The sequence below is a fragment of the Diadema setosum genome, chromosome 11, assembly GCF_964275005.1.
Source record: "Diadema setosum chromosome 11, eeDiaSeto1, whole genome shotgun sequence".
Taxonomy (NCBI): Eukaryota; Metazoa; Echinodermata; class Echinoidea; order Diadematoida; family Diadematidae; genus Diadema; species Diadema setosum.
In genome coordinates, this window is record NC_092695.1 from 3,043,798 (window position 1) to 3,187,976 (window position 144,179).

The 144,179-nt window shown below is 37.8% G+C and overlaps 7 protein-coding genes across 7 annotated transcripts in view; 3 read left to right on the forward strand and 4 right to left on the reverse strand.

The window, feature by feature from the left end:
• The first annotated feature begins 5,428 nt into the window (after positions 1–5,428).
• LOC140234779 (uncharacterized) lies at positions 5,429–15,227 on the forward strand. Its single transcript, XM_072314816.1, has 2 exons — positions 5,429–5,575; positions 12,508–15,227. Exons 1-2 carry the CDS (start codon positions 5,571–5,573, stop codon positions 13,364–13,366), a joined length of 864 nt encoding a protein of 287 aa, XP_072170917.1. The 5' UTR covers positions 5,429–5,570; the 3' UTR covers positions 13,367–15,227.
• Positions 15,228–22,011: 6,784 nt separating this feature from the next.
• On the reverse strand, positions 22,012–47,546 carry LOC140235531 (pleiotropic regulator 1-like). The gene is made up of 13 exons (XM_072315554.1): positions 47,409–47,546; positions 40,128–40,234; positions 36,665–36,801; positions 35,843–35,899; positions 34,299–34,395; positions 33,549–33,636; positions 32,722–32,937; positions 31,654–31,791; positions 30,903–31,097; positions 29,595–29,713; positions 27,107–27,246; positions 25,635–25,828; positions 22,012–23,800 (listed from the first exon to the last, which is right to left on the reverse strand). Exons 1-13 carry the CDS (start codon positions 47,412–47,414, stop codon positions 23,741–23,743), a joined length of 1,554 nt encoding a protein of 517 aa, XP_072171655.1. The 5' UTR covers positions 47,415–47,546; the 3' UTR covers positions 22,012–23,740.
• A 381-nt stretch (positions 47,547–47,927) lies between these two features.
• Positions 47,928–67,681, forward strand: LOC140235092 (kinesin-like protein KIF13A). Its single transcript, XM_072315129.1, has 20 exons — positions 47,928–48,037; positions 51,039–51,194; positions 51,933–51,980; positions 52,724–52,870; positions 53,438–53,509; positions 53,929–54,008; positions 54,599–54,718; positions 55,134–55,225; positions 56,133–56,163; positions 56,986–57,085; positions 57,663–57,800; positions 58,396–58,512; positions 59,327–59,431; positions 59,933–60,025; positions 60,869–60,965; positions 61,632–61,774; positions 62,308–62,469; positions 63,591–63,797; positions 66,787–66,937; positions 67,452–67,681. The coding sequence occupies exons 1-20, from the start codon at positions 48,035–48,037 to the stop codon at positions 67,532–67,534; spliced, it is 2,145 nt and encodes a 714-aa protein (XP_072171230.1). The 5' UTR covers positions 47,928–48,034; the 3' UTR covers positions 67,535–67,681.
• A 6,077-nt stretch (positions 67,682–73,758) lies between these two features.
• On the reverse strand, positions 73,759–79,477 carry LOC140235212 (small ribosomal subunit protein eS1-like). The gene is made up of 6 exons (XM_072315244.1): positions 79,390–79,477; positions 77,712–77,815; positions 76,536–76,723; positions 75,869–76,077; positions 75,072–75,181; positions 73,759–74,154 (listed from the first exon to the last, which is right to left on the reverse strand). Exons 1-6 carry the CDS (start codon positions 79,449–79,451, stop codon positions 74,030–74,032), a joined length of 798 nt encoding a protein of 265 aa, XP_072171345.1. The 5' UTR covers positions 79,452–79,477; the 3' UTR covers positions 73,759–74,029.
• A 2,584-nt stretch (positions 79,478–82,061) lies between these two features.
• Positions 82,062–96,449, forward strand: LOC140234729 (protein YIPF6-like). Its single transcript, XM_072314766.1, has 7 exons — positions 82,062–82,106; positions 86,036–86,158; positions 86,784–86,862; positions 88,310–88,352; positions 88,984–89,112; positions 90,242–90,402; positions 91,797–96,449. The coding sequence occupies exons 1-7, from the start codon at positions 82,074–82,076 to the stop codon at positions 91,934–91,936; spliced, it is 708 nt and encodes a 235-aa protein (XP_072170867.1). The 5' UTR covers positions 82,062–82,073; the 3' UTR covers positions 91,937–96,449.
• Positions 96,450–101,865: 5,416 nt separating this feature from the next.
• Positions 101,866–102,915, reverse strand: LOC140234946 (octopamine receptor beta-1R-like). Its single transcript, XM_072314985.1, has one exon. It carries the CDS (start codon positions 102,913–102,915, stop codon positions 101,866–101,868), a length of 1,050 nt encoding a protein of 349 aa, XP_072171086.1.
• A 10,486-nt stretch (positions 102,916–113,401) lies between these two features.
• Positions 113,402–144,179, reverse strand: part of LOC140235219 (sushi, von Willebrand factor type A, EGF and pentraxin domain-containing protein 1-like) — a 56,162-nt gene continuing 25,384 nt past the window's right edge. The window contains 15 exon segments of the mRNA XM_072315252.1: positions 113,402–113,586; positions 114,472–114,776; positions 116,907–117,426; positions 118,212–118,263; positions 119,190–119,288; positions 120,357–120,394; positions 121,049–121,171; positions 122,008–122,136; positions 139,769–139,816; positions 139,819–139,920; positions 140,665–140,815; positions 141,542–141,752; positions 142,359–142,629; positions 143,176–143,455; positions 144,023–144,177. Coding sequence (XP_072171353.1) covers positions 113,402–113,586; positions 114,472–114,776; positions 116,907–117,426; positions 118,212–118,263; positions 119,190–119,288; positions 120,357–120,394; positions 121,049–121,171; positions 122,008–122,136; positions 139,769–139,816; positions 139,819–139,920; positions 140,665–140,815; positions 141,542–141,752; positions 142,359–142,629; positions 143,176–143,455; positions 144,023–144,177 — 2,669 coding nt within the window.

The following is a 144,179-nucleotide window of genomic DNA, read 5'->3' on the forward strand; positions in this document are numbered from 1 at the left end:
TTACTGGAATTTTACCAAACTTGGTCCAAGTATGAAGTATGATGGGGCAATTATTTGATTAGATTTTGGGTGAAATCGGCTGAAGGTCAAAGGTCAAAGGTCAAGGTCAAATCATGAAATTGTATCCGTTTACGCGATAACTCAAGACTGGATGGAGCAAATTTCACCAAACTTTGTTGGAGGATGATGTATGATGGGACAATTACTTGATTAGTTTTTCAGTGAAATCGGACAGAGGTCAAAGGTCAAAGATCAAGGTCAAATCCTAAAATTTATCTGTTTACGTGATAACTCAAAACTGGATGAAGCAGCTTTCACCGAACTTGGTCCAAGGATGATGTATGATGGGACAATTAGTTGAGTAGATTTTAGTGACATTGGCAAGAGGTCAAAGGTCAAAAGGTCAAGGTCAAATGCTACAAATGTTGCAATTTCCCCCATATCTATGCAATGCCCGAAGGTATTTTCTTGAAACTTGGTGTGGACATGTACTACTGCGTAAAGATTCTCCAGAGAGAGTTTCATGTCATAAGGTCAAAGGTCAAAAGGTCAAAGGTTAGGTGGAAATGTTGCAATATTACTTTTCTCTCAAATGCTTCAATGTATCTTCGTGGAACTTGGTACATATGCATGTACTGTCTGGCAGGGATTATCTAGGGAATTTAGGGGTCATGGGTCAATAGTCAGGGGTCAAAGGTCAAGGTCAACTCCTCAAAATTTTACTATTTCCCTCATATACTAGTATATGCAATGCTTGCATTATTAGTTTCAAAACTTAATACATGCATTACCTAATGGAGATTCTCCGGGAAATTTCCAGCCAGAAGGTCAAAGGTTAAGGGTCAAAGGCCAGGTTTCAATGCCCCCCCCCCCAAAAAAAAAAAAAAGAAAAAAAAATCTATTTTGTACCGTCATCACACTCTTTCTTCGTACCTTGGAAATTACTCATTGCATAAACTTTCCCAAAATTCCCCAAATATGTGTACCTGCACTCTTAGAAAATTATAGCAAACCCAGTTCAAGACATTTCTGACAAACCTGTCATTTCAATATTTTGCCAGTTATGTGAAACTGTCATGGATCGCACATTGTGAAGACATTGTACTATACGCCTATTGGGAGAATCATGCATTATGGCGGAGGCATCAGTCGCCATAGCGACATTTCTAGTTATATTTTATTCATTCATGAGTTCAATTACCATTGTTTCTTCTATGAGATTTTAACACACCCAGATGCAAATGATTTGCCCTTCACCTGTGAATGTGATGTAGTGGTGTTGAAACCCAAGTACAGGCTTTCAGATAATGTGAAGAGTGTGTATTCATTGCATTTTTTTTTTCCTGTTGCATCTTGACATCGCCTGATTAAATTGCATGAAATGTAAATATTTTTGTATTTGTTGACTTATTCAAAAGTGTCTCGAGTGCTGTAGTTGATTGCTGTTTTATCGAGAGCTAAGGTTGATGGTTTTGTTGGCACACTGTGAATTTTTTGTATCTATGTAAATACATATGCAATGTTGTCATATGATAATAATATTAACAATGATTATAAATAATAATAAAAGTGGCTACTGGTATAGCGCACAGGTCCACCTTTCAGTGCTCATGGCGCTTCAAAGATGAAAAGATAGATACATACATGTCCATGCATGTATGCTCAAATATGTCAACAAAGAAGAAAATGGCGAACAAAAAACAAACAATACCAAATAAAGAATGCAATACTGTTCCGAACATTAAATGACAACAATTGCAGTCCTCAATGTGAGAGGAACAAATACGTTTTATAAATGTGTGTGTGTGTGTGTGTATATATATATATATATATATATATATATACTAGTATTATATATATATATATATATATATATATATATATATATATAATTATATATATATACAGTGTATATACTACTGCATCATGTTCGCTAAATGCCCATATTGCAAGGTGGCGTATTGGAGAAACCAGCACAAAATTCTGTACGAGGTTCAACATATATATTGATAATTTCATGCTTTGAGAGGTTTTTATATTATTATAATGGGCAACATGTTTTGTCTTGTCGTGTTACTACTATCCTACATATGGCACTTTGCTCACCCTCTTCTTCTTTATTTTCTTTTTTCCTTTCTTTCCTTCTTTCTTCCTTCCCTTCATGAGTACCTTTTTTTTGCTCTTCTCTCTTAAATCGTCTGTGTACTATACGAGCACATGACAAATTGTATCACTTCATTGCCATTATGACGCTTCTGTGTGAGGTCATCGCTATTATGACGTAACAATCATAAGCGCGCATCTCAGCGAGTGTAATGGATCTTTTCCAACTTGGGTCAGATCTGAATCAATCCCAACTTTGGGTTCAATTCCCAGCTTCGTATCGTTCCCAAATTGCTTAGTGAAACAGTTCCTAACTTTTTGGGAATGATCAATCCCAAAACTGCCCCTGGGATCAATTGAATTGATTTTAGGATTGATCCCAGTATACAAATGACGCACAGGTCTGAGTGCGTCAGTCGGAATTCTCGCTATCGCCAATGACGTAAAAAGTACCCGGATGTTGATTTAAGCGTCATTTACGGTGCATTATGGGATAGTCCGGTAGCAAAATCACTTCCGTTCGTACGCGCGTGATACGTGACTAATGCTATTTACACACACAACCGACTGTATTCTACGTGTACTTCCGGTTTTCTCGACTTGAATTACAGCTTTAATATGATTTGAAATTTCTCCATTCTTAAGAAATTGCTGTTAATACGACTAGTGGTTGTTGCTGCGAAGCTGCCATGTGTTGTTCGCACGACAATAAATGAAAAAAATCTGCAGAAATAGGACCCTTACTGGCATGCGAGACGTGACGTGGCCGCGTGGGTGAAGTTTGCGGGTGACTCCACAGCGCAGTACGTGCACGCGCGACTAGACTTACTAGTAGTGGTAGTAGCATATCAGCAGTAGGTACAGTAGTAGGCCTAGTGCCTACATTGTACGTCATGTACTTACTTGGGAGAAGTTGCTTCGGAGACAGGATAAGTACGAGGTCACTGTTCGTTCCCGATTGTGTTCGCGACATTTCGAGAGAGAACAAATAAAAAAAGATGGGCATTCTATGACGATATCCAGGTGGATGATTATTTTCCAGCATATTTTCAGCGTATGCAGAGATGACTGATCTGTGATGTGCACATCGATCGCATGATCAAGCAGTACGCTGTACCGGTATGTGTTAGCGTATGCGCTGCATGCGTGCAGTGGTGCATGCTAATGCAAGGCCGGCCGCCGGCGGGGACTCGACTACAGTGTACGAGTATGACAGGCCTGGCCATCACTCGCTGGCTCGGGCGGTACAGCCGCCTACTGTACTACCGTGGTCGGCGCGGCGCTATAGGTAAGGTACACGTACGCGCACGCCTAGCGTTGTGCAAATTATGCTCCGCGCCGGAAGTGCCCTTGCTACCAAGTGCACTAAATCTTGACGAAAAAGCCACATCCGGGTACTTTTTACGTCATTGGCGATAGCGAGAATTGTGTGCATAAGGTAACTATGGAATGCTTAACCCACGAGGCGAAGCCGAGTGGGTTTAGGCTAAATTCCATAGTTACCGCATGCACACTATATTCCGACTGACGCACGAAAAGACATGTGCGTCATTTGATTTATAGAATGGGTAATTTTCTTGTCAAAACCCAGTTTTCTATCGTGTGTTACCCGATGACAAAATTACTGGATGCATTTCCTTTTGGCTTGCCGTAAAGGGCATGCATACCCGTACTTACCGTTTTTACTGGATGCATGGCCAGCCATGCATCAGTTTTTACTGGATGCATGGCCAAGCTGAGTGCGCCAACGCTTGCTTTAGTGCGCGAACCTTTGTTACAAGTACGCGTACTATTGCTAAGTGCGCGATAACATGTTTACCACTATCCCTGCGTTCAGACGATCCCCCGCTGCCAGGGGAATCTCCCGTTTGCCAGGACATCCCCCGGCAATCCCATCGTGTGGACGCTCGGTGGGACATTCCCCTGTCCCCCGGAAAGCTTGTCGAGCCCGGCAACAAATTCTGGTGGGGGACAGAGCGCGCAGCTCATGCAGCTGTTTTCCTCCTAAGTGCGCATGCTCAAAATGCCATTTTGTACGCGCATACGGTGCCTAGCCGTGATTTGTCCCCCGTTCACCGGGGGATATCAAGACACGTGTGGACGGTCGATCGTAAAAAAGATACAATCTCCCTACGCGCTCCCCGCGAAGAGGGGGATCGTCTGAACGCCGGGTGTGACTCAGCGTGCGGCCAGTAAAAATGAACACATAGCTCTCGACCAATCAGATCGCAGGATTCTCGCTACCCATTCTATAAAGCTTAGTGAAACAGGCCCCCGGGAGTCTCCTGCTTATTATACAAATGACGCACAGGTCTGAGTGCGTCCGTCGGAATTGTGTGCATAAGGTAACTATGGAATGCTTAACCCACGAGGCGAAGCCGAGTGGGTTTAGGCTAAATTCCATAGTTACCGCATGCACACTATATTCCGACTGACGCACGAAAAGACATGTGCGTCATTTGATTTATAGAATGGGTAATTTTCTTGTCAAAAACCCAGTTTTCTATCGTGTTACCCGATGACAAAATTACTGGATGCATTTCCTTTTGGCTTTCCGTAAAGGGCATGCATACCCGTACTTACCGTTTTTACTGGATGCATGGCCAGCCGGCTAGCCATGCATAAGTTTTTACTGGATGCATGGCCAAGCTGAGTGCGCGAACGCTTGCTTTAGTGCGCGAACCTTTGTTACAAGTACGCATACTCTTGCTAAGTGCGCGATAACATGTTTACCACTGTGACTCAGCGTGCAGCCAGTAAAAATGAGCACATAGCTCTCGACCAATCAGATTGCAGGATTCTCGCTACCCATTCTATAAACCCCACTTAATGCGGACGTCGCGGGAAACACTACGCGGAGGTAGCTACGGTATGCGCTAAGCGCTGAACTTGTACACTCCGTAGATTTTTGTGCTAGTTTGACGTCGCAAATATCTTAATATCTCGACAACTATCACTTTCCATAATAAAGAATCTGCATCTTTATAAATTGTGCGTTATTTACTAAATGACCAGATACATATAATAAACCAAATCTCTCCAGTATTAACCAGAATCGACAAAATAACAGTAATTTTCACACACGAGGGATCCAAATCACAAGCTGACGTGGCTACGTCATAAACAGCGATGCGAAGCGGAAGCTCGCATGCAAACTCATATCATTTTGTAAGTTAGCTTCCGAGGAATAATGAAATTCATTTCTATCACCAAAAACTAAATCCTGTATCAATATCTGCAACTCATTTTTCTCAGAAATTATAAATTTAGGGAATTTTTGGATATGATTTAAAATGAATGGCCAAAGTATCGATGATAACGAACGAGGGAAGGTCTACAACCCTGAATGATGAACACTACGCGTTACGCGGTCACACGCGCATCTACCGGCAATGTTTTGGATCCTTCGTACAGGACTTAACATCGTCTTCAAACTCCTTTAAATATTCCTTCATATTTCTGTCAACATGGGGTAAGTTACCACTCAAATATTCGCTACACATACTAAATCCTTCAATTACCAATATATTCCTGGCCGTAAGTTCATAACAAACGGGTATTCCCTACATTCTTCAATGCCTTAAAGAATGTATGATGAAGTTGCTGAATGCAATGTGCATAAACCGTTAGGGCGTTACTATACTTATATAACACGTATTCAAATTTCAAGCAAAACAAAATCAGCTAAGGATAGGTCGTACTGTAATAATAGGTCATGAATGCCGTAAACTTCGAATAAGGATTGGAATACCGACCAATGACTAACGTTAAATTTCAGATTTCTATTCTCGGATCAGTTATGCTATGAGTTATATGCTTGTCGTGACTAAAGCAACTTGTAATGACTTCTATGACAATTCGCAGCCAAAGCATAAACTTCTAGCGACTTTACAATTCATCTTTTTTGAAGCAGTGAGAGAAGAGAAGAGGTGGAGAGTGAAGAAAAGAAAGTAGACATAACAACAGGGGGAAGGATATAGATTATAGAGTTAGAGAATAGGTGAAGAAATAGAATAAGGCGCTGCTTCGTTACTGATGAAAGAAATGCAAGAAAAGAAGACATTTTTATACGGGAAGCTAGGGCCTACTACTACTAGGCCTATATAGGTCCTAGTAAAGGACCGTAACGAGGTTGGCTCGTTACACTATTGTACGTAGGTAGGCCTACCTATTGTAGGCCTACTTGTAGTAAAGTTGTACTAAGTTGTAGTGCAACATAGGCCCAGGCCCTATGCCTGTAAACAAAGGAAAGTCACTTGACCGAACTTTCTGCATTAATGATAAGCATGATTGTAATATTGTATAGGGCCTAGGCCTACCCTGCATTAAAACGCAGGTAAAGTGGGAGCATATAGACTCTAGCTAGTAGGCCCTAATAATAGTATTTACCTATGCAGGCGCTCATAATCAATTTTCCTTTTTTACTTGTATACAGTTGGTGTCCTCTGTGTATTCATCGGCTCCAGACGAATTAAATGTTTTAATGTTTGGAGGAGATTTGGAAGTGATCATATATTTATGCTTCGTGCTGTCATAAAGGCTGACTAGATAACAAATAAAAAAAAAAATAATCATTTTGAATAGAACTGAAACAATGGGGTGGACATTGTTTCCAGTTATGTCTGGCACTTTAAAGTCATTGGTTATAACTAACCTCAATAATGCAATCGCATGCATGTGGTAGGTATATAAGAGACGATAGTGCAATGACTCTCTTCATCCGGTTGGCGCTGCCAAGAATTGGTATAACCAGAATAGAACGGTACAAATATAGGTAGGTCTCTGGATCGAGGAACCTGCAAATCTGGCAACGGAAAATAGCTGAGTCATGATTTAGAAAGGAAGAATAATTCTGTGAAATGAATGACTATGTCCACATGATAGGAAGATAATGTACGTCAGTTCCATGACACGCCCGTGAACAAAGGGAAGTCACGTGACAAAAGTTTATGCACTAATGATTATGCATGATTGTATACCCTGTGTAGTAACTCAGATTTATGGAAGAAGAGAGCTAGGCCCTACACCTATTTACCTATGCAGGCGCTCATAATTTAAGTTCTTATAGAACGTTTCTAGGCCTCTATAGTAACAGCTGCTGTCCACTATCGTTTTGACGTGTGGAAGAGATTTGGAAGTGGTCATTGAAACAAATATTGCCACAAGAGGGAAATCTTACAGGCAGCTAGATGGCGTAGGTCCTAAGTACTAAGTATTCTAAAGTCTCTTTTGTCTACCTAATGGGTTTATGTACTTCTTCTTGTCCCCATGTAGTCCTCAAGCTGGTACAGTTGTACTCTAGTTATTTTTTTTTTCAGCTTCCGGCTATATATTTATTTGTTTTTCTTTCTTTCTCCCTTTCTTTTTCTTTGATAAGGGAGATGGAAAAATTTATGGCTGTGTCCATTTATATGCAAAATGCTTCTATTATTAAGCCACAAAAGGACAACTACTACATAGAATTGTACGTATGGGATGTGTGTTGTCTCATTGTTTTGACGATTCTGTTATCAAAACTAAAAATCATTTTCCTTTTCCACATTTTCGTGGAAGCCCTGTCATAAAGCAAACGTAAAATTTTGTACGTCCCTGTCTTTTTAACGCTCGCAGGGCTGCTTCCTTCTCAAGTGTTTATTGGCTGAGAACTTTTGTTCTCTCTAACCTCTCTTTTTGATGCACAAATGACATAGCACTAATACGGATACTGAACAAAAGCCACATCTTGATCGGGTGGGCATTTCATGGAAGTGTTTTGTCAGATATCTGTTGTAAGTGTTATAAGCTATTGAAATCCTTGTATCTGCTTGGCGGAGAGCAAATTTGTCAGATAAGTTTGTCGGACAAAACGCTTCATGAACTCCCCCCCCCCCCAGGAAGTTTGCTAAATTATTTCATAATTATTGCTTAACCGTGTAGGCCTATGTTTAAAAGGGCATTGTACCGGTTTTTTATTTTTATGCCTCCGCCACGAAGTGGTGCCGGAGGCATTATGTTTTCGGGTTGTCCGTCCGTCCGTCCTTCCGTCCGTCCGTCCGTCCTTCCGTCCGTCCGTCCGTCCGTCCGTCCGTCCGTCCGTCCGTCCGTCCTTCCGTCCGTCCGTAATGAATTTTGTGGACAAGGTAACTATCGAAACCTGTAGAGGTATCCTAATGAAACTTGGCATGTATGTGTATTAGGGGGTGAAGTTGTGCCTATCAACTTTTGGGTGCACATGGTCAAGGTCAAAGGTCAAAAGGTCAAGGTCAAATACATAAAATTTCACTATTTCCACCATATCTATTGAATGCCTGAAGATATTTTCTTGAAACTTAGTGTATGCATGTATTACCCAATTAAGATTCTCTGGTGAAAGTTTGGGTCATGAGGTCAAAGGTCAAAGGTCAAAAGGTCAGGGTAAAATACATAAAATTTCACTATTTCCACCATATCTATTGAATGCCTGAAGAGATTTTCTTGAAACTTAGTGTATACATGTATTAGCCAATTAAGATTCTCTGGTGAAAGTTTGGGTCATGAGGTCAAAGGTCAAAGGTCAAAAGGTCAAGTAAAAATATTAAAACTTCTTTTTTTTCTCCGTATCTTCGAAAATTGTTCAAGGTATCTTCATGGAACATAGTATACATGTACTGACTGGAAGTGATTATCTAGAGAATGTAGGGTTCATGGGGTCAAAGGTCAGGGGTCAAAGGTCAAGTGCAAGACTTCAAAATTTTACTATTACCCTCATATTTATGCAATGCCAGCAGGGTTATTTTTTTACACTTGGTGTATGCGTGTGTAACCTAATAGAAATTCTCTGAAAAGTTTTTTTTTTCTTTTTCTTTTTGCCTCAAAGGTCAAAAGGTCAAAGATCAAGTGAAAGCGCTGAACTAACTTTTTCCTCCATATCTCGGAAGTGGCTCAAGTTACTTTGAAACTTAGTACATATTATGCATGTTCTACCTGAAAGTAATTATCTTATGAATTTTAGGGTCAAGGGCCAGATGAAAATGGTAACAATTTACTATTCAATTCAGAAATTGCACTTTTTCTCCACACCTGTACCTTGAAAATTACTCAATGCCTAAATGTATGAATGGGTCAAAGTCGAGTTAAAGTCCTTAAATCCCTAGATACATGCTCTCCTATTCATTCAATTAAACCTACGTCAAGGAAGGTGAACATTCAACACATTTGTGACAAACTTGTCATTCCATTATTTTGCCAATTTTGTGAAAATGTAATCACACAGTGTCCACATGTACTATCTAGACCTATTGGGAAAATCATGCATTATGGCGGAGGCATACCAGCCGCCAAAGCGACATTTCTAGTTTTTTATATGTTGTTCTTTTAATTCTAAAAGACCCAGCGGTGTAAACAGAATCAAAATTTCATAACGATTTAGTCCGTAATTTCATGTTGAAAATGGAAATTTTTGGGCGAGAATTATGCTAATGAGCTGACGAGCCCGGATGTCGTGATGTCACAGGTGCCAAACATATCACTGATTACAAGCCCTCGCGCTCGCATACGCGTGCGTTAAATCGTGCCGAGTAGCAGACGACGCTTAGGCCCAATTTAGCTAGAAGGCGGCACTTGTGTACTGTCCTATCCATGCAGCTGTCTCAAATTTCGCTGAACCAAATCGCACCAAAATTACAGGATATACTTCTAAGCATATTTCAAAATACTGTATTATATTTGAACGAAATCGGTAATCGAGAAGTATCGATATTGACGCCGACTTTCAAGTTGTCACTAAAAAAAAAAAAAAAAAAAAAAAAAACTCACTCTTCGCGAGAGATCTTGGTAAACGCAACATGCACAATCTAGAAGTAGAACTAAGTTAGCCGACTAGTACTGTGCGAACGGGGAATTTACGCGGGAACTAAACTAAAAATATCATGATTTTGTAGATTTGTGTGATTTACGACCTTTATTTTTCATTCACCTTAGCTGAAATAATTTATATATTGATTTTTTTGCTCCCGATTACTTGAAAGATTTGTCTCATGATATTAGATGGCTAACTTCAGTCTGTGCGTGCGCAGCAAGTAGGGCTACTACGCCGCGATCACTCTTGTTTAGTCGTTCAGAGCAGATTGTTTTTAGCGACGACAGGAAAGTCGACAACTTCACTTACGCTTCCCGACTTGCGATTTGGTTCCAATTAGCGTGAGCAAGTGGACATGAGTCATAAAATATTTCTTGTGATTTTGGTGCAATTTGGTTAAGTGAATTTTGAGATATCTACTTGGATACGGAAGTCTACTCTAGCACTATACCTACACCAGCGCTCGGATCGCGAAGCGGCGGCATTGTTTGTATCTACGTGGTCAGGCCACTCTTCCGAGGTATGGGTCCTACTAAAACTAGATCTAAATTCTAAGTTAGTCCTTGGTGTTAATACGACCACCATGAGATTTATCTCGACTACAAAAACAATGAAAATCCATAAAGCAGATACCTTACCTGCAAAATTCAGCACAGAAACAACAGGGCCTGCAGCACAAGGGCCTAGATCTAGCGGCAACGCTAGAACTTGGAGTCTAGACTTTCGTCTGGACTTTCTTCAAGTTCTGGCAGCAGGGTATTGCTTTAGATTTTAGACGCGCGGACGTTCAAAGGAAAAAGACATGTTCTGAGCGTGCGCAGTAGCGCGCGTAAAGTCAATCTATTTTTAGCTTACGTCGCCTGAGTTTTTTTACTACGCGTACTGGGCTATTTTCACGTCCGCACAGTTTATTTATGCGACGTAGAGAGCTTCTTCATGCACTGATCATAAGAATGGGGGCGCGATTTTATTTTTTATACGTTGCGTCCACAGATATAAATAGGTAGATTGATCAAGCCCATTCACAACCCATGCGTATCTTTATAGCCAGTTGCGCGCACATTACATGCCGCCATTTTGTTAGTCTTCTGTTACGTCACGGCTTGCGCGATGAACATGGGGAGGTAAAAAAGAAGAAAAAAAAGTCAGCGTAGGCCTCCGCTATGCTGTAACTCTGCAAACCCTGTTCTGCGCACGCAAGCCGTGACGTAACAAAAGACTAACCAAAATGGCGGAGATCGCGTGCGCTGGCTATGCTTTCAGACCCCACTTGATCATTCTACCTATATAGTTCTGTGGTTGCGTCCCAGCGTAATCTAAAGCTACTTTAACCACACGACGCAGGGAGGGGAGAACGTCCAGCGCAAGCGTCGGCTCCGTCGGCTCAAACGTCCGCGCGTCAAAATCTAAAGCTCCCTATTAGCGCTGTGCACGTACAGCTGTCGACGGGGCGGCGAGTAGAATCTTCTCGGTCCTTGACTGCTCACTAGTCCTAGTCCTAGTCCTAGTCCTAGTCCGTTTTCTTCTAACTAGGCGTAAACCGTGATTGCCGTTGACTATTTTTTGGATTTAGATTTTAAGAATCACTCAGTCCTCATCTTCGTTAGATAGTTTGAACTGTGATGTCGAACCATTGTCGCTCATCATCAATGCATAGTTAGTGCAACCTTACTTACACACAGTTTTCTATGGGCAGCACGTGCGGACAAGAAGCCAATTTCATTTTGCTTACTGTATCTGTGGCCCGTTGCATAAAACTTACCGTTGAATTTCAATGGTAACTACCGTCAAAATTAGGCGTCACAGCCAATCAGCATCAAGGATTATAAGCTTTACCGCTAATTTGAAGACTTACCGCTAGAAAGGAGCGGTAAGTCCAGCGGTAAGGGTTTTATGCAACAGGGCACTGGAATATTCCCCACAAATCTTATCTAAATAAAAAGCTTTTGAAGAGATTCCTTTTAAAAAATAATAAATATTGTTTAACATGTTTATTTCAGCTCCATATTGCAATTTTACTAAATAACAGTTTTTGCTGTACTTCGTGTGAGATTTCATCAGTAAATTGACATGTGTAGTTCGTTTTGCTAATGTCGGAGGTTGGCACCTGTGACGTATGGAAAATTGTGTGGATCGTTCCTTGGCTTGCTCGTTTTCATTTTTTTCAAAAAATCATCACAGGCTTATCCTGGGTTTTAGAATCCTCTCTTTCCAGTTGTAGGCATCAAAAAAAAATGTAGATTAGAATTATCAGACAAGTAGAAAATGTCAGTACAGGTTTCTTTTAAGAGCGAAGTGGAACAGATCCGTTGCACACTTACCATAACATAAATGAAGGACAGTTTGTTGACTTCATATGATATCTTTCGCACTGATTAAATTCTACACCACTGACTCACGATTCGTCCCAAATTACCTTCACTTTTTCCATATATCCAAATCATGGGTCGATTTCCAGTAAATTGAAGGGATCGTGTGCGTGTGTGTTGCTTATTTTATCGTTTGCTTCTTTGTTTACTTGCGTCTTTTTAGGAGTGTGTTTTTCAGGCAGAGATTTCTCATCTCTGCTGCATTTGTTCTATCATCAGGTCAACTTCATCTCCATCAAGGGAAATAGAGTTTGATATGAAGGAGAGCGAACTCAGAGGCCGAAGCAGCCTGGAAATATTTGAGAGGTTCTTGACATGCAAGCTGCACGATAAGAACAGGGTGTTACTGACCCATCCCTACATGAATACGGAACCTATCTGCGTCGCGAGAATCTCATTCAAACGCCATGATGTAGTTCTCATGCTATCACATAAAAAAGGGGAATCTAAACATGTCGAGAGGCGTATCGTTGACTATATAGACAAGAGAGTGTCTAAGGGAGCTATACTCAAGCCTGGTGCGAAGATAATCATTTACAGTACGTTTTCCCCGTGCAGTGACTGCATCAAGAAAAGTATGGAGTCTGGTTACGGGATAACTTATATTTTCTCGGCCATTTATTTTCAAGTCCCCAGACCGTCTTGTGAGAAAAGAGGATGCGAATGTTTCAAAATAGACGAAGATTTTACGGAACCTTGCAGGAGGGCACTCAAAAGACTAGGCAAATCGAAGAGAGTGGAAGCAAAGCGTTTTACCCCGGAAGACTGGGAGGAACTCGAGGAGATTCTCGCGCGATGGGATAAGGAGAAGAGTTTAGCCCAGCTCCGGAAGGTCAAGAAGAAGTATGAACCTTTACGTCGATTGGAAGATGATGAATTGCAAAAGGATTATGACACGTTAGCAGGGATTGTTCCTAGTGGCCTGAGCTCCCCGATGTCTGCAGACCGTGATGCCGGGTCGTCGCAAGGAGCCGGTAAGCGCCCAACTTCATCTGAAAACGAGGAGAGAAAATTCAAAACACTGAAATCGGGTGATGATATCAGTATAAAGCGCCACGTGACAAAATCCGCTATCTAGGAAAGAAGAATTAATCGACTTAATATCGAGAATACCGCTTGGCTCGTCACACTTCTTCTGATGACCTATACGATGATCGGCAGATTAATCATCAAAGAGGCTACTCTCAGATAGTTCAGATTATCAGTGAACCACTTTGGATTGCATTAGATATAAAAATAGCACAAATAATATGTTCTACAAGTTGTGTATACGGTATACGGATATGCAAACCATGTGTGTAAAGACTGTCTTACTATGCCGGACGAACACGCAAAGATACCATGTGAAAGAATGAAACGTTATTCAAATCGATAGTCATGTGAATTAACGTCATATCCTGTCTCATATCCGTGTCCATTTTAACAGCATCGTAAATAATTATAGTCTGCAAATTTAATATGAGGGAGGCTTATGTTTAGAACTGTAAACATTAATGATATTTTATATAGAGGTAGTCACTATGTGATAAAGAAAAAACAGTAGTTTTATTTTGTTAATTTCATATAAGAACAGTAGTTTCATTTTGTAAATTTCATATAAGATTATGAAATTTGTATATGATATACAATAATGAAGGGTCAATATTCATTTTTGTAAGGTGCGACAGGTAACAAAAGTAACTTCGTTTCAAAATCAATATTGAATAATTATTGATAGTTATTCGGTTTCCCCACTATCAAGGTCTTATGAATTTCATCGATACAAAACACACTGCGTACTTAGTACGTGTAAAATTTAGTCCCTTGTCAATGCTTGTAGACAATTGTAGAGAAGCGATATAATCATAAGTTTGTAGTCCTCAAGGAAAATGCTTTCTTTTTGCATCAGATGAAATCAATAAATATATTAAGAATAATACAAACCTGTAGTTGTCTACGTGAGGATAAGTGTTGCCACCTAGGTCTTTCGAACGCAAAACAATAAAAGAAGCCTAATAAGACAATCAAGCTTTAGAATTGTTGATGACGTGGTAATTAACCACAGAAAAATAGCTAGGCCTATAGGTCTACTTTGGGCTTAATCATTATTTGCTATCTCGTAGGATCACCTGTACTGTCAGGGAGAATTACATATGCTATGTGAGTGAAGTATGATATTGTTGTCAACTGGTCGTCAAAGTAATATGCTATATTCAATATGTATCCCATTTTATAGATACAATCTTTCTAGGCATACTATACGATATGCCGGTCTTCTTTTATGGAATGACTTACCAGATAACATCAGATTTGTCGTTATTCTTTCGTCCTTTATTAAAAAAAAAAAAGAACAAACAGTTTCTTTTGATTGTGTAACTTCGCTTGTCTCGCGCATGAATGAGTAGGATACTAGTATACTGACGTATCGTTTTGCCTAACTTCTTGTTCATCGTGACGTTTTGTCATCTGTATAGTCCAACATATAATTCAAAGTTCAAATTTTCAAATTTATTTCCATTTCCATCAAGTAAACAGAGAAAATTGAATACAACGTATAAGCAGTGTAATGATTACAAAAACGTAGATTAACAAAATACATACGATAATGGGTAATAAAATGAAGAAAACATTATTGTATATATTGTAAGTACAATATATGGGTGTATATATACACCCATATATTGTACAAATACATACAAATTAGATAAATGATGGGAAAGGAAATGGAGGGCTCCACTAAAAAGCAAAGCTTGTACGATATGGAGCCCTCAATGTTTTATTGTGTAACAATAATTGTTATTGTACCACTTACTATTTGACAGAGATCAGCCTTTGAATGGCCTTTGGGACTATCCTTGAACTTATTTATTGTAGGCCGTATCTTGCATAACGCAAGTTGTAAATAATTAAGTGGTGTTTCCTTTTTACTTGCAATGTGGAAATAAATGAACTTAATTGAACTTAATTGGTCTTAATTGTTTTTAATGGTTTGTCTAATTCACATACCGTCTGACACCAATACATTTAAACCAGTTTGGTGTGTATAACTATAATTACTGTTGTCAGTGTCTGCTTTATGAATAATTAAAAAGGAAGCAAACAGAGATTGTTATTTGTCAGTTTATGACATATAACAGGGATATTATCACTGCTCTGGTTTGATTTCAGATACAATGTATAGTAGTAGTGAAACTGAATGTTTAAAGGGACATAAACAGCCAATATCTTGCATGCTGAAGAGACGAAAGGTCTTATTTTAGCTACCCTTACGCCATCATTTAAAAAGAAAGACACGTCGAGCAAATCATTAGAACACACGCGCGCCTTTGTATTCAGTTTACAAACTGGACAAGGTACTATAGTGGTGTGAAAAAAAAAAAGAAAATTTCAGACACTGCAGTCAAGCTTTCGCACCGAATGACACGTGACTGAGTAAACATGAACAGAATGTTTCGAATGTATCTTACTCTCTGAAGCATCCAGTCGAAGGAAGGAAGAGCATGGTTGTGTTTTGTTAATTTTCTGCAACCCTTTTATCATTCTTAAAAAAAAAAAAAATCGAATAAAAAAGGAAACAAAGTCGAATAAAAAATGGAAAACGAAAGGCTTGCCGATTTGGTTGAGGTAAAGTTGGAGTTCACGACATTCGTAGTCCAACCTCAAAGAGGGGTCATGCGAATTACCATTCGAAGTCCTGCAAATTTGGACGGCATCCTACAACACTGTAGGCTGGCAGTTTTGTTATCGGAGATGAGCATATCTAACCCCGAAAATAGGCGTCTAATTTGGCACATCGATGAATGAAAATGGCTTCTAGCTGGGAATCTAGAGAGAGGCTCAATGGGCAATCTCTGTGATGCCGTGCTCGTTAGATTGCACAAGTACACCATGTCATACATGACGATGATAGTAGTCGTTTTTGGAGAAAAGAATGGCCTAATTTTGCAGCGAGCGCAGGAGCCTCGAATCAAAATGTGCTCATTACAGTGGGTCCTACTGGATGATACTCCGCATGAATGAGAGCACGACGCATTCCTTTTATGATCAACTATCAGGGTATGTGAAATTTACGAGAGATTGCAAATTTTCCTTTCATGACAGCGAGAAGGCACCACTTAAAGGGATCGTACTAACTTCTGGGCAATTCCGTAAATACGGACGTATGTTTCACAGCCTTTAATGACACTTGACAAAAACAAACAAACAAACAAACAAACAAACAAATATTATTAAGACAAGTTTTTTCCTACCAAAAGATGTACCTCTATGAAAAGAAAACATTCACATAAAATTTTGGGGCGACACCCTTCCTGTGACCTTCAAAAAGTGGGAAAACACCCTCTGGTTGGACGTACAAAAACGGACGCTGTTTTCCAATCTCTTGATTTCAAATAAGAATTTCTGTGATTTATTCAGATTTTTTTCTTCAAACTCAGGTATGACTGTAAAAAGATGTCAAATGATAGTAAGGTACCAAAATCAAGCTTTGTTTATTCATTTATATGGAGATATTCTACGTTTTATTATCGTGACGGACGTACACGGTTGGACGTACAATTTGTCCGTGATGGACGTACATGTATTATACATATGGAAATTGAGCATTTTTATCATATTTGTAACCACAATTAACTATCACTCTCTTTGATATGAGCTGGCATTTATCAAAAAGAAATATTCAAGCCAAGGTTATTTTTTCTTTGTATTTCCTTGTTTTTCCATCTTATACATTTTTTTTTATGCATTGCTATAAATTTTGGGAGCCATCGCTCAATATGTCCTTAACATACCAAAGTAAACTAAGCCAGAGTAAAAATTTTAACAATACTCCTCAAAATATAGCAACTCATTTAAGGCAATATCTATATTAAAATGGGGGGGGGGGGATATGGATATATCTTCGACCACATCATGTACGTACTACATTAGAGTTGACATGACATCAAACATGTCAAACACTGAACAAGTGGTTGCAAAAGAAAATGAAAAAGAATAGGTAAAAGTACATGTATACCTAAAAAGGACTGACAGTGTGACTTAAGATTAATACTTTCATATACAATAGTTTTAATTTTAAACAAAGAGAAAACTAAGTCATGATGTACATGTATGTAACCATACACATAAAAACTATAGTAGGATTGATGTATACAGTAAGTAAGCACAATACTAAGAGGTAACACGAGTATAATATCAGGCTTAAACCTGGAAACTACACAAAGTTGAAATACAATGTACTACTAAAAAGTCTTAAACTACAATTAGAACTAGTATGTATCCAGTGGCGGGTTATTATACAAAAGTAAAGTTCATGTACAATGTCACATATATAACAAACAAAAAGAGCATTTCATGATAAAAATTAAAACAATGTGTCAGAAAAAAAAAACAGTTTAAGCAAAACATACCTAGTTTCTTAAATTTTGGAAATACAGCCATGCATGATTGTAGTACTCTCCTTAAGAGCAGTTTTCTTTTACATGAATGGAACTGTATATTGACTTTGTATGATTACTAATACTATGGATAATCACGATTGAATGAATGCATAAACCAGTCTGTTAATTTACCAACAATTGATATGTCTGTGAAGAACTTTGCAAAGTCTTGGGAGGAAACACCAAACCATAAGAAGTTGAATGGATTCATACATAGTCCAATGTTGGACAATTTGAGGAGTTGAGATAATTTGCCTCTTACTTACATGTAAATGCTATTTTCCCCTTGCAAAATTAAGATGAATAAAGTGGTTGAATTAACCATCATCCAGCAAAGTGTTACAGTATATATTTGACTTCCTCCTGTAATTGGAAACAATATGCCTAGAATGTGAAACTGAATTTACCCCTATTTCCAGCAACCACAGGTGCTGCTTTTCTTTTTTTTTTTTCTTTTTTTTTTGGGACATCTTTTTTGAGGTAGAATATCTGATCTGGTGGCTCTGGCCATCTCCAGAATCCCCCTGTTGGGTGCATGACATTGACCTTTACATCAGCATTGTTTGCCCCATTCCATGACTTCTCCAGGGAAGGATTCGCCTAGGTAATCTACCAACACCCAGTCTCCAATGTTTATTTCTAGGTCTTCGCTGTCCTCGTCTGATGTTTGAGACAGATCCATATCATCTATACTGTCAAGCGAATCATCTTGCTCGGTCTCTGCTCTTATTCGCACATGTATGTAGTCTTGCGCGCCTGAAACTTCGCTGACGAGCAAATAAAATGTCAAATAACTTCTTTTAGACAGTCCATCATCCTCTAGTGGCCCATTCATTTGGCCATACATGTTTTTAGTTTTTACTAGACTTTTTCTGTCCAGTCAAATTCCTTAGTGTATTTTGTGAAACCCTACAAATGTCTCCTCTGTCCCTTCATTGATATACGATCATCCCTTCAAATACAATCATCATCATTCAAACACAATTCAACCAACAACAACAACAACACACATACACACCTTTTATAACAATTTATTTCCCACAATCCCAAACAATGTCACATACATTACCTGAAAAAAAAAAACTTTTCCTTTTTTTCACCAAAGCCCAAACTTTTATGAATGAAGAAAGTTTAGACAGCTAAATTCCAGTTCCATTCTAATTAGTGACTAATGAACTAATTAATCTGCCCTTTAACAATTTTGACCATCTCTCCAGTCATTGTCAACAAAGGAGAACAATTATACAAGATGCTTAGGCAAATTGAAATGGGGAAATGAGAGCTATATGACACCGTGATGGACGTACAAATTAGATGCGGTAGGACATACAAAAAAAAAAAGTGTACGTCCAACCGCTCATTAGTAACTTAATTAGCAGGAGTGAAAACAAAATTTTGTGACAAGTATGTAGATACCCTAAAGCTTATTTAGGATTGACATTATACAGAGACTCCAACTCTCCCGTTTTCGACGGGAGATCTCCCGCCGAAAAACAATTTTTGCAAAATCTCCCGTTCTCCCGCTGGAGATTTGATTTCTCCCGCCCTGGCTCTGTGTCTCCCGGTGGAAAGGATTTCTTACTTATTGCTATCGTATGTTGAAAAAATAAGCCTTAGATAGCACCGGAGAACATCTAGAAACCTAGGAACTTCGCGCTTTGCACACATCAACTTGGAGTCTCCCGTTTGCTATAAGTTTCGGGCGGGAGAATCTCCAGATCAGAAGGTGCTTGGGGTTGGAGTCTCTGCATTATATCATCAGTTGAATACTTTGCTTTTCTGAAATCTTTAAAAAAAATAGGTTTTTTTTTTTTTTTTTTTTTTTTTGCTTTTTTTTTTTGTGACGGACGTACACGACCGTAACTCGTGTAATGCAATTTAGTAGCAATTAGTCATTAAAAGAAAAATCAAATCAAAAATAAAATATTGCATTTATAAGAGCTGGATATAAACTACTTTTACCATAAAGAAAGCAACAATTCCATGAAGTCAGTTCTGGAAATACGGAAAAAATGTCAGGTATACCTTGTGTTTAAAAAGATACAATTATCTGAAATATCTCAAGAAACTGAGGCATGATGACCTTGACCTTGGTCATACCTAATTGAAAGTCACAAATTTGGACAATTCATTGTCTCAGCTTTCAAATGAGGTGCAATTTAGGTTTAGCCTATGAGTTCTGAAATTTCATCCTGACGTTGTCACATTTACGGAATTGCCCTTCAGGTTTCTTACATTTTATGATGAGATAATGAATGAGAAACCTATTGTAGAATATGAAAGAGCATGTAATTGCAAGAGGAATTCAACGTTTAACTTGATGAAGATTGGTTTAGAAATGGCCGAGATAGCAATCCTTATAAAAGGTAGGATCCATCTATCATTTGGATCGCTTTGATTTACTTTGTTTTTAGACATCTCAGCCATTCAAAGCGGATTTTCTAAAAACTTTGCATTTCTCTTGTAGACTGTACATGTAATTGCATTTGTATTACCTACATGTACTTCATGAAAGGTTTCTTGGTAACTGGCAAAATGTTAATGCCCTATCCTCATCTCCATGACTTTAGGTGTACCATCCCTTTAACGAAAAGGGAAACTGGAAAATGGAGACGTTAAAATATATGAGGCCTTCGTTATGGAAACTAAGGACGGCATTTGAACACTCTATCTCGCTTATATTTTAAAGTAATAACCTCTCCCCCCCCCCCTTTCTTTTTGACGCTGGGTTCTGAAAAAAGCGCGAGACCTGCTAATGGCAGTTGCAATGTTTCATTCACGATTTAATTAACGTGTGATTTGTAGTAATGCATTCACACCATACATCTTGCACGGCTGCGTGGCGTCATAGTCTCGTCACAATGGATTTTTTTCGCCCCGTATCCTGGCAACGAGTCACTGCCCTTAGCTCAATGCCGGATGTTTCTCCTTGTTCATCTTCCTAAAGCGGCTTCGAGTTCATTAAAGCTCGATAAACATAGCGGTCATGTGCATCAACTGGAATGTGTCGTTTGCCTCCGGTTTTAATGTTGTAATGGGCCACGAAAATTAGTCTGTGCTTCCAGACCCCGAGTCATCACATACGCTGTATTCAGAAATCATGCAACCTCTTAATTCTTCACCTAGCCTAAGGACATACATGAACCAGAACGCTTCCATCTTTTTTTTTTCTTTTTTTTTTTGATTTGGTTTTTTGTATGTTTTTTTTTTTAATTTCCACTCTCTTTCTAGATTACTATGGAAACATTTTTGTGCCTCATCTGCCACCCCAAACAGCCTCCTCCTCTTGTCAGTCATATTACAAGACTGGTTTATCTTTACCACCGAGATGTGTGCATAGCCTCAGAGCTTGCACAGTTAAAATCACTTTCGAAACGCTAAAGGATTTAAAACTATAAAAAGCCTTGAAGAGGAGGAACAACAGCATGTACAGGTACATGGTATTGTCATCTTTTCTCTGATGATCAAGCATGACACCAATTCACCGATCACATTACAACAATTTCTCACTCAATCATTTTTTTTTTCTCGATGTAGGCCAACAGTCTTTCTCAATCAAATAACTCATATAATATATCATCTTCACCGTCAAGCACACATACTCACCAATACATTCCTTGTACATTGTACAATATTGATAGAAGAGTCGAATAATGAAGAAATACATGTACCATGTTTCAAACTGTATTTACATTTTTATTACATGTACAAAGGAAGGGGAAAATTCAGCTGATAGAACTAAATCAAATGCTCAGGGAATCTGCATGAAGCACTTGTTGTTTACATTCACAAAGAACAGAGCAAGAACATCAAAAATGAAGTTGTATCAAGTATTATGTGGGTAATTCCATGAAGTTGGGGCACAAAGTGTTACATTTTAGCATAACTCAATACTAATTATGCTATACATATATTCTTTATAGGCTTTATATTTGTATTGAGACCATACATTTTCCTGGAAATTTTGTGCCACTCAGACTTAATTTTGATGAAGTTATTTTAAAAAAATGTAACGGTGTCCTGTAGCATCGTGACGTGTCCATGTAGCATCATGATAGTTAAAATCTGGTCCTAAAAGACAAATTAATGCAATTAGCTTGACCAAAATTTGATGTAATATGCATAATTACTAGATTAGTCAGATAGTTAAATATCTTAACTCTATTTTTCACAGTTTTACTTTTACAAGAAAATTACACAATGTGTCACTATGCTACACGGTGTCCACCAAATGTAACAAAAAAGGACACCTTGTAGCATCGTGATACATTTTGTAATTTTCTTTTAAAATTAAAACTGTGTACAGGAAATTTGAGATATTTAGCTATCTGACTAATCTAGTAAATATGCATATTGCATCAAATTTTGGTCAAGCTAATTGACATAATTTGTCTCTTAGGACCAAATGTTAAAATTTCACGATGCTACATGGACACGTCACGATGCTACAGGACACCGTTACATATTGTTTAATAACTTCATCAAAATTGAGTCTGAATGGCACAAAATTTCCAGGAAAATGTGTGGCCTCAATGCAAATGTAAAGCCTACAAACAATAAATGTATAGCATAATTAATATTGAGTTATGCTGAAATGTATTTTTCAAATATCACGATGCTACATGGACACTGCCCCAACTTCATGGAATTACCCATGTACATCAGTATCAACATCCACTGGCTAACAGAATATTGAGGACATGTATTGTACACTGTAGGAACAAAACTTGGAATATGTTCTGCAGAGTCAATACACAAAATATATATCTAGAGAAACTGGTAAACTAGATATTATAGACCTACTGTATTTCATAAACAAAAATCACATTTTGTTGTTGTTGTTGTTGTTGTTTGTTTGTTTGTTGTTTTTTTTTTTTTTGGGGGGGGGGGGGGGGGAGTGGGGAGGGGTGGGGGGCATACTTTGCAGCCAGCTGCACACTTGCTTGCAACAAAAACCTCCCAGAGCCTGATCAATTCCTGTGACAGACAAAGTTGATCTGGTTTTTCAATCATCTCTTAAGACATGGTGAATCGATTCCAAGGATTATAGTGTATTTACATTCAACTTTCTCTTGAGGAGTATATGAGCACACACACCACTGATCGTTGTGTAGTTACCTACCCACTTTAATACTTCCTGAAAGATGATAGACATTTGGATTGATAATGCACATCCACGGACACTCAATATTGCTCCTTCTTCCAATTATTCAGGTTTTTTTTTTTTTATAATCTGCTAATTAAGGAGCAAGGGGGTATTCTGGAAATGATTTTCCTGTTTGCGGCTGCTATTCTGAGTGCCAAATTACGTCATTTCTCGTTTTGACATCAAATATGCACTCCATCCCAAGTACACTTCCGACTATCATCCTAATATTGACTGCATGGGAAAAAATATATTAATATACAACTGTACTTCCTCTTTACCCTCACATAATCCATTAGTTCACTTCATTGGTCAGTATTTATGAAAGTTTTGATTATTTTCACAATGTAGGTTTGCCTTACTGGAAGCTGAAAGGTAACATCATAATCACAATTAATGTCCCCAGGGACAAGAACTTATTGTAGCTAATTGTGATTCCCAAATGGTGTGATCATGTGATTTTAGGTTACTGTATAAAGTAAAATCTCTAACTTTTTGCATAAAAATATGCATTATCATGAATCGCTTTCTTCCAAAGTACTCAATCATTGACATCCAGACATATTTCATGGCAGAACCACAATACAAAACATGAGAAAAGTTGCAGTTCATCTATCCCAGTGACCCCAACAAGTAAGATGTTGAACGAACTCCAATCAGGTCAGATGACTGTTCTCAACAATGTCAGATGACTCCAATGGCTCCCATGGATAAAAATTGGCACAAACTGTGGTCAAGTTTGCAGACCATTTTCAGCTTTCCTTTTGGTTACTAGACATCCTTTCATAGCATTCAGTCTGAAACAATATGCTCAAACTTAATTCAGGCTGTCCTCTGTAGCATGATTCGGAATGAAAAGTGCCGCTTCTTCCAAGAATAGTGACCAGAGTTAGTACTTCTTCTTCTTTGCTATTTCTGGTTTCCAGTTCAGTGGATGAGTTTCTTCAGTCTGATGAATAGACATGATAAAAGAAAATGAATAAGATTGTTGCTTTGGTACCTCAATTAAGACAACACAGAAAAAATTAAAAATGATACGATGTATGCTTCTTTTAACCCTAAAAGGGCCGGGGGGGCGGAATCCGCCCCCCCCTCGACGTTTCGCGCTATAATTCTGTAACGCGAGAAGGCCTCATCGCGAGGCTTCTTGACTTTCTTCGTTCAAGTCTCGCGCAACTTTTGAGACCAAATTTGCAACGTCCGCGCATACTTTTGCGAAGCCACGCCCATTTTTGTAACGGAATGTCGCTCCAAAACGGGCACAATTTTGTGATTTTGTGTACATTTCCTATGGAAAACAGTGCTCTGTCATGAAAGGCATAAAAACCTGATTATTTTTACAATTAATCACTTTCATTGATTAATTTTGTGCTAATTATGGTAGAAAAGTGGTCAGTGACAATTTCCAATGAAAAAACAAAGAAAAAACAAAAGTTGAAAAACAAAGAAATACATAAGAAATTCTGAAAACAATAAAATACATAAGAATTGAAATGAGTTTTGGAAGTTTTTGTGATGTACAATTGTTGAATATGCTAAAACAGATTTACAGATCAAAAATTAGACTCTCAATGCTTTTGATTAAGCTAAAATATCACCTTGAGCTTAATTTGCATAATTAATTAATTAAAATTAGAAATTGATTGTTTCAAAAAATCTTATGACACAATCTTGTAGATTATGACGCGGGTCTCACGCATGCAAAATTTCATCGCAATCGCACCACCGATGGCCGAGATCTCGGGGGGGGGCGGAATCCGCCCCCCCCCCCCCCCCCCCCCCCCCCCCCCCCCCCCCCCCCGGTCTGAGCATAGCCAAAAAAGCCCGGCCCCTTTAGGGTTAAGAGCTTTGAGAAAGACAGTTTCAGTAAAATGAGATACATGTTATAATGAAGAAATTGCAGAGTAAGTCAATGTACAGGACATAAACAATAGAGAAAGAATACATGGAAAGAGAACAAAACAAACTAGAAATGTCATCATGGCAACTGGTATGCCTCTGCTATATCAGATTATTTTTTCCAACAGGTCTACAGTACATGTTGCCTATGTGAGATGACAGTTTTATATGATTGGCAAAAAGTCATTATCTGATAACACCACACTAATTTTCAAGACAAAATTTTGAGTCATTTTCAAAATATGGAAAAAAAAAACAGTGAAAATTGAGGATGGACAGATGGACAGATGGTTGGACTGACTGACAACCCCCAAAATATAATGACATTTTATGGCAGAGGCATACAAATGAGGAAAGAAGGAACAAATGTAATGAATGGATAACCACAGATCTGACCATTTAATATTACATCTAATGTGAAAAATCACTGCTGAGGTAAGAGTCTCTATCAAGGTTCTGTAAATGTGTTGTTTCTGCTCAGTGCATCAAAGTATTGACACAATCTTACATTCATGACAGGAATATCTAAATCGATACAGAACTGCAGCTATAAATGATTCTACAATTCTTGCTACCAGGAACACAGGCATCTAAGGTAGGCATGAACAAACACTAATAAAAGAAAACTAAACGATAACAAATATTTACTATTTTGCAATACTGATTAAGATAATAACAAAAAAGGTTCAACATACACAGACATGTAGATAAAATACAACCTGAATATATAGAGAATGGATAAATGGTAGAAAATTTAAGTAGTTGTTGGTTTGAGTATTGTACTATTTCTCAGTTTAAACAATTAATGCGGACGACCTAAAGAGCATCTTTCCAATCCCGAGATTCGGACTCGGGGATGCTTTCTCAACAAACACCCTACTCACCGCTTCATCGTCCTCCTTGTATATTTTGATGGTTTTGTCTGCCTCAGCAGTCAACAGACGACTGCCACTGTGGTCAAAGGTCATGGCAAAGATGCCGGCATCACTGTCAAGCGAGCCGGGCTGGGTGGGGGCCTGGGTCCGCTGGAAGTTGAAGCCTGTTCGCCAGTCCCAGAAGTGAAGAGAACCATTGTCGCCTTTTCAGTGAAAAGAGAGGAGTTCTTTAAAAATCACAGCTATTCGCTTCTTTCCATTGAATTCGTGAATATTAGAATGGTCCATGTCAAATCTAGCCATCATCTTCAGCATTCCTTTGCAAAGTTATGCAAATATAGATAATCATTCAAATGACTGTTTACATTTCATTTTGAATACATCATATTCCCATAATTAAAAGATTGAAAATATTTGGATGCTATTAGTTTTGGGATTTTCTTGTTTTGTTTATTCAAAATCTTCCCTAATGGACTTGGGTCTTTCTTACATTCAGGTATCTAACTGCTTGAGGCACCATTTGAAGAGATGCTGCCAGCTATCATGTAGTTGTTGCTTCATATCCACACACCTTTTTATTGAGGTATGTAGACTCCCCAGCAAACAATTTCGAGCTCAGATAAGTTAGAGCTACTTCTCACCCATTTCTGTACGCTGATTTGTTTGCCTAAGCACAAGGAAATAATTTGCCCAGTTGGTTTGATGGTTTGGTATTATCTTGATCCTCCATTCTCACACACACATGCACACACACACACACAAAATAAAGTTCTGAACTGCAAGTCAAAGAACCCATTTTGTTTACAATGTACATGTACGTAGCAATGGTACAATCAACATGAAGGCCAATAAAATCCAGTGACAAATGACACTGTGAATTAATATACTTTTTGTTGCAGAGGGATAGCACAGTTAAACGTGTACATGTACCTTTCAGTATAATTGTATGTATGTATATGAAGTATGATTATCACAGTGTTCTTATTTCTGCAATGTTTGTGAGTCATCAAATATACAATGTACATTTTATTTGCATACAGTACCTAGCATCTTGTGAAAATATTGCTTCCAGTAACACCAAGGCTTTGAATATTGTCTCAGAAAAAGTGGATGATTGCTAACTTTTCTCCGGAAGAGGGATGACGCTTCTTCCTTATTCTGTCACTGTGTTTCTCTATCATGAATTCAACCACGTGCCAAGTTGCTTTACAAGCCTAATTTGCAACACATTTACCAGTGAAATATGGTGAGTACATTACTCTCATACAATCTCATTCTGTATTTCTTTTATCATTACTCCTACAGAGAGTGGCAGCAAAAAGAGCTTAGTGCCTGTACATTGACAGTTTCACGATATTTCCATTGATCAACTCAGAAAAACACCAGTGGATGTGCTCAAAATTAAGCAACATATCGTAGTGGTTCGTCCTGTATATACATGGCACCGTTTCAGTGCTGACAATATTCAAGTCGGGACGTACCTCCCGACACCAGAACGTTGTCTGAGTTGATGGCAAGACAGTTGACGATGGCATTGTGTCCCCCAAGGTTCTGCATGAAGTTTCCATCAGGGAACTTCCACTGTTTGATGTTGTCTGGTGAAGCCGAGGCCATCATGTACCTAATGATTCATGGGATAAATCAGACACACATAAAATATGTTAAAGCTAAACCTTAAAGGTAGGGGATACCTTTTACAGACCTCCCAAAATGCAGCAAAACATTAAATATGAACCTCAGGGGACTTTTTTAGGCCACTGCTGAGATATTTGGAAGTCAACAGTTATCTACAATTTGAATAATGCACAAACTCAACTACTCAGTAGTTCTGTGTGTCAGCCACACTTAACCCTAAAAAGACTGGGCTATTTTGGTAGCTCGAAAGACTGGGGGGGGGGGGGGGGGCCTAAAGGGCCCCCCTTAAGATCTCGGCCGTGGATCGCGCGATCGCCGCGAAAATTTGCACAATGGTATTGTGCGATGTAATCTACAAGATCGTATATCAAATTTTACAAAATAGTCTTCTTTTATTTTATTTTGATTAATTATGCTCATTTATGCAAGAAATCAGACTCTTTGATCTAAATCAGTAAAGAAAGCTCCAAAAGTGCTCATTTTTGGTCTAATTATTTTTAGTGGCATTCTTAGCAAATGTACTTGAAAAAAAAATTCGGTATCAAAATTAATTTCTTATCTTTTTTATTGTTTATGAATTTCTTATGTATTTCTTTGTTTTTCGACCTTTTGTTTTGTTGTTTTTTTAACAAAATTTGTGGCAGACACTTTTTCAAGCATAATACTCCTAAAACAAATTAATTTTAGCCATTGAGAGTAATAAGTAAGCATATTTATATGAGCCATGTGAAAAAACTCAATTTGCATTGACTTTGTACACAAAATCACATTTTTGAGCCATTTTCGGCTTCACGTGCATGTACAAAAAGTTATGTAACTTCAGAACCGTACCCCCGGGCGTCACAAATTGGTGTCAAAATGTGCGGGAAACTCGAAAGAAAAATGTCATAGAGCATTGCGGCGAGAGCATCGCGTGTTGCAGAGTAATCGCGCGAAATGTCGAGGGGGGGGCCTTTTAGGCCCCCCCCCCAGTCTTTTTAGGGTTAAGCCTTTTTGTTGCAGTCTTCTGTATTTTTTTATCTACAAACACAAATCTAAAAGTATAAGAGCTGATGTAATAACATATAGAGTGTGTGGCAAGAATGTATTTAGAAATGTTTGTAAGTTTTGATGAACTTTCTTCACAAAATATACATGATGGACACACATGCAGTGCATGGGTCTGCAAAGGTAGCCTAGTAATGTACTGGAATTTACGGTGAGCCCCCCAAAAAAATTCAATTCAAAATCTAACGGTCAATAAAAATGTACTAAATGTTACCTTCCACTTTCAATACTTTATGGGAGTTTCTAAAATGATACTCTCTTCAACATTCCACTGTATTTATACAACTCTTCATTTAAGGCATGCAAATGGGATTCCCTACCTTTAACATGTACCTATGTGTATCAGTGCAAACCTTTTTTTTGTCATGACTTGATCAATACAGTGAACTCCTGATATAACACAGTCGTAACAAAATTACAATGAAAGTAAATTAAAATTACAATGAAGTAAAATTTCACACCCAAACATTATCTGCTCTGTATATTTCATTGTTTATTTGCTCGGTTATAATAAAATTTCAATATAAAAAAGGAAAACTGCAGGTCTCAAGAACTTTGTTATAACCGGAGTCTAGTGTATCTTGTCTTTGATCTCAGCGAAGCAAGAGATGACTTGATGTTATTCTAGCCAACAGTGATAGGACATGGGATAACATAACTGAACAATTCTCTTTTTCATAGAAAAATGGATACGTTCACATTCATGTGAAATAACACTTCCTGTTGAAGCATTCAAGTGTTCATCGTTGTCTTTGGGATCTGACCATCCACGCTTCGTATGTCACAGGAGCAAACACAGTTGAAAGACATAATACTGTATATGGCGAATATTTTGCAAGGTTTTTATTTTCGCGAATTTCGCGAGTCAGGGGCTATTCTTCATCAAATTAAGGACATGCGAAAATATTGACTCTGAACCCGATGTGGATGTGACGTACGCATGTTCATTTCTCCATTCAGTACAGGACTCCATGATCGCGAATTTAACCACTCTCGAAATCGTCGAGGAATTCCCGATTCGCGAAAACTTAGACTAGCAAAATATATGGCGTATACAGTCGATCTTCATACAGCAGTGAATATCAAAGATGTATTGGAGAAGACTTTACATGGGAATTGATTTAGTATGAACTTGTACATACTGTTTAAGTCAGTGTAAAGAGAGAAATCATTTGTATCTGTCAATCCATCACTACAAACAACTAAATATATGAACCCAGATACATACATATAGACAAACGGACAGACAGAGAAAGAGGTATGAAAGATAACTGTTTGCTGGCTCACAGTTTTGGGTGGAGGACAACCGATCGGACACTCTTCTTGTGGTTAGTGAGTGTGGCCCTGGACTTGCCCGCTGCCAGATCCCACAGCCTGATGGTAGAATCATGGCTCCCACTCACAATCTGAAAGAAAAGACGAGGTTTAAAGGTGAATGCACTTTCCATTTCCATAGGAGAGATAAATACGTTTTGCACAATATTCCTTGTAAGTTCTGACATTTTCACAGTGCAACATGTTACACAGATAATGGATTTCTATGGGCAATGACTGCATAGAAGGAATTTCATATCTTCTGTTGTACATTGAGAACCAAAGTAGTATTTTCACAATATAAGTCAGCAGCCTTTAACCAAATAATCAATGTATCTTTGATTAACAATTATAACATTCATTAATTAATTCTCAATTAATCATGAGTTATTTCCAATAATTACAGGCATTCATATTCAAAGAATTTATTAACGTTACTGCGTTCTGAAATGGAATGTTTCTGATGCTCATGAGTTTGATATTGCAATTTCATGTCACCCCTCCACAGTAAAAGTACATGTAGGTTTGGAAAAGAGAATCATGTTATTCTCATACACATATAACTAAAGTAATTTGAGCTCTTGAAAACAAGGATTTTATTGTGTAATTTGCTGGAATGCTTCGCTACAGCTTTGGCAGGATTTATGGAGAATATCTGCTTCCCGGACAGCCGGTATTTTGGTCAACCTCTGAAGCAAAACAAAAAGGAAATGACTCCTTGCCACTATGTGTAATCAAAGTGCATCTTTGACTTCTCACCAAGTCTTAATAGAGTAAATTGAAGACATTACAACATGTTCACAGTGTATTTGTATCCATGACAAATTCAGAATGCAATGATCATTCATCATTTTGTCTGTCACCGGTCAGTCTTTTCAGCATATTTCTACACTAATTCTACCAACGTCCAGTTACAATGACCATTGATGAGGTTTGAGTATTCATCAGTTTGTCTCCCTCTACAAATGAAATTTGTAAAATCACAACTGCTGAGCTATATTTTTAAACAAACTTATCAGTATAAAGGAACCAGCAGGAATCGAACCTGTCATCTACTGCTTTCCAGGCAGCGACACTACCACCAGGCTGTCCCTGGTTGCCAGCAGTGACACAATGAAATTGGAACAAATACCCAAGCTCCAAAATTCTGGCATTATTATGTTACATGTAAGTAGTCCAAGGCAGGCAAGGCATTTGACCAATACCACTGAATGTTTCCTAACACTGCTCTGTGACCACACCATAGGTCCCAGCAAACTGACCATGTGTCCTCTTTCTTACCTGGGGCTCAGCACTCTGGCATTTGACCGATGCCACTGTGTTCGTGTGACCAGTCAACGTGTGGATGCAGGCCTTGCTCCGCATGTCCCAGATTCGTATTGTGGCATCACGGCCGCATGTAGCCAGGATATCGATGGTCGGGTGGAGATCAAGAGCGTAGCAGGCACTCAAGTGGCCATGGTAATGTCTAATGACCTAGAGGAATGCAAGAGGTCAGAGTTCAGAGGTCAGGCCAGAGACACAAGAGAGAAAATAGAACTCAGGCTGGCAACAAACATGCCTATTACAAAAAATAATTTGATTTCCTTGTGAGGAAAATAATAATAAGCAGGTAAGCTGACAAACGGTGGGGGTCACAAATCGTCATTATCAGACTTTTGGGGGGTCATTTGTCAAAAGTTCAAACTTTTGAGAAAATTAAATTGTACAGATATCAGAACAAGCAAAGAAAACCAAAATAGATATTACATTTTTAACATTTGTCTTTTATCCACTAAGCTGGACTAGGTGAAGAAAAAAACAGAGTAAAATGAATGATTGCAGTCTGTGGACTTTAATTGCAAATTGGAGCCAGCTCAGGATAATGGCAATTCCAAAGAAAGTTTATCAAACACCAATAGTAAACACCAAACCGAAAAAAAAAAAGTTTCCTGCAAAAATGAAAAATAAGATCATTTTCTCTCTGCAGATATTCACATGATCATAATCAGTTTCACAAAATACTTTATGTAGAAAGGAGAGTCACTTTTACCTTGTTTTGTTCCAAGTCCCAGCACTTGACCATCTTGTCTTCTCCACAGGAAAATAGGTAGGGTTGCCTCGGACTGACCGCCAGACCTCGAACAGCACTCACATGACCAGTCAGCGACAACTTGAGCTGACCACTAGCCTATATTCAGATGAATGCAGATTTGATTTTCACACAGAGGAAAGGAATGGCACTTGTTTTCACACAACCATTGTCATAATGATTTATCCAAAACTCAAAGCTCAATACGTATGTACCTCCACATATAAACGATATCTCTTTTTTATGATTTTCTTCCGTCGAGATGTTTTCATTGCAACTGATTGACAAATTGCCCTACGTCGATGTAGGGCAATTTGTCAATCAGTTGCAACGATATCTCTTTTGTACTTTAAAACATTTCTATGTATGACATTTTGTCATTACAGAAAGATAAAACACTGGTTTTTGTAAACTTACAGCCTTTCATTTCATAATAATGAATGATAATTCAAAATATGAAGTATTACCTATCTGCAATGCCATGTCTAATTCTGAGCAGAAAGTACATAATCAATAAACTGTTTACAAAATTGCAGACTTTGGTAATGAATTTGATTTGAATGTACCAAAGAACTCTTTTGCAATCCCATATCAAAATGATAAATAAGACTGAATTGTTTTAATGTGCCTTGACCTGAAATCAAATGATTACACTCAATTTCGATGATTATAAAATTAAATAACAATATTTGATGATTCCTTCTTCGGACATAAGCAAGCCAGAAGTGGGTAGGGCAGTCTAAAATTACAATACTACATACAGATATACTGTATACCTCAAAGGGAACGGCAACTGCATGCTATACTATTGAAGACCTACACTGTACAATAGTTCATCAAAATGGTGTCCCTACTTGCATTTTTTCTTTTTTTACTCTGCTTCAGTTTGTTTTCAAGCCACATAAAGTAGTAATTCTCAAAAAATAAAGGAGAGTATCAAATGACTGCCAAAATAATACACAAAAAGCTATCACATTTTATTGCAAATATCCGCATTCCAATGCAAAGGGAAAGCACATGTATGCATACCAGGTCCCAGATCTTAATGACCCTGTCGCCCGCGCCTGTGACAAACCACTGGTTCCCGGGCTCCACGGCGATGCTCCGCACCCAGCCAAGATGGCCGCTGATGACCCTGTATAGCTTCCACGGAGGATGCCATTTTGGCTTCGGCATTGTGGGTGCTTTCCTCGGCACAAGTGCCTGCGAGTTCTTGGTGCCACCCCCGGCGATAGAGACCAGTGCCTGGTGGGGATGAAGTGAAAATAAAAGAAAAGAGAAGAATTAGAGAAAAAGAGGTATGTACAAAAAAGAGAAAACAAGAATGAAGAAACAGGGAGAGATAGAAGTAAAGAAATGAAGAGAAGAACAAAAGACAGTAACAGGAAAACTGCGAGATGAGAAGCAAATGAGCAAGCATCAATATCAGATGGTAATCAGGCCAGTATTATCGTCACAGCGGGGCATATCCCTTATAATAGACAAAATATGCAATCACACCTTTTTTTCATGTCGAAAGTTTCAAATATCTTATTTCAAAACAGGGCATGAACCAAATTTAAATGCCATATCATAATCATTGCCATTACTGGCAAAGTTTGTGCACATACTCAAGTACATTATCACTTATAATTAGGATTACCACTACAGCTTAGTTTTGGATGAACTTAGGGTTATTACAGTATAGTTCTACGGCATACTACAGTTGTTGTTTTGTTTTGTGTTGTTGTTGTTGTTGTTTGATCCCCCTGACATTATTCAAAAGGACACAAGTTGAATAATCTTCTATTTAACAACTTTAACAGAAAATCAGTTATGTATCTTTGTACACTGGGTCTCGTTTCGGCCAGACTCACCCTTGATCCAGGCGGCTGCACTCTCTCAGGTATGCCAGCTTTTCGGTGAATATCTTCCACTCCGTGTGATACTCTGGATGCCTGGATTCTGGTAAAGGAAGGCAAATCAATAGATACGGTGTAGACACACTGAATTAGAACATGCAATGACATATATATAAGAACAATCAAACATATTAGATATACATATCAGAGAAAATGAAGAAAAATGCATAGTTTACTAATCACGCTTAGAAATTACTGAGATTTTTCAACTTGTGAATCAATATATGTGGTTTGGGATCTCAAATACTAATATGCAAAAGAAAGGAACACTAGAAAACATACTATATTCATATTATAGTACTAACTTAAGATTAGAAATTATAATTACCTTTAGTCAAACAAAATATTACATTTTTTTTAATCCATGAAAATTACCATATAATTGAAATATGACATTTAGATTAAATATCTGATATGCAAGTTTCTGTATTATGGAAAGAGATATTCCTTCAGTGATATATGAAATTTAAATATGGATCCATTGCAGTGACTAACAAACAATGTAATAGCAATATTTTCATAAAAAGTGGACAATATTCATTAAAAGACATTGTTCTCTCAATAACAACAACAAAAATCCAATGCATTCCTGCTTTGCTTATGTATGTCAGACTACATAACTGCTACCATTTGCTTGTTTCTTTACTTCACACAAAGAGCACTGTTCTACATTGAATTATTTTGCTCTGTAAGTCTTTTGCTTACTGTGCTTCTGAAGGAGGGAGACCTCTCAGCACTTCCTGGATACCACTATCGCTGAGAGGCGGTTGCCTGGCAATAGACTCCTGTGATAAAGGGATGCCTGCAAGTCACGAAAGATGATTGAAAAACATAAGACACCCACTTTTCACCACATGTTCAATAATCTTCACAGCAAATCAACACAGAATTGTCTTATGTAATTAGATTTCAACCACTGGTAAATTCTCTCTTTTTCACAGAATGATAGTAAAAAGTAATTAATCCAATGCATTACCAATGTCATGCTTTTTCCTTTATTTTAATTTTTATCTACATTCCTGGTACATTCATGTAGACCTACAGAACTCCTGCTCAGCAGACTGGTGATAGAGTTACTGTTGCTACTTTTAATGAAAGGGCATCAGTTCTTCCTCCTAAAGAATAGCTGGTATAAAATGCTGAAAACATACAGTGCATCATATCTTGAGCTCTTTCCACCAGCTCCTACTAGAGCAGTAACACAACATGTGCATCAATGATAACTGTTCTCTCAGACACATGGAATAAGCAGGACGAAAAGATACATCATTGTATTTAGTAAACAAACAAACAAACAAACACACACACACATTGATACACTGTACTTAGAGGTGAGTGCCATAATTGTAAAATTCTCCAGATTTTTCTCATATATTAATATATAAAATGTCCTTTTTTATAGTCTTTTAACAGACATATCACAGGATATTCCTGAATGAACCACATAAATTCTGTCTTAAATACTCTAATAATACCTATCACATGAGCTCTCAATGTATGCCAAATTGACCCTTGGGATTTTTGGTTACTACATGTATGTGCATGAGCGTTTTTGTGACACGTGTTTGTGTGATTGAATGTGTGTGTGTGTGTGTGCGTGTGTGTGTGTGTGTGCTTGTGATGCATCTGTCCTATGTAAATATGTTACTATTATACTTCTTGGTAATATGTTTAAAACTTTAGTTTGTTTTGTTTGTTTTATATGTTTATCCGGGACCCCTTTTTTACACGCTCTGCTTCTTTTGGGGTCCCACACCATTCATTATTCTTAATGCTGTATCCTTTTGTAAAATGTCAAATGTTTAATGATTTGGTTAAATAAAACTTGAAACTTGAAACTTGAAACTCACCATGATGTTTTGCTAGAGAAAAATTGTACCTTCTCATGAACATCGGAACAGTCTACCATAACAAATAATCATACAGAAATTGCATTTCTGCATCATGGCATACAGCGTAAAACAAGGTATTGATAACATTCAAACCTACGAAACAAAGTCTTATGTTTCATTACAATATCTGTCTACATGCAGATTAGTGCCACTTTTAATGTCACAGTCAAACAAGAGACGCCTGGGGGGCATTTCATGAAGGAACTTGTCAGATAAAATATCTGACAAGTCAATTATATCCGACAAGTTCAGAGAAATCAGCCAATCAGACTAAAGAATTTCTAAAAAATTGTCGGATATTTTATCCGACAAGTTCCTTCATGAAATGCCCCCCGGTCTCAACAATCTTGATCTTACCTGGAGCACTAGGGTAGGGGTGACCTGGCAAAACATGTGCTGCAATGTCCTCATATCCTGAAAATATGCACAGTAAAATAATGAAGATATTATTTGGGCTTCAACAAATATCAAATTCTACAGTGCCAACATCATAAAGATACACATAAACTACTCAGTCATCATTAAAGTTTTCTGTACACACCACACACACTTGTTTGGGATTCACCAAGATTTGTGTACAGAAAACTAAAACTGGATAAAGATGCTGATTAATATTACCGATGTGTTCATTTAAATGACAGGAGTTTCTTCACAAAACTGACCTTACTTATTTCTTTTTGTCCATTCATTATTGCTGTTACCACAATTATTCGAATTACAAGTCATTTTTGTTCTACAATTATCTTATACCCATGACTCTATAAGTATTTATTGTGCATAAATTTATTGTTGTTTTATGTGGATTTTCATATGCATGTCAAGTGGAAACCTTTGAAAATCAGCTTTGCTGACAGGGCTATCCACCCTATTGCTGGAAAATTAAAAATACAAATACATTGTGCATTCAATTCATATTCATATCACAGGTGTGGCATACCCCATTCTGTTTTTGTTTTTGTTTTTTTGCCAAAAATCCATCACATGAGAGCATCATTAAATTATCAATGCAGATTTCTACCCATAGATACTTCATGAGCAAGGAAGTCTGACTCTATTTTCTTGTTTATACCACAAATAAACCAACCACTAATCACTAAAACTTAAAAACTCTTTGTCTTATTCAAGTTTACTATAACTGTACATGGAGGTACATTGTATCTCTATGAACAGTGCATTTACCTGATTCTAAGTGTTGATTGCCTTCTGTCATGTCAGGATGGATGTGTTCTGCCATGTGGAGTCCCTTTCCTGGAGCAGGCAGGTTCTGAATCATTCCGTACTGGTCTTGCACCTTGCATGCAACTTTTAGTCTGTCACTGAAAAACCAAAAGAGATTCACATACTTACTGTACAAGTAGTCTTCAAAAGGGATACCATCAAAAAAATATATTTGAATGTCGGTTGCCAAATGGGTCATCATCATCCTCATCACATCACAATACCCCCTGGTCTCCTCAATGACACATGTGTGTCTAATATATGCAAATTACCGGTATGTTCAGTGTATGCAAACAAGTCTGTGCATGTTTTGGTGAATGTTCTGTGGGTGGTTGACAGCGAAAAATTATACAGATTAGAATAGTACATTTCGTCAGCATGCTTGTCAATATGAGACATTGCTCATTACAATGTATACTGATCAGCCAAAATATTAAAAAAAAATGTGAATACATAGCACATTCCATAGGTGAGGTTACATCAATGTGCTTTAGAAGATTTTGATTATTGCCCCTGTATTTGGATTCATTTTCAATCATGTACCACTGCAGTACATAGCATTTTCCACTCCTCAGGGAGTGTTCCAACCAGTTGCCATTTTTAATGCAGGGGCACACACAACTTTCATACCTTTCCAGGTCCCCATGCACACAGCTAGATCAATAGCAATGATTAGAATGTCTTGCCAAGGAACATGGCAGCTGCTCCAAAATCACACGTTAAACCACAAAACCCATCTAATGTAACAACAACAGGGCACATATCTCTATGCTCAAGTGCTAGATGACAAGACCCTAGATTATTGCAACATGATCTTTACTGCACAATTTCAATTGGAGGTTTGTTTATCCAGATACTGAGTTTACGATTACTAAGAAGAAAAATGTCTAGGGTTGCAAGTGCTGTTACATTTGGCCCTGTTCATGACCCCAAGTTTGGTTCAACGGAAAGGTCAGTTGCCAATCTGTGCCATACAGCAAACGGATCCTGATAAAAGAATGCTTTCTTCAAGATGTGTGGTCATGCTATCTGCTTGCCACAATCTAAAACTCAATTTCACACTAATCAGCTAGGCTGCCAATAATACCACAAAACAAATTGCATTTGTCAGAACCATCTACCAATAGGCAGTAAATCATACAGCTGTACTCAGAAACATACCAACTGACAAGATGCTTTGGATTTGTGCTCATGATTTGTTTACTTTGATATTTTATTCATCTGCATGATCAAATTCTTTGTTTGACCTGGGTTCACTTTTACTGATGGAAAAATGTCTTATGTTGCCATACAAGGATTATTCATCTAAATGCTAGCATTGCTAAATTATTTTGTGTTTTATGTATCTTAAAAGAAATACAGGTAGTTTAGGGTTACAAGTGAAATGTTTTCAGCCAAGTGTATGACCTTGTGATTAATGCAGGTTGATATCTGATCTCCACCATACATGTATCTTGGGACAGAGAAAAAGGATGTTATTTGACTACTGTGTGGTCATGCTCCCTGTTTGCCAAGCATAACTCATCTTCTCACACTGATCAGCCAGACTGCCAATAATGCAACAGGACAAAGTGCAATTGTCAGAACCATTTACTGAAAGAAAAGAGAAACCACGGCCCCATTTCATAAAAGATGTTAGGATGGCAAATCTTGCTGGAATGGCAACTTCAAGTGGCAACAGCCAATCAGGAAGCTGGATTCTTGTCATTACTATGACAACTGCCATTCCAGCAAGAGTTGCTATCATATCAACTTTTTATGAAATGCAGTCCAAATCTACAGCTACAAATTATAGGACATAGTGACAAAATGTCCATTATGGTGAGCATAATTTGTTCCTCTGTCCATGTTACAAGAATCAAATTCTGTTAGTGTTTTGGTACATTTATGACCTGGGTTCACTTTAACTGTTTAAGAGGAAAATGCCTTGTTTTGCAAGTGATACTCATTTTTAGCTTTGAAATGTGTTTACGTGTATACCTCAAAAGAAAGAGCATTTTTTCAATGGGTTACAAATACTGGTATGTAGTTATGTTAAGCTATGTTTATGACCCTATGATGGTTGACATTTGATCTGCACCATTTCTTTTGACAGAGAAAGGAATGTACCAATGCTTTCCTCTTGCTGTGTTTTCATGCTCTCTGCTTACCAAGCAGAAGTCATTTTCTCATGAATATACAAGTAGAGTAATCAGCTAGACTGCTGAAAATACAAATTGACAAATTGCAAATGTCAGAACCATCTACCAAAATACAAGAGAAATTACACAGCTGTATTCAGAGTCACACAGACAAATATATGTTATCACAGTGAACATTGTCTGTCTGTATGTTTTGTCTGTTGTTGCCTGAAAATGTCGTGTTATATGTTAGTATTGGAAAGGTTATTCTTTTTAGACAGGCATGTTGTATATTCCCTCCTTATTAGCTTATTCTTTCATAATTCAATGTGATATCATTAATATGAATGACAAATACAATGCCTTATTAACCATAACACTTCTGGGGCATTACCAATCAAAGAAATACAGTACAGCTGTACTGTATTTATTGGCACACAAAAACTTAAATATATCTATGGAAAAAAATAACAACCTATATATTTTCTCTGAGGTATTAATAAGGAAGTTATAAAAGACATTTGTACCACAAAACATTGCTCTTCCTAGAGCTTTTTCAGTGAGAAATAACCAAAGCTACGTGATTTCTTGCATAAATTAGTAAATATTATATATTAATTCATATAAGATAAAAGAAAAGGACTTTCTTAATTCTGCTATACAGCTTTCTATTATCATTTTATCTTCTACTCTCATGCAAAATTTTGAGACAATTGGGTTATCATCGGCTGAGATTCAATGAAACAATCCATCACTTCCCAAACAAAGCTTCTTGCAACTGGCGAAACTGAAGATCCACCAACAAATATCATGGGTATTCTAGAGAAGCACTCCAAGAGCACAGACCTCCACTAAGCAGCTCATTTCCACCAAGTGTTCATCCGTAGAGATCAGTGATTTCTACCCAACGTATGCATGCTGAAAATCGCCCGATTTCCCAGGACATAGAAACCTTAAATTGTTATGTCACTAATGCCAGCTGCGCAGCACACCTCGCCCTGGATCAGAAACTACAGCAAGCACTCTAGTACGCGTATGAAAACCTCAAAAATATGCAGCTTAAAGTCCAAAGTTCATTGACCCTACATGCCACAATAATGAAAATCCTTCATAAAATCCATAAAAAGTCTTGGATCACTTCCAAAATTTAATCATTTGTTACTTGTGTCATTATCAACCTTCCCTGTAAGTTTCATCCAAATCCATGTACAACATTTTGAGCTATTTTGCACACAGACAAACAAACCAACTGTAATGAAAACATACTTATGTAACCTCCTCCCTTGGCTGAGGTAATTAATTACCTTGCATCATCTCTTGCTGGGGGCTGAATGTTGTCAGCCATAAAGATGTCATGCGACCTCTTGAGTGATCTGAAGACCAGAGTATGCACCGAGTGTTTGCTCACCTCCTGGATGGGTCAAAGGTCACAGCACAGAGTCAATGTTGTACAAATACATGTGATTGAATCAAATTGAGTCGAATATTCTTTTACCCCATGCCCCAAAATAAGACTGTACAGCGTAAATAGGCTTTCTACCAGTGGTACACACAAAAATAAAAAAATAAATTCATCAATAAAATACTCTACAACCATGTACAGTACCAGTGGTACATACAAAAAAAAAAAAAATCATTCAAAGAATAAAAAATTATAAGAGTCTAATTAATTAATTTTGTTTGTTTTGTCACCATATTGGATGGAAAGGCTGTTCCCAAACATGGTACATGTAGTAATGAGTCATTTCTTTTTCCAGCGCTCTAAATATCTTATTCTTTTATACTGATTTCCTGTCAACTAGGAACAAATTCCTACAAGGAGTTCCTTTTTGTTCAGTATTTGCAGATTGATAATCTGAGACATGTAAGGTGATTTTGATATCCTATCTGCCAATTTGAGTATCAGACAAGACAATACTTTTATGCCAATTCCTAAGACTAAGAGTGCTTACAAAATTACAGAATTTTATACAGGGAAGCATTATGACAAAGTATAGTAGATATGACTACAAGTACTAATTACTAATGTGGAAACATGGGAAACTTGACTGTTCCATAATATTATTCTCATTTTATGATTGATTTGGGTAAAAAGAATAAATATAAAGTTTAGATTACATTCTGTTTTTCTAACTTCATCCTACCCAGCCTTCATTATAAATCTATTTAGGACATGACACAAAATTTACTTTCAACTTTAAATAGTACATGATTGTACTAACTCGTGCGGAATACAAAATGTATATTTTTTTTCTTCTAAATTCAGCATTAAACAGAATGTACAGTGTACATGTATCATGCAGTCACAGAACATCTACCCGGTACACTACAACTGTATGTACACTGTACTAAGCCAGTTGTATTACAAGTTGTACTTCCAACAGAAAAAAAAAAAAAATAAAATACAACAGAAAACTGTCGCACAGGAAAAAAAAAAAAAAAGGCAAATCATTTTCATCATCCCTAGAGTGGTAATGGTTGTGCTGCGCTTGCTACCAAAAATAATGGTACAAGTTTGGCAAAGCTCATAAAGATTACGTCACACTCACAGGCAATTTCTTGTCCATTCATACCCTGTTTAGTTTCAGCATGATATTCAGGTTTTCTTCTCTCTTTTTTTTCATTACCTTTTTGTGTCTTTTGGGGGAACAGCTAACCCTATCGGTGCCTATCAGTATGGGCAATTCCACAGTTTGAGTTTGATAGTAACATTACATTTAAGCAAATTTACACATTTACTTTTACTACAGCTCGTAGCTCGAGCACTGCACTCTGTACTATACTACTATTAGTCATTTATTCATTTCACATCAAACGCCATGGAAGGTACAACTTAAGAATCAGTGGGTTGTAACATTTTTTTTTAAAAAGAGAGAAAAAAATCACTGTCATAATTAAAGACAAAAATTTTATGGAAGTGTATGTAAGTTCCTACAAAGTGTCCCATCCAATTATTTTGAATTACACTAAATTAAATTACTTTCCATGATTCAATTGAAAGCATTATCTGATCATGACAAAAATGTTCACCTGCACTGCAAATAATTATTCATTTATTTTATTTTTTTTAAGTTTCTTCAATGACCCTTCGGCTAGACCCCCAAAAGCATGGTTAGTAATGATATGGTTAGTAAACATTACATTTGTCCAGAGTAAATTTACACTTGTATTTGTAACTCGGCAGGTCATGATATTTGTAAATTGTATTTCGTACCTTTTGTTTTGTAATGGATGAATTATCACATGATCACATGACCTCCTTCCACTTTGCTCTGGAACTCGAAGTGGAATAGAAGTTTCTACAGGTAGGCTTTTCCTAGATCTAAAATAGATTCATCTTTTCCCTTTTTTACCAAGATTTAGCCCTAAAAAAAAAAAAAAAAAAAAAAAAAAAATCAAAGGAACCAACTGAAATTTGCATTTAGGTGAAGTTTACTATTTCTGAACACCTATGGCCAGGATGGCATTAGGTGATACCTAAATCAAATTTTCACAGGATATGAAACTCGTCAGACTGACGAGTTAGGTGATACGCTTGGGGTTATCAGATGTCGGTCATCTGTGATCGACAAAGAAAAGAATGTGATATAGACACCTTGAAGTTATAATTGAGTTTGCATGCAAAACCGTTTCCCTAACCTCTCGGCCACGGGACATCCACGGAAATGGTAAGGCAAAAAAGAAATGTATAGATATTACAGGGAGAAAAGTCAATGCCCACTCAACCAACGTGGCCGCGTGAACATGTATTGCATTGCTAGACGGAAATGCGGCCTTGTAACTACTGATGTCGCTATGCCATTTCTGGCAACTTGGGAAAAATATGTGCCGTAAACATAAGACCTATAATCGGCTGGTTTTGATACCTTGCCTTTAATCACAATTTTCAGTGTGATGACGTCATCAAAGTACAAAACAATGATGTGGTCTTGAAAGACAATTGTTCAAAGTACAACACCTTCATCGTCGTCATTACATATTATGATCAGTTTGACAAAGTCAGCCTGCAAAATTTTGCAGCAGTCGAAGCAATATGGTCTCCAACACAAAAAAGAGGGATATGGTGTGTGTGTGTGTCTGTGTGTGTGTGTGTGTAGGTGCGTTTATATACGAATGTGATTTCTACATGGACGATATATGTAATACAAAATTGAAGAAAAAAAAAGTAAAATAGCTAAGTAATTTGTTTCGTGATCTTGTGGGGTTCGAACCCGCACGTGTGCAACCTCACGTCTCTGAGACGTCGCCTTTAACCACTCGGCCATACGTCTCGACGAGAAAAAAAAAGAGGAACGTAAACTTATGTATGTGAAAGATGAATCAGGAATCGTTTTGTCCACATTCCATTCTCATTTTCAGTTTTAAACTGCAAAATTGTCAAACTAATAAGGAGATTTCAAAGAATAACATGCATGATTACTGCAGCTTATTGTCTCAGTTACCACACACTTAAGTTACAGAGGAAATGGAGCAAAATCATCTGAGATAAAGGTGCTTAAACGTTGTCAAGTTAATGCACATAAAAAAAAAAAAAAATCACCTCCCATAGAGATAACACGTAAACTTGTCTGATTTTGAGTCTTTACCTTTAATAACAATTTGAAGTATGATGGTAAGTCTTCTTGAACCAAGAGTGTGGAACGCAAGCTTCTACGTGAAAGATGAATCATGACGATCACCCGTGACCGACACATCTTCAAAGGGATCAGTTATTAGAAGTGGAAGCCCTCGTGCCAAGCATATTGTCTCAGCAATTCCAAAGCAATGATACCCTTACATTTATGCATACCATAATTTCCCTCTGAAATCAATGGTAGGTATATTCATGTACAATTGCTTGCCTTGTCCATAAACTTTGCTTTACAAACTTTCAGTGAAACGTGTCATAACATAATTCTGTAACTCCATTAGCAGGGATTGACTTCATAAAGATATATCAAATTGAACGCTTAGCGCGTATAACTAAGGGGGATTTTAGCCTGATGCTCTGTTCTTCACTGCTCAGATACCAACAACACTCATTACCTACGGCTACGTATAGAGAAACAGCCATGACGAAAATAAGTTATTCCTTTTCTTTGGCAGATAGACACACAACCCCTTTAAACCACACTATAATTGACATGGAGGGACATGAAAAAGTTCATTACTACTACTGAACAGTGATGCCTTCTACTCATGTGGCACAAGATACCTCTATAGCAACATAAAACCTGTCTACAACTCCGTTATTGCGTCAAACAATAACATCCTGGAATTTCAAAGAGATGAGCGAGACGCCATACACCCGGCCTAGAGTTAATTCATTCAGTTGCCATTCCTGCTCCAGTTGAGTTATGCAAATTATTTTCCGACCTGTCTTGTGACAATATAACAGGAACAAACGTAGAGAAAAGGAAAGGGAAAAGGAAAGGTGGCAAGCGGGGCACTGTACCAAGGGCAATTTAAACAATACGTATGATGAATGAAGCAAATCCAACCTAGAGCCTCCGACAAAAAAAAAGAGGAACTTGAGCGACTGTGTGTCGTGGGGTAGTATAATTGATAAGATAATACGATAAATGACATCGATCGGAATAAAGCTGAACTGCCAAAAGAAACACAAAGAAAGAGAGAGAAAAAAATGATAGCGTCCTGCGGGTCTCGAACATCTCGTCCTAAGGTAGTGCATAATTGTGCATAAGTTGTGCATAAATTGTGCATAAGTGACTATAAAGCCACACGGCTGTACCGAAGATTGGATGTGAAATTTATCTTTAATCTTTTTTTATTTATATATATATATATATATATATATATATATATATATATATATATATATATTTATTTATCTTAAATATTTATACCATATACAACATGAACAAGTTCATTACTACTACTAAACAGTGATGCTTTCCATTCATGTGGCACAAGATACCTCTATAACAACATATAACCTGTCTACAACTTCGTTATTGGGTCAAACAATAACAACCTGGAATTTCAAAGAGATGAGCGAGACGCCATACACCTGGACTAGAGTTAATCAATTCAGCTCCCATTCCTGCAAGTTATTTAAACATACATGTTCCTACCTATCCTTTTACAGTATAACAATAACCAATGAAGAGAAAAGGAAAGAGCAAACGAAAGGTGGCAAGCGGGACACTGTAACAAGGGGCAATTTACAACATTAAAGGTCCAGTTTACCTTTGGGAGCAGTGATTTCAAAAATGTTCAAGATATCACATTTGATGCATATGTGTAGGTCTGTTGTATCATAAAACATCCTATCATATGAAATATTTGCAATAAAACCTAAAATATAAGGAGATATCAGGGTTTTTCTCAGTAAACCGTAACTGTATACGGTTTAGTCTGGAAACATTTTTATTATAACTATTGTTCACATTTTGTGTATTTAACAACACTTAACATCGATTATACGGATTCAAATTTTGACAGTGGTTGTTTCTATCCCTAACTCACATTTTAGAACTATTTTAAAGCACTAATGCTGTCATCTGCAAATGGTAAATTATGCCTTTAAGTGTGACAAAATTAATGAAGCAAACCCAATCTCCAAACTCCAATACAAAACAAGGGAAATAGAGCAGCCGTGTTCACGGGTTACGTACACTTGATAAAGTAATACGATAAATGACATCGGAGTAAAGCTGAACTGCCGAAAAAAAAAAGAGAAAAAAAAGAAAGAACGGATAAAAGTCCTGCGGGAGTCGAACCTCTCGCCTTCCGGTATGGCGTTATGAACAACCAGCGCGCTAACGGATTATGCCACATGGCTGTCCTGAAGATCGAGTGCGAAACTTAAATCTAAATACTATCGTGACAGTGTTGACTTGTGATGGCGCTATTCAACTTCCCACAAGTGGCAGCGTGGATTCGATCAATATACAGTTGCAAAGAAAAATTGGGAATCGTTCCGTACAGATTGCATTCTCATTTTCAGTTTTAAATTGCAAAATTGTCAAGCTGATGAGGAGATTTGAAAACATAAAATGCATGATTACTAAAGCTTGTTGTCTCAGCTACAACATATTTATGTTTCAGAGGAAATGGAGTAAAATCAGATGAGGTAAAGGTGCTTAAACGTTGTCAAGTCAATGCATGGTTTAAAAAAAAAATCACCTCCCATAGACATAACACGTAAACTTGTCTGATTTTGAGTCTTTACCTTTAATCACAATTTCTAGTATGATGACGTCATCATATTTCAAAACCATCACATGGCCTTGAAAGGCAAATGTTCAAAGTGCAACATATCTGAATTTGGGGTAATATTGAGCTTAAACAACAGAGATACGAGCAAATGAATGTCAGAAACAGTACCTCAAAAATATCAATTCCACTTTTTTGATTTAAAATGACGATATGATGACGTCATCGCGTATTCCTGGCAATACTGATACTTGGAATGTTACTTACAATTCATATACTTTTGTAATATGCAATAGAAATATAGGGTCAACGGACGATTTAAAGAGCTATGGCGAAATAAACAAAGACATGTTTTTTCACTATATTTGCAGAAAGACGCGCACGCGGAATTTCAACTTTGACGCCAGTGCATTCCTTTGTTATAGGTCGTAATCGATCGGAAATCAATGGATATTATTACTCAAAGTATCAGGAATCCAAATCAGTCAAAAAAATTGCATTTTCATGTTGCTTACGGGCTCTGCGCGCGAAATTGCGCGGACGGACGCGCACGCGAGAAAATGTTTGAAACGCTTAAAATTGTCTGAAACTTCGAGATTTCCCATTGGGAAGTCGTTTTGAGCCTTTTAAAATTTTGACGCGCACTTACGCGCGCGTAATGATGACCTGTGTAACTAGCGTTAAAAAGTAAGATAGAGCGTGACCTGAACTTCATGTCCACCGAAAATGATACAGAAATGACATCTAGTTATGAAGTTATGATCGATCATGTGACAAGGTCCGAAAATCACAAAATGGCGCCTAGATGACGTCATAGATATGTAACTGTCATGAAAACCTTATTGTGGCTAGATTTTGTCATGAGACATGTTGACTGAAAATGTCATGTTATATTTCGTGGGTCTAGGGCAATTACCCCCTGGGCAATTACCCCGGACCCTTCCCCTGTCCCTAATCCTAATCCTGAAACTAATCCTAACCATAACCCAAACTGCTAACACTAAACCTAACCCTAACCCTAATCTTAACTCTAACCTTACCACTAACCAGTATTTAGCCGGGGGGTAATTGCCCTCTGGGGGGTAATTGCCCGGATACGGTATTTCGTAATGTCATTCTTGAGATATTGACGACACAAAATTGTCCAGAAAGAAAGAATAAAAAAAAAAATAAAGAGAGATTTTGACAATCACAATAGGTGATACGCTGATAGTGTATCACCTAAAAAGTACAAGAGGCATCATCATGGCACATTTTTATTGCAGATGAGAGGGAGATGCTAGATGAGATGTATAGAAAATGTCCCATAGACAACGTGCACGGGACACGCCACATGAAAATGAATTATCGGGACTAAACAAGCGTGCACGTTACAAAATGCTTGACAGTTCTGCTGGACATTTCAGCTAAGGTTTGCAAAAACTTACCTCCATAATACTACTTGTAGTCAAATCAGTGTATGCTACAGGTATAAAATCACATACATTATTTCCAACTTAAGGAAAATTGGCATTTAAAGCAGTTCCTCGATCGTCAAAAGCGCTCGTCGGCGAATGGAGGTGCCAATATAAAATACAAAACAATTCTTTTGCTAAAATATTCCAAAATGCATTTTCTTTGCAAAAAGAAAAGTTGAAAATAATTATAAAATATAATTTATATATTGTCTTTTCCAAAAATTGAATATAAAAGGTTTTAAAAGGATTTTTGATGCTTATGACTTTCATACAATTGTAGCTGGTGTGATGAATTGTTGTAGTGTTCATGACGTCAAAGTTGCCAGGTTCAGTGTAAACTATTACAGTACATCTATCTTGTGGGTCTTGTGTACTGCAATGCACGGCACTGAATGTCTAGCTACAAGTACGTTCCGATCCGCCCCGTACTATGAGCCAAGTTAATAATTGTGGTCAGGAAAGAGGATGGTCTGCACCGCTGAGTGAATCCGAAAGACGCCGCTCGTTAAATGTTGACAAAATAATCATAAGCTAGAAGTGTAGAACCTAGTTGATCGTTACATCACGACGGTTTTTAGCAGTACCCGGAAACAAAAATGGTAAATATACAGTAAGCTGCACTTTAGAACCTAACATGTTAATATTAATAATTACTAACGTTTTCTGGGCCCAGTGCCCCAATGCGCAGTGGCAGTGCCAGTGCCAGTGGCAGTGAGTATGAGACTACAGAGTCGTGTACACATTACATCATTGCATGGCATGATTTAATGGCATGGTACATTTGTACATGGTGCAAAATTATCATGATTATCTGATCATGAAACTTGAAGTTGTCAGTTGTACTTGTAAATCATGTATTTCTCACGTGTAACCATCGAGCATCGGAAGTCCTAGCCCGACCAGACACTGTTACGCTATGCGAAAACAGCGTCTGACGAGCACGGCATGCAGCCTCGAAGTGAGGAACCTCAACACAACTACAAAACTTAGGAACATGTATACTTTTCTCCTTTAAACAGAATACTTTACTCACGTTAAATGCATGTTTCTATTACAGAAGAATAGTTCGCCACACTGGGTCCATGGAGACCACTTGCGATAAGTCCGTGGAACAAATAAATGACACTTTCTGGCGCAATTCCTGACCGTCGGGCTTCGTCGTTGCAGGATTCAAAATGGCGCCTTGACTTATGCGCATGCGTGACCGGATGTGCTCCAGAGCGAGCGCGTGTGCGTTGAAAGTGTCGAACAAACCTTGGCGTCTGCTACACAATAACCGTGGTATGGAGCTCAATGTTCCTCGCCCGACCAGACGCCAGCCGCCGCCAAGCCCAGTACAGTATATAGCTGTATACTAGTAACCGTGCGTACGCTGCTTGTTCGAGTGTAGCAGCACGGTCGACAGCGCGACCTTTTGAAAGGGCATTCACATCACGTGGCCACCCGATATCTAAACTTGGCCTGGCGTGAAAGATTGTGTACGGTGTGGACATGCTGGATATGATGATCAATTTCGGTAAGTTTCATTACGTACATTTGAATACTGATAGCATCAGATGTAGAGTAAATATTGAAGAGTGTACTCGATGAGTTTGAGGTGACAAAAATGATCGTAAGTATCAAAAGTCAAAGCTATCGTGATACGATTACGTCGCTCTCCTAGTGGTTGGTGGTCGCGCTCGCACAGCCCTGTCGCGACGTACCATGTACAGCGACTGGGCTGTGTATAGTCAGGTTACGGAAGTCCTTGACCATTGCTAATCATAAACAGGGTCTTTTTTGTTTTTGAGACCAAATTTAATCAGTTTTCATCACCTAGCCTACATGAGTGATGAGCTTTCTAGATCTAAATCACTAAATTTTAATTTAAATTTAATTTACACATATATCTACTCTGTAAACTGAACACGTCCGTGAGTGAACCCCCTGGAATTAAAGGGACTGTACAGTACTGGTTGAGGTGGGGATTCATGTTTTGAACATTCCTAAGTGAGAAAAGCCTCTTATGAAATATGAAAGAACATGTAATTTTAAGAAGGATTCAACGTTTATTTGATAAAAATTGGTTTTCAAATGGCTGAGATATCCAAAAAAGTGCTAATAATAAAAGGCGACATGCCACAACTTTATTATCATCTCTTTGTTTCACCTTGTTTTTTGATAAATATGTCAGCCATTTCAAAACCGATTTTCATCGAATAGACTTTTGATACCGCTTAGAACTGCATGCTCTTTGACATCTTATAGAGTGGTTTCTGAATGTCTCGCAAAACGTTAAAAGCTAAATCCTCACCTCGACCAGAACTGTACACACCCTTTAACACCATGTAAACGATTGTAAAATTTGGCCTATCAACATGAAGAGGGACGCTCTATGCAAACAAGAAGAGGAGTACAGAAACTCCCAAACAGAGGCCTAGCTCTGCCTCTTCATCCGAGAATTTCAAACGACAACCAGTCATGATGTCAACCATCAGAGCCCTGATCACACCCCCAATGATACTGAATAGACCTCTAACTATCACTATTATCTGATGTTTTTATCCTTACAAAAAAAAATTTAAAGTAAATTTACAGACTCCTTCATGCTCATGTTACAGCAGGCAGGTACAGGTAGCCATGAATCATGATCCGCAATCAACAATGAAAGACTGATACAGTAGTTAGCCACTTACAACAGGGGCGAATCCAGGAATTCCATAAAGGGGGGAGGTGCTTTTACAAAAATTAAGGGGGGGGGGTGGGCCCATTTTTTCCTTTTATTTCTTTTGTTTTAACAAAAAAATTAGAGGGGCACGCCCGGGGCACCCCCCTCTGGATCCGCCACTGTACAGTATATAACCATAAACATGATTATAAAGGAGACCAAGGAATTTGTTTTATGTTAAATTTCAACAAGTATAATGTTTCCAGACTTTGGAATAGTAATCAAATGTAAACAACCCAGCAGCCCATTCTAAAGATAGTGAAAGTGTTGTACACATGTCTACATAGTACATGTAGATAAAATGAGCCACTCTGGTTGGTCAAATTACAAGTGCAATCAGTTAATGTTAAAAGGGGAAGTGTTTTCGACTATCTACAGCATGTGGTAAAAATTATGGTATTGTTAAATAGTCCCAATACTGACTGTGTAGATACAAACCAGAGTTAAACACTATTTTTGTTCTTTTCACAGTGATACTCTAATGATTAAAGTCATATGAAAGGATGTGATAATATTTCTTGCATAGTTACAGTGTACAATGTATGTTCCCCAGTGAGGTCATCCAAATATATTCCAGATTTCTTTTTTGAAGTGCCAAAAATTATGAAGAAAATTGATGTGCAGCTTGCAAAATATCAATGATGTTGCCACATGCAGTATCAATGCTGAACATGTGATAAGACTAAGGGCGTACCTTTGTACCAAACGATACTTAAAGTCTTGCAATAAAGTACACTATATTTAATTAAGAAATTTATGTCATTTGCCATACCAAACCTGGTACAGTACTGTGTAGTAGTATAGAGTTTTATTGTATGTGTGATTTGTTTGTGTTGTTGTTTTTTCTTGAACCACGTTTCTTTTCTTTTCTTTTTTCATTGTTTTCTCAATAGCCGGAGTCTCAGAGTGTGGAGAAAGTGGCAGTGAAAGTGGTAGCAAGATGTCGCCCCTTCACAGACACAGAAAAAAGCAAGGGGGCTTCAAGAATTGTGAAAATGTCTGGGGATAAGACTACCCTCCAGAACCCGCAGCAAGGTGGAACTGGCAAGGTATTTTTGAATGCAGAATATATCCATAGTCATGATATATTTGTGTGCATAGATGTTTTATTATTCTCTCCTTTTTTATTTTTTTTATTTGTTCATTTTCTTTTTAGCTTCTTGTTTGCACTGTTCTTTCACTATGTTACCTATAAGACTCTGTATTGTCAGAGTGGTTATTCAACCTTCTTGATTATCAGGTCAGCCAGGATAAGGAAATTTGTACATTACTTGCAAGAATTAATCATATTCTTTTAATATGCCACAACAAATAATGATGCATAAACTGTTGAGCTGTAATTTTGACATGCACAAGTACTGTACACAAGTACTGTGTACTGTACATTTGCCATTCTTAATGCTCTCAGTCTTGGTTCAGTCAGCATTAAAAAATAACTCAATTATACAAGTACATGATGGCAGAAATATGTTAGTTTATTGCTACTGGCATTACCATACTGAAAATACAAAGTATGTCCGCACACTATCACAAATATACGTTCTAGATTTTCTAGGTCATTGAATAAAAATGATCATATGATGTATTACTAAAATGTGCTACAGCCTCTTATTTGCCCTACATGTGTGACTGTTTCCTTTTAGAATGCATTTTGCACTTATTGTAGAAGTGCACAGAAATTTGTACTTGTCAGAATTCTTATGTTTAGGTAGTTTTTTGTTAGGTGAAGTTGATCACAAAATGGTCGTATTTTCAATTGTGCTTTATCACTTACACTCTGATTTCAGGAAGCTGTGTTTGCATTTGATGCCAGCTATTTCTGGGACACAAGGACTGTAAGTGCCTTATCACGTTGTGTTTATTGTCCTCTCTATAGGCTATTTCAGCAGGAATTTCTTTACAAATAAAATTGTTGTGTTGAGATAAATGCTTGTGTGTAGTCTACAAACTACAATCTGATGTTTGGGTATCCTGTACATTGTACATATTTGTGCTCAGATTAGGGGCTTTTCTGACACATAAAAAAGTATACTGTATACATCAGATACATCAAAACACAATATAGTCTCCAGGATGGACTACACATTAAAATCTAGAGCCAGTTCCTTTTTTTTTTTCTTTTCTTTTTCTGTTCCCGCACCTTAACCCCATTGCCTACCTTTTCTGGACCATTTGTTTTTTTCCAGTTGTAGTGGGATGGCAGGAATAGCATGTTCATGTATAAGATTCAAATAATTCTAATTCCAGAAATGTAATGATTTGATTATTCATTGACTGAGGTGACATACGCATTGCGTACAGATGTGAGCAATTATCCACTGCTGGAAATTGTATACCAATATGTGTCATGTATAATTGTAGGGTATCACATTGCTACTGTCAAAGGGACATTATAATAAAAAAGTTTTTTTTTTTTTTTTCAGAAGTCATTAATTGTCTAATTATCAGAAGATTCATAAAATAAGTCCTTTGTACAGATACATTTTGTAGATAATGCATGTTCATGCCTTTGTACATCATATTTTCTGTGGTGATGTTATGCAATGTAAATTTGATGACTTTGACCTTTGCCCTGCAGAGCCTGGTCTACAAGGAGCAGTGTGAGCCCCTGCTGAAGAGGGCCCTTGAGGGCTACAATGCAACCATCATTGCCTTTGGACCAACCAACAGTGGGAAGACTCATCTTATGTCGGGACCAAATGAGGATCCTGGACTTGTTCCCATGGTATGAGAACCATTGAAGTCTGTTTTGGTTCTTGGTTGATGACCTTACTCTCATTTTGTGCTCTATAATGTCTAGCTTCACATTTCAGTAGACCACATGTACATGGAGTAAAAACAAACAAACAAACAAACAAAGATGCTGGTAATCTGTTTATGTCTTACAAAATCATATGTTTCTATTCATTTGACCAAAGTCATGGGTCCCTAGTCCAAAACAACATTGAGCACAGAATATCACATTAGTCTTTTCCTGACATGTTTGCAAACCACATGGGACTATGAATACAACAAAGTCTTTACTGGCCATTCATGAGACACCATCACTGTTTTACCTTTCGTCTACTCTGAGTGTTTCACACCACAGCTCACAGAGCACAACAAATGCATCTGATAAGTATCACAAGTACTCTGGCAGCAATAGAGTTTCAAGATTTGTCAGTAAGTTATGGGTATTGGAATTGTTACTGCAGTAGATACAGGCTTTGCAGGAAATGTTCAGTTGTGTACAAGACTCTTGTGATATTGTATTATGAAATCTGGATGGATGTTGTTGTTTTTTTTTCTACAGATTAACAGGAGTCTTTTCAAACAGATCAAAGAATCAAAGAAGCAATTCCTCATCACAGTTTCCTTTCTTGAGGTAAGAATTGTTATGTTATTGGATTTTGTTTTTACTTGAAAAGAAGGGTAAGAACACCAGCATTTGGGATTGATAATACCACAAAATCATAATCCTGCCATTTGTTTCCTTTGATAGCTGTGCATGTAATTTACACCAGCATGCTTTCTGTGAAATTTTGCTATACCATCAGGAACTAGACTTTTTGCCTGTCTCATTATTTTGTCAATATTATATCCCTCTGATTAATTGTAATGTTTAAATGTACCCATCTCTTGTCGTACACGTATGTACACAGCACTTTGCAGTGTAAACATCTTGTATACCGATAGGCTACTTTCTTGATTCTGCAAGGAATGTGCTGTTACATTTACTTGTGACAGATAAAATGTCATTTGTACAGTGGTAATGCTATCACAATATTGTCTTTTTTTCCACAGATCATGGATGAGCAAATGACAGATTTGCTGAACCCACACACCGATGAGATGCAGATTAGACAACATCCACAAATTGGAATGTGAGTCAGCAAAACAAAAAAAAACATATGAGGGTATGGATTGTCTGTGAGAAATACTTTGTAGCAGTACAGTTCCTTGATAATGAAACAAAATCTCTCCTTCAAAAAGAAAAAAAAATTAGAGCGTATTTACTGTTGGAACAGTGATACATTGGAATGGTGAGGATCGAGGCATTTATGTGTTTTATGTGTTTTGTGTAGTCATGTGGATTTGAACAGAACTGCGTTCTACACATTTGTACCTTTAAACCTGTTCACCTGGAAAACAAGAACTGCAAAATGAACTTGGTACATTCCTATATTTTGACACAGCCACAAGACGTGCACAATCATAAATATACCCAACAACCATATTTAGCCATGCATCCATGTCAGGCCAAGTGTCCACGTTAGAGACAAAACATTTTCTTGCTCAAATTACAACAATAACCACCCATTGATATTGTGATACATGTCCTGTGCAAAACACTCTGCTTGATCTATTGAAAAATTTCTTTGTGGAGTCAAGTTTTGTGAGGCATTAACATTTCTTCCAAAAGGTGACATGCTTGATCTTTGATAGGAAATGTTTCTTCCCTTTCTCAATCCAGTTTTGTTGATGGTCTCTCCGAGTTGGTGGCCAAGAGTGGGGACGACCTGTCTCGTTACTACGACCAAGGTAGCCGAGCCAGGAAGATGGGAGCTACTGACATCAAGGCCCACAGAGCAAGGTGACTTTTTTTCTTCTCTTTCTTCTGGTCCCTTGATTTTGCCTTCTACAATCCTTTGCCATTTATTTTTATGTGTTGTTCCATTCTCTGTTACCCTTCATTGAGATTAATATTCAAGCATTTGTCTGTATTTTCTGGCTACTTTGTTCAACTGGAATGAAAAATTATTTTTTGCATTCATTTGGCTTCGGTTTCTGTCAAACTGAATTGCACTTCTGCAGTTGTTTTACAGTGTACTGACAATACAGTGTGTTGTTACAATGCATTCTGACAGTGGTTAAAAAAGAAAAGGTTAGAATTAAAGTGGTTGAAATTGAAGTCCACTGAATTTACATACTAGTTTATGCTTACTCCGCAGGGGAAAATTGTGTTTTTGTGGTCTGATGATTGCTTAAATCACATGATTTATCTGCAGAGCTCATGGAATCTTCACCATCACTGTAGAGCAGAGAGACGGGGAAGGAGGGAGAGGTCGGCGCAGTAAGATTGTCTTAGCAGACCTGGCAGGTAAGTTTGTTCCTCTTATCACAACATAGCTGAAAAAGTAGATAGCGTGATTGTTAATAAGTGTTATTCTAACATCAGCAATAATTGATAGATAGATAGATAGATAGATAGATAGATAGATAGATAGATAGATAGATAGGCAGGTTGATAGATAAGTAAATTGGGTTTTAGATTGATACTTGGATAAATACATGTACACAGTGTACTTAGATAGATAGATAGGGTTTTGGAGATAGATACCAAGATAAATAATATAGTGAATAGATAATGTAGATAGATAGATGGATAGATAGATAGAGACTGACAGACAGAGAGATAGATAAATAGATAGGGAGGGGATAGAGAGAGAGATTTATAGTAAATCCAGCTACTGATAGCTGTGAAGCTTTGTTTCAAATCCAGTGAACTGGAAAAAAAAACACCCTTTTTGGTATGACTCTAGCAAAGAATAAGAAAAATCATTCACTATCCACTCAACTTTACATTTAATCCTCTCAGGCCTATGGTTGCAGAATGTCATAGGCATTGTGCAAAATGAGAGCACCACTGTTAATGACAGAATTTATTGTGGGGGCACTGTGGCATTATGGATAAGACTCTTGACTATCACTCAGAGGTTCCAAGTTTGATTCCCGTCCAGTGCTTACTTTCCTGCACAAGATGCAGCTTTTACCCACCATGTCCCTCTTGACCCTGGTGTATCAATGGATACTAGGAAATGGCAATGCTAAAGTGATAATAATCTCAGGGCTGTCTGGTAGAGCAGTGGCAACAATGAAGAGGCTACCCTGGATAAAGAAGACCATATTATTATATGTCCTCCCATAGTTTATGAAAATATGTTGTACAATGTATATTTGTGAAACCAACTACATCCTTATTCATGTCCATCTTGTGTTGCATTCAGGGTCTGAAGGCGTGCAGAGCAAGGATAAAGGGTGAGTTTCTTTTCTTCCTTTTTTGTCCTGTCTAATAGAGTTCAAAAAAGTATGCTAAACAGTATTATGTAGATGTGATGTTGGATGTACTCTGCAGTAAATGCATATCAATTACAGAATAGACGTGCATGTCTGATATGTGAACAAAGTCTTTACAGTGCACTCCCGTTATAACGAAATGCTCGGGACCGGCAGTTTTCTTTCATTATAACGAAATTTCGTTATAACCGAACAAATACAATATATAATGAAAACAAGGAAACCACGCATATATATCATATTCTGTTTGCTGAATACTCGTCATTCACTGGAAAGCTATGTGAAATGGGATGGGATTATTGTATTACAATATTAAACGCAAGTTCCCCTCAGAAACTGTGCGTGACACAAGGAGCGAACACACAGTGATGTGAAGCATTCGCCCGTGCAGAGACACTATAAATGCTTTTTCCTCTACGTATTTTCGAAAGCAATTCACATTTCGTTATAACGGAGCAATTTCTTTCATTCTTCTTTGTCAGTGGCGCTCGGAAAACACTTCGTTATAACGAAAATTTCGCTATAACCGTGTTCCTTATAAGCGAATTTTGTACTATAGGCTTTAATGGTGTTAATATTGGGACCAGAAGTTTTACTTCGTTATAATGAAATTTTGTTGTAACGAAATTTCGTTATAACCGTGTTCGTTGTAACGGGAGTGCACTGTACTTGCAAAAATATGTGGAGGAAGAAGTTTTGTGCAGACGTGTTAACCTGTCTAATCTTTTACAACATGCTACAAGGCAAAGTGAATGACTTTTAGCTAAACATCTTCCACTGCAGATTGGGTGCACTTGGTAATGTGATCAGCGCCCTCGGTGATCCAAGGAAGAAAGGAGGTCATGTGGCCTACAGAGAGTCCAAGGTCACTCGCATTTTGCAGGTGAGCCATAACTTTACTTTTGATATTTTGTGAGCAAGAAGGAGGAAGCCTAGGGAGCATTTTAGAAAAGTAAAAAAGACATACGACTTTACAGCCAGTTTATAACATTGGAAATGTTAAGTGACTCTGCATTCCAGCGGGGGACAGAACCTAAAATTTCATCTACGGCTGTAATATAATATATGTGAGCATACATGGACATGTATGTGTGTGTGCCAATATGCCTGATGTACAGTAGCCGTTACATGCAGTCATGCGAAATATAGATTGCATGCTTTTGCAGCTGAAAAAAAAGTTCATGCTAAAGCCTACTACAGGTTTAATGTTCGGTCCTACAAATTTGTCTGTAGCTTCAGTGCCTATGTTAGCTTTATGAATCTGTGTGAAATCAACGTACTGCGGATTACACATCATGGTGAAATCAACAAATGCAAATGATCATTTATAACGTGTTACCCAGGTGGCATGCCATACTATTTGATCTTCATTTACAGAATTTGACATTGATTATACTGAATGTGGTTTCCTTGAGACGATCGGTGATGAAATTGTTTTGTCATTCTTCCTTTCCCCAAAGGATGCCCTCGGTGGTAACTCTCACTCACTGATGTTCTGCACCATCTCGCCGTCGGACACAAGTTACAATGAGACTCTCACCACACTGCAGTATGGACAGTATTGCACGAACATTGTTAACTCACCGGTCAAAAATGTGGTATGTCTTACTTTATTACAGATGTCATTAGATACTGACAGTCTTGCCTTGCTATATGACATGTCTTTCCTTGCTATATGACATGTCTTTGTGTTAGGAATATTCGTATGAATTATGATAAGTAAATATGATCTATATTTCTATCTGTTTGTTTTAAAAGATACCCTGTGTATCTCAACAGTCCAATTGCCATAATATGCTGATACAATTTTCATTCAATTCACGCAAAACATACTATTGTGGGGCAACATATGTGCCAGCACCTGTGACATATTTGTGTTTACATATTTCATTTATTCATGTTTATGATTACTAGTAAGAGAGGTATAAAGAGAACGTTAAGTAAGAAGTGATCACTCTAAATTGTTGTCACAAATATACATGCATTTAGCATAATTATACATTCTGTTATGTTATGGCATGTAGTGTGAGAGGCAAGCCTTGAACATTTTAAAGACATATGTGCACTAAAGGGAAGGACAAAGATGTTGTATTGAGTCAGCCTGTCTTTTCGTGCAACTATTGATGTAATCTCATCTTCTTAGTTATTCCACAAGCTGCCAACAAATTCTCTCTTTATTAATGATTTTGCCAGGATGACAGCGAACGCCTGACCAATCAGCTTCGAGATGAGATCTCTCGTCTGCGAGAAAAACTGACCAAGAGCTCACTGACTGAGCCTAGCAGCAAGGATGATGTCACCAAGATGCAGGTTAGAGACATACCAGTTTGTTTGTTTGTTTGTCTGCTAAACAAAAGAAATTGCCGCAAAATCACAATGTTCAGAATTAGGAAGTAGAATGAGAGTCCATTTTCATTGCAGAGGTAAGGTTCCATTATTGCAGATGTGCTTCAGATCCAAGTTATGCATTCTAACTCAATTTGGTTTAGTACTATTTGGGAAAAGAGCAAGTGTTACGTGGTCAGAAAAACAGAGACAATTTCAGAAGACATAAATTCATCGGGTGAGAATGAGAAGGTTAAGTTGCCACTAAAGTCATAGTGTTCAAGGCTCCATAACACCCTTCTCATTCTCACCCAACGCATTATCTTGAATTCATACAATGGACCTCATATAATTTGTCAGACAGCAAAAGTGCAATGCTGAGCTACCTGTTGGTATTCGTCTTGTGGATATCGTGTCCAGTTAAATATTTCTTCGTGTGGAACACCAACCTACCGCTGTGTCGTTATTGTCCTAACCGTCTTTTGTCATTATTCTTGTTGAATAAGTATGGAACAGGCTTTTCTGTGCATGAAAATGGAATTATGTTTATATGGTGATGTTGATGTGTTCTTGTTTTTTTTTTCAAGGATTTATAGAAGTGCTGATGTTGATGAGAATGATGTGATGACATGATAAAGATGACAATAGCTTTGGTTGACAAAAGGTCAACAAAAGAAAGTCCAAATATCTCACGCTGATCCATGCAGCTAGGTTACGCAGCTTTGAGAAGATGTAACAAGAGGTATAAAATGAATCTTATGATGTGCTGAGATTTAACATCTCTTCTCCTTGATCCCAGGATCTCATCAAGGATCTTCAGATTGCCAAGCAACAGGGATGGGAGGAGAAGGAGAAGCTGTCAGCCCAGTATGAGGAGGAGAGAAGAGTCAATCTGGCCAAGAAGGTAAAGATTAATCAGCTTGATGTCCTTGTTGGGTTTTATTGCTTTATAATTGATTGGAATTCTTGGTGCTTTGATACACTGTAGTATTGAGTGCTACACATGTAGTGAACTAAGCTGCTTCAGAGTATTTCCAGAATAAAGTACAGTATAAATCAGTCCATGTTATCTTGTTTTTTGGTTTTGTTTTGTTTTTCTTGACAACTTCAGCATTTTGGCTGTAAGAATGTTTGCTCTGAGTATCCCTCAGTTGATTGAATCTGGCAGACATTTCAACTATTGATTAAGTATGCTGATATTACAATATAAATGAATGTTCTGTTTGTATGTATGGTATTATGGCAGTATGCTCTTGTCTTTTATTCTCCCTTTCAAGGCATATAGCAACATTGCCAGTATTCTCTGTAAATGATTAAAATGTTATAACGCAACTGATTAAAATGTATATGAAAGCACAGTACTTAACATTATAGTATGGCTTGTCATATGTCTTCATTCTTGCAGGGAATTCTACAGTGGGTGATGGCAGAGAGTGTTCACCGTGACAACCGAGAGATGCAGGAACGCATCCTTCTCATGCAGAAGGAGAAAGACCAAGTGAGGAATGCAGTATCTGCTGAATAGGGGGGAGAAAATGTACTTCGTATAGCACATCATTGGGTTTCACTTTGAGGGAACTTTAATATTGAACAGTATTCAGATATTAAGAAGGAAGTGTTTTTTTGAGAGCTTTCCCATTTTGCAAACAAATGGTAGATCTCAACAATTTGTAACTTTTTCAGTCTGTTACTAGTCAATTTGTGAATAACCGTTGATATCATCGCATACTTAAAAGATTAGGGAGTCTCTTTTGTTCTCCTTCTTTGCATACCCTAAAAAAAAAAAGGTAGTCAATTACATGAACAGACTTTGCTTCAGGATATGTACCAGACAACTATAAATTCACATCCTCCATTTTGAAGTTAACTGGCCTATGTGCCGGCCAGAAAGTATTGTTACATACCTAGCTAATTTTCTCCCATAGATACTGGTAGTTACTGCAGCTCATATAGTTGTAACATGATAATGTGTTTAGACATTGATATAATTTGTATTTGATATTTTGTTATGCACATAAAATCTTTAAATACAATCTGTAAACCTTTGTATAACCCTACTAGCATGATGACAGTTAATTTTTTTCACACACAGGTGAAATCTTCTCTGTGTGAAGTTATGATATGAGTCATAATGAATACATTTGCAAGTGTACATGTATTCTTGAAATAATTTATGCAAAAGTACAATGGATTACACCTACAATGTATATAGGCAAAGTACATATATTAAAAAGACTGCAAAGCATCAGTATAGATCTCAGTGATTTAGAGGATTTGTCAATGTACTAACGAAATCACATTGCTCACCAGTCTTTATATCATATTTTTTTCTGTCTTCCAGCTGCAAAATGAGTACAAGGAGAAGAGAAGTCTGTTGGACAACCTCAAGGAGGACTTACAGGCCAAGATTGTGGAGTACACCAACATGGCTGAAAGTGGTAGGCAGTATCTCTACTAACCCATTGGACTGATTTTGTTATAACACGTATTTCCCATAGACACTTGCACAAGTATTCATGGGACTCGTCTTCAACAGGTTAAAGTATATTCCAAAACATGAGCCAATAACAGTTTGACCTCATGCTTTTTATGCTTCCACCAATAGAATGTTAGCAGGTTATTACATATTTCTTGATGTAGTTAAACACATGTTTTCTGTCCTTGTGTCTGTAGTTGTCCCAGCTGTCTGGAGATTTGCAGAAGACCCTATACCTCCCCTTCAAATTTTAAAAACAGAGGAATGTTGTCATTTTACATTGTTGAAATTACGTATTATATGTTAATGCATTGTAATTATACCTCATATGTATTAAAGAATAGGGAATTAAAAAACCATGCAGTACGATTTTTCTGTTTTTGTTTGTTATGTTTTTTTATCTTTTCTATTGGCATGCAAGCTGATTTTAGAATCAAATGCACTGATAGTGATGCTGTGAAATGGAGATTAAAACCCACCACAGCTGCAAAGAAATGTGATCCCTTGGTGGAGGTAATTACAGCTTGACAGCTATGTACATTGTATTCATTGTGATTTTGTGATAGGTTGTAGGGATGGAGAGCATGTCAGGGAGAAGATGACTTTATGGCAAAACTTTCTCTTGCAGGGAAAGGCAGTGAATCGGAGACAAAGGCCAGGGTGAACGCCATCCATGAGGTCAAGGAGATGATCAAGCGGGAGAGTGAGAGCTTGAAGAACGTCAAACAGAGACTGAAAGAGCTACAGGAGAGACAGAAGAGAGAAAAAGAGGTTTGTCCAGGCCCTGTTGTGACCCAGAAGAAGAATTTATTTAGTAGAGTCAAATACTGTAGTTGTGTGTATTTATTTTCAAAAGCTGATGTGACAAATTTCTCTTTCCATTGTCCATTATCATTGGTGGAAAAGAAAAAAAAATGATTCACTATAATCAAATGTGTATGCTTCGAGGGGATGTAGTATTACATTTTATGTTTCTTATTACATCATTTTGTTTCTGTTTTTCATGTTTCCTTAACTAGTTTCAATGCTGTGCTATGTGTATTAATCCTTTTTTGTTTACACTGCAAAAAACAAAAAACAAACAAACAAATAGAATTAATGATTCGTAAGATGTTTATCATTTTCACACCAGGCCCCACTGGTGATGCTGCTCTGGGTTTCATTCATATGATTGTTATGCTTGGCACCTCAGCAAAGAATCTAAGATTATCATATCTTTCTAGCCACATTTACAGATAATTTCTGTAAGACATTGTTGATCAATGTGGCTTCCATCTTCTGATTTGACCTTTTGACCTTCACAGGACATGAGAAGCCAGCATGCCGATCTCCATCACAACTCGGAGCTGCGTCGGCTAGCCAGGGCGGAGGAGCGCAAGCGGCTGGAGGCAGAGCACGCCTTCACTCTGGAGGAGGAGCTGGAGAGGATGAGGATGGAGGTGGACCACCACAAGGCAGAGATTCAGGTGGGTTGGAGGAATGGAGGGGGGTAATGTGAGCCCCTCTCCCACCCAAATGTTTAGCCAATAAAAACTCAGTTTTGCTAAATATAGAGTGGTAGACCACAACAAGGCAGAGGGATTAGAGGGATGGAGGGGGTAAAATGAGCCCCTTTTCCACCTAAATATTTAGCCAATGAAAAGTCAGTTTTGCTAAATTGAGAATGGTGGACCACCACAAGGTAGAGATCCAAGTGGGTTGGAGGGGTGAAATGAGCCCTCTCTACCACCAAAAGATTTAACCAATGAAAACTGTGTTAATCCAATCTAAACACTAAAGCCAATTCTGAAATAAGTTCCGCCAGTGATTGAGAAGATTTGCAAGACCACACAATCAAAGTAACACACTCTATATCAAATCTCCTTGAATGCACTGCTGAAGGAGAGATTTAACTTGGTAACTGATGCATCTGTGAGTAGCACAAGGGCACACTGCACCAGTGATTTAATGTTATATCCAACCACCTATTGTTCCAGTGTAGAGGTACCACATTGATCATGTGAAGGAGCTATGGTCTCATTGTCATGTTAACTGATGCAGCTCATAAGAGTGGAGGGATACTGCTATGCCAAAGTCCTACTATTTTCTTTTTCTTTTTTTTTCTTTTTTCTTTTTTTGGAGGGGGGGGGGAGGGGAGAAGAGTTTCATTAGTGTATTGTAGTTGGGGTGACAAGACCTTGTATCTTAAATTTTGGTTAAAACGACTTTTTTGGATTAATGGTCAGATAATCAGTCAAGTGATGTCCTGTCCAAATCCTAGCTGCCTTATCCCAAAACTGAAGCCACCACGGCATGTCAGAGGAGAGACTATCCCATTTGATAGTGTTTTGGCTGCCATGTTTCTTTGCTCTTCTGAACATCTGACATTTCATAGATACAAGGTTTTGTCGCCCCAGCAACAGTTGTGTTTGTGAGATTCTGTCTTGTTAATGATCACTATTCTGGATTCTAATTGCAGTATGATCATCATGCCAATTACACAGAAGAAGATTGCGGTGATGTCCATCTCGAGTTGACAGTACCTTTGATAGAAATCAGTGAGAAGTTTTGTTCTTATACAACCTGTATTTCCCTTGAACTGATGCAGCTTAAAGGAGCAGAAGGTTACAACTACACCAAGGAGCAGTCGATGCAGATTGAGATGAGCCTGGTGAAGGAGCGAGAGGAGCGGAGGGTGGTCACCATGCAGCTGCAGGCCATGGATGCGGAGAAGGCGCTCCTGGTAGCCGAGCTGGATGAGGCCTACCTCAAGCACAAGGAGGAGATGGAGATCCAGCAGCTTCAGCACTTCCAGGTGGGAATCTGGTTTGGGTCAGTGATGAATGTGTCGGATATTTTCCTCCTTTTGAATCTACTACAGTGTTCATTGTACCTGGGCAATACTGTACACAGACTACAGAGTATGGAGGTGATGATGTCACATTCGTTTGTTACAGCTTGGGATGAAAGCAGGTGCATGCATAAATAACCAGGCTAGATGAGGCTGTTTAGGACCAGTTTCCATACCCATGAATGGCTTTGATGTCACACTTTCGTACTCTTTATAGTCATCTGAAATGAAACCTCAATGAAGTGTCATCTTCATTCATTTAACATAAGCTAAAAACGTCCAGCACTTGTCGATTCAGTAGGAAAGAAAGATTGCAGAAGGTCAATTCCATTGTGACTTATGGGACAAAGTGACAATTTTCGGCAATTTCAAACCAGTATTTTGAGAAAATAGTTGCATCAAATGCATTTTTCTCAGTTCATGGTTAGATCTATCATATCACAGTTTATGAAAACTAAATACTTAGTTTGAAAAGTATCGTTGCATTTCGTACAGCAACGAAAAATTGCTGTCGTGACTTATGGGACATTTGAAGACCACCGTTTTTCACATGGGAAAGTAAGTTCTGAAATATTCTACACACAGAGTCTCTGGAAAGATATTTTCTTTCCTGAATGTAGCAAAGCGTTGGTGCTTACCCTGAGCCAAGTGATATGAATATCTACTCATTGGTACAGTAGCAGGATAGGGAAAACCAGTGTGACTGATGGGACACAAAAATGTGACTTATGGGACGCTATCAACTACCACATTTTGAGATTGAGAGAATAATATTTACTGATGCCGGAACAAGTTCTAGAACATCATAAAACCAATCTATGACCAAAGAACATTCAGAAAATAAACCATCTGAGAATTACACAAGCTGTATTATGGTCATAATAGTGTATCAGAAATCAGATACATAAATTCTGCAAAAATTGGCAATTTTCATGAAAAATGAAGGTTTTTCGGACATAACTCCACTCCACGTTCACCGATGTTCACAAATGAGGTATGTGAAAGGCTGCTTTGAGTAAACAATACCAGATCATCTAATTAAGCTTCATTAATCATCTATACTCAATAGTTTGATTTTCATAAAATGCAACTTTTCCGTGGAATCGACCAGAAAGACAAAAAATGGTGAAAACTGCTTATCTCATAATAGTGAGCCGAGGGAAGTAAAACAAAAGCAGAGGGGAGTCAAAAAAGGGTCTGAGCTTTTGATCCTACCAGAGTCTTCTTCAGAGGCAGAATTACCAACATAAAAAATTAGGCATACACAACAGAACATGCTCTATCTGGGCCCCATTTCATAAAAAGTTGATACGATAGCAAGTCTTGCTGGAATGGCAATTGTCATGGTAATGAGAAGAATCCAGCTTCCTGATTGTCTGTTGCTATTGGAAGTTGCCATTCCAGCAAGAATTGCTATCCTAACATCTTTTATGAAATGGGGTCCTGGGAAGAGCTAGGGACTCAGAACAATGAAAACAAAAGGAATAGGCTGGGTGTCAAAAGCAGGGTATGGAAGGGGGAACATATCAGCTGAGTGAGCGAACACAAAGGAAGGGTGACATAAAGCCAGTGATAACCCCAGGCTAATGAGTGAGCAACCTGTGAAGGATAAAAGATGAAAGGGTAGGCAACCTCAAACAAGATTAGAAACATGACCATGAAGATGGGTAATGAAAGGGGTGAAAAAATAAAAGCAGAATTAGGAAAGACAGGGTCCAACAGGAGGCATAGAAAAGCCTAAGGTAAAAATGGAGTGAGAGCATTGACATTCTAGTGCAAACATGGATAAAAGCTTAAATCATAAGATCACAGATTACTTAAAGGGACTGTACAGTACTGGTTGAGGTGGGGATTCATGTTTTGAACATTCCTAAGTGAGATAATGAGAAGCCTCTTATGAAATATGAAAGAGCATGTAATTCTAAGAAGGATTCAACGTTTATTTGATGAAAATTGGTTTTCAAATGGCTGAGATGTCCAAAAAAGTGATAATAATAAAAGGCGACAGGCCATGCCTTTTATTAGGATCTCTTTGTTTGACCTTGTTTTTGGATATCTCGGCCATTTCAAAACCGATTTTCATTAAATAAACATTTGATACCCCTTAGAATTGCATGCTCTGTGACATCTCATAGAGTGGTTTCTGAATACCTTGCAAAACGTTATAAGCTAAATCCTCACCTCGACCAGAACTGTACACACCCTTTAACTTTGGCTAGAAATGAAATATTTCAGCAAGCAATAACTTCATTTGGAAAAGTCTATTCAGAGAATTCTTTGATGAGAAGATACCTTATGTATGGAAAAAAAAAATATATATTTCTCTTTGTTCAAGTTCCACAGTCAAAGGTTACTTAACGTTGGCTGGAAATGTAATTCCAGCAAGCAATAGCTTCAACTGGGAAAGTCCATTCAGAATATCTTGTGGTGAGAAGGATAGGTAGCATATGGAGAAGTATTTCTTTTGTGCAAAGGGGCTTTACATACGATCGTTAGTGTTGTGTCAAATTACATAACCAATGAAATTCAAGAACATATGAATGAATGAATGAATGAATGAATGAACAATTGCACCGCGATTGTGGAATGATCTACCTCGGTTCGTCCGCATTTCCCCATCCCTTGATGTCTTCAAGAAGAATCTTAAGACTTTCCTTTTTGATGCCAATCTGTAACTGAATGTTGTTGTAAAGTGCTGTGAAACCAGTCATTGACTGTGTAAGGGCGCTATATAAATGATCTGATTGTATTGTATTGTATTGTATTGTATTGTATTGTATTGTATTGTATTGTATTGTATTGTATTGTATTGTATTGTATTGAAGAGCCTTATGTCTGATGCATTATCGTAATATCTTGAGAAGACGTAGGCACCATATTTGACTTTGTGTGGCAGGAGTACATTACATGATACCTTTTCTCTCATCACGTCTGGACTCTTCCCACCCTGAAGACATTCCGCAACTACCGGGAGGCATTTGAGGAGCAGAAGATGGCTCTGGAGCAGCGCTACCGGACTCTGCTGGAGGATGCTATCCAGGATGCGGTCTTTCTGTCAGCCAGGAACTCAGAGCTGGAGCAAGAAAAGCAGGCTCTTAGACAAGGTGAGCAAAAAACACTCTGCTAGAAAGTACCTCGGGGTAGATGTCCCAAATCCAGTATAAGTGGTGTTTTGCTACATATCAAAATGCCAAATGGCCTTGGCAAAAGCGTTCCCAAGCACTAAGTGATACCTTTTTGCTCCTGTACATCCAAAATAATACAAGAACAGAGGAGTGATGGTAAAGTTGTGCAATTTCAGTGTGGATATCAACATCTTGAACTGCACAAGATTGATGTATTATAGACGTAGCGTGGAACTATAATCACTGGTACTTTCTGAACACCAAATGCAACAGTGCTCCCAAGCACTAATTGATGCTGTGTGTGCATCCTTGCATCCAAAATAATGAAAGTTCAGATGGATAAGTACTATAAAAGTAGTGCAATTTTAGTGTCGATTCCAGCATGTTACTGCATGAGATTGATACGGTGCAGACATACAATTGTAGCTAGGCGAAGTGGTGAACAATGTACAATTTCTCATCTTTCTTCCGTCCTGTGCCTCATACTTTGCAGAGATTGCCGAGCTGAAGGACAAGGTATCCATGATGGGAGGAAGTGCCAGGAGCAGACCAAGCTCTGCCGCCAGCTCCCGTTAGCTCATCTGGGATAAGACAATGGTCTCCATGGTGACAGCAGAGTACACAGGGGATGCCCTGTATTTTCCTCCGTGTGCATCGCTCTTATTTCATCAGTTCCATAAATCAAATTTGTACAAAATGACTCCTACCAACTAATTCATTTATTCATGCCTTTTTATCACTGCTGTCAGTGTTCTGTGGAAGAGCAAGACAATGTATCAAATGGAGTTGAAGGATTCCAATTTTCTGATGCATCTCCCTTTAAAAACAAAGTCCTCAGGACCTGCATTTTTCCCCTGTTATATTGCAGTGTCATTAAAACCAAAGGAAATTTTGCAACATAGATTTCAATGAAGACACTTTTGGGACCTGAATATTGATTTTCTGGTAACACAATTTCGTGTAACCATGTTCATTGTACTGGAAGTGCCCTTACAGTAGAATCAATCATAAATATGACATGTATACCACAAGAGTCTATTATGATCATTTAGCCATGTATGATGCATAGGCATACCAGGCTTTCTATTGTGTCTCTAATCTCAATGTATACAGTCCATGAACACTACTTGGCTATTTTTGATAATTTTCAAAATCATATCTTCTATTAAAACTACTTTGATATCAATGCAGTAGAAAGCATGCCAAGTCATTCTTGTTGTCTTCTGACAATAGCTCAATTACCTAAAATATTCTGTCACACACAGTCCTGTCTATAAACTTTAATATATATTCCACTGTCATTCAACTTTTGACATTTCACTGAATTTTCTCTTCAGAGTGAACTGTGGCATGATAAATGAATGATAAATTCTTCATCATGGATAAATTCTTTGAAGATCTAATTTTCAGGAAAAGGATCACAGAGTAATGTAGCATACTGTCTTTGGCATATCTGTACTGTGAAGACTCTGTCAACAGAATAGTCGGGTGTCACTTTAATCATTCTATTTATCATAAAAAGTCATTTTCAACTCATTTAGATTGGAATAATTTCGACTCATAATCCCATTGTACAGTGCTTTGCTGTAAAAGAAAAAGATTTTGTGTACAGTGGTAAGTACAATCATGTAGCAATTTTTTTTTTTTTTTTTGGCAGATATTTTTGTAATGTAGATATGCATAATTCAGCAGGAGAGAATATTTTCTATGTATTTATAACAAATGCAAAGTCAGAAGTTGTATATATTATCATCTCGTTTGTGCCTTGTGTAAAGTATTGATCCCTTCCATTTATATCATCTTGACTTCTTTACTGTACAGGCGCGGTGGAGCACCCCAATTTGCATCTCATTATTGCCCCGTTCTATTTGAATTTCCAACGGGCATCCACAGCTGCCCGAAACTGTGTGCATGAAAAAGTCAAATCTTTACCTTCTTCTTGTGCCGCTATGCGTGCCGCTAGTAAACTCAAACTTCCCACACTATCTAAGTTTTTAAAAACCTTCCTTTTGATGAAAAAATTATGAAATTTGCTGCACTAGAACTTAGATATTGAAGCGTTTTGAAAATCACCTCTCGCAAAACATGCTCTCTGTTTTTTTCCTACTGGACTATGGCCGGGCTCCAATGTGTCCGAAATTGGCAACATAAGTTCATCAGGCCTCAATCCATATATGGTGAAAGTTTTCGCTTGGTTCCACCTGTACTTTTTGAGAAATCAACTTGTTTCTACAGGGTTTGGAATAGAAAATTATAGTCAGCGAAACAATTGAAAATGACGTCATTTCTTTTCCCGTAATATTGGGCATGCGTGGTACGTGAGATTCAGGATTTCGTGCTCATTGTTGGTTTGCATGTGACGCAGTCAATTTTGCCGAGTGTCGCACGGCGGTACGGTGACTGCTGAGCTGCTGCCGCGATCGCTGCATGCAGCAATGCGTTGTGTGTGCTGTGACATGCAACGCTATACAGTGACGCGATTATATATACATGGGACCGACCTGTACGCTTTGCGTTCGTGTAATTTTTGACATCACCCTCTGTTTTTTTCCGACACAACCATGGCCGGGAATATTACGGTGTGAAATTTAAAATGCAAGCAGATAAATAAATTTCGGTGTACTTTGTTCGAATGGCGCTTTGGTTCCGCAATCACACTTCGTGAATTTTAGGATGATTTTCGAGGCATATTTTTGGTGATTTTGCTCGCCAGGTTTTCGCTAAAATTTCACATTTTATCATTGTCAAATCCTCTAATATGTTATATGTGCATATTTGGACATGTTTTCAAATTCAAACTAACTCAATTTTAATCCGAAAATAGGTTTCCTTAAATTGTTATTAGCTTGAGAAGTTGTTTACTTTTTCTCGACTACACGAGTACATGTTGTTTACTTTATGCAAATGAGGCTCGGCTGCCGATGGATTTCTGCGAGATATTTAAATTGGGGTGCTCCACCGTGCCTGTGTAGATATAGAGAAATCTATAAACAGCTATACATGTATTTGGTGAATGTACAATTTGTATAGAGTAGGATAATTATGCTGCATATAATGGCATACAGTGTTTGTGAGTGGAGTGTGTATTAATTGACATGTTGAGGATACTTTATCAGTTTATCACTGTCTTCAGATGTAATTTATCCACTCACCTTGAATAATTATGATCCAACATGGCAATATCTAGTGTAAATGTATGGACATCAAGATGTCCTTGATTGCACCATCTTGTAAAGTTTCCAGTGCTTGGGGCATATTCTTGAGGTAGTACAGTTTTATGTGGTTCTCTCCATGTTTTTAGTGTGTAGGCCTACTGATATTATTGGCCTGTACTAGTCATGTATTTTATCTCCGTCCAAAGCAGAATATGAATTTTGTGTTGTTCCTAATGTTTGTATTCACTTTCTGTGTGCAGTGTATTTTATAGCATGGTAGTCACTCAACTGTACAGGACTGCATGGGGACTGTACCGGTACTCGGTTCTCTCAAATGACTTGATGTAGTATAAAACAACAACAACAACAACAACAAAATACAAATGACTAATTATGGTGTACAAAATACAAATGACTGTCAACTATGGTGTACAACCTTTCGGGACTGGTAGCATCGGGAAATGGGTGATCCCATTCAATTGATCTTTGTTCACTTTTTAGTGAATAAGGTAATACAGATACCTTCAGTTTTGATACCAAAGAAAATGGGGGGGGGTTTGTTTTTGTTTTGTTTTGGTTGTTTGGTTGTTGTTTTTTTGCTTATTTGCATAAAAAGAGCAAATGATGTATATCCCACTGATAAACTGAAGGCACAATATGCCCAATTCCTCGCAGGTTTGTTGGACTCAAATGATTTGTCACATATATTGTACATGTACAACTACACATTTTTTTTTTGTTTTTTTGTCATTTGTACCAAACAAGGTTATGTGGGCGAGTCCACTGGTACAATGTACGTGTAAAAAGCATCATCGTGCATGGATTCAACACCAACACAAAAGAAAGCAAAGGATATATTTCAGTTTATGATACAAGAAGCGATATTCTTAAAAGCTTTGACAGGCATCAGTATACACTGTGCTCACTATTGCAACCTTGCATTAGAAATTCCATTTTCTAAACCTGTGTGCTCTCTTTGTACATATCTCTGTGTGTGTTTCACTTTGTAGATTTCTGTTTTTCTCGTCCAGAGGTGCACAGTTGCAGTTAGCAGTGCATTGGAATATTCCATCCATGTCGAACAAACTTATCAGTAGTGTAATGAAATGATTGTTTATGATCAAGACTTGTTCCTGGATTGCATACATACCAGAAACGTTGTCCGACACTTCAGCAATAAATTACGTTTTACTCAAGAGTGAATGTGTTTTGTGATTTTTCAATTTGCATTGTTGTGTTTGTCTTGCATTTTTTCTTAGATGAGTGCATGTAAGGTGTGCTACGTAGAGAAAAGCAGTGCTCCTTTCCAGACATGTACATATACAGTGCATCTCATAGAGATTTGGTTGAACTGCATACAGTATAACCATTATTTGCAATTCGCCTTGCTTCACATAAGTGACATTTGTGTAGATTTCAGCTGAAAGGATCTGAGTTTTCTTTTTCATCATCTGACATTCAGTTATGTAACTGCAGCTCAGCCAAAACATGTACTGCATGTATGCAGGACGAAAAGTCAAGTCCATTTTTCTTACATGATGAATACATTCTGTAGTTACCTGCCTACACTTGCAAGTTGCTGGGTTTTTTTTTTTTTTTTTTCTTTTAACCCTAACTTACCTGGGGGGGGCCATAATGGCCCCCCCCCTCGACAAATTCCGCGACCATTCCGCCGCGCAAAATTTTTTGACCGCGCCGCTCACTGACTTTTTACTTTCAAGTCTCGCGCAACTTTTGAGACCAAATTTGTCGCGACCGGGCATACCGTTCCGAAGCCACGCCCCTTCAAAAAATGTTCGTCCACCCCAAAATTGCTCAAAAACGTGATTTTGTGTACAAAGTCAATACAAATTGTGTTTTTTCAATTAATTCATATAAAGATTCATATTTTTAATTTTAATGGCTGAAATAAATGTATTTTAGTATAGCTATGCTTCTAAAGATGTGTATGACAAATTCTGCTGAAAAAAACAACAAAAACAAAAGTTCGAAAAAACAAAGAAATACATTAAAAAATGATAAAACAATAGAAAACATAGGAAATTAATTTTGATACTGATTTTCTTTTTACGTACAAATGTTCGGAATGTCACTAGAAAAATTTAAAACAAAAATCAGCATTCCATAAGCTTTTATAAGCCAATTATAGACGAAAATGAGTTTTTTTGCATATATTTGCATAATTAATTAATTTAAAATAAAAACTGCAAATTTTTTGAAAATTGAACTTAACAGTCTTGTAGATTACATCCGGCTTTATGTTCATGCAAAATTTTGCGGCGATCGCGCGATCAACGGCCGAGATCTGAAGGGGGGGCCATAATGGCCCCCCCCCCCCCCCCCAGGAATTCAAGCTTGCTAAATAGCCCAGGTAAGTTAGGGTTAAAGGATGCATTGATAAACTGGAATTACATGTATAGCCCAAGTCTCACAAACTCCCTTACGCATAAACATACGAAGAGTTTGTTTGCAAAAACCAATAAGTCCATTTTTGAAGATTTTGAAGTACGGTCTCTGTCACAAAGTACGTACAATAATACCTTTTATATGATAAATTGGTCACTACATATAAAGGTATATTTTTGAAATTATGGATAAAAGAAGCAAAAATTTTCTTATAATTCTCTTTATTTTTCTTGACCTTTAATCGCAAATATCTCCATTTGGCAAATATGAACTTATCGGTTTTTGCAAACAAACTCTTCATACACACCCATGCACACGCACGCATACACACACACACACACACACACACTAAACAATATCAAATACATGTACCATCAAACAGACTGCAAAGCTTGTTTCTGCCCTTCAATGGAAATGGATGAGGAAGTTTGATAAAGGAAAGACTTAGGGCAACAAGGAGGGTTACTGAGGGGCAATAGTAATTAAGTGAATGCGGCAATGTTAGTAGAACATATCGGTGAAAGTGTGAGGAAAATTGGACAATCTATTCAATAGTTATGAATCTTTTAAGTTTTTGCAGTCTTTGCTGGATAAGAATACTACAGTTTATGTCACATAACATAGAACGATAAAAAGAAAATTCTAAAGAGAATTTCACGAAATGTTATGTTTTGAAGAAAGTAAATATTCCCTTGACTTGTCACTGACATATATGCTAAGGGTAATATTATTCCCCCTGCCTTCTGAAAGAGGCAAGTCAAGTGCTCTTTTATCATGCGAGAAAAGTGAAAATATGTTAAATTTTGTGCATATTTTCTTCATATCGTTTGAACAAATGTGACACCACAAGCTGTAGTAGTCTTCTCATCTAGCCATGGTGGCACTGAAACTTCAGCAATTCATAACTTTTGAACAGACGGTCCAATTTTCCTCAAACTTTCACTGATGTGATCTACTCTGATTGCTGCATTCTCTCAATTCACATGTATATGAAGGTGTACTTGTCCTTTAATGTGGTACTGATTCTCACAGAACCTAATGATAAGTCTGACTGGGACTAATTTGCTAGCATATTACCCCCTTCATATATGTCGCTAAAAAAAAAGAAATTTTGAGAAAAAAAAGAATACAATATGTTTGGAGACACACATAATTATCAGAATTGTCAGCACTGGACAATCATCAACATACATTACACATATACGTGAACTCAAACAAATCAGCTGGCTTACAGGCATATAGTATTTTACGTGATTTTTATTTTTGCATCATCAGCAATGCATGATGACAACTGTCAGTTCATGAACAGTGAATTGGACCGAGTAATCTAACAGTGGCGGCTGGCTTTGATGATGACTCCCTGTAAAGCAATCAGGAGACCTTTCGGAAGTTGTAATTCCGGGTTGATTTGTGCTGTGTTGGCAAATGAAACTCTTGCTGTCTGCGCTGTACTCATATGGATGTGTAGTGTGTGGCAATGTATCCAGAACACAGGATATGCCCGTTGGGTCTAGACGCTTTCCTGGACTGGTGGTTCGTAGCCGTCGGGCCTGTCGACCTTGGTTCCCGTCTCGTCCTCCGTCGTCGTCTTGCCGCTGCCTGAGCCCTCTCCGTGGAGCTCCATCAGACGCGAGACTGGGGGTAAAGGATTCAATCTTTCTCATGACCAGCTGTTTCGTGGTGAAACATCAAGAACTCGCCATATACTATAATATCAGTACAAAATTCCCCCCCCAAAAAAAAAAAAAAAATAAATAAATAAATAAATAAATAAATGTATAAACAATCACAATGATAAATAAATTAAATCATAAATAAGTAGATAAATATTGTAAATGATAATAAGTTAAGTTAAATCAAAAAAAAAAAAAAAGATCTTGCCATTTAAATCATGAGTCAAAATGATGCCTCCCACACCAACACGATGGAACCATAAAATTTCTATGCATAAAAGATATGGAAATGCTAATGCATAATTCTAATGAACTTTTTTTTATTATCTCCGGACCACGATATTTTATTGTAGGTTACTCACCCCTCCCCCACCCATAAAAAGGGGGAAAATGAAAGGGAGACATTTTACAGCCTCAGAAAGGTGTGGACTGTCACCCAAACCTTTCTAAAAGGTTCACATGCATGAAGTCATAGAGAAGCCTGTAGTGATTTCTACTTTAATTGCTGTTAGAGAATGTAAATCCACAGCCATGACCTTCGTGATGGAATCATTTTGTAGAAATGTAATTTTGTTGGTGCTGCTCTATCCTTGGATTTCTACAGCTTTCCCTCATGCTGCTCACAGCCTAACATAACTGGGTAAGGAGTTGCAATAGGAAATAATAAGACTTCTACCAACCTTTGGTAGAAGCCCGTAACTACCTATTGCATGATCATCCCCAACAGATGAAAGCTTTCTGTATCACAGGTAAGGAGTTACACAAACCAATCTAACCCTACAATAAATGCAGCTACACTTGGTCATAACAGCATGATATCAAATGAACAGTGGTAACAAATCAAAGTTGATTATTAATGCCGTTCATCAGTCTACCTACCATCAAACTTGGGCTTCTTGAGGACCTTGACCTTGCGGATGTGAACATCGTGAAGTGGGTAGATGCGATGACAGGCCTTCTCAATGTCCCTGGCAATGCTGTCTGGGATCCTGTGTAGCAAACCATATATCACGATAAGTGAGCGTCAGTTCAAGTCTATAAACACAACTGAAAACTGATTGAAAACTGATTGGAGTGTCTCTAGATTTTATCCCTAATAACACAGATGTTATACCTAAATTCTTCAAACTACCCTAAAAGTAAAGGCAGGACCTCTTTGTGTCATTCACAGCAGTATGGGTTCTGCATCTCAAAGCCAGTGATACCCCCTGCACATCAAAATGACAGAAGACTAAGATTATTTTGCAGCATCTTGTCTTTATGCTCAGTGCCATAAACAGACAGGACATAAATTAGACTGCTAAAGTCTATTGTTGGGGAAGTATGAAAGCGCAGAGAGGTGAAGATCAAGACAATCAAGTATAAGAATAAGTGCAGGTTTTATCTTATATGTACAGCTACTTCAACCATGGATATGTGCCATTTTCACATACCCCGAAAGTTACAAATCATGTGTTTTGTTGTGGCACAATTTTACACGAATTTGGCTTATACATTTTGTTTTTTTAAATCTATCTGCATAATTGCACACACATTTAATTCTTTTATTTTTCTACTTCATTCTTTCACCTGGGATGAATATGGCTGTCCTTACATGTCATGACACAACTGGTCTAAGTACAAAGTACATGGTACAATAGAAGCAAAAGACTGAAGGATAAAGGATGGTTACTCACAGCTTGTTGACAACTTCCTTGAGGTCATTGGCCTGGCACTCGCGGGTCATGATCTCCACCATCTTGCGGCGGATGGCACGGACCTGAGTGCTCTGGGCGTAGGAGGTCTTCTTGATCTGGTTCTGCCGACGCTTGGTGAAGCCGATGCAGAAGAGGCGAAGGAGGTAGCCGTCAGTGGTGCGGACGTCCACGTTGGCATCGATGAGGGTCTACACAAAGACACACCAACACCCAAGTTAGCATCCAACTGTATTACAGCATCATCGACATACAGTATTTCCAAAAGCATCCCAGCATCCATAACATGGACCACATAAGATGCTTTACTTTACAGTAAATTCCTCATAAAGCTCTCTGATGCTCAGTGTTTGTACGAAAAACTTATTCAAGTACTCGCCTTGATTATCGTGACAAAATTTAGAATCTCCAGTGGTGCTTCAGCTCAGCAGCAAAATAATCAAAGCCACATAGTCTTTTTCTTTAGCCACTTTTCTTGTCCTAATAATCCCAACTATCTTCATGAAACAAATATATAATTAAATGTTTATGCAGGCTTTATAAGGACCCTATAGATAAATAGGCATATTGATCCAGGAAGGTTTATTTCACTGCCAATTTTAAAACATAGTACCACTGAAAGTGAAATGAAAATACATATTTTTTGCACCTGCCACTTCTTGACCATGGAGCAGTACTTGTCCCTGGTGAGGTTCATGCCGTGGAAGTTTGTGAGGCAGTTGCGGCCACGCACATCTTCCACCATCAGGCGGAACTTGCGGAAGGCGACTTCATCGTTCTGGAGGTCAGCCAAGGAGACCTCAAACACACGCCCCTTCAGACCATCGGAGGCAATCTCTGTGAGGCAGATAAAAACAGCGTGATGAATAGAAGCTGCGAGATGCAAGTTAAAAGCCAGTGGTACTACTGGAACTGATCTCTCTCTTCATCTCTCAACACAAAATATAATATTATAATACACAAAATCTTTCCTTTTTATATAAAGATGAGATTTACAAATGTTTATATACCTCATATATAGATTCCTCTCATCTGATTGGTTAAAAGTGGAGTCATGAAAATAGCTGTGCCCCATTTTTGATCAAAATGATGTCATGATTTACTGTGCCCGGGGCATAGAATCAACTGTGCCCTGTAAATAGGCTTGGAGACAGTCGCAACCCCGTACACATAGATCACTCATATGTACGCACCAATGATACGACCGCTGCGCTGTCGATCAGCGTTGATTACGAGTGCTGTAAAAGAGACTAGAATCTTTATTTTCGGTATCTGTATTTCGGAATCTATATTTTCGATATATAAAACAAATAATGACAGCTTGATATTCGGGGCACAGTTAAAATCATGTAGACCCTCGGTGATGTGAAAACCATAACTATGCCCTCAGCTTCGCTTCAGGCATAGTTATGGTTTTGACATCACCTTGGGCCCATAATTTCAACTGTGCCCCTCATAACAGTCACTATTTGTATAATATTCACTTGGAAGGCAGCTACCTCTGGGGACACACCAATAAATAACAGAGAATATCTTATGGGACTAGGTTCAATTTTAATAATACATGCAGCAATTTAGAATGACTAAAAACATGAAACATTCTCATCAGCTTTTAGTGAACACAAGAACAACTCAACATCTGAACGAAGAATGCATGCATTTTCACTTAGCTTGCACCTACTTGTTCATGTTTATGAATTTTAACATTTAGGATGACTTTTAAATCTTTGAAGACCTTAAAGTTTAGTAGTGCTCTTGAATTTGTGTATTTTTCCTTTTACAATCAATAGTTACATTTGAACAGTAATACATGAAATATCCTTACTAGTTCCCTGTGTCCTGGTCACCAGAGTCTTGCCGATGTTGCGGATGTTGAACATGGCAGGAGCCTTGACATCGTACCATTCTTTCTTGGTGAAGGGATCAGTGCTGCACACAAGAGAGAAAAATCTCATCAATAGCATTTGATGAAAATATAACTCAAACATACATATAATAAATTCACCTTTAACCTCACCAGGATTAATTCTTGGATTTCAACAATCCTGTTCCTTCAGATTGTACAATTTAAAGCAAGTATTGTGTATTTATTTCACTCATTTGAAGATTTGTGTATCATATCGCAGACAGCGCGCAAGCCATGCAAGCTGTGCGATTTTTCAGAGCAAGCTTGCGCACACACACATGGGAGATTTCTGTACATTGTGTCCATTGCACGGCTTGCGCGCTGTCATTTGCGTTGGATGCTACAAAAGGTGCCCACAGGCTGGTGGAATTCACAAAGAAGGTAAACCTAGATGGGTCGTATATCTATCTATCTATATATAAACTCGGTCATATTGTAATTTTTATAATAATTTTGATAATCATTTAAATACTATTGTTTGATTTTTGAACTGGCATGCAATATTACTTTCTATTTAATATAGTTTTTGTTCGATCTTCGATGTGAGATGGATGATAAGTGAACAGAGTCCCCCTGAGCACCCTGGCCAATGCTCATCATGCTCATGAGAAAGGATCCTTTAGATCTATATGATGAGCAGGAGTTCCCCACCCCCCATGGTCTCAGCTCATTTCCCCTGTCCCCGGACCATCTGTACTGTACACAAAGATCTATGCCATACTATTTCGCGAGTCTAAGTTTTCGCGAATCGGGAATTCCCGACGATTTCGCGAGTGGTTAAATTCGCGATAGTGGAGTCCTGCTGTACTCATGGTACTTAACAGAGAAATGTACACGCGTACTTCACATTCACACCAGGATCACCATCAGATTGTCAGAGTCAATATTTTCGCTTGTCTTTTAGTTTAATTTCGCGAATAGCACCCGACTCGCGAAATGAAAAAACCTCGCAAAATATTCAGCGTGTATACAATATTAGTTGGGATGTCTATAAATGAGCAAGAGTTTTTAATTGCTTCACATGCTGGAGAAAGGGTAAGCAACCCTACACAACTGCCGTTCTACTTAGTGTAAAATTAGCCTGGATGGGCCTGTCCGCTGTACGTGTGAAGTGTCCACGCAAGTCAATTATTACTTGCGGTGCCTCCACTACAATTCTAATCGCTGCTAAAATAAAAATGGTAGGCCTACACTAGTGGAGAGACTTGTAATTACACTTTGTAAGACATCGCCTGAACAGTACCAGATCTGGAAAAACCTTGCCAAAACCTTATATAAATATAGTGAATCGATCACGTGCCAATATCGCCACTGGATTCCTATAAAGTGACTCGAGTTCGCCTTTTCTTCACTGAGCTTAGCACCAATCATGCACTACCACACACACGTACAGTTCCCCGCACGGCTCCGCCGCATCACCGTATGGCCGTATGCGCCAGTGCACTGGGTGTCCACATTTGTTATCAAGTAAGGAAGCTACGACCGCGAGAAGTATCAAAAAATATCTGAGTAATCAGTACATTTTAAGAATTACTGTTTCATCATATCCATAGATTGATATATAATGATGTTTAAAAGTACTTCATCATAAGCTTACATCTTCTTCTTGGATCCCTTTTTGCCTCCCTTAGAGAGTCGTTTATTCTTGCCCACCGCCATGGTTAGCGAGCTATTCGAAGAGGAAGTACCGATCGCAAAGCATAATGGGAAGCCAAGAGAGACGTTTCATTTTCCATTTCTGCGTTCAATGAGGACATTAGCATTCAAAAATTAGACTAAATTTATCATGAAAAATTTGTGGACTTCGTGTCATGATAAATTTCTGTATTTATTTTGCATCATCTCTGAGTCTTTGATCAACATAGTCGTCTACAACGACTGCAAAGGCAAATATTTTGTCGAGATCATTCTATAGCAGACGACATAGCTCGCATTGCACGCCATGCACGTCACAATGTAGGCCTACTGACTATTCAGTGTACGTTATCTCAGTGGATGTGACGGCTGATCACGCAGAGTTCTTTCTATGCATTTCAATTCAATTCAATCATTATTTTTCATAAATCAAACAAAAAGAAATACAAAACAAAATACAAAGTATACCTTTGTCAATTCATATGCTTAACAATTTGAAAAACAATACAAGTTACAAAGTATAATACATGTACAATATGTGTACGTACGAATGATGAATTTATGTAGGCCTAAAGTTCCATCTTTGCGACCCTCTAGAGTTTAAATTGTGTCTTGTATGAAATCCTGTAAACATTGTGAGCGGTATTGAATATTTTCGTCGCATCTGAAAACTTGAGTATCATTACACTGCACTGCCCCCCCCCCCCCCGAATGCTTTCTACGACAGGTGCCCCTCCGATCGAGGAATATGTTCCATTATCAGGAGTGACGCAATGTAATGCAGTTGTAGTGCTTGATGGTGACCATTTTATCTTCGTAGTAGATAGGCCTATAGATCTACGTATATTTATGCCTACAGATCCTTATGGCATGGCAGTGCCCAGGTCGAATTCCCAATAGGCTAATATGGACCATCAAAACCAACAGGCCCGTTGGTTTTAATAGGGAAAACAAAATATTGCTCCATGGCGAATGCCAACAGAAAATTTCTTGTTTTCGATTATACAAATCCTTTTCTTCTTTTTATAATAAACTACTCACTACAAGCTCTGTTTTAACGCACGGTCCCCTCAATTTCAGTTCCTACATTTTTTTTTTTCTGAGTTAACCATAATGAGAAAGAAATTTGTATATCTGTTAATTTACCTGTGTCTTTATTACATGTTGTTATATATGTTCATCACATTGTTGTACTGATTTCGTTACATTTTTATACGCCAACATTAACTTCGTATTTCCTTTATTTTTTTGGAGACTAACTGAAATAATCAACACGACTGGACTTGAACTTGACAAATCCAATACATATCCAACAAACGCCAATAGATAGTTTCATAATTATACAGCGCATATTTTTGTTGTGATACATTTTACCTTTTTTTGTTTTCTTTGAATCTGTATCGACAACAGACATGGCGTGTTATCGGAAATAAATTTCATTTGAATTGAATTGAATTGAATTGTAAAAAGTCCTTTAGGTGCAGTAGAATACCAAGAGACAATTTTTTTGTGCGAATTTGGCTTCACTTTGTCTCCCTCCATTTGTAGAGGGAGACAAATAAAGTGAAGAAACTCGCACCAGAACCTTTCATCCCTCTGAATAATCATGGCCGGCGGAACGGGGGGGGGGGGGGGGGGAGGGGGGGGGAGGGGGGGGGGAGGGGGGGGGGGGCTCCCCCACTTTTTGTGCACCATACAAATGAATACATAAGGTGTCACCCACTTTGTGCCCCCCCCCCCCCCCCACTTTCTTTAACCCGGAAGTACGTTAGTGGCACTAAAAAGTAGAGAAGAGCGCGGTAGCAAGGTTTAAATCTGCCCTTTTATGAAGACCCTTCAGTTGTTGTTGTTTTTTTGTTTTTTGTTTTTTGTTTTTGTTTTTTGTTTTTTGCTTGTCAACTGAAGAAACCCGGAAGTGGAAGGGGAGAGATGCATGTGCTGAAGACCTTTTTTTTTTCTTTCTTTTCTTTTGTCATTTAATATTCCTTGTCCGCCTTGGACTACTTGAACCTTGAAGGAGTAGGTCCTACCTGTTGTAGCTTTTCGTGGGAAGCTACTGGGATTGTACACGGTGAGATCAGCGGCCAAATAACGGACGGAGTGTATCTACAGATGGCAAATTTAATCAATTAAACAAGTAAATTTTTTTTGCCAGGTGCAAGTAAAAACAAAGCCGGTGGATCTATAGCATCCTGCATGGATCCTACTGGGGGCTGCATGTTCCGAATAGATGGATTAACTTAAAACTATAATTATGGAAGAATTTTAAAGTCACGGCATTTCAGTACAACTGGTGATCTAATTAACATTCACCTTGATTCGGCGCAGCTTGAGAATCGGTACGCACATTCTTCAAATCTGCATGAACTGGGTAAAACAAAAAGGTAAAGTAGAGGAATAAGCATCGTCTAATACTGAGTAACAGTTACAGTACAGTATCCCTCAGTCGCGGCGGGCATGCAGTGCTCAGTTTGCGTAGGGACTTGTGTTGAGTCGAATCGGATCGCAAGTCGTCTGACTTCCCGACTGCGCACAATCTAGCCATTGCACTATCGATGAGCACCATCCATGCGTGTAGTACACGTCAAGTGAATGGACGTGACACGATCCAACTGCAATCGCATTCAGACAAACTTGACAGTCAAGATGGCAGACGTGGCAGAAGCCGACCGACAGCAGGTGAAGCATGGTTTTCCAGACATCTTTGTGTAGAATATATGTTTCTTGAATATACTTCCATTCATCATAGTTGATTGTGTTGTTCCAAGTATTTACTCTGATCTGCAGCGACATAGGAACACGTTTATTGTAGTTTTATTCCTCGTCTTCATCGCTTAGCATATAGAATACAGTCCCACACTGTCGAATTTGTGTAAGTCCTAACGTTATATATGGCTGCTACGCGCAAACTGGCAATGCAGTGTATCAATGCGATGTAGAACCTATCACTGCCTGTGTTAGTACCTAGTAGTGCCTAGTATCTATATGCCATGATAATGGTGATGATGATGATGATGATGATGATAGGTGATGATATGATGATGAAGGAGAAGAAGAAGAACTTTCATACTAAGAAGAAGAATAGCAGTACACCGTAGGGTGGCACATCCAATTAGCGGACGCTTTCTTTCGTGGCTTTGAATTCTGTAGTCAGACTCAGAGGATGAAATTTGGGCTAAAAATAACATCACTTATTCACAGACTCCTGGAAATTACGAATTCAGCCAACTGATGTCAATTGTTCACTCCAGTTTTTAGAAAATATGCTTCAAACATAACCATCTACAAAAGTTGTCTTTTTGCGCGGTGCAAAATCGCATTGTATTACCGGACACGATTTTCGCAATGAAATAATCGACATCTTTCGCATCTAATCCTTGCACAAGAATCACAATTTATCCCACAAATCATCGTACACATGATCACTGAGCGGATGACAAAGAAAAAATTGGCAAATGAGGCTAAAATTTCGTATTAATACGGTAAAATGTCTGTCTTGAACATTTCGAACAGTTCACAGAATAAAACCTTGTGAAAAATTGACAACTGGTTAGACTCTAGTTTACATGCTTTGTCTATGGGAGCTGCACGTGCGGGTGATGAGTTGCGGGCCCCTTAGCGCACAACTATTCCGCACCGTTCGCGTTTGAGGACGATAGCTACAAATTTCCGATATCGATCAGTGAACTTTTGGTTCTATTGGAATCTTCAGCATTTTTCCTGTATGTGAGTGGGATTTCATAGAATTTCAGTCGCGAAATGTGATTCAAACATGCATAAATATTAGCTATCTCGAGGTGCGGGTCACTCAACTATAAATTTGAGGTAAAATGTGAATTTTTTCATGTTTTTACATTTTTATGTGGCGTTTTTTGCAATTTCGGTCCACACAAAGTTCTGTGAGGCTAATCTACGAAGTCTCTCATGTACAGAATGTCATTAGTATGCAAAAATGTGCGTGTCCGGTAATACCATGCGTCCGGTAATACCATGCTTGCCCCTACTGCACTTGACTTAAAAAAAAAAAAAAAAAAAAATAGGAGTAAAGTTTAGAGGTCCCCTATATTATTATCGGTGCGAGATCTTACTAAGTCACCAATGTGATGTACATCGTATTCTTACCCTAATCGAGCAGTGTGTGCGAATTTGAGTTCCTATCTGGCACCACGGGTCGACTGCGGGTCTTCCGGCACTGTACTGTGTTCATGTGTGTGAGATTTCATGTTGGGATGCATGCAGTGTGTGTGAATGTGTCAACGTGCATGTGTGTGATGAAAGCTCTTACAGCACGCCACATGGTTGCTCTAACGCCCTTCCCTGCCTGTGCGGAAGACGCGGCGTGATCGAGCGCGAGCTGTGCATTGTTGGCACACAATTGGAATGCAACGAGTGGTAAACTTCCGTGCTTTAATCATGATTTTAAATGAATGAAATCTGCGTTATGTATTAAGCAGGGTATCACTAATTAACCTATTGCAGAGGGCATATGTCCGCTCGCGGCCTTGGCGGAATTTTTCTATAAAATAATAATGAAAAGACCCAAAATCATATCTCGATTCGTCAGTCTGTTAGTGTTTATTTCGTCTACACACAGTTACCGTTTAACAAGCCCGACCAGACGCCGTGTGAAGTGTGTATAGCTACCAATTTACGGGCAGCCACTACATGGACACACACACACACACACACACACACAAGCCTCACCCGCGTGGTTGGTTTGCACGATTTGTGATGGGTTCGGATCGGGATGGATGAAGAGGCATGTAAATACATGTATTCACGTAACTGTTGTGGCAAGCTGGCGCGAGCTAGGAAGTTCAAAAATGGAATCTGTTGTATCACAGACTACTGCAAACTTTCTCACACTTTGCGCCATGATCATGGCAATTTTCTGCAATGCAACATTTTATATCATGTAAAGCTCGATAATCCTGCAGCGGAGAGCAAAGGCACGCAAAATCGTGATCGCACCTTGTTCGATGTGTCGTGAGTGAGGCGGGCTTTTAGTGACCATATCACTTGTCAAACGGCGTTCCATACAGTAAGAGAAATTCGCCAGCTGTTCAGTGCGGGATGGTTTATGGGATATCACCTTAGCACACGACAAATGAGGTACCGATAATATAGGGCCGTAAAGTGCACAATTGCCCTATGTTCTACTACACTAGAAATTCTAAATTGTTAATGTTACTAGTTAGCGCCTCTGCTCTGTTTACTTACTATGGTCTAGTGCAGAGCCCAGTGTCTGTTTTTATTTGTACCTCACTTCAATTCGTCAATCGTCATGACTCCCGAGTCCTGAGCAGCTTAGTACTGTCTGTGTGGACCTATTTACAATTAGATCTACTAGCATTAACTAAAAAGCCAGTAAAGGTAGACCTGTAGAGTGCTTTGTACTGGTATTTACTAGACCTACTATGGTACCATGAGAGTTTATAAGGTTCAGACAGACTACAGGGTGGGGGGGGGGGGGGGATGATGGCTAATTGAAGAGTCCACTTCAGCAACTACATGATGTACTTCACTTGGTAGAACTACTAGGTGTGTACACATTTGTAGTGTACGTTGGTGTACGGTGTATTAAATACTGACCAGATATTGTGCAGTTCCATCACAACACGAAGTGCATTGAACATGGTGTGTGTGAGAGTGTGGTTGCGTTAGGTTTTTAATACTCTTTTCCATTCCAGTTTTTATGTATTTTTTCCTTGCAAAGACACCAAAGTACACGTACCTTTGAAGCTGTCCTGATCTATGTGCTGAAGAATCTGCAAATCAGAAAAGTTATTACCTGTTTAAAATACAATGTATTTTGTAACCTGTCAAATTGTTACAGTATAGTGTTGTTAGTGTTGGTAAAAGAAGTGTGTTGTGTAACTTGAAGTTCAACTGACATTACAATCTTGACAATCATATCCAGTCCACCTCAGTCAGTGCCATTACCAATGGTTCATTGTGCCTTTGATTCTTGCTTTTACACCTTTTTTTTTTTTTAGCTAACTTTCACAATGCATAGCAAACAATAGAATGCCAGCCATAAAGTCCTGTTAAATACTGGTTATGACCCCCTTACTGTGCAATACATCATTACACGGTATACAATGTAATATTTTGCAGCATTTTTATTTTGCAAAGTTTACAGGTCAATCTACATTCACAAAATTTCAAAATATTGTACATTGATATTTTATCCAAGGTGGCAGTTTACTCAATTTTCGTGAATCGGGAATTCCCGACAATTTTGCAAGTGGTTGAATTTGTGATTGTGGAGTCTTGTACTGAACGGATAAGACATTCAAGTGTACGTCACATCCACATTGGGATCAGAGTCAATATTTTTGCATGTCTTTAATTTCACGAAGAGCACAAAAAAAAAAAAAAAAAAAAAAAACTTGTTTAGTACAGTTACAAGTATAGTTAAAACAGTACTTTTTTCTCTTTAATACTGATAATAGGTTCTTTCTTGTTATATAAATGTGGTTCTAGATTGCAAAATTCGGCCACTCACAAAAATATCTTTCAAGTCAGCATGATGCCCGCCAACAACATGAAATGCAGTGCAGTCACACTATTACCATTTACATTTTAATCGTGATTGTTTCTGTCAGTTTGAGGCCAAGTTCACCGACCTGGAGCTCCAGCACCCTGTGGAAGGTGACATCACAGTCCCAGGAGCTCATGATGAGGACAGTGAACCTTCAACTCTTGATGAACCCATCACTGATACCATTGTGAGTGCACCTTTTCCAGGACATGTAACAACTCACTTTTAAATCTCAAATCTTGAGGCGTTTAATACACAGGAGAAGGAAAAACCTGATGGCATGAATATCATTGCTTGCTGTGCAAAAAAAAAAAATAATAATAATTATTCTTTTTTCTTAATTATTCACTAGGATGTTCACTTGAGATGAATGGGTGAATGATGTATACAGTATCACATTGAATAAAGTAATCAATTTATTAATCAATGCATGAATAATTATCTATTTTTGCAGCAAAGCGGATTATTCCAAGACTGCATAACTTTTTGTATTGTAATGTACCCTATGCATTGATGTTTTAAAATTCTCACGTCTGTTTGTAAATTGATTACAAGTTTTTGTCCATTTCCATCCTTGAATGTTAGGTACACCAACCATGTACATGCAGACAAAGCGTACCTCTGTACACATTTTTCGTTATTGTTGTTGGTAGTGTGAATTAACCCTTGTGAAGTTGTAGAAGCACATGTGTACACACTCCCAATCACACACACACACACACACACACACATTGTACATATACAGTACTGCTAGATTTAAATGTCACTGTATTTACACATTTGTTATATTTTTGTACGTCGTTCCCCATCAGATGAGGGACCTGCGAGCTGTTGGAGTTAAATTCTTTCATGCCCTGTATCCCAAGCAAAGCAAGGCACTTCTTCGAGATTGTAAGTATTTTGTGACAGCCAAATTACCTCATGCTTCGAGCTTTCCTTCGCAAAAAACTCCAGTGTCTGACTTGTCTTTATTGAAGTTGCATGTGCACCAAACTGTTTCCATGCTCTGTGTAAATGTGATTGGACAGCCTTTTTCCGGTGACAGAGGAAGATGTAAAACAATGATACAAAAAATATGATGTGATGTGAATTGTTACGTGTAAATAAACTCAGATCATCTTGCCAGGGTCAGATACAACGTAGTTCTGGTTATAAAACTTTGTGACCAGAATTCACAAATTTTAGTTTGCTCTTTAAATCTACTCCATGATAGATTTAAATGCCAATTTTAATTCAGTATTAAATGTACATTGTACAAACAATATGCAGCCTAATCCATTTTTATGCCCATTTTATTCTGTGGGTTAAATCTATTAAAGCCATTTTCTAGATTTAAGCAACCCTTATGAACTTGGGCCTTTACATTTGTGTGTGTGTGTGTGTATGTGTGTGTTTGTGTGTGTGTTATATAAATTTGAACATACACACTTGTACTGAAAAAGGTAGATGCCAGATATACACAATTTGTAGTTTTAGTCTTGGAGAGTTACAAAAAAAAAGAATAATTCTATAGTTTTCTTCAGTTTCTACTATTATCCTGTAGAAGTTGTTACACCTAAAACAATATCAAAGTTATTGGAGAAGAGAAAGTCCTTGTAACTTTTAATTTTCCTTCATCATCACATTTAACATTATGTTTGAATACGTGAGAATACTGTATACGCTGTTATTTTCATGAGGGTTTTATTTTCGCAAATTTCGCAAGCTTTGGGCTGATCGCGAAATTAAAGACACGCGAAAATATTACCCCGTCATACCTTATGTACAAATTGATGACAAAATTGAGTGCGTACGGTGCGACTGATTCTGGAAGTGCAGTACGATGACAAACATGCATCAAAATGTGCAATCTCCGTGCTACGTTACCGTACGCAAACGAACACCGGCTCGACGTGGTTGGGTGAGGCCTAACAGTTAGGGATGCATGTAAAACTCTCGCTAGCGCTAGCGCAGCTCTGCAACTTTGTAGTCTACATCTATTTGTTGGTAGGTACTTGTGAATGCCGTGTGTGAGTGTCTCACTGCAAGTTCCCGTAATAATTGTTTCATTTTATAAATCTTCTACTGTGTCTTTTCTATTGTCATGTTTGGGAAGTCACAATGCAAATGGAAAAAAAAACGTTATGAGTACGTTGGCAGATCTTTGAACATGTTTCTCTGGCTTGGCAGTACAACTGTAGACCCTACTACTGCTAGTATTAATCGCGAATTTAACAACACGCGAAAATGCCACTGATACCATGATTCACGAGAATGTCTGTACATGAAAATATTGGCGTATACAGTACCTATGTCATTCATGTACGTTGACAGTCTTCTTATTTTCTTTGTATTGTAGGGGACCTATGGGGACCTTTGGTGATGTGCACTCTCCTCGGAAGGTGAGAATTTGCCTCAAACTTTGCTGAGATCTGTAACTACTCACTCATCCTCTGTCTCAGTATTCACATAAATGCAAGGACAGAGATTGGTTCTGTGTTGGTCACACAAAGTTTATTTAGGGTGTACCATAGGTGTGAAATTTAAAAAAAACAAAACAAAAAAACATACAGTCATACGTTGTTGTTTTTTTTTTTGCTTGCTAGTGATTCTCTACATTTATTGCATTGTGCTTGGATTCTGAGTGTAAAGCATTATTACCAATTCCTTTATGTTGTTTTGTCCTTCAGTTTTTCATTGCCAAAGTAGAATGATTTGCACACATTTACTGAAATAAAAAAACTGTTTTTACATATACAGTAAATGTGATAATATTTTCACCCAAAATGATGTGAGGTACAAATAACTTCATTATACTTCATGCAAGCTGTTTTAGCTTTCAACATGACACTCCCTGAACCATGGGAGCTGTTGCTGAAAAGCAAAATTGATATGTCTCCCTGGGAATGCAGATAAAGACACAAGTATTTTAGTGAAGAGAGAAATTAAAACAGTTGAGTGAAGAGGATAGATATATAAATGAACTTTTTAGTACATTAAAGTTTAATACCAGACTTAATATTGTCATTTCAGTCTCCTCCATGAATCGTCAGCTGATGATGAAACCTCCTCCGCCCACATGCAATTTGCAGAGGTCTTTGCTCTCATCTCATTTGGGGCTGTGGTCGTATCGCTGAACTCAAGGCTGCTGAAAGGCAACATGTAAGTACACAGTGTGCGAGATTGATACTGATGGTGTAAAAAATGCCAAAGTGAAGTGAAGCAATGAATATTACTACTATGTGGCATATCTTTAGTGCTTTCAGTTGGCACTTAATTCCATAAAGTACTGGTTATGTATTTCCAAGGACCATTCAAATGTTACAGTGCCTTATAGGCCCGAATTCACGAAGGTGGTACAAATAAAACCATGGTTTAAACCATGGACAAAAACCACGGAGCGCCAAGTGTCGCATGGAATATTTCGTTACGAAATTGGTCATTTTGTCGACAAAATGACCGTTTCGTTAACGAAATTATCATTTCGTTGACGAAATGTCCATTTAGTTACAAAATGTTGTCATTTCGTTGCAAAAAGTCATTTCATCGACGAAATGACTGATTTCGTAACGAAATATTCCATGCGACACTTGGCGCTCCATGGTTTTTGTCCATGGTTTAAACCATGGTTTCATTTGTACCACCTTCGTGAATTCGGGCCCTAGTGTTTCAGTGGTTAGAATGGTTTGTAAAGATTGTTGTCATTGTAATGAGTTTAAGGTGAAATTATGTTTTATTACCACAGTTAATTTTTTTCCTACCAAAAAATCTTTGCCACCAAATGTTTTACTTGTATGCCTTTTACACCATAACAAGAAAAATAAGCCAGTAACTCTGATGGTGACGAATGAAATCATGAATAGAATTGAATCAAAGAATATTCCTCCTGTGTGGCATTTCTATTAACGTGCTTCTTGTGAATCTTATGAATAACACAAATAAAAGTTAACCCCAGATTGTAAAACCAACAACAACCAAGTCACAATACCTATTTAACATAACAATTTTATGTCTGTAAATCCACAATATACATTTACTCTTTACCCACCTGCTTTGAGATACCATTCATAATGGCTAACTTTCTCCCTCTCTCTCTGTCCCTCCCCCTCTCAATCACCCTTGTTGTTATCTTTCATGAATTTTTATCAGTCTATATTTTTGCCTCTATCTTTCTCTGTCTCTATATCTATCTATCCTCCTTTCTATCTGTTGGTTTATCTATTTATCTATCTATCTATTTGCATTGTATACCAAGGTAATTATCTATTCAATCTATTCAATCTGTCTACAGTTCCTTCTTCCAGAGTGTCTGTGTGCTTGGCTACTGCCTGTTCCCATTGGTGATCAGTCTCATCATCTGTAGATTGCTTATGATACCCTCGGGCCACGTGACGCTCCTCTTTGCCATCAGAATTATCCTGGTCATCCTTGCCTTCCTTTGGTCAACATTAGGTGAGTTTCCATGGTATGAAATTAATGTATTCCAGCATTCTACTTTTTGGTCATGTGTATTTTCTGAGAAACAGCTGTAAAGCTGACAGGATATGTATATAATGAGGTAAGAAAGGAATGATTAAATTTGGGGGTCATGAGGTCAAAGGTCAAAGGGTCATAAAGTACATAAAATAAGCTCAATCTCCCAAAACATGTACAATTGTAACTCAAGAACAGATGATCTGATTTTCTCCACATTTGCAAGGTGTGTTTATAATGAGGTAAGACAGAAACAATTTAATTTAGGGATCAAAGGTCATAAGGGTCACATAGGACTTATTTGATTAGTTTAATCTCACAATAACTGAAAAACAGATGTTTAAATTTTCACCAAACTTGCAGGATGTGATCATAATGAAGTGAGATAGAATTGATTAACTTTGGGGAATTGATTAAATTTGGGGTCATGAGATCAAAGATCATAGAAGTCATAAAGGACATAAAATAAGCTTAGTCTCCCAATAACTCGAGAACAGGTGATCAGATTTTCACCAAACTTGCAGGATGTGTTCATAATGAAGTAAGAAAGAAGCGAATGAATTGTGATCATGAGGTCAGAGGTCATAAGGTCATAAAGAACATGAGATAAGCTTAATTTCCCTATAACTCAACAGTGGATGATCAGATTTTTCAGCAAGTGTACATGTATGTGATGAAGATACGTACAGTGTGCTGCCTCTGAAATGTCAATATTAGAATCATGGCTGCTTGGGGGAGATCTGCTCTCTTGAAGTGCTCCTGTAGTTCCAAATAGCTTTCCTTTTAGAGTGGGATTGGGATTTGGGATTAGGATGGGGCAAGGCCAATTGGAGAACTATTCAAACTCCTGTTCACAGCTGCTAATAGTTATGAGAGTAAAACAAATAGAGCAGTGAAGTTTATTATTTAGAAATGGACAAACAATGAGGAAGTGGATAATCAAACAGTGACTTTGAGGATAGTTGTAAATTATTCAAGCTTGGATGAGATGGTCGTGAAACATCACAAGCTTCCTATTGGGATGTACTCAAATTATCACTTGGTAGTTTTATCATTTTATCTTTTATTTGTGATAAAATTCCATCAAGAATTTTGTGTGCCTTGCATCAGATTAAAATGCAAGGTAATGATTTAGTATCAATGATTTATTTTCTGCAAGGTATTCTACCCTACTGAGTTATCAGCAATGACAACAACAAGCTATGTTGTAAATTGTCATTTGCGTATTCTATGGAGATGTTTGGGACTTGATGACATCATGATGATGTACATTATTAGACTTACTTGTTTTGAGATACATTTGTACTTATTTGGCATGTAATCCTCCGTGGCAGTTTTCTTCATGATTTTGTTCTCGCTCTCTGTGTTTGCAGCTTCTCTGGCATTCCTCGCAGACAGTCAGGCACCTCACAGAAAAGCGCTGGCTGTCTTTCCTATCTGTCTTTTCTACTTCGTGATCGGCTGGATGATCATCTCGCAAACAGTTCCCGTCTTGGTAAAACCTGCGACCTAGGCCCCGTTCCAATTGGCTGGATGCTATTCAACTAAAATATTCCTGATGTACATGATTAGTTTATGATCTCATGGTTCTCTTGAGAGATATTGTGAAATATGACAACATTTACTTCAGTATTCTCAAATTGATTTCTATTACATCAACAACCAATATCTAAAGACAGATCATCATCTTTGTATTGTAAATGTACGGTCTCCTTGGAGGAACTCTCCTCATGAATGATATCATGCTGAATTAATTGTATTGATGGCAAATTGCCTGAGATTAGCTAGTGATGAATTACAAATGAAGAACATGTTTGGTTATATGAAAAGAAAAGTGTATAACATTTTTAACACAAATATGAAATTGCAAGTTTTGTCCTGCTTCTCAGATCAGTGATTTTAGTCACCATGACATGTTTAAATTCAGGCAAAAATATTTTAAATTTGATTACTTCCCTTATGTCTGGCTTTTGATAGGACTTGCCATTCCTTTTTGCATGATTGTACTCTATTGTATTGAGTCAGCATGAATATTGAGTGAAGATGTTCTTTCAAGAGTGATGTCTTGAGAGAGACAGTCACCAACCCACTCACCCCCTCAACTGTTTCAGGTCATAGACGACTTTAGGAATTTGACATATAAAGAATAGGGTAGTTTGCAAGAACAAACCCTTGTTGGTCATAGAGGGGTCTGTGCCAAAGCATCGCTTTCAGGGTCTTTGCATGTATAATCTGTCCCTCCACTGTAGCTGCTCTCGACCCTGTTGGGACCAGCAACAGTACACAGCCTATGGGACAGTCCTAGTGATGCATGTACTCATTTTGGTGCAGACTCCTGACTCCCGACTCCTGACTTCTTACATCCGACAAGGGTATGTGCCTGCAAACTAAGAGTGGGATGTCATTTGATCCAGCCATTCCTGTTATTTCTGACTTTCACAACATATCTAGACCAGACAAGAGAGTGTAAATGCTTTGTATAGGGGCTGGTACTCATCCAGATGAAAATTTAAAACCCTCTCACTCCTCAGTTTAAAAGTACCACGTAGAGTTCCAGGTTTTGATTCCATGATGTGTCTGTCATGACATAGGCTTGTTTATTTTAAGGGAACGAATACAATTTCAGTTTACATAATAGTTGTTTATTTTGTAGTTTGCAACTGAGTAGCCATACAGTGATAAAATATGAGCACTGCTTGCACTCACTGTTAACCCGTTAAGGACGAGTCCCAAGTTTACTCGGGCAGGTGTCTATGGAAAATGCGTGTTGTAGCAAAATCAACCTGTCCTTAACAGGTTAATATTTCAGATGGTCATTCGATGACAATGGAGTAGTATAACTCCTCGTGGAGACTTCATCTGTGTCATCATGTGATCGTGTTTTATACTTCTGTTTTTCATACAGATTATGATGATTAAAACTGAGGTGGCATGGAGAAATTGTACATTATATGGATTATTTTCAAACTTATATTTGAATGCAGTACTCTAAAGACTACAGTATTGGAAGCCTGAACCATTGTGACATTATTCTACCTACATGTGAGGTTTGATTCTTCAAGCTACACATTCCTTTATTATGTAATTTCATGGCCAGTTTGAGTGATAGAACAGCATACATAGTAAAACTATAATGTATTGTTGTGTTTTGTTTTACTTTTTAGTGATCACAAATTCAGATGAATTCCATGTGGTGTTTACAGAAAATGAACATTATAAATGCTTACTGAAAGTCCTGTATATGTACATATATTATGACTTTTCTAACTCTGTAGGCATTTAAGAGTGGTTGTTATATGTACACACATGCTGTGGTTATATCCAGAATTTTTGGTTTGTTTGTTTGTTTATTTTTCATACATCTGTACTTGAGAACATACAGACAAACAAGCAAGCCTGAGAAACCTTGTTGGTATATTAAGTGGATAGAATATTGTTATACATCCCATGGTTGTGTAAGGGACCATCAAAAACTATAAAACTACACTTCTCATGATTGTTGGGGCCATGTGTGTATTTGCATGTATTGATACATTGTGTTGTGCATGGTACATTTGAGATATACCAATGTATAGAAAGTTATCTATCAAAGATATAAATGAGACTGAGAGTGAGAATGTGTTAGGGGGGATGATAAAGTCATATTGAGTCTGTTCCTCTTGTTATATCATGCAGAATGTATGTAAATTGCACATTTTAAAAATTCTTTCTGTTGTTTGTGTTAATGATAGCTCTACTTTCACAGCACAACTCTCAAAGGGGAAAAGTATGAGTGGTGATGCTGCCATTGCTCTGTAAGATTCAGAATAGAAATTTTACTCATGAGGATGTTGTAAAGTTTTCCATCAGTCACAGGATAAACTAAAATGTGCATGAGAGCACCAACAGAAAATACCCCCCCCCCCCCCCTGTATTCAGTCGGTTATATGGTCTCTGTCCTTGAATTGAAGTCAGGGTAAAAATATGACATCTGCAAGTATGTACAGTATTTTGGCCGACATATCATTTATTTTGTGGAAACCAAAATCATTCTTTAGACATTCGCATGCAGAAAGCAATACCAAATCATGGATTTTTACTTCATGTGCTCAACATTGCATACACTGTATTCTAGCAATTTCTGGCAAAACAAACTCACGTAATTATGCATGCATAGTAGGTTCAGGGGTAGTGAATATGTAAGAGTTCATTACTGTGTACACAGATTCTCCACATCCAATCTCTGCCATTAAAGAGTTGTACAGTTGTAATGCTAGGTAGTGCTCATAAAGCTGTTGTTTCTGACTCAATTTATCACTGGCTAACCCAACAAAATTGCTGTTCCTGCAAAAGTACATAATATTTCCTTCACATTAAATGAAAAGGACAATTCTGGTTCATTATCACAGATGAAATATCCAGGGTTATATGATTTATTAATGTATTTTATCAACAGACCTTGCTGGTCCTTATTTTCTGTTCTGTTTTTTAGTGTCGATGTACTCCATGTCAAAATGTTGGTGCTTGTGAGAGTAGGGTGTTGAGTGTTCAGCCTGTGCTGCAATGTTGTGTTTGTAATTTCTTCAATCATAAACTTTTCTAAATTATAGCGTGATTGAAATTTTCAGGCCATGAATATCAGTCAAGACTTTTTCAGATTTGTCATTTTCTGCAACTACATGTGTCTTATACAATGTTTTTATTTTCCTAAAAAGTACTTAGTCTTTACTTGTATTTTGGATGTTGAGGCGTTTATTCCTTTGTGACATTGAATACATTCATTTGTTTTGCTTTTTAACTTTCTTATGTAAATATACTGCATTAAATCTTCACTTCTTGTATACATCTTTCAAGAATAACTGGCTTTCACTAGATAAGTGTTTTTATGTTTCTGTGTAAAACATGGCTGCACAAAGAGAAAGAAAAAGATGGTATGTAAAATCCCATTTCACTGTTCTTCAATTTCATGGAAAGTTGCGTTTTTTAGACTACTGCTTACATTTTTAAAAACATTTAATGATTAAAAAAAAGTGATTGTAGAGGAAACAATGAACAAGAATGTGAACTTTAAGTGTATATTACTAGTATCTAGGTTTGCTGTTGCTTCTACTTTACTACTTTTTCATGAAATGATTCTAGTGATTTCCATTGTGGAGAAATACCATGCCCCTTCAAAATGATATTCTCATTGTTATCACTGTCAGTGAAACCACAGAGATACAGGGGCGGATCCAGGAATTCTGTAAAGGGGGGGGGGGGAAGGGGGCGCAACTAATATTTTGGTGCCACTTCCGGGTTTCATTTCATTTTTTTTCCTTTTATTTCTTTTGTTTTTAACAAAAAATAAAGGGGGTGTGCGCCGGTTGCGCCCCCCTCTGGATCCGCCACTGGAGATATAAAAGCAAAGCTACAAAGCATTATATGAGCTGTACCAATGCCTTCGATCAACAGTGTATCCAAGCCACATGTTGTTCCACTCCCAAGAAATCACACCTCGGAGGTTCGGAAGAAAAACAAAACAAAAATAGAGTGATTTTTTTTTTTTAATGCACACGTTCATAGATACAATGTATGAAAACTCATATAGCCAAAGGTTAGTTATGTTTTTTTATGTGTAACTAGTAAAAAGAAAAGAAGAGTGACTTAGAAATGTGACTTAGTGTGTACACATTCATACGCACGAAAAGTCATCTAATCAATTACCCTTTATGTTTTATTGGCTGTTTGTTTATTATTTGTTATGAAAATTCAGTTATCATCTCTTAAGTATACCAATGACAATGTTTCTGATGTTTTATCACAGTGATAAGGATAAGACAAAGTTAAAGCACTCCATAGTCTGAAGTCATGCATGTGCTAAAAAAGGAACATACTTGGATCTCAAGTAAAGGTAATGTCACTTAAAGCTATCCTATTTTTCATTGCCTTGATGTTAATGTACGTTCTGTTGTACTTCATCCTTTCGTATGTGCAATAACATTGATTTTGAATGTACAGATTTCTTTCAGCTGGTAATAATAAATGGGAGGTGTATTTCTTTCAAACAATGTCGTCGTTGCTATACACTGTACTTCTGCATGTACACTCTATGTAGATAAGACACTCTTGAATTGTGTATCATATGCAACCATGTCTCTTTATCGTAATAGCGAGAGTGAAATAAATCGAGCCAAAATTCAGTGATAAAAAGGAACACCAAGTTGCAAAGAAATAGGACTACATTACTGTGTCGTATTAGTCGGCCTTATGTAAGTCGATAAATCGACGCAGTAAATAAACTGCACTTAAAATTCTTCATGACTTAGTCCACATAAATACACTAAGTTGTGGCGAATCGACATGATGAAATTATTCCAAGTGAGAAGATCATTTGCAATTACTCCACGTAAAACGTAAGTTGATAGATTTAATAATGTGTGAATGTATATAATATTAATACGTGTGTGTGTGTATATATATATATACATATATATATATATATATATATATATATATATATATATATATATATATATATATATATATATATATATATATATATATATATAGTTGAGACAATGTAGATAACAGAAGATGTCGCATGAAACCGGCAGAGTTGTGAAGCTTTCGACCGTGGTCTTCCTCAGCTTTAATGTCTGCTAAGCAGACGTTTGCGTTGCCTGGATGTCTTGTGGTTGTCTTGTGGCGGGATGTCATCCCGCCACAAGACAACCACAAGACATCCAGGCAACGCAAACGTCTGCTTAGCAGACATTAAAGCTGAGGAAGACCACGGTCGAAAGCTTCACAACTCTGCCGGTTTCATGCGACATCTTCTGTTATCTACATTGTCTCAACTATAATTTCACTTAAGATGACAGAGGCGTGCGGTAGGAATATCAGCATCATCACACTATATATATATATATATATATATATATATATATATATATATATATATATATATATATTGACAGCAAATCTTGCACATATAGACGTGGCTGGTGTTGGGTAGCACCCCTTTAATCATCGAGCTTTCGGGCGAAAAGCCCTTCTTCAGGATCTACATAGTCAATGACAACAACGTATGAATAGAATCAACCTAGGTATAAAATCATACTAAACTTAACTAACCTGATATACTATACATTTCAAAATATACTCAACACAAAACATACCTCAATTCAGCGCATTTTATAACAAAAAACAAACCAACATACTATTACTAGATACAATCTCAAAACAAAACTTGCTGTGTTGGTGCCGAGTGTGGTCTTGTACTGTTGTCTGTGTGAAAGGTATGGTCGGGTGTATCTTATATGTATTTGTGTATATGGGGGGGGGGGGGCGTTTCTGTACTAAGGCTCGTTCTCATTTAGTCAATCATAAACCAATACTCAAGTTTTTTCACCATCCAACAATATATTTTATATTAACACAGTAGACACGACAACAAGAATGTTCGACAGTGTGATTCAATCATCAATCTGCGGCTTAGACCGATAGACCTACATGTACAAATCAACATGTTCCGTTAGGGCCTTCACTATAGTTATTCATGCGTGTTTTTGCGTGACATTCATCTCGCACTCTCGTTAAAGGAGACCGGATGATTTTCAGATTATTTACATTTGAACAACTATAAATTAGTTATACCATGGAGCTACCAAATTGGTAGCTCCATGGTTATACTGAGTACAGAGTTTCAGAATTTATAGTGATTTGGACTGGAAATAAGAATGTTTTCAAAATTCATAACAAATTGCAATGAACAAGGATGATGACATGGTAGCCTCACCATAAGAATGCATGAGTTAGGGCTCAAGGAAGCAGAACAAAAGAAGAAGGCATGCATAGATTACACACAGGTGAAATCGCAAGCAAGCGGTATTGTAAAGGAATTACACTGCAACATTTCTGAAATATATTATGAGCCTCCTATGTCATCATCCTTGTTCAGTGTAATTTGTTTAAGGTTCTTCAAAGTATTGTTTCTCTGCTCAAGAATCACAATAAAGTCAACAAGCATATACATGGAGCTGTTGATTCATGGACTACATGATGTGAAATTATGAAAATCGTCTGGAATGCCCCTTTAATACGAACACGGTTATAACGAAGTTTCGATATCTTTTATAACGAAAGAAAACTGTCGGTCCCGAGGACTTCGTTAACGGAAGTACAGTGTGAGAAGGAGAAATGACTAGAATCTCTCCTATGTCAGCCAATTGTTTTGACAAAACAGAACACAAGTATCCCTGTATGCTATGTCACAACACACTTATCAATCATCAGTTCACTGTCCATTGCAATATTTTCAGCAGCAAATGTTGTGCAAAGAATAAGACACGCGTATCAAAATCAGTTGAAAAATGCTTCCTTATATTAACTGTAAAATCCTACGAAACACGCCGCGAGAAAGATCTGATACTAATTAAGAATAGTGACGCAAAATACAACAACAAACAAATCGAGTTCTAAACCGGCGTCGCACAGAATTGTGCGCAAGTGATATTGTGCGCAAGACTGTTGAATATAACGTTTTATTACACATTATCATATTCTATTTTATTTTCAGTCTCGGGCACTATACCAAGTCGGCGTATACACAGTCATTAGGATGTCGACATTCTTTGGAAGTAAGTGTTCGGCTTGAATTGTTAATGGAGAACCGCTTCTTTGGTCGTCACATCCAATTTCTGTGGATTGAAAGGAACTTGGAACATGGAACAGCAAAATCATATAGAGGAATATTATTAAAATACAATGTCATGCTATAGAACTTACGCATAAATTTGCACAAATTGCGTAGAAATTCCAACCTTTTATGTAGTGGTACACAATTCCAAACATTCAAGTTGGTTTGTACAAAGAGTAAGATCTGACGAACGGAATAGAAGATGTGTCATGAAAATCGGGCTTAACAATAAGAAAGTTCCCATGATTTCACTTTAGCGATGTAATTCGTATTATATTCGGTTCGAATGCAATCAAGTTCCTTAAGTTCCTTTAAGCGAAATCCTAAAGCCAATTTTCTAAAATCCTACGTTTAATTATTTTGCCGTGATCACTTGAAAAATTTCTGCATACTCAAATGATGCCTCGCTAGGATGACTTCATTAGTTTGACCATTGCAACTTGCTACTTTTCTTAGCATTGATACCATAAGTTTAATCATAAACATCATACAATACTTTGTACATTCCGCAAACTTTATGATATTCTCGACATCTTGTGTTTTTGCATGTTACGTCACTTTTGTCATTGATATACTGTAATAAAAGCCTATGTTACATTTTTGGAACCCACATCCTGCAAGCGTTGCTTTTTAGTGGGTTCCTCATATTACACGTCAATTATACGTCCTTATACATTTGGGCAATTTGGTTTCAAACTGACCATTGCGTTAAAAACATATCTTTTTCAAAATCAAATGGAATATAAAACTTGTATGAAATGTGGAATATGGAACATGAATAAAAAAATATAACAATCAAATTGACAGCTAGAGGAACAGAAGTGATGCTGTCATTGACGTCACAAGTCCCCTATGAACTCGAACGAAATCTCCACTATTTTGCTTTGTTGACATGAAGTCAATATGACTAAGATGTATCATTTGAATCATGTAGTCGTGCAAGTAAATGCTTTCATGTAATGTTTTTTTATGACTGTGTTCAGGAGAAGGGGATGCGCCCTACAAGCCCAGCTTTTTAGCATTCCTCCCCATTTCCAACATTTTTGTATACTTACAATTTTTCTGTAAACTTATCCTTTATTTTGTATAATGATGAAATCTATGTATTCAATTTCTGTAATATATTTATATGTTTCTGTTGGAAATGAAAAATGAATGAATGAATGAATGAATGAATGAATGAATGAATGAATGAATGAGAAGGGGATACCCTATACCGCAATGTTTCAAACAGGCATGTAAAGAAGACATTGCAATCATCAAGAACAGGTCGTCGTGGTATTTGAGATGTCTTATTGTTAAGAGGTATCTGATATTAGGCCTATGTTAACGCTTTTCTCTGGTGCTGTTTGAACATTATCCTCTGCATAATGTTTTAGCACTTTAAAGGGACTGTACAGTACTGGTTGAGATGGGGATTCATGTTTTGAACATTCCTAAGACGTGAAATAATAAGAAACCTCTTATAAAATATGAAAGAGCATGTAATTTCAAGAAGGATTCAATGTTTATTTCATAAAAATGGTTTTCAAATGGCTGAGATATCCACACAAAAAAAGATAATAATAAAAGGCGACAGGCCACGCCTTTTATTAGGATCTCTTTGTTTCACCTTGTTTTTGGATATCTCAGCCATTTCATACATACCCCCTAGAATTGCATGCTCTTTGACATCTCATAGAGTGGTTTCTGAATATCTCGCCAAACGTTAAAAGCAAAATCCTCACCTCGACCAGAACTGTACACACCCTTTAATTTTGGCAAATTAGATAAACAAGACCTGACATTATGAACACAATGTCCCGCGGTCTCGAGGATTCTTGTACATGTATCTATTTTCTAGTTTATTATCTGTTATTATGACTATTACGTCTTCTGTTTTAAACAGTGTAACATCAGTCAAACCAACCTCCCACGATAAAGAACTTAACCATTTTAAGTTAGGAAATCTGGTGGATATAACTGTATAGACAATAAATAATATTGTGGTAGTAATTGTATTTTTTTTTTTCGTTTCCAATCTAAGGATTACACTCTTAAACACAGTATAATAGTCTTAGTTCTCATCCAGATATGGCAGCACCGAAACTTGCATTAAAAAAAAATCATAACTTTCGAAGGGAGTGCCCTATTTTCCTCAAACTTCACCCCGATGCCTTTTAATAATATTGGAGCCTTTATTCAAGCCGTGTGGGTATGATTATTTTCCTTTTAAAACAATCACGCACAGTGAGCGTATAATAACATCCAAAACGCGCATATATGTGGGGGTATGTTTGGGGGGGGGGTGGAAATTCAATACCCGTATACTACTATCATAAAGAATGTGAGAAAATGCGATGTTACTGTTAGCCATTATCATGGAATGAAAGGATTTCCACAAAAATAACTTAAATCAGGACACTTTCTTCAGAGCACAGTGAACGCTTTTTGTACGAGCAAAACTACCCAAAATTTATAGTATTCCTGGTATGAGTAATCACTTAATTCCTCATAATTGATTTCGTCTGATAATGATAAGTATCTGTCATGCGATTCAAAGTATCGTTATAACAAGAAATACGTGATACACCATCACTGTGATTCTTAATGTAGGCCTATTTCCACAAGAGGCTTTTATTTTGTCAAGTTGACTTGGAGGAAAAAAAAAAAAAACCTCTATTACACACACAAACACAGACGGTTCCACTTGCCATGGCTGATATTTACAGTATATTACTGCTCATTCACCGTTCACTCAGTTTAAACGCCGTAGATGTTTTTATGGTACGGCAAACAGCGTCTGCTCAGCTCCTGTGAATGTTGGCTTGAGACGCCGTGACTGTAAAGGTATGGTCTTCAGGATTGTGATGAATCTTCGTAGCAACGAGACACCTTTTTATCGGTGGACAAATTTTACAGAATGCCCGCCGAAATACGCTGTCCTTCACGCAGTAGATAAACGGGTTCACAGCGGAGCTGAGGCTTGTGAAGAAAAAGGTAATGTTGATGAGAAGTATTTGTCCGACATGGCTGATGTTAACCTCCATCCGGATCAAATACCAGATACACGTTGGAAACCAGCTCAGACAGAACATGCCTACCAGGAACAGAATGGTTCTGGTCGCCTTCAGCTGGTTTGCATTCGCTTTCAAGTTCGGCTGCTGATTTTTGGGGGCAACTATGACTTGTCGCCGCTTGACTCGCCTAGACTGTCCTACAGCAATCCGAAGGATACGGATATTAAAGGCGATCATTAACACACCAAGCACCATGATGGATACTCCTGTAGCCACATAGAACTTTTTGGTTGAAGGTTTGGTGTATCGTAATCCGGAGCATAACTGCGTTATCAGATCATCCTCGATCGTCAAGGAGTCGATTACCGTCGCAATGCCGTAAGAAAGGCTCAGACACCAGATGATTACGATGATGATGCAAACCCTGACGGACGTCACCAAGGAGATGTACTTCAGTGGTCTTGTGATGGCGAGATGGCGCTCAGCGGTGACCAGGATAAGATGAAAAATCGACACGCTCCCGAAGACGTAGGACCACACGGAGAAGTATCCCGATTTCACGAACGAGCAGGTGGTAGGGTTCTGGATGATTCTGGAGTAGAGTTCCAGCGGAGTGGCAACCAGGCCGGTGAGGAGATCGGACAGAGCCAGACTCGTCAGGAAGTGATAGTTTGGTGTCCTCAGGCCCGATTCCTTCCAAACAGCAGCGATGCTGAGTACATTCCCACCAATGGCTGCCAACATTACCGGTGCAAAGAATACAATCAGGAGCGACTGGTGGACGGGAGAATTATCCAGTGGATATTTCGCTTGCTGTAACGAATTGTTGTAAAACATTGTGCGAGGATCGCTTTACGTTTTTAATACTGTCGTCACCAGTTTTTGAATTGCGTCCACATGCATGGGTGGATGAGACAACATAAAAAATGATTTCAAGAATGTCATCTATCAAAATTATCTATCGGTGGAAAACAAACTAAATTAGACAAGAGGAGAAGGAAAACGTGACGAAAACATGACATTCAACTGATCTCTGGGGCCCGCAACATTCTGTTGACAAGTTGATGGCGTGGAAGCAAACTCTCCTGTTCGCCGGTGCCCCATGACATTGCATGTAGGCAATAAACTGCAAATCCGCAAGGACAAGTGCATGTAGCCAGTAGTATCAGCAGGCCGCAAAGTAAGCAGGTAGGAGCGAGAGTCACGCCTTTCACTTCAGGAAAAAAGAAAACACACGCTCACACAAAGTCTGATACGGAGTAGACAATGCCCCTTTCGATTTTTTCGATCCCCCTTTTCATTTCGATTTCAATTTCTTAGATCTACTAAATAAGTTACCTGTCAGGGTTGCAAAATAAGAGTTTACATCAAGATGGGTCAGCTGAACAGGAATGAGTCGACCACATGAGCTTACTGAATTTCACTGAGCACACTGAAATTTCGTGCCAGGATAAATACACGATAAAGCCTGTCTGACTTTGGCGGATCTCTGCCTGATTTTTCTATCGTCGAGCAAGTTTTAATTCATCGGGTTGGAATCGAAATTGCTCAGAATGCATTCGTTGTGATAAACTTAAATTGGCAAGCTGAGAGAGTGGGGATCGAGTACGGCTATCACATTTCATCAACACTCGACGAACTAATTGACATAAGCAGCCTCGAAAGCAGTGAAAACCCAGGGCAAGAACGAAATGGCGGACTTGATATTAGAACACATTGTAGATTCGATTGAGCGTTGATTATTGCGGCAAACCCGCTTTGATTGGACGCAAGGACTGCTGGAGATGAATGTAGGTTATGACGCATGCGCGTTAGGTTCTTCCTCGCATGTTCATTCACATGTTTTGCGGTAAAGGTCTTGGGTTCTAACTAATAATTAATGTTTGTTAGACGTTGATGTGGTATATATAATATATATATATATATATATATATATATATATATATATATATATATAATATATTATACGTATTGTGTATGTCAGTTGCGATGTGAGCATGCATGAGTACTAATGATCCCATTTAATCACCGCCTGCAATATCCATCCTCTTCTAGATGTACATGAATTAGCAATATCTCCCCACTCATACATTCAGCCACTTAAGTGCTGCTTGGAGAGGTTGAAATTTGTTGACAGTTCATAATTATTTGCCTTTACCATTCGGTTACTGATCGTCATTTAAGCATCATTCTGCATGATAGGGAGGAGCTGAAATAATGTGAAGGAGAAACACGTACATACGTGCAACAGCAAGAGAGAGGAGAGAGAGAGAGACAGGCAGAGACAGAGAGACAGACAGACAAACAGATAGAGTCAAGCACACACACACACACACACACACACACACACACACATTATATATATATGTATATATTGAGTGTAAAGAAGAGGCGGTAGACGTAGCTTTTGAATCCTCACAATTTGATTTTACTTCGAGCTTTCGGGCCCTGCCCTTTATCAAGCCTGAGGACAAATCGGACAAAATATATACAGAACATGGATATCATATACAAAGATAATGATGATCAAGACAATAGTGAAAATAATAACGACAATAATAGAGGCAGAAACGGCAGAAAATAAATACACTAATAGGAGTATATATATGCGTCAATCTTACATAATAAAATACATACATACAATCACAATAAATTGTATATATATAGGAGAGAGAGAGAGAGAGAGAGAGAGAGAGAGAGAGGGAGAGATGATCATGATTGGGAGAGATAGCTAAATCCACCAGAAGAAATGAATCATATTTGATGAACATTTAACGCACCTATTACTGCACACGCACAGCACTCACTCACATTTTTACCCCTGTAAAGCGTAATATTGTAATAAAAAACAAACAAACAAGTAAAACTACTTTTCGTGAGAGGCAAACCCGAGTTATATTCACAATGAGGCCATCAGCCCAGTCAAGCCATGCTTAAACAAGGCTGGCGGTCTCCTTCCTTATTGAATCCTATATGTACTGCCTTTTCCGTATTACATGCAACTATAAATGTTTTATAAAGACTGCACTTTTGTATTGCTCCTTTGTCATTTGGTTATGTTTTGTTTAAAATTGTCACACCCATGTAATTAATTTTGATTTGATTTAATTGGAGAAGCAATACACGAACGAACAATCATAGCAGAGTAGGAAATACAATAGACTTAGAATATACAAATAAGCCTCAGCAAAGGCCAAGAAGGTGATTACGTGCAACATCTCTCGTAATCAAATCATCGGTGTAACTTTATCTGGGGTCACAAACCCACAACACACACACACACACACACACACACACACACACACACACACACACATTCAATGCACTCTGTTTACTTCTAAGCATATTTGCAACTAGACAAAAAAAAGGAGTTTAATAGTAAATGTCACCATTTCAACATTTGTCTCTGGCTTTTACAAATAGGCGGAATCTGCTTAGCTACATATTTCTCAAAATAGAAAAAAAAAACAGTAATCTGAATAACTTTTCCACAAGTGTCATATGAAATCTTCATCCGCCTGTTATAGAGCGTGACCAGACAATGGCTGTACTACGCTGTTTTCATACTATAAAGGGGACAATCTCCCAATACTGTTTGCACTTTCCGCTACACGCTTCACGATTTTGCAGCTACAAATGTCGATAATTTTGTCGTCATGACAACGAGCATGCGTCAACACATTGATTAAAAAAGAAAGCAAATTCAGATTCGAAGCGTGGTACTCACCAGAGAATTTCATCGTCTGACCCATGCTTCCTTTTTAATGTCAACGCTACCATACAGAGTCATGCACACTGCACTGAGATGTTAAGCAAAATTCCGTCCCAAAACGTGCCGAGGAAATAATGACCTAAATCCATGTCACATATTTTATATCTATAGGGGAAAATACATCGAACAATATCGCTCACAGTTTGATAAGTTTAAAAGCCTCACTTGAAGGTCCAACTCTCCTGCTTGATATCAGTATATGGACTGAGTGCATTTAGAGTTTCGCAAAAAATAACACCTGTTTTTCATCGAATATCAAATTGTGAATTTTAGTTTGAAGACGAAATTCAGTGACATCTTTACATTCCTCTCATTTACAGCTCTAAGACATGAACGGCACTTGAATATAGCATCACACGCATAGTTTTTAATCAAAATAAATGTATATGAAATAATTCAAAGCGATGATACCATTCTTTCACTTTTTTCCCTTTTCTTGTAGGATTAGGCATAATTATGGCGAAATGGCTAAAACTAATTTCGAGAGAGTGCGTGAGATTCAAAAGCGATAATCAGAGAAAATGGAATGATATCTTGTCAGATGATTTTGAAGTATTGTTATTTAAAATTTCCCGTTTACAGCGCTCGAAAGAAACCAATTTCAACTTCGTCATTTTTTGATCAGGAGGCTGGCTTGACATTTTCTTTTAAGCAAGCGATGACTGGAAAATTGGCAATCATCTTCGAAAAATTCAGAGGACAACGTTTTCATGCTTAAACATGGATCACATTTGATAAAGCCTTAAACCATATTTTCATGTACTTGTTTAAGTGATAGAATTAAAGGAATTAAAGAAATAAGAGGAATGCATCTATAGATGAAACTATATACGAGCTATTTATAAACTATATACGAGGTATTTATACACCTGGGTTAAATTTGAACCTCATCAGATCAGCATTTCATACCAGTATGAGCAAATTGAATTTATTTTTTGTTGCTGTTGTTTTTACTTTTCACTTTCCATCTGACTAGATGGCAGGATATAGCCCAAGTTCATTTACAGTAGCTGGTTTTCCTTGGAGTTCAATATTGTAGGCCGGTGTACTGATTTAGCGTCTTCGTGTAATTTATGCATCTTGCTCTATTGCAATGAGTGAACGTGCGAAAGTTGTGTTCTGTCATATACGCGCGGAAGTAACCTTAACCTCTCGTGTTTGTCCTATCAAGGGAGGGAGTGTTTTTGCCTCTGCTATATTAGGGAACGGTATGATTCCTCTGTAAACAGTGGTAAAGCCAAGGACGTTCAAGAGCTGGAGTTCCAACTGGCTTTAATTATTCAAAGAGCTGTCACTTTTCTATGGATGGACAAAATAATTCCACAGGTGCATGTGTACCTTTGATGATCGGGGTTTGACGCCGCCGATTTTCCGAGCAATCTGAAGATTCATTTTGAACTCAACATATTGTCGTCTATATATATTTTGATTGTTTACTCATTAAATGACATGAAATTTAAATTAATGATAAAAACATATAAAACAAAGATCAATCACGTTCAGAAATATATTTGCAAAAGTATATATCAGGGTTGTATCATGCGAAAGAGTTTGAAACTGTATCCTCTTGGAAAACCAATTCTATCCCCTTTCCGCTTAATTCAGAAAAATAACACTGATATTGTATATAGTATAAATATGATTCTTTATCAATTACTGTATCAGATTCGTGCCCTAGCATGCCCAGTCGAGTAATGTTGATTTTTGTTTCATCAATTTTGCAATCAATATTGATATTCGCGCATTTCCGTGTCTTTATCATTATAATATAACTATATCGCACATCTTAAAGCATATAGGCACAGTGAAAAGTAATTACCATAACCAAATATTATGTACCATAAAGACATAATCATATCTTCCTTAGAAAGTGGTAGGTTATTTAGTGATGCAATGAAATATGAATCAATATTTTATTGTCTTCCTATCTGCGAGGCAGATCAAGTTTGGCACACTCCTACTTCAAATATTTTCAGTGGCGGCTTCGGACATGGGATCTAAGGAAACAAGACAGTCGTGACTCTATTCTCCATCTCCATCAGTGGGGTTCAAACCCGCGCCCGAGCCTGCGCCATTCGATCGCAGGCAGATAATATATTAATGCGAGCCATTGTACTAGCAGGGAGGTACTTGCCGCCCTTTGCCTAACTGACTCCTAGTCATTGCTTCTTTAAAGGTCCTTGTTGCCATTAGGAGCAGTGATTTAAAAATATTTCAGTTATCATATTTTATGCAAATATGTAGGTCAGTTGTATCACAAATCATCCTACCATACAAAAAAATGCAATATAGCCTAAAATACAATGATATATCACTATAATTCTCTATAAACCATAAGTGTAGACAATTTATTCCAGAAGCAATCTTATCACAACTATTGTTCATATTTTTCATACTTAACAATACTCAACATAGATGATAATGATTAGAACTTTACATTGGTTCTTTCTTTCCCTAACTCACAACACTGTATAACTATTTTAACTGAAACTGGGATTTTGTTTCATCTGAAAATGATAAATAATGCCTTTAATTGTGCAATGAGTTTGGAGAGAATTAGAGCAACTACCGAGTACTTTCCTTGTATGCTCCATAAACTGACAGGACATGTCAATGACGTCATCAATCCTCACCAGTCGTCCTCGAATTGCTTGGCAACGTTCTCATCATTAGAGTAAACCAGCTCCTCCTAAATTATCATTTCGTGGACGAAATGTTCATTTAGTTACAAAATGTTGTCATTTCGTTACATAATAATCATTTCATCGACGAAAAGACTGATTTCGTAACGAAATATTCCATGCGACACTTGTCGCGCCATGGTTTTTGTCCATGGTTTATTTCGTTACGAAATCAGTCTTTTCGTCGATGAAATGATTATTATGTAACGAAATGACAACATTTTGTACCTAAATGAACATTTCGTCCACGAAATGATAATTTCGTTAACGAAACGGTCATTTTGTCGACGAAATGACCAATTTCGTAACGAAATATTCCATGCAACACTTGGCGCTCCATGGTTTTTGTCTATGGTTTAAACTATGGTTTCATTTGCACCACCTTCGTGAATTCGGGCCAATGGGTTAAAGCGAGTAGACATAGAGAGAAGGGATAATCAGGAAACTTGAACGCGATGTGTTAAAAAGAACATGTGTGTGTTGATAGCAATCAAATTTGACCTATACAATGCATACTATGCAATCCTGACTTTACTATTCATAATACTGACTGAGGATGTAGAAAGGATTGATTATTTTCTAACAGCGTGTTTGGTACATGTGCAAATGATAAAAATTCCAATTTTAAAAGCCAAACGTCTCACATCAACTGCTAATCCCAATAGATAATCCAACTTATAAGGTGCAAGAAAAAAAAAAGGAAAAAATATGGAGGGAAAAAAAAAAACACTCTCTTGATACTAATATCCAATACTTCGCAGGGCAGAAATGAACAAATTCATTTCATTTCATTTCATTTCTTGTCCATAAATTGGAAAAACTTCATGACTCAAGCTGCATACATGCATGTTACACACAAATAAAACCATGAATAAATACAACCATGAATAAATACAGCACATCAAGGCAGAAATCACTGGCACATGTGTGTATGTGGTTGAGTGTGTGCACGTGGATGAGTTAATGTGCGGTACACGCGCGCGTGTATTGTGTAGTTATTTGAGTTTGTCTGAAGAATAATATGAGGTATTCATCAATATCATATGAGCTCCCTCGTGGAGACGTAATGAGCTCCTTTATGGAAACAATATGAGCTCCCTCGTGGAGACTTTATGAGCTCCTTTGTGGAGACAATATGAGCTCCCTCGAGGAGACTTGGTATGCATTTAATATTCTTGTTTATATCTCTTTAAGATCTATAATGTTTGTTTTATGTTATAAGTGCTGTCTGGGGCAAATTATTTGTATAGGGCCCCATTTCTCTCTCTCTCTCTTCTTTCGATCTTTAGAATAACAACAACAACACATACAACAAGACTACGCTTCACTCTCCCGGACCAACAAAACAATAATCTCTCGATCACTGGTATCGATTAAACCAAAAAAAAAAAAAAAAAAAAAGCATAATATACCGTATGATAGACGGGTTTTCATGTTTAGATTTACCATTTCGAGCACTATACTGTCCTACTTTGGCAAAAGGAAGCAAGTGACATCGAGTACAAATGCTTCAAATGAAGAAAATATGTTTTTGGGTAGGCCCTTCAACATGGAAACTTGTGATGAGAAAATAACAATATCGGTATTCGTGCAAGTCATATGGTGATGCATTTATGACAATTCGAAGAAATTTGATATTCCCATAGAAACTCATTATCATGCAGCTTGCTTCCTTTTGCCAAAGTATTATAAACTTGTGGCAAACATGAAAAATCTGGTAAAAGGAAGCATGTGACAATCATATCATGAGTATGTTACTTGCTTCCGTTTGCCAAAGTATTATACATTTGTATACAAACATAAAAAAAAATGGCAAAAGGAAGCAAGTGACAATCAAATCATAAGGATGTCGCTTCCTGTTGCCGAAGTATGTTAGATTGTGTGCATATATAAATAATTTGGCAAAAGGAAACAAGTGACAACATATCATATGAGGTTGTAACTTGCTTCCTTTTGCCAAAGTATTTCAGATTTTTAGCAAAAACGAAAAATCTGGCAAAAGGAAGCAAGTGACAATCATATCATGAGAATGTTACTTGCTTCCTTTTGCCAAAGTATTATAAATTTGTAGCAAACATAAAAAATGGCAAAAGGAAGCAAGTGACAAGCATATCATAAGGATGCTACTTGCTCCCTTTTACCAAAGTATTTTAGATTGTGTGCAAATATAAATGATTTGGCAAAGGGAAGCAAGTGACAATCATATCATGAGGTAACTTGCTTCCTTTTGCCATTTTTTTTTTCATGCAATTTTGTGCACTTGCTTCCTTTTGCCACCCGAATATCTCAGAAATGGGCCAAAATTGTAACTTTTGGATATTTCAGTTCAACAGGGCATGCCTCAAATATACCAAATCAATACAAAAAAGTCCATACACTGTATCCATAAAAATGTCACTTGCTTCCTTTTGCCAAAGTAGTGCAGTATATACAAACGGTCTTATTGTAGAATACCCAATGTATACGTATATATATAGTCATGATGTGTATAGGCATTTAATATATTATATCAATACTATTTATATCTTACACCAAAAGACATAATATTGTCAATACCATACCGTCCGTACGAAAAATCACGCAAACACCTATTCTGTTTGTAAATGAACTGTTTAATACACTACGACAGACCCAACGCTGCCGATAGCACTTCACGCTTAGCGAGCATATAGTGACACAAATCTACATCTATACAACCTTTTTAGATGTCACACCGAAGTATTGTGACTTAGTGAATAAGACCACTGACTATCAAGTGTGAAGTCCTTGGTTCGAGTCCCACTTCGAGTAATTTATGTTCATTTCTAAAATCACCTGCACCTAAACTGTGTTTTATTCAGCGTGATAATTTCGACAATATACGCAGGTGAACTGACATCACAAAGAGCGCTGAGTTGCGTTGTATTTGTGTTGGCTACCATATTATAAATATATGAATATGTATTATACATTGTATAGATAGAAACATGCACAAATACGATTCGATTCAATTCAGTTTTATTTTCCACAGAGGGGTCCACACAGGCTAAAAATAAAAACATTATACATACAGTACATATACATACAGTTTACAAACGTATAATGTATGGGAAGATTATAGTATACAGCTGCATAAGCTTATTTTTAGACATGGAAGACTAATATTCACAACAAGATTTTAAAATACAACACCAACAGTTGTTGTTGTTTTTTGTGTAATTGTATTTATTCCAACGGTGATTGTTTTGACTAGGTAAACCTTTGTTTATGCATTGTAAATGATACTGTTACATCTCTCTGCAACATCCCTAATCCGAGTTGATAGCATACAAGTAATCACACACACCTGCATACACACTTCGGGTGTCGCACAGAAGGGAAAATAAAGAATATTAAATAGGTGTCAGAAAACGCATGCTCCAACGACTACTTTTGCAGTGGAAGAAACTGTTCACGCAGTGTTTTTTTTTTAATAAGTGGCGAGACTCCTCTGACGAATTTTCCATAAATACAAAGAGTGTTACGAAATTTTGACAGAACGTGAGATCATAATATCATGCAAGGAATTCAGTGATAGTAATGATAATAATGATAATGTCTTATTTACCCAGGGTTTCCTCTTCAATGTTGCCACTGCTCTACCAGAGGGCCCTGCCATTATTATTACCCTAGCGTTGTCAGGTTCCCATTTATACACCTGGGTCGAGAGAGACATAATATAGTGGGTAAAAAACATCTTGTCCAAGGACACTGAGCGGGATTCGAACCCGGCTTCTCTGATCAGGAGTCGGGAATCTTATCCACCAGTGCCGTATATATACAACACGGTTATCCACAATATCACAGCGCCCCCAGCGTGATTGTTATTAGTGGTTTTAACATTTAACTCAACACCAATTACCAGACATGATTGGACTACCCCTATATGTATCTATATTTACTTTTTAGTTCATGGATGATCATATACAAGTCTTCTGCATCCTGAATTTCGTGTACTCAACGCTACCGTTTATTGCAAAGAATTAAACCAGTGTAGCATTTTTTTTTTCTATTTTCTTTTGTATCATGCCGCAACTATATTATTTCATAATGATGGGCACTCGCATTCCATTTGTTCAAAAGGAATACGGTACAAGGTAAACATAAGCCAAAGTTATAGCAGCATTTAGAATTTTGAGATCTGTCTCTGTAATATTACCCCTTGTGTTACTTGTGATAGTTTTAAAAACAGCAACAACATAGGGATATCATTGAGTGCTTTACACTAGGAAAGGAAAATCTAACACTTTACAACATCAGGTATTGGGTCATATACACCGCAGCTTGTCTATAAAACAACAATAACAAGATTGTATACAAAAATATAGCCTACACACTTCCGTAACATACATTAAATCATTTAGTTTTCTAGAAATAGACCTTTAACCTTCCAACAAGAAAGGAAGAATGTGTCACATGAACTGACATTCTTGAACCTTGAACACAAACACAAACACAAGCACAAACACACACGCGCGCACACGGACACACACACATTTTAACATAAAAATACGAAGAAGATCTACGTTGTATCACCAAACTTTCCAATCATACATTTCTATCATCCACGACCTGTTTTTAGTAGAAGTTAAAACCAGATTGTTTTAAAATTGAGTAAGATTACATCAAATATAGCTTTTCCATATATGGTGGTAAATCATCTTTAACAATTACATCTTTCACAAAGATCTAAAACATTTCCATCCGAATAACTCTCCAGCTGCTTTTCCTCACAATTCTTTTCCCAGATGGCATGTGACACCATGTTTGAAAACGTATATTCTGTTGCCACTGCAGTGAGCATAATTATTTCAGATCCGATATCATTGACCAGCGGCTAGATTGATATCGATTATGACGGGCAATCATCGGGTCTGATGCATTGGCCATCGTGCAAAACATGCCCGGCTTTACACTGACATCCAGCCTTGCATACCACCTGCGAAGGCGTACAAGTTTGGCCTTCTGGATCCTCGCACGTCGCTCGGCATGGCGGCCCACAGTCATCGTACACTTCAGAGTGGTGACAGGTGATATCTTGGATGAGGAAGAGGTTTTGTGAAAAAGAATCATTATTTACATATGTTCTGAAAAACACCAACCTGTTTTAAATAGACACGTAGTTTTATTTCATGCATTTTCATATTACTTGTATCATGATATGGTGATAAATGTTGAAATAGGCAAGAACAGATACATAAGTACTAATATGCAATGCGATTTATATTCAAATTTGGTCTTCATAAAGAGCTTTCTAAAACAGCAATAAACATTGATAAACACTTCAAGACAGCTTTCTGTGCTGTTTATAGTAATGATTAATTGATGTAAGCCTATATTAGTGCATTTTGTCGACTTAACTTTTTTCAAGAATTTCACGATTAAATTCGACAATTTTCACAGTATTCTTCAATAATGTAAGATCTTATTCGGTAGAACGCATTAAAAATGTGTGCAAAAACAATGAGCTGTATATTTTTCGCTTCTGTTATCATGCCTCAGTCAGCTCTAAAGGCTTAAATTTCGACGAGATAGTTTATTACACTTTCCGTTTTTAAACTTTTTTGCCTGTCTTTTGTTCTATTTTTTTTTCTTTTGTCCACGGAGCGTTTTCCAAACAAGCTTTGTTCTTTTTTTTTTCACAAGGAACCTTTGTTCCACTTTTTATCTTACTGCCACTTACTCTTTGCCAACTCGATAAAACGTCACTTCATGGAAGTTTGTTGTTTTGCTTTTCGTTATTGTTGGTGGTATTGCATTGGTATCATGATGTCTCAATGTTTATGTCATACTATTATTATGAATGTCATGACTGTGTGACGCTTTTGCCTGGAGTGTGAAACAGAAAAAAAAAATAATTCAGATGAAATGAATGAATCTAAAAAGAATTGAATTGTAGTAACGAAACGTATTTAAACTTACAGCACGATGTCTGCTCCTTCCATGACTTAATCGTAACTCCGTTGCGTTGGCACTCGTTGACGTAGGCTGAGATAGGCTCGCAGTAGCATGATTCAGTTACGCCACAGGTACAGGTGTCTTCCAGGCAAAGCTTGTAGTATGGGGTTGGGTCGACGTGCTTGTAGCACGCAACAAACTTTTTCTTTTTAAATATCTGGCATTTTTTCCTGGCCTCCTTAAATTGAGCGTAAGTGGAACACGATTCTGCCTCGATCTTTCCCAAGAGAATACCTAACTCGTTCTCTGCTTCTCGCTTCTTGCAGTACCTGCGAAAGCAACCGAACGGCTGTCAGTAATAATTCCTGAATGAAGGATCGTGCATCGAGTTAGCCTCGTAGCTAGTTAGAATATTGCTAGATAGGGTAATATAGTAGAAGTGCAGGGAATCAATCTTTCAAAGACAACTCATGGGCATGGCCCTACACGAGGTATGACAAAAGAAAGAGAGACGGAGAGAACGAGCCAGACAGACAGACAGACAGACAGACAGACTGACTGATAGATCCAAAATGGCCCAGTATATTTCATAAATGTTTTCAACAAATATTTCACAGTTCTCCATTCTTCGGAGTTTTTAAAGTTCAGGGACATTTCTATCTTCAGCAGCAAGTGACAATCACTGATCAATAACACGTTAGACGCTTGAGTTGTGCTTTTTATTGTTACAATTATACAGCTTATAAAACGGCGCCCCCGCAGAAGCGGGGGGGGGGGGGGGCAGGGGTGGCACTTGCCCCCCCCCCCCCCCAAAAAAAATGTTGGGGGGGGGGGGGCAAAACGAGTTTTTGCCCCCCCCCCCCCCCAAAGTGCCCCCTGTAACAAATAATTAATCACTGATTTAAAGACCAAAATGAACAATAAAGGCATATTTCTTGTCTAAATGTTGTAATTTCATAACTGAAAATTTTCGCCCCTAACGAGGCGAAGATTATAATACACTAACAACATACATTATTGTATCTATACACTAATAGTAACTTATGAGTAAATTTAGTGTATAGATGGTAGCCTCGTGTCCTCGAGTGTGCCCGCTGAAACATACCTTTAGTAAACCTTACACATTTCATTTTCTTCTTTGCTTTTTAGCAGTATAAGAATATTTTTTATTGTTCGAACGATGCGATCACGTTTAAGCTTTTAATGAGTACATTTCAGATAAATTGCAAAGTAAAAGTGGCTCGCTCGTTCTGCCCGTACTTATAGTAAAATGAAAAGTTTTCATAAGTTATTATAGTCCTTCGCAGTGATTTCTTTTACTATGTTTAATTCCTCAGAAATTCAATTTAAAATGCTCTATAAAGCGACTTTTATACTCTGTTTTTACAAAAAGTCCCTACCGTGGGAGGGGGTATCCCCCTCCCACACCCTCCCCCGCTCGGTCGCTTCGCTCCTTCGACGAGGATCTCACACCATCACATACCCCCCGTATGTTAAGATCATAGTCCTTCCAACTGATTTTTTCAATATGTTAATTCCCTAGAAATTTGCTTTAAATTCTCTATAAACGCGACTTTTATACTCTGTTTTTACAAAAAGTCTCTACCGCGGGAGGGGGCATCCCCCCTCCCACACCCTCCCCCGCTCGGTCGCTTCGCTCCCTCGCCGAGGATCTCACACAATCACATTATTATGTACTCGGCCGTATGTAATAATCACAGTCCTTCGCACTGATTATTTTTCACTATGTTTAATTCCTTAGAAATTTGCTTTTAAGTGGTCTATAAACGCGACTTTTGTACCCTGTTTTACAAAAGCTCCCTACAGTGGAGGGGGGGGGGTATCCCCCTTTCCACCCCCCCCCCGCTCACTCGCTTCGCTCCCGCGCCGAGGATCTCACATCGTCACATAAAATGTGCCCCCGTTGAGATTTTGCCCCCCCCCCCCCCAAACCAGAAGTGTTCCGGCGCGCTTGTTTGTCTCCTCCTTCGTTCATAATTGCTACCTATTTTTTGCACAATGACCTGCATCACTGTTATGCTTAAAGGTCCCGTTTACCTTTGGGAACAGTGATTAAAAAAAAATGTCGAGAAATGACATTTAATGCATATGTGTAGGTCTGTTGTACCACAAAACATCCTATCATATAAAATTTTCGTGATAAAGCCCGAATATAAGGAGATATCTGTATTTTTTCTTAATAACTGTAGACGGTTTAGTCTGGAAACATTTTCATTATAACTATCGTTCACATCTTGTATATTTAACAATACTTAATATCGATTTTACCGATTCAAATTTTTACAGCGGTTGTCTCTATCCCTACCGAACTCACATTTCAAAACTATTTAATGCTGGGCTTTTGTTTCATCTGCAATTGGTAAATTATGTTTTTAAAAAAGGCATAATAGCCATAATGTGATAATGACCACATCTAAACTGTCATGAACTGTGCTTACTTGTTTCCGTCCACCCTCCAGCCATGAAGGAGGGTCTTTATTTTCTTTGACTTGATAAACTCTCGCGTCAGTTCGTCGTCGGCCTCCTGCCCGTTCATGTTGCCGCACAGTCCGCAGGCCGTTGACCTGTACTGGGTCGAAAGGCGCACCCGAACCTCCGTGGATGACCATTCAACAAACAGACCTTTGTTCGTCGTCACCAAGATGTCATCCTCACCGATGTTTTCAATCCTCACATTCTCTGGACTGTCGTGCACATACGGCAAAGCCAGGGTTTCATTGAAGACGTTCACGGTACCGTCAGGACTTATTGTAATCTCTACACAGTCGACGTAGATATACAGCGTCAATTTCATAGGAGCTTCCCCGCTGGCTGGTTCGTGCTGAACGTGCACCTCGAAGTTGGCAGTGCCTCCGCAGTCCTGCGTGAGGACGTAGCGGCATTTGCCCGACGCCTCGAATCTATATCCGTCAAAGGTGGTGTGGTTGCCAGCTGTATCCAGTGAACATGTTTTAGTTTCTGTTGACACGTAATGTAGAAAAGGTGAAACATATCAATTTCACAAACACGACAGACGCAAACAAACAAACAAACAAACAAACAAACCAAAGTTTTATTATATATCCAAGATGGACATTACCAATGATTTAATGTGAATGTATATACATACACTTGCTTCGAGAAATCTTCAATAAATTCTATCATTTGAAGAAAAAAAAATATAGATACATTTATAGAGAAAACATAAAAGACAATACTTGGCTCAGCCAGTAGCGCGTCAGCCTCCAGATCCAAAGGACCCGGGTTCGATTCCCAAGTCTAACTGAACAAATTCAAATGCACTCATCCTGTCCCCCTTTAGTAAGAGCGAAAACACTCTGTCCCTTGTATAGGGCATAGGATGGAGGTCCCGTCCGTGAGGGAGTCACAGCTCATGCACGTAAAAGATCCCACTTCATTTATTCCTCGGAAAAAAGCAGGGTGCAAAACCCGGTATGAACTAGTGCAGCTGAATATGGGTTAACCAGCTATTTTCTCAGTTGAAAATGAAACAAAACCAAACAAAAAAGACAAGAAAGGTATGTCGAATGAGTTAAACGACATAGGAGGGGTAGGGGTGAAAAGCGGAGGCAGGCAGAAAACGAACATGAGAAACAACTCCACAAGCAGAAAAGATTATTATAATACTTTGTGACGTCATGAAAGACCAATAGACAGAGAAGATGGACAGAGAAGGACACATTACGGGTTCGCTGCTGTTACCTTCTCAGTAAGAGACTATTTAGAGAAGAGAAAAATATTACCTGGCAGACACGTGGGACAACATGCGCCAGGCAGCCAGATCTCGGTTTCATCCTGTGACGGGAAGAACAAAATAATACATCGCAATAGCGCATTTAGAGTTATGGGGTCTTTCCAATGATTTCCAAAATAAATCATCAAAGAAGAACTCGACTCTTCTTTGTTTTCTTTTCTATATCCCGTAGCAAGAACGAGTTGAACCAAACGCACGCAAAGATTTGCCATCTAGTTTACACTTCGATTGAGTCATTGGTTTACGTTGGTGACATCCAGAGAGGTCGAGTTCCTGATTGGCAACTTCAAAACGGTAACAGGCTCATGTTGTTATTACACATGTGTGCGTGACTAATGCCTTGACACCAATATAAATGTTCGCGCCTTCCTTTTAAAATGCACATGATAATAGTCAATTGCGTATTTTCATGTGGGTGTATTAAAGGCGTAGCAAGCGACTCGTCTGGTAACAGACACGAACACCACCAAAGTATGCAAGCTTTTGAGCGTCTACCTATGCAGAGTGTTGATCAGGATGCCAAGAGAAGCTTAACTCTCTCACCACCACTATCTCAAAAATCTGCTGCTGTTGCATTCGTTTGTCATGGTATATGATTATATTTTCTATATTGTCATGGTATATGATCATATTTTCTAAATGCTGCACCTTCGCATCTTCTAGGATTGATATTCACGAATGGCCTATTATGGCAAGTAATTATCGCTATGGTGAAGGCAAGAACTTGATGTTTGATACTAACAAAGTGCAATCACTGTGTAATATAAATAAGCATAGTGTGCCCTTACGTTTAGACTTTTTCTTTGCAAATGCACAAACGACATGCATAATCATATGATTAAAATATTACTGCATTTTAGGTATTAACGTTTGGATGCGTATGTCTATAAACACTTTAAACAAAGGGGAGATGGCTGTTAAAACAATACATACACAGCGACACACGTTTGCATACAGGTCAACCTACCGCGTTGCAGGTCAGTACAGGACAAGTTTTCGGTGAACATTGCGCTCTCCCGTTTTGACAAATACATTCATTACATCCGTCTTCCCACGTGTTTTCTCTCTGTGACAGGAGAAAATGGAAACAAACAAACAAACAAGTAAACAAGAAAAGGTTAAAAGCCCTGGCCACTTAATCTGCAACCGTGCTACTTGAAAGGATTGTTGCTTCCTGTAGTGTGCACAGCTACCCGAGCTGGGTGCCGTTTCATAAATGTGTTCGTAAAGATACCATGACTTAACGAACAACTTAAATATGGCAAGCCAAGTGGGTTTCCCAATCATTGTTCATTTCAATAGCCAAAGTTGAACACGTCAACACACATTTTTAGTTGAAAGTGTATCTTTGCCCCAATGTAGATGAATCATTGACATACAGTCGTACTTTGTTAAAACGTGAGGAAAAAAAGGGCACACATATTGGCACTTCACATTCTAGTCGTTCGTAAAGTCATGCATAACTAACAGCTTTATGAAACGGGGCCCTCGTACATGAAGTTTTTACGCCGTCGAGTATCAAAGATCTTCATACGGCGAGACCATGTCTGAAAATGTAATCTTCTGGCTACGGTATTTTTCGTAGCTCCTTAGTAAAGTGTGTGGAGATTTCGGGACTTCTAAAACATTTGAATGAATAATACATGATTGGATTTCTGTCGTAGAGCGTATCTGTATATACAGATTATTTAATTGAATTCAATTAAATTCAAATTTATCTGCAATTTTCGACAGAACATAATTATGGCACATTTCACTTTTTTTTCTACAAAAGAATAAGGTAAACAGTACATTGTGAAAGGAACATATTGTACAATGATAACAAAACATTATCATATGCCAGCATTGTAATAACAAAACATTGCAATAAATCACCATGGAGAACGATCATGTAAGGTACGAAAAGTGGAGGGACCCAATGAAATGAAATAATCGTCATAATGTGGGGCCCCTCTATGTCCCAGCATTCAAGCCACATGTTTTCATCAAAGCATTTGTGCCACTTCCCCTTATTCTACGGTAAAATCAGCTTGTGGTATATTGTTTAAAATACTTCTAATAATTTTCCGCCTCATCCATGATTTTAAAACCTTCATCTAGTCATCTCGTGGTCAGAAGATGTGGTGATACTTACCGCATAAAATGTCCCTTTGTACTCGCAGAAACTGATATCTGTGAAGATAAGTGAAGACACAAAATATTATTTCGTTCCAACTTACAGACAAATTGCCCAATCGACATTTGATTTAAAATTATTCATGTATAATTTGATAATCATCGATTTTCATATTCATGCCATTTATATTATCATTATCAACAGTCATTCATGCATTCATTGTCATGTTCCGTTTATTTTTGAATCATCATTTCAGATAACCTTGAATTCTTTGTAAAATGATGTTGCACCTCAAAGGACATCTTTGTTAAGTTCATACTTGTTACAAATATTTTGCACCTATCTATACATGGGATCAATGACTGATTAAAGGGTAAAGACACTTAAATTTATCATTATGTGGAATAAATGCAAAAATATTCGTAGAACACACAAGGAAAGTTTAAGGAAAATCGAAAAACTCTTTCAAAGGTTATGGTTTTTTTAAAGATTCAGTGTATACTCTTCGCTGGATAAGAAAACTTTAAAAATTTGTGATGTCACACATGGAAAACAACACGAAGAAGATATAACGAATATTCAGCATATTTTCATTTTGTTTTAGCAAAATGGAAGAGCACGCAAGGTTTTGAAAGAAGGAAATGAGGAGGTAGAGAAAGAGAAGGACGAGAATAGGGAAGTTTATTCCGCTAAATATATCATCTTCTTACCATTACACGTTTTGCCATCTTCTTGAAGAGCGTATCCCCCATTGCACGAACAGGAGAATGAACCAAAAGAGTTCTGACAGACGTGATCGCACCCTCCATTATCCAACGAGCACTCGTTCACATCTATCGCAACACGAAAAAAGCAATGAAATTTTGAATTGTGCGTCAAACCCACAGAATATGAAGACTGTCACCCACAAAATAAAATTCCACGCCATGGTCATGCCGACTTTGAAAAATGAAAAAAAAAAATAACTCGCGCAGGATAAAAGATTTTTTTTCTCAAATATGAATAAGAAACATAAAAAAAAAATCGATCTAAATTTCACACGTTTTCGCCAACTGACGACATTGATCGCAAGAACATTGTCCAAATTAGCCGCTGTCAACGGCTCACAATTTTCTCATTGATCTGTACACAAATATTTCACACTTGGAAAATAATGTTATGTACACCCCCCCCCCCCCAGTTATCCTCGCGATCATGGCTAGCTTATTGTTGCAACAACAACAACAACAACGACAACATCATTGAGGCTACAACAACAACAACGACAACATCATTGAGGCTAAGGGCACAACTTCTGCGTTTTCCTATTTCATATATAGGCCTATGAAAAAAAAAATAACGATGACAATTTGTGTACAGGTCATCGGAGGACTTGTGCAGATATAAATTATGGTAATAGACCTTTCAGCAAAACTAGTGGCCTTTGATATGAATGCATCGCAATTTGATATCAAAACGTATGAAAAGATTTAAGCTTTCTTTTGTATGAAACACAAATAACATAATGTAATACAACCAGTGAACCGTATATAATCTAACGTAATGTCCAAAAATGACAAATTTTACTCAATTCTCGGTAAACTGCGCCTACTCTTTGAAGGAAAATAACACGAACATAGAAAGAAGCGAAAAAGAGAGAAAAAAAGGAAAGATATTCAGATGCACTCACCAAATTGGCAACGTCGGCCTGTTAAGCCACTGCTACAGGAACAAACTGGTTTGCCCATACTAATAGAGCATTTGCCGCCATTTTGGCATTGTAAACTGTCACAACCAACGACATCTTCGCAGTTGCGTCCTTTTAGAAATAGAAAGACAATGGAACAAAAGGTAAGGAAGTATATTAGGCCTATGGATAGATGATGGTGTCACCCAGTACACAGCGCACACACCCATTGCCAGGACGGGCGTTATTTTTAATCCTTTCTCTTTCATTTTCCTCGGCTAACACAAGAATCAGTGACGATGCACAAGATTCCGACGTTACTAGTATATAAATTTGATTAAGAATATCATTGTTTAAAATCGCGCGAGCGCGCGCGCGCACACACACCCACCCACACACACACACACACACACATACACACGTATGGCAAGCCAAATGTCCCATAATCGAAAAACTTTCTCGATTATGGGACATTTTTTTTTTGGGGGGGGGGGGTGGCGAGAAATGTCAAGTGAAAACAATTTTTATCGTTTTTGTAGGATATTTGCTTTGTGGCAAGCCATAGGTTTAAAAAAAAAGGTTATCAAAAGCTCCATCAGTCGATAAACCAAGGTTATATATACAAATAAGAAACATTTTGCTTGCCATACACAAGCAGTATTTTTAAGTAGAACTCAGTAAATCCTCTACCTTGGTAGAGTTATCGTTTTGTTTACATGATAGACACACAGAGACAAAACAATAACAACAAGAACTAGAGATTGTAATTTGTCATTACTGACAAATTAAGGTGATCCGATTTTTTTTTTTAATCAATGATTCAAGTCCTGATCGCAATAGGCATGACCATGCAGGTTTCATCTGTGTTGAGAGACATTGGCCATGTGATGTTTGGATTCTCATTTAGAAAAGGGAGTCATATCTGTCATCTTTGGTACCAAATTCTGTATACACTAGATAACGAAGATACAGCAACAAATACATAATTTAGGCATGACCATACAGGTTTCATCTGTGTTTAGGGACATTCGCCGTGTGATATTTGGAATCTCATTTAGAAAAGCGAGTCAGACCTGCCATCTTTGGTACCAAATTCCGTATGCACTGTAACGAAGATACAGAATGAAGTATATTTGACCATTGACCCCACTTTGCACAGCCAGGATGGCATCTAAGCAAAAAGTGGTTATTTCGTAAAATGATTCTTGTAACATGGTCTTTGCGTGTGCAAAATATGGAAGAGATAGGACATGTATTCACTAAGATACAGAATGAAACATTTATGACCTTTGACCCTAATTTACATACCCAAGATGGTGTCTGATCAAGAAGTTGTTATTTTATGAAATAATGTACGTGACATGAACTAAACATGTGCAAAATTTGAGGGTGATAGACGCTATTTTTCTTGAGTTATTGCAAAGAAAGTTGCAGAAAGAAAAGAAACATCTCAATACATTGAAGATAAGTTTTAAATTCAACCACGTTTTTTAACGTGATCCCGACATCGTATGAAAAAGACGAAGGGTAAAATACGATAGCGCAAAGTCTCAGCTACAACATATTAAGATCTGGGAGAAATTCACCGAAGCATAAGTGAGCTATTGCTCGAAAAAGATAGTCATGTCAAATTTCATTTGCAGAAAAACTGCACTCCCATAGAGATAACACGTCATAATGAAGATACAGAAAGAAGAATATATGACCTTTGACCGCACTTTACACAGACATGGTGGCATCTGAGCAAAAAGTGGTTATTTTGTGAAATGATTCTTGTAACATGGTCTTTGCGTGTGCAAAATATAGGAGAGATAGGACATGTATTCACCAAGATACAGGATGAAACATTTATGACCTTTGACCCTAATTTACATACCCAAGATGGTGTCCGATCAAGTAATTGTTATTTTATGAAATAATGTACGTGACATGAACAAAACATGTGCAAAACATGGGATTAATAGCCATTGTTGTTGTTCATCTATTGCACAGAAAGTAGTAGAAAGAGAGAAAAATAAAGAAAAAATTATGTTATTTTTATAGAAATTTGAAGGAGAAGCATGAAAAAAATCAGAAAAAGATAAAGTTAGGAAAGGAGATTAAGACTAACTAAAGAAAAAGAAGAAAAAATAGTGTTTAAAAAAATCTAAAAACAACTGGCAGGGGAGAGCATCGAACCAGGGACCTTAGGATTACGAGTCGGATGCGCTATGCAATGACCTATAAATCATGCTCCATAGGCCCTGTGTATTAAGCAAAATGACGCTGCATCGAAGCCACATGCAATTTTCAACCAAGTTTTTCGACGTGATGCCGACGTCGTATGAAAAAAATGGAGGGCACATTAACGATAGCTCAAAGTCTCAGCTACAACATACTAAAATCTCGGAAAAATTCACCGAAGCATAAGTGAGCTAGTGCTCGAAAAAGATAGTCATGTCAATTTTCACTGCCAGAAAAACTGCTCTCCCATAGAGATAACACGTAAACTGGTCAAATTTTACAAGGATACTTTCAATCCATTTTTACGAGGTGATGACGTTATCCAATCAAAATGTTGTTTTTACATTAATGAAAGAACATTTCATAAGCTACAACATACTGAAATCTGGGTGAAAATTGTCGAAATTTAAGTGAGATACGCTCGAGTGAATTTGAAATTTGATGACGTCATTTTGAAAATTTACTTTGTTTACTTTATTAAGAAATTTGATCTTTTAATCATTTTTTCAGTATCGCCAACTCATGAAATGACATGTACCATTCATCAGCTTTTAGAATATATCAAGAAAATGGGGGGTCACCGTCCATCCTGACGAGTAAAATCCGATTTAAAATTGGCGGTTTTTTGGCATAGTTGCACTGTGTATCCCCATTGACGCACGCGCGGAATTTTGAATTTGACGGGCCCGTATGACGTCATATTGAGTCGGATCGACTTGAAACTTGATAGAAATATTCCTTGACATTTTGGACATCCGATCCGTGTGAAAAAACTGAAAATTTATATTGCATATGAGCTGTGCGTGCGTATATGCGCGCGCGCGTACGCGTCCGTCCGATTTTTTCAATTTTTCAAAAAATGATCCAAATGGTCTGAAACGTGTGCAAAAAAAATTTGAGCTCGATTTGAGCATAGAAATATTTCAACGCGCGCGTACGCGCACGTATCAAGAGAAAATGTGAATTTTGAGAATATGAGTAAAATGCGCATAACTTGAAATATATGTGACGTAAATTTCATTGAAAAACTTCATTCCATTAATGAGATATGATTGAGAATGTGTTTTCATATAATGACGTCATAGTGACGTCACGGTCGACGGATCACTTTGATTTTAGTTCGATTGCCGTCTTTGGGAGACGATACATATATGGTATAAGTTTGAAATTGATAGGAAGAGGACTTTCTGAGCTAATCGATGCACAACTTTTGGGGAGAAATAAAGAAAGAAGAAGAAGACTAGAGATTGTAATTTGTCATCACTGACAAATTAAGGTGATCCGATTTTTTTTTAATCAATGATTCGAGTCCTGATCGCAGTAGGCATGACCATACAAGTTTCATCTGTGTTTAGAGACATTGGCCGTGTGATGTTTGCATTCTCATTTAGCAAAGGGAGTCATATCTGCCATGTTAGGTACCAAATTCTGTATACACTATAAGGAAGACACAGCAACAAGCACATATGACCTTTGACCCACCTTTGCACTCCCAAGATTGCATCTGATGAAATAGTGGTTATTTTGTGAAATGATTCTCGCGATATCGTCTGTACGTGTGAAAAATATGGGAAAGATAGGACAGGTATTCATCAAGATACAAGATGAAACATTTATGACCTTTGACCCTAATCTACATACCCAAGATGTTGTCCGATCTAGTAGTTGTTATTTTATGAAATAATGTACGTGACATGAACTAAACATGTGCAAAATATGGGGGTGATAGGGCGTGTTTTTCTTGAGTTATTGCAAAGAAAGTTGCAGAAAGAAGAAATATCTCAATACATAGAAGATAAGCTTTAATTTCAAGCAAGTTTTTTATCGTAATCTCGACATCGTATGAAGAAACGAAGGTCAACTGAACGATAGCGCAAAGTCTCAGCTACCACATATTAAAATCTGGGAGAAATTCACCGAAGGGTAAGTGAGCTAGTGCTCGATAAAGACAATCACGTCAATTTTCACATTTAAAAAAATTCCCTCCCGTAGAGATAACACGTCATAACGAAGATACAAAAAGAAGTACATATGACCTTTGACCTCAATTTGCACAGACAAGATGGCATCTGAGTAAAAAGTAGTTATCTTGTGAAATGATCCTTGTAACATGGTCTTTGCGTGTGCAAAATATGGGAAAGATAGGACATGTATTCACTAAGATACAGGATGAAACACTTATGACCTTTGACCCTAATTTACATACCCAAGATGGTGTCCGATCAAGTAGTTGTTATTTTATGAAATGATTTACGTGACATGAACTAAACATGTGCAAAATATGGAAGTGATAAAGGCCGTTTTTCTTGAGTTATTGCAAAGAAAGTTGCAGAAAGAAAGAAATATCTCAATACATCGAAGATAAGCCTGAATTTCAACCAAAATTTTTGACGTGATCCCGACATCGTATGAAAAAACAAAGGGCACATTACGGTAGCGTAAAGTCTCAGCTACAACATATTAAAATCTGGGAGAAATTTACCGAAGGGTAAGTGAGCTAGTGCTCGATAAAGATAGTCATGTCAATTTTCATTTCCAGAAAAACTGCACTCCCATAGAGATAACACGTAAACTGGTCAAATTTGACAAGATTACTTTCAATCCATTTTTACGAGGTGATACCGTCATCCAATCAAAATGTTGTAATTTTATGTTTAAAAGAACATTAAATAAGCTACATCATACTGAAATCTGGGTGAAAATTGACAAAGGACTAGTGAGATGCGCTCGAATAAACTTGAAATTTGATGACGTCATTTTGAAAATTTACTTTTTTTACTTTATTAAGAAATTTGATATCTTTTAATCATTTTGTCAGTATTGCCACCCCATGAAATGACATGTACAACTCATCAGCTTTCAAAATATGTAAAGAAAATGGGGGGTCACCGTCCATCCTGACGAGTAAAATCAGATTTAAAATTGGCAGTTTTTTGGCATAGTTGCACTGTATATCGCCATTGACGCGCGCGCGGAATTTCAACTTTGACAGGCCCGTATGACGTCATATTGAGTCGGATTGACTTGAAACTTGGTATAAATATTCCTTTACATTTCAGACATCGGATCAAAGTGAAAAAACTGGAAATTTCGATTGCATATGAGCTGTGCGTGCGTATATGCGCGCGCGCGTACGCGTCCGTCCAATTTTTTTAATTTTACAAAAAATGTTCCAAATGATCTGAAACGTGTGCAAAAAAAATTTGAGCTCGATTGGAGCATACAAATATTTCAACGCGCGCATACGCGCACGTTTTAAGAGAAAATTGAATTTTGAGAACATGAGTAGAATGCGCATAATTTGAAATATATGTGACGTAAATTTCATTGAAAAATTCTATTCCATTAATGAGATATGATTGAGAATGTGTTTTCATATAATGACGTCATAGTGACGTCACGGTCAACTGATCACAATGATGCATTAGATTTGTTGTCTTTAGGACATGATGCATATATGGTATAATTTTGAAATTGATAGGCAGAGGACTTTCTGAGCTAACCTCTGCACAACTTTTGGGGAGAAATAAAGAAATAAAGAAGAAGAACTAGAGATTGTAATTTGTCATCACTGACAAATTAAGGTGATCCGATTTTTTTTTTTTAATCATGGATTCGAGTCCTGATCGAAATAGGCATGACCATGCAGGTTTCACCTGTGTTCAGAGACATTGGCCGTGTGATGTTTGGATTCTCATTTAGAAAAGGGAGTCATATCTGCCATCTTTGGTACCAAATCTGTATACACTATAATGAAAATACAGCAACAAGTACATATGACCTTTGACCCACATTTACACTCCCAAGATGGCATCTGAGGAAAAAGTAGTTATCTTGTGAAATAATTCTTGTGACATCGTCTATACGTGTGCAAAATATGGGAAAGATAGGACATGTATTCACCAAGATACAGGATGAAACATTTATGACCTTTGACCCTAATTTACATACCCAAGATGGTGTCTGATCAAGTAGTTGTTATTTCATGAAATAATGTACGTGACACGAACTAAACATGTGCAAAATATGGGGTTGATAGCCATTGCTGTTGTTGATCTATTGCACAGAAAAAGAAAAATAAAGAAAAAATGAAGTTATTTTATAGAAATTTGAAGAAGCATAAAAAAAATCAGAAAAAGATAAAGTAAGGAAGGGAGAATAAGACTAACTAAAGAAAAAGAAGAAAAAAAGTGTTTAAAAAAAGTGAAAAAAAATATTGGCAGGGGTGAGCCTCGAACCGGGGACCTTAGGATTACGAGTCGGATGCGCTATGCACTGACCTATTTCATCCTCCATAGGCCCTGTGTATTAAGCAAAATGACGCTGCATCGAAGCCAAGTGCAAATTTTAGCCAAGTTTTTCGACGTGATGCCGACGTTGTATGAAAAAATGGAGGGCACACTTACGATAGCCCAAAGTCTTAGCTACAACATATTAAAATTTGGGAGAAATTCACCGAAGCATAAGTGAGCTAGTGGTCGAAAAAGATAGTCGTGTCAATTTTCATTTCCAGAAAAACTGCACTCCCATAGACATAACACGTAAACTGGTCAAATTTGAGAAGATTACTTTCAATCCATTTTCACGAGGGGATGCCGTCATTCAATCAAAATGTTGTTATTATATTAATGAAAGACCATTTAATAAGCTACCACATACTGAAATCTGAATGAAAATTGGCGAAGGATTAGTGGGATACGTTCGAGTGAACTTGAAATTTGATGACGTCATTGTGAAAATTTACTTTTTTTATTTTATTAAGAAATTTGATATCTTTTCATCATTTTGCCAGCATCGCCAACCCATAAAATGACATGTACAACTCATCAGCTTTCAAAATATGTAAAGAAAATGGGGGGTCATCGTCCATCCTGACGAGTAAAATCGGATTTAAAATTGGCGTTTTTTTGGCATAGTTGCACTGTATATCGCCATTGACGCGCGCGCGGAATTTCAACTTTGACGGACCCGTATGACGTCATATTGAATCGGATTGACTTGAAACTTGGCAGAAATATTCCTTGACATTTCAGGCATCCGGTAAGTCTGAAAAAACGGGAAATTTCTATGACATATGAGCTCTGCGTGCGCATATGTGCGCGCGCGTACGCGTCCGTCCAATTTTTTCAATTTTTCAAAAAATGCTTTAAATGGTCTGAAACGTGTGCAAAAAAATTTTGAGCTCGATTGGAGTATGCAAATATTTCAACGCGCACGTACGCGCACGTTTTTAGAGAAAATATGAATTTTGAGAATATGAGTAGCATGCGCATAACTTGAAATATATGTGACGCAAATTTCATTGAAAAATTCCATTCCATTAATTAGATATGATTGAGAATGTGTTTTCATATAATGACGTCATAGTGACGTCACGGTTGACTGATCACAATGATACATTAGATTTGTTGTCTTTAGGACATGACGCATGCATGGTATAATTTTGAAATTGATAGGCAGAGTACTTTCTGAGCTAACCTCTGCACAACTTTTGGGGAGAAATAAAGAAATAAAGAAGAAGAAGATTAAAGAATCAGTACAGATACAGAAGGTGATCCGAGAGGATACTCGGATCACCTAATAAAGAATCAGTACAGATACAGAAGGTGATCCGAGAGGATACTCGGATCACCTAACTAGACTCGGAATTTGTCAAGACTGACAAATTAGGTGATCCGATCTCTTCGAAAATCAATGATTTGAGTCCTGATCCAAATATTCATGACCATACAGGTTTCATCTGTGTTGACGGGACATTGGCCGTGTGATGTTTGAATTCTCATTCAGAAAAGGGAGTGAGACCTGCCATCTTTGGTACCGAATTCCGTATACACTAACGGAAATACAGAATGAAGTATATTTGACCTTTGACCTCACTTTGCACGCCCAAGATGGCGTCTAAGCAAAAAGTAATTATTTTATGAAATGATTCTTGTAACATGGTCTTTGCGTGTGCAAAATATGGGAAAGATAGGACATGTATTCACCAAGATACAGGATGAAACATTTATGACCTTTGACCCTAATTTACATACCCAAGATGGTGTCCGATCAAGTAGTTGTTATTTTATGAAATAATGTACGTGACATGTACTACACATGTGCAAAATATGGGATTAGTAGCCATTGTTGTTGTTCATCTATTGCACAGAAAGTAGTAGAAAGAAAGAAAAATAAAGAAAAATTGTTATTTTATAGAAATTTGAAGGAGAAGCATAAAACAAAATCAGAAAAAGATAAAGTAAAGAAAGGGAAATTAAGATTAACTAAAGAAAAAGAAGAAAAAAGTGTTTAAAAAAATAAAAAAAAACTAGAGATTGTAATTTGTCATCACTGACAAATTAAGGTGATCCGATTTTTTTTTAATCAATGATTCGAGTCCTGATCGCAATAGGCATGACCATACAAGTGTCATGTGTCATGTGTTTAGAGACATTGGCCGTGTGATGTTTGAATTCTCATTTAGCAAAGAGAGTCATATCTGCCATGTTTGGTACCAAATTCTGTATACACTATAACGAAGAAACAGCAACAAGTACATATGACCTTTGACCCACCTTTGCACTCCCAAGATTGCTGATGAAATAGTGGTTATTTTGTGAAATGATTCTCGCAACATCGTCTATACGTGTGAAAAATATGGGAAAGATAGGACAGGTATTCACCAAGATACAAGATGAAACATTTATGACCTTTGACCCTAATTTACATACCCAAAATGTTGTCCGATCTAGTAGTTGTTATTTTATGAAATAATTTACGTGACATGAACTAAACATGTGCAAAATATGGGGGTGATAGGGCGTGTTTTTCTTGAGTTATTGCAAAGAAAGTTGTAGAAAAAAAAGAAATATCTCAATACATAGAAGATAAGCTTTAATTTCAACCAAGTTTTTTATCGTGTTCCCGACATTGTATGAAAAAACCATGGGCAACTTAACGATAGCGCAAAGTCTCAGCTACAACATATTAAAATCTGGGAGAAATTCACTTAGGGGTAAGTGAGCTAGTGCTCGATAAAGACAATCATGTCAATTTTCACATTAAAAAAAAAATTCCCTCCCATAGAGATAACACGTCATGACGAAAGTACAAAAAGAAGTACATATGACCTTTGACCTCAATTTGCACAGACAAGATGGCATCTGAGTAACAAGTAGTTATTTTGTGAAATGATCCGTGTAACATGGTCTTTGCGTGTGCAAAATATGGGAAAGATAGGACATGTATTCACTAAGATACAGGATGAAACACTTATGACCTTTGACCCTAATTTACATACCCAAGATGGTGTCCGATCAAGAAGTTGTTATTTTATGAAATAATTTACGTGACATGAACTAAACATGTGCAAAATATGGAAGTGATAGAGGCCGTTTTTCTTGAGTTATTGCAAAGAAAGTTGCAGAAAGAAAGAAATATCTCAATACATTGAAGATAAGCCTGAAATTCAACCAAAATTTTTGACGTGATCCCGACATCGTATGAAAAAACTAAGGGCACACTGACGCTAGCGCAAAGCCTCAGCTACAACATATTAAAATCTGGGCGAAATTTACCGAAGGGTAAGTGAGCTAGTGCTCGATAAAGACCGTCAGGTCAGTTTTCATTTCCAGAAAAACTGCACTCCCATAGAGATAACACGTAAACTGGTCAAATTTTACAAGGATACTTTCAATCCATTTTTATGAGGTGATGACGTCATCCAATCAAAATTTTGTAGTTAAAAATATGAAAGTAAATTTAAAAAGCTACAACATACTGAAAACTGGGTGAAAATTGGCAAAGGATAAGTGAGATACGCTCGAGTAAACTTGAAATTTGATGACGTCATTTTGAAAACTTACTTTTTTTACGTTATTAAGAAATTTGATATCTTTTAATCATTTTGCCAGCATTGCCGCCCCATGAAATAACATGTGCAACTCATCAGCTTTCAAAATACGTAAAGAAAATGGGGGGTCACCGTTCATCCTGACGAGTAAAATCGGATTTAAAATTGGCGGTTTTCTGGCATTGTTGCACTGTATATCGCCATTGACGCGCGCGCGGAATTTCAACTTTGACGGGCCCGTATGACGTCATATTGAGTCGGATTGACTTGAAACTTGGTATAAGTATTCCTTGACATTTCAGACATCCGATCAAAGTGAAAAAACTTGAAATTTCAATTGCATATGAGCTGTGCGTGCGTATATGCGCGCGCGCGTAGGCGTCCGTAAGATTTTTTCAATTTTTCAAAAAATGCTCCAAATGGTCTGAAACGTGTGCAAAAAAATTTTGAGCTCGATTGGAGCATACAAATATTTCAACGCGCGCGTACGCGCACGTTTTAAGAGAAAATATGAATTTTGAGAACATGAATAGAATGCGCATAACTTGAAATATATGTGACGTAAATTTCATTGAAAAACTTCATTCCATTAATGAGATATGATTGAGAATGTGTTTTCACATAATGACGTCATAGTGACGTCACGGTCGACTGATCACAATGATACATTAGATTTGCCGTCTTTGGGACATGATGCATGCATGGTATAATTTTGAAATTGATAGGCAGCGGACTTTCTGAGCTAACCTCTGCACAACTTTTGCGGAGAAATAAAGAAATAAAGAAGAAGAAAGAATCCGTACAGATACAGAAGGTGATCCGAGAGGATACTCGGATCACCTAAATATTGGCAGGGATGAGCCTCGAACCAGGGACCTTAGGATTACGAGTCGGATGCGCTACGCAATGACCTATTTCATTCTCCATAGGCCCTGTGTATTAAGCAAAATGACGCTGCATCGAAGCCTCGTGCCATTTTCAACCAAGTTTTTCAACGTAATGCCGACGTCGTATGAAAAAATAAAGGGCACACTTACGATAGCCCAAACTCTCAGCTACAACATACTAAAATCTGGGAGAAATTCACCGACGCATAAGTGAGCTAGTACTCGAAAAAGAGAGTCATGTCAATTTTCACTTCCAGAAAAACTGCTCTCCCATAGAGATAACACGTAAACTGGTCAAATTTGACAATATTACTTTTAATCCATTTTTACGAGGTGATGCCGTCATCCAATCAAAATATTGTAATTATTTTAATGAAAGATCATTCAATAAGCTACAACATACTGAAATCTGGGTGTAAATTGGCAAAGGATAAGTGAGATACGCTCGAGTGAACTTGAAATTTGATGACGTCATTTTGAAAATTTACTTTTTTTACTTTATTAAGAAATTTGATATCTTTTAATCATTTTTCCAGCATCGTCAACCCATGAAATGACATGTCCAACTCATCAGCTTTCAGAATATGTAAAGAAAATGGGAGGTCACCATTCATCCTGACGAGTAAAATCGGATTTAAAATTGGCGGTTTTTTGGCATTGTTGCACTGTATGTCGCCATTGACGCGCGCGCGGAATTTCAACTTTGGCGGGCCCGTATGACGTCATATTGAGTCGGATTGATTTGAAACTTGGTAGACGTATTCCCTGACATTTCAGGCAGGCGATAAGTGTGAAAAAACGGGAAATTTTTATTGCATATGAGCTGTGCGTGCGTATATGCGCGCGCGCGTACGCGTCCGTAAATTTTTTTCAATTTTTCAAAAAATGCTTTAAATGGTCTGAAACGTGTGCAAAAAAAATTTGAGCTCGATTTGAGCATACAAATATTTCAACGCGCGCGTACGCGCACGTTTTAAGGTATAGATGAATTTTGAGAATATGAGTAGAATGCGCTTGACTTGAAATATATGTGACGTAAATTTCATTGAAAAATTCCATTCCATTAATGAGATATGATTGAGAATGTGTTTTCATATAATGACGTCATAGTGACGTCACGGTCGACTGATCACTTTGATTTTAGTTCGATTGCCGTCTTTGGGAGACGATACATATATGGTATAAGTTTGAAATTGATAGGAAGAGGACTTTCTGAGCTAATCGATGCACAACTTTTGGGGAGAAATAAGAACTAGAGATTGTAATTTGTCATCACTGACAAATTAAGGTGATCCGATTTTTTTTTAATCAATGATTCGAGTCCTGATAGTGCAAGTCTCGGCTACAACATATTAAAATCTGAGAGAAATTCACCGAAGCATAAGTAAGATAGTGCTCGATAAAGAGAGTCATGTCAATTCTCACATCTAAAAAATTCCCTCCCATAGAGATAATACGTCATAGCGAAGATAGAAAAAGAAGTACATATGACCTTTGACCCCACTTTGCACAGACAAGATGGCATCTGAGCAAAAAGTGATTATTTCATGAAATGATCCCTGTAACATGGTCTTTACGTGTGCAAAATATGGGAAAAATAGGACATGTATTCACCAAGATACAGGATGAAACATCTATGACCTTTGACCCTAATTTACATACCCAAGATGGCGTCTGATCAAGTAGTTGTTATTTTATGAAATAATGTACGTGACATGAACTAAACATGTGCAAAATATGGTGGTGATAGGCTATGTTTTTCTTGAGTTATTGCACATAAAGTTGTAAAAAGAAAGAAATATTACAATACATCGAAGACAAGCTTTAATTTCAACCAAGTTTTTTCACGTGATCCCGACAACGTATGAAAAAACCAAGGGCACATCAACGATAGCCCTACGTCTCAGCTACAACATATTAAAATCTTAGAGAAATTCACCGAAGCATAAGTGAGCTAGTGCTCGATAAAGATAGTCATGTCAATTTTCATTTCCATAAAAATTGCACTCCCATAGAGATTACACGTAAATTGGTCAAATTTGACAAGGTTACCTTTAATCCATTTTTTCGAGGTGATGTCGTCATCTAATCAAAATTGTGCAATTACATTTATGAAAGAGCATTTCATAAGCTACAACATATTGAAATTTAGGTGAAAATTGGCGAAGGATAAGTGAGATACGCTCGAGTAAACTTGAAATTTGATGACGTCATTTTGAAAATTTACTTTTTTTACTTTATTAAGAAATTTGATATCTTTTAATCATTTTGTCAGCATAGCCAGCCCATGAAATGACATGTACAACTCATTAGCTTTTAGAATATGTCAAGAAAATGGGGGGTCACCGTCCATCCTGACGAGTAAAATCCGATTTAAAATTGGCGGTTTTTTGGCATAGTTGCACTGTGTATCCCCATTGACGCACGCGCGGAATTTTGAATTTGACGGGCCCGTATGACGTCATATTGAATCGGATCGACTTGAAACTTGGTAGAAATATTCCTTGACATTTTGGACATCCGATCCGTGTGAAAAAATTGAAAATTTCTATTTCATATTAGCTGTGCGTGCGAATATGTGCGCGCGCGTACGCGTCCGTCCAATTTTTTCAATTTTTCAAAAAATGCTCCAAATGGTCTGAAACGTGTGCAAAAAAAAATTTGAGCTCGATTTGAGCATACAAATATTTCAACGCGCGCGTACGCGCGCGTTTTGAAATAAAAATGAATTTTGAGAATATGGGTAGAATTCCCTTGACTTGAAATATATTTGACGTAAATTTCATTGAAATATTCCATTCCATTAATGAGATATGCATGAAAATGTGTTTTCATATAATGACGTCATAGTGACGTCACGGTCAACTGATCACTATGATTTTACTTGCGCTGTCGTCTTTGCGACATGATACATATATGGTATAAGTTTGACATTGAGAGGCAATGCACTTTCTGAGCTAACCTCTGCACAACTTTTGAGGAGAAATAAAGAAAGAAACAAAGAAAGAAGAAAGATTCAGTACAGATACAGAAGGTGATCCGAGAGGATACTCGGATCACCTAAAAAGAAGAAGAACTAGAGATTGTAATTTGTCATCACTGACAAATTAAGGTGATCCGATTTCTTTTTTAATCAATGATTCGAGTCGTGATAGTGCAAAGTCTCAGCTACAACATAATAAAATCTGAGAGAAATTCACCGAAGCATAAGTAAGATAGTGCTCGATAAAGAGAGTCATGTCAATTTTCACATCTAAAAAATTCCCTCCCATAGAGATAACACGTCATAGCGAAAATAGAAAAAGAAGTACATATGACCTTTGACCCCACTTTGCACAGACAAGATGGCATCTGAGCAAAAAGTGGTTATTTCATGAAATGATCCCTGTAACATGGTCTTTACGTGTGCAAAATATGGGAAAGATAGGACATGTATTCACCAAGATACAGGATGAAACATCTATGACGTTTGACCCTAATTTACATACCCAAGATGGCGTCTGATCAAGTAGTTGTTATTTTATGAAATAATGTACGTGACATGAACTAAACATGTGCAAAATATGGTGGTGATAGGCTATGTTTTTCTTGAGTTATTGCACATAAAGTTGTAAAAAGAAAGAAATATTACAATACATCGAAGACAAGCTTTAATTTCAACCAAGTTTTTTCACGTGATCCCGACAACGTATGAAAAAACCAAGGGCACATCAACGATAGCCCTACGTCTCAGCTACAACATATTAAAATCTTAGAGAAATTCACCGAAGCATAAGTGAGCTAGTGCTCGATAAAGATAGTCATGTCAATTTTCATTTCCATAAAAATTGCACTCCCATAGAGATTACACGTAAATTGGTCAAATTTGACAAGGTTACCTTTAATCCATTTTTTCGAGGTGATGTCGTCATCTAATCAAAATTGTGCAATTACATTTATGAAAGAGCATTTCATAAGCTACAACATATTGAAATTTAAGTGAAAATTGGCGAAGGATAAGTGAGATACGCTCGAGTAAACTTGAAATTTGATGACGTCATTTTGAAAATTTACTTTTTTTACTTTATTAAGAAATTTGATATCTTTTAATCATTTTGTCAGCATAGCCAGCCCATGAAATGACATGTACAACTCATTAGCTTTTAGAATATGTCAAGAAAATGGGGGGTCACCGTCCATCCTGACGAGTAAAATCCGATTTAAAATTGGCGGTTTTTTGGCATAGTTGCACTGTGTATCCCCATTGACGCACGCGCGGAATTTTGAATTTGACGGGCCCGTATGACGTCATATTGAATCGGATCGACTTGAAACTTGGTAGAAATATTCCTTGACATTTTGGACATCCGATCCGTGTGAAAAAATTGAAAATTTCTATTTCATATTAGCTGTGCGTGCGAATATGTGCGCGCGCGTACGCGTCCGTCCAATTTTTTCAATTTTTCAAAAAATGCTCCAAATGGTCTGAAACGTGTGCAAAAAAAAATTTGAGCTCGATTTGAGCATACAAATATTTCAACGCGCGCGTACGCGCGCGTTTTGAAATAAAAATGAATTTTGAGAATATGGGTAGAATTCCCTTGACTTGAAATATATTTGACGTAAATTTCATTGAAATATTCCATTCCATTAATGAGATATGCATGAAAATGTGTTTTCATATAATGACGTCATAGTGACGTCACGGTCAACTGATCACTATGATTTTACTTGCGCTGTCGTCTTTGCGACATGATACATATATGGTATAAGTTTGACATTGAGAGGCAATGCACTTTCTGAGCTAACCTCTGCACAACTTTTGAGGAGAAATAAAGAAAGAAACAAAGAAAGAAGAAAGATTCAGTACAGATACAGAAGGTGATCCGAGAGGATACTCGGATCACCTAAAAAGAAGAAGAACTAGAGATTGTAATTTGTCATCACTGACAAATTAAGGTGATCCGATTTCTTTTTTAATCAATGATTCGAGTCGTGATAGTGCAAAGTCTCAGCTACAACATAATAAAATCTGAGAGAAATTCACCGAAGCATAAGTAAGATAGTGCTCGATAAAGAGAGTCATGTCAATTTTCACATCTAAAAAATTCCCTCCCATAGAGATAACACGTCATAGCGAAAATAGAAAAAGAAGTACATATGACCTTTGACCCCACTTTGCACAGACAAGATGGCATCTGAGCAAAAAGTGGTTATTTCATGAAATGATCCCTGTAACATGGTCTTTACGTGTGCAAAATATGGGAAAGATAGGACATGTATTCACCAAGATACAGGATGAAACATCTATGACGTTTGACCCTAATTTACATACCCAAGATGGCGTCTGATCAAGTCGTTGTTAGTTTATGAAATAATGTTCGTGACATGAACTAAACATGTGCAAAATATGGTGGTGATAGGGTATGTTTTTCTTGAGTTATTGCACATAACGTTGCAAAAAGAAAGAAATATTTCAATACATCGAAGATAAACTATAATTCCAAGTAAGTTTTTTGACGTGATCCCGACATCATATGAAAAAACGAAGGGCACATTTACGATAGCCCAAAGTCTCAGCTACAACATATTAAAATCTGGTAAAAATTCACCGAAGCATAAGTGAGCTAGCGCTCGAAAAAGATAGTCATGTCAATTTTCACTTCCAGAAAAACTGCTCTCCCATAGAAATAACACGTAAACTGGTCATATTTTACAAGGATACTTTCAATCCATTTTTACGAGGTGATGACGTCATCCAATCAAAATTTTGTAATTATAAATATGAAAGAACATTAAATAAGCTACAACATACTGAAAGTTAGGTGAAAATCGGCAAAGGATAAGTGAGATACGCTCGAGTGAACTTGAATTTTGATGATGTCATTTTGAAAATTTACTTTTTTTACTTTATTAAGAAATTTGATATCTTTTAATCATTTTTTCAGTATCGCCAACCCATGAAATGATATGTACAACTCATCAGCTTTCAAACTATGTAAAGAAAATGGGGGGTCACCGTCCATCCTGACGAGTAAAATCGGATTTAAATTTGGCGGTTTTTTGGCATTGTTGCACTGTATATCGCCATTGACGCGCGCGCGGAATTTCAACTTTGACGGGCCCGTATGACGTCATATTGAGTCGGATTGACTTGAAACTTGGTAGAAACATTCCTTGACATTTCAGACATCCGATACGTGTAAAAAAACGGGAAATTTCTATTGCATATGAGCTGTGCGTGCGTATATGCGCGCGCGCGTACGCGTCCGTCGATTTTTTCTGAAATACTCCAAATGACCTGAAACGTGTGCAAAACAATTTTGAGCTCGTTTGGAGCATTTTAAAATTTCAACGCGCGCGTACGCGCTCGTTTACTATGAACTTGACTAAATTTTATGAAATATATCAATAGAACTTGACTTGAACTATATGATATGTAAATTTCATTGAGAAAATCCATTCCATTAATGAGATACGAATGTGAACGTGTTTTCAGATAATGACGTCATAGTGACGTCATGGTTGACTGATCACAGTGATACATTAGATCTGTCGTCCTTATGACGTGATACATATATGGTATCAGTTTAGAAGTGATAGGTGAATGACTTTTTGAGTTAACCGCTGCACAACATTTGAGGAGAAAGAAATAAAGAAGAAGAAGAAGAAGAAGAAGAAAGAATCCGTACAGATACAATAGGTGATCCGAGAGGATACTCGGATCACCTAAAGAAGAAAGAATCCGTACAGATACAATAGGTGATCCGAGAGGATACTCGGATCACCTAATAAAAGTAAATACGTCAATGTCCATTTTGAGGAGCACCTCATAATCTACCTCTTACTCCTATCGGGCATGCGCAAACACCGTTTTGTCCCATGCAGCTCGCGGACCATACCATCCCTGAGAGCACACGCAGAAACGTCCGGATTGATTCTCCACACAGGCTCCTCCGTTCATGCAGTATGATGCGTCACACATGTCGATTGCTACCGCAACAAAAAGGACAACAACGAATCAATAATTGATTGATAAGCCACATTGGAATGTCCATCTAATTACTAGCATAATTACATCGTGTTGACTGCACAAAGTTACAATGTCATAATATTTATCATCCGACGTCCACTTGTCAGATTTGGATGAGATTATCCGTATTCCAACGTTGCCTCCGACGTCTTCAAGTGGAAAAGAAATGAGCAATGATGTTTCGTGAAGTTTTTCCCCTTTTTGCGTGCTTGTGTTTTCAAAGGAATCATTAACAAAAACTATCAAAGTTATTTAAAGAAAAAAAAAATCGATCTTAGTTTTGTAGTTGCTACTTCTGTTAAGAATCAATTAATTCGCTGCTGATGAGGGCTATAAGCAGAAATTTGTTTTACTTAATTCCAAGTTTAAGTCTAAGATGTTTAGACATATTCTCTGTTAAATGATGTTACTTGCTGTCTTTAAGATGGTCACATTAAATTCTATGCGACCTGTATTTAGATTTCTTTGAACTCTCTTATAGTATAATTCATGGTACATTAGACCCTAATTCCAATTTCATTTCATCTGGACATAGGGCCTATCACAGTGTATAATTATATACATGTATCAATTAATGATTGAAGTGAAAATACTCCATATAGACCCTCTGCCGCAAAAAACAACCAAAAAAAAAAAAAAAAACCGTAGCTTAAGTATTTGAAATCATACAATCTAAATTGATCTGCAGCACAGCCCAAACTTACCACCGCATCGCACGGACGGAGTGCGCGCTGTGATTTGACCCTGAATCCCTGTAGACAACCGAGACCATGAAATGGCGTTGCCAGAGTGCGTGCACGATGCATGTACGTCCAAAATCTCGTCCGGATTCATCGCGTAATCCCACACATTCACCTGAAAGTAACACATCAGATCAAAAGTTTCCTGAATTCAGCCGAAGTGATATAATTATTCGAATGAGATGTTCATCTCATAAATCAAAACAGATTGCAAACTCACCCACCGCCTTGGTTTGAACCTATGGTTTCCTGAAGTGAACTATTTTCTGAGCACTGAAAACAAAAATCGACCGACTTAGTTATTCGTTTGAGGAATGCATTCCATCATCTATTCATTTTCTCTTCATAGTAGATAAAAATTTGTCTGTTGATACCTTGTAGGTCAGCTTTATGAGCTTTAGTAAAAATGACTTTACATGGGATAAATGAAAAGAGAACCAGATATTAGCTAGGTTAGACTATCACGCAAAGTAAATGACTTTACATGGGATAAATGAAAAGAGAACCAGATATTAGCTAGGTTAGACTATCACGCAAAGTGTAGAACCAAGACTGCTCAGCCTGTTCACCTTAAAAATGATTTCGTTCCATCAACCATTGTCAACTACCTTAGCAAAGAAAGGGCAGTTTTAACAAATCTGTCGCAAGATTTCGTTTTGTAGCTATAGTAACTGCAATCACTGCACAATGAAATCAGTAGACAGTTGGTAGATCTTAGTAACCCTTTCTGCTCCGATAGTCAAATGTGCACAAATATCACACACACACACACATACACACACACACACACACACACACACCTTTGGATAAGAAATTGATGTCACACACGCATTTTCCTGACCTGTGTTATTGTCCCGATGAAGGATTCCCTCGAGACATAGGATCCCGCGTAGCTATCCTGCTCCTGGCCAACCACAAACATGCCCCGCCCCCTGATCAGGTTCCCGCGGGACAAATCCGAACCTGAATTTTCTCGGCGTCCGTCGACGTAGATTGCCCACACCCCCGTCTCGCTGCTCCACGTCACTGTTATGAAGCGCCAGTTGCTGTCTCTGAGAAAAGAAATAATATATGACTTCGAAGTTGAATTTGGGTTTGGTTAGAAAACATCGAAATGGTTTGGCGCACAGCTACTCGACGAACGGCTTCGTGTCCCCCCTCCCCCCGAAAAATCTGCCAATGACACTGAAATATCTGGCTTCAGCCCACTATCACTTCTACCAGCGGGAACACCTTCTTAATGAGTGTGCTTTGATCAATAAATTGACCCAAATCACCACAAGTTTGACTGACACCAACAGAGAAAAGCGTCCTGCTTGATTATATAAACAAAACTTAAACAAAATGTTGAGTTAAAACGTAGAACCTATCTCGACCATTATGTCATTTGATATAACTCCTGGTAGCGCCATTTCGAACATGCTTTTCTGTGGATCTATTTAACAATTGAATAAGGTAAGAACAATTCCATACACACAATATGAAGACCATGCTGCAGTCAAAAAGTGAAGTCATTTAATGACTTAATGACAAATGAAGCAATAATTTTGTGCTCACTGCCGACTGAAATCATACCAAAAAAAAAAAAGGATCACTCTCACTTTTCGGGCACTTATAGGATTCATTTTGATAGTGTATATTGAAGAACTTGCACTCACCTATTTGCTTGTACATACGTGAAAGCTGCCTCGCCATTCACGAAGAGAACGAGGTTGTTATAATCTTGAAGCGTGAGGGCGTTGTCCATATCTTCCTCATCGTTTTGACCTCTCACTGCGTAGGAAACTGGAGTGCCGTAGTTCTCTTGGTCGGACGTTGTCATCCAGAAAGAGAGAGTGAATTCGAAGAGATCTGGTAGGACGCCCTCTAATTCGGCTCGATCTGTCGTTCTGGCCGACGGAAACGGAAGATCGAAATCCGACGACAGCACTACAGACAAGACGCACAAAATAAACCAACAAACAAATAGCTCAAACATGGAGTACTTCCTCATATGAACGTATCAAAACTGTCAATCATTACTTATAAAAACTGTCAATGCACATATCGGAAACAAAAGTAATCCCGGTTGACATATGATACGATTTTACTGCTGTAATGGATTTCTAGGGTCTTTAAAATACCATCAGACGTGTTTCCAATATAACATTAGGAAATGAAGAAACAACAATATATTGCCCCCATTCCTTCAATACATATCGCGATAAAAATTTTGACAAGTGAACATTTTTCAGGTTATTACACTGAATTCTGAATTCCTTTCTGATACAGATTGGTAGAGATTATGATGTCAAACCTTGGAGATCAGCACATCGAATAAGTTGTTACGTCAAAGATCTAAAAAAAAAAACACGAAAAAATGATATATTACACTAAATAAGTTTTGTTGAATGTGCATGACAGGGTTTAGAACACAACTGAATGATATTTCGAGTAACTTCTCAGGACGTGACGAATGGTGATGCCGAAGTATACCTTGTTCACATTGCTCTCCGATGAAACCGAGAGGACAAGTGCATTGAAATCCGTTGATGAGATCTTTGCAAGTGCCGCCATTTTCGCAACTGACGGCATTGCATTCATCGATGTCAACATCGCAGTCGCGACCAGTGAAACCTGGTGGACAGGCGCATTCGTAGTTAGTGGTGGTAGAGGAACAGGTGGCACCCCCGTAACACGGAGCTGAAGCACAGTAGTCCTTTATCTCCTCGCAAAAATGACCAGTGTATCCCTGGAGACAGCAGCAGGAGAAATCCTGTAACCATGACGACGGAGAATGTGGATGAAGTGGCATAGACAATGGGCGTAGAAGAATGTTCACTTCATTAAGCCTGAAATTGCTGGCTAGACAGGGATATTATTGAACAGCTCACGTTCTCGGAACCTTTTGGACACTTTTTTCATCCTACACAATAATCTTTTCTGTCCAGAAGACCGACTTTCTTATTTCATCAACACACACCCATCATTTCTCACACTGTGTGCCATGCCCAATCATTTGTGAATTAATGGTTATCACATTATCATCAATTCCAGGGAGCTCTGCAGATACCTATTTACAAATGTAAGTACATGGTCATTGTGAGAGCGGATTATGTGACAGGTGTCTCAGTAAGATACATGTGGCTTTTTTAAACAGTGTTTTTTGGATGGAAAAAAGAGGAATGAATGAAAAAATAAAATATTGCATTGAAAAAGACAAGTGTATGAATACATTCATTAATGCACATTGGTAATGTCAGGATAGGATACAGAGGGGAAACCATTTCCGAACGGATGACAAACGGGAGTGGGAATAGCAGGTAACGATCAACGTGCTTACCGACTGCAGATCTATACAGGATGCACCATTCTGACAAGGATTCGATGCGCAGTCGTACAGGTTAATCTCGCAGTGTTCTCCTGCAAAACCGTCTTGACACTGACATGTGTAGGAGTTCAGGCCATCGATGCATGTAGCGCCAAAGCGACAGTCGGCT

What these genes read in the sequence shown, in the direction of transcription:
- LOC140235531 (XM_072315554.1), bottom strand. An exon ending in TGCAGCCGCCTGGATCAAGG is followed by an intron (nt 32,938 to 33,548) that starts GTGAGTCTGGCC and finishes CATCCCCACCAG; the next exon opens with GCACTGGTCTCTATCGCCGG. An exon ending in GCCAGAGTGCTGAGCCCCAG is followed by an intron (nt 29,714 to 30,902) that starts GTAAGAAAGAGG and finishes CTTTTCTTTCAG; the next exon opens with ATTGTGAGTGGGAGCCATGA.
- LOC140235092 (XM_072315129.1), top strand. An exon ending in AGGTCACTCGCATTTTGCAG is followed by an intron (nt 57,086 to 57,662) that starts GTGAGCCATAAC and finishes CTTTCCCCAAAG; the next exon opens with GATGCCCTCGGTGGTAACTC. An exon ending in AGCAGCTTCAGCACTTCCAG is followed by an intron (nt 63,798 to 66,786) that starts GTGGGAATCTGG and finishes CCCACCCTGAAG; the next exon opens with ACATTCCGCAACTACCGGGA.
- LOC140235212 (XM_072315244.1), bottom strand. Translation starts at nt 79,451, where the DNA reads ATGGCGGTGGGCAAGAATAAACGACTCTCTAAGGGAGGCAAAAAGGGA. An exon ending in CCATGGTCAAGAAGTGGCAG is followed by an intron (nt 76,078 to 76,535) that starts GTGCAAAAAATA and finishes GTCTTTGTGTAG; the next exon opens with ACCCTCATCGATGCCAACGT. An exon ending in AAGGAAGTTGTCAACAAGCT is followed by an intron (nt 75,182 to 75,868) that starts GTGAGTAACCAT and finishes TTTGCTACACAG; the next exon opens with GATCCCAGACAGCATTGCCA.
- LOC140234729 (XM_072314766.1), top strand. Translation starts at nt 82,074, where the DNA reads ATGGCAGACGTGGCAGAAGCCGACCGACAGCAG. An exon ending in AACCCATCACTGATACCATT is followed by an intron (nt 86,159 to 86,783) that starts GTGAGTGCACCT and finishes GTTCCCCATCAG; the next exon opens with ATGAGGGACCTGCGAGCTGT. An exon ending in ATGTGCACTCTCCTCGGAAG is followed by an intron (nt 88,353 to 88,983) that starts GTGAGAATTTGC and finishes TTGTCATTTCAG; the next exon opens with TCTCCTCCATGAATCGTCAG.
- LOC140234946 (XM_072314985.1), bottom strand. Translation starts at nt 102,915, where the DNA reads ATGTTTTACAACAATTCGTTACAGCAAGCGAAATATCCACTGGATAAT.